Source organism: Eulemur rufifrons, chromosome 16, assembly GCF_041146395.1.
Source record: "Eulemur rufifrons isolate Redbay chromosome 16, OSU_ERuf_1, whole genome shotgun sequence".
In the NCBI taxonomy this organism is placed as follows: domain Eukaryota; kingdom Metazoa; phylum Chordata; class Mammalia; order Primates; family Lemuridae; genus Eulemur; species Eulemur rufifrons.
The window spans coordinates 92223147-92364029 of record NC_090998.1 but is presented as its reverse complement, the minus strand read 5'-3'; the positions used below and the strand labels follow the sequence as shown (position 1 = coordinate 92364029).

Sequence of the window (140883 nt, the reverse complement as noted above, 5' to 3'; positions counted from 1 at the left end):
ATTTTATAGGGTGAGATATCGCCTGATTCTAGAATCGTAAATAAAAGCCAATTAGATCTTTAAACTCAATTTGTTGTAATTTTGTTTTTTAACAAGGTCGGCGTGAGCTGGGGAGGAGGTACGTTCAAACCCGGTACCCCAAGGGGCACGGCGCCTCCGTGAGCTGCGAAGGCAGAAAACGGACTCTGCGGGCGGCACCTGCCCTGCGGACGCCCTGACTTACGCCGCGGGAAACCGATTGTGCGCTTTGACCTCCAGAACTGGAAGAGAATAAGTTCAGGTTATTTTAAGCGACTCCATTTGGGGTAATTTGTTACAGCAGGAATAGGAAACTGGTGCCAGGTGTGAAGGTTTCAATACTCCCGAAACCGTGTCACGCTGTGCTCTAAAGATGGTCCCGTTTCCACCTGCACCGGCTGCCTTCGAGCCGGTGAATCTTGCTGCGACTGCACGAGCGCTGGCTAGTGTCCGTTTAGAAAACTCTCTGGTTCCACAGGCAGAAATGGCCTCTGGTTGGCATCTTCATCTCTTCCGTGAGGACAGAGGGTGGATCTTTGCATTTCTGCCACTGGCGGCGCTCTGCTTCCCAAAGTCCCAACACTCCTTTTGGCTTTTCCTTGCACACGTGGAGTCCGGGCCTTCGTGTGGGTGAGGGGAAAGCAAGTCCCCCCGCCACCCCCGACGTGTTGCCGGGTCTCAGCTAGGAAGTCGCGTCCTCTGGAGGGAGGCCTTTCCTGCCGCACCCACCTCTGCAGCCCCCGCCCGGCCCGTCACACCCACTTCCCGGCACCTTCACTGGGGACGGGGGTGTGTTTGTCAGTTTCCCATCTCACCCCAGGGTCCCCTGAGGAAGTTCCATGAGCTCCCGGGGACAGCCACAGTGGGACGAGAGGACCCCACCACTCGCCCCTCAAACCAGGCTCACGCCAGCGTCACTCAGGCTGAAACGTAAGCTCGAAAGTTTTCAAATGAGGAAAGCACTTACTCAGATTTCTTAATTGCCATGTGTTGTGATCTGCAGAGTCTGTTCAAGAGATTTTAAACCTTGGTTTTTCATGTTTCCCCAGTTCTGAGGCAGCAGGGTAGAATTTTTAGATGTTTCTACAGTCTAGAATCTAGACGTTTCCCTGGATCGCTTGCTCTCAATTAGCAATTCCATTTCCTGCTCTAGTAACCGGCAGAGGCTTAGGGGCTCTCTGACCAGCCCCCGAGAGGCTGCAGGGACACTGGGCTGATAGAGGCCACATCACCATGCGCTGGCAGCCTGTGAACCGGGCCAGGTAGTTCCCTGTCCACTGTAGGTGCCACGGACAGTCGGTCCTCTGTGGACCAGAGGCAGCTCCTGCTCTCTCTCCCAGGGCCCTTCGTTGGCCGAATTTTACCTGAAGGTTGAACGGTCCCAGGCAAGGACACGGGACCTGACTTTGGACAGTCTGTGAACAATAAGATGGTGGATACTTGAGTGGGAGCAGACACGTGTAGCAGCACGTGGTCTGGTGTCACTAGGCTGTGGATGGCCAATCCCAGGCCCAGAGATTTTTAATTTTTAATTTTAGTCATTCCAGCGGGCCTGGCGGGTCATTTGGCCTCCCCAGTGCTGGAGTGAGCCCCTGACGCCCTGTGAGGCCGTCCTGCGGGGAAGGGCGTGGTGCAAGCCCCGTGGCTGTTTTTCACCGGACTGTTTCTGTTTCCCGTGTGGACTCGGTCAATCATCTTCACTGAGTGGCCACCCCCCGGCACGGAGCCACCTGCAGGGAGCGGGCAGTCTTCCGAGGAAGACACTGTCATCCAGGGGCGGGCAGCAGGACCCAGCTCAGGATGCTGGAGTGGGGACAGCGGCACTTGGAGGGGAAGCTGGCGAGGGGCCAGGGTCAGACGGGCAAGGCTGTGAGCCGGGGCGAGGGTGGGACTTACTCCAGTCCCCCTGCCCGGCCTTGAGTGTGGCTGGGAGGGGAACAGAGCCACCTAAGACGGCGCCTGGATTTCTGCTTGGACAACCCAAAGGATGGCAGGGGACGGGTGAGGCCCGGGTCAGGAGGTGTGGCATCCCCCCCGGGCTTGCAGGCTGACGGGACACCTGTGTCTGGTGGGGGTGCTGACCGGGCAGCGGGGGCAGGGTGGAGACGGCCCGGGAGGGACACCCTGTGGGAGCCGTCAGCGCCTGGCTGGGTGGAAAACCTCGAGCCAGATGAGATGTCCAGGATGGAGAAGACCAAGCACCAAGCCCTGGGACAGGTTTAGACGTTGGGGAGGTGGGGAGGCGCCAGCCACGGGCACTGTCGGGACGGCCAGGGAGGCAGGAGAGACCCAGGCGAGTGTCGAGGACGGGAGCGAGTGGCTGCACCGCACGCTGTGAGGGGCTGAGTCTGACCCAGCAGAGAAGTCGCCACGGGGTTGGGCCACCAGCAGGTGCCCAGAGACTCCAGTGGGACGGCCACCAGCGGACTGAGCACTGTGCCCAGGATGTAGTGGCTGAGGATGGCAGTTTCCCAAACCTTTGCTTTGCAGAGGGATGGCTGGGATATCCGGGGTCCCCTTTGCCTGCGGGGTGGCAGGAGGTGCAGCAGGCTTGCGTGCTGGCTGTGTGATCAGGAAAGAGGAAAAATGAATGTCGCAAGACAACGGGGAGGAGGGAGCTCCGTCTGCGGTAGGGCAGGAACGTCGCCCCTTTTACAGACGTGCATGGAGAAGGGGCAGGGGACCCGGTCAGCCTCGCCATGTGGCTTCTGTGTCCTGGGTGAGGACTGAGGCGAGGTCAGGGGCCATACGAAGTCTGGGTGGGGACGCTGAGGTCGCCTCTGGAGACGGTATGGGTGTCTCCTTCCCAGTCTCACTCCACACACGTACGGAGTCGGGGGCTTCTCCCTTTCACATAGTCAAGTTCATACTAGACCTGTGCGCTCCGGGTCGTCCTCCTGCATTGTCCCTGGACATCTGTCCTGACTAGGGTGAGAGGATCTAACATGTCCACACTCGTGCCGTGGAGTGACTGCAGCATGAGCTGTTTAAACAGCTCCTCGCTGGTGGACACGCAGGTCGTTTCCAATTTCTCCTTACTGAGAATAATGCTGTAAACAAAACGCACATTTCTCTCCGGGCACCTGCTGAGCATTTTGTAAGAGGAACGCAACACTCAAAAGGGTGTGTGCACGCACAGTTGTGACCATGCGGTCCCCTTGCCCCCATCCAACACAGAGGCTGCAATGTCCCCTCCGTAACCCTGACCGTGGGTGTTCTGATGGGTGAGAAGGAATACCATGTTGCCTTGGTTTTCGGTTCCCTGATCACGGTGAGTTGAACATGTTTTCTTTATTTTTTCCCTTTCAATATTTTACCCGTTTTCCTACTGTGTTGTTTGTGTTTTTCTTACTGCCTTCTAGCACGCTCTCCGCAAAAGGAGGCTATTAAGCTTTTGTTATGCGTATGGCAAATGCTTTCTCCTCTGACATATGTCTTCTTGCTTTGTTTTCATTGCTTTGCCATATAGGAGTTTCCCAATGTTATGCAGACGGTACTGTCAGACTCTCCATAGGGGAAACTGCTGCACGATGCCCAGGTGGTCCTGGGGCCGGGCAGCCTGTTGCCCCCTTGGCACCCACAATGCCCCTGGAGGGAGCTACCCCTCGAGGCCTCCCCCTCCCAGCAGGCAGCCCAGTGACGGAGAGACAGAGGCCCGGCACCCTCGCCTCTGTGTGGGACACCTTTGAAGGGCCACCCCAGCCCGGAGCTCCCTGCAGGACCAGTGAGCCTGACTTTCGCTCTGTCCACTCTCCTCCTCCTTCCCCTGCACAGGCGCAGTGTCAGCTTCCCGAAGCTGCCATGACAAAGTGTGCCAGTCCGGTGGCTTCAACAACAGAAACTTCTTCTCTCACGGTTCCGGAGGCCAGAAGTCCAACGTCAAGGTGTCGGCAGGGCCACGCTGCCTCTGGAGGCTCCAGGGAAGGATCCTTCCTGCCTCTCCCCGCCCGTGGTGGCGCCGGCATTCCTTGGCTTATGGCCGCATCACTCCGGTCGGTCTCTGTTGTCACGTGGGACGTGCGCTTCTGTTCTCTCTGTCTTCTCTTCTCTCTCTTTTAGGGACACTTGTCATTGGGTTTAGGGGCCACCCAGGTAATCCTGGATGATCTCATCTCATGCTCCTTAACTTCATTACGACCCCTTTCCCAAGTAAGACTGTGTTCACAGGGGTCAGGATGTGGACACATCTTTTGTGGGCCACCATTCACCCACTACAAGCTCCTACGGAGAGCCCCCGTGGCCTTCTGTGCCTGTCTCCATTCCCAGGGAGCCCCCTTAAGACATGTCCCTCCCCCAAGCCTTGGGGACTGAGGGACACTCGGCGAACCCGGAGCTGAGACCCGGAGAGGAGGGCTCCCGCCCAGGCCCTCACCTGTCTTGCTGCATGAACTCAGGCTAGTCCTTTCCTCTTTGAAGGGCCCCAGGTTCCTGGTTTTTGATGGAAGGATTGTTCTAGATGCTCCTCGGCTTTCCTGGCCTCCTGTGACCTGGGGATGTTCACACAAACCAAGGTCATTCAGCGCTTGTGTGCTGAGCGGCTCTGGGAGCGAGGCCCTTCCCCGCGGGGTGGGACCAGGGAGGGAAGTGACCCCGGGTGTGGCACGGGAAAGCCAGTGGCTGCCACCCCGCCCCAGAACAGCCCTGATGTGATTCACAATGTCCCTTTCTCTACGATGAGAGCTACCAAGCGAGGAAACAGGGTTTCTTTTCTAAAATTGCTTTTCTGCGTTCTTTGACAGAGGCTGTGGTGCCTGCACGTAATCAATTCACTGCCCGGTGGCCGGCGAGTGGGCCGCGGGCTGGGAGGGGACCCGTGCAGAAAGCGGAGAGGCAGTGATGGCTGCGTGAGGCCCCAGATGCCCAGACCTGCCGCTGCTCTCGGGCGAGAGTAACACACACAAATCCAGCCGGTCGGAGACTGGCTTTGCCGGCGGCACGAGGGGAGGCCCCAGTAAATCGGAACTAAGGGAACTGGAAGCTTTCAAGGTTTTACCGAGATTTTCAGGCCTCGGGGCCTGGAGCGGGTGGTGCAGCCGAGGGGGAGGTGGAACAGGAGCGGCGTGGCTCGGCTTCCACAGAGCGGGGATAATGATGCTGAGTCGCAGGTCAATGGCAAGGACCAAGATGAGCTTTGAGCATTTCTGTCCGGCAATTCCCATTCCGGGCTGGATCCTGACTGGTCATCGGTCACGTGTGCAGGGACATAAGACCAAGGCAGTTCTGTATAATACGGGAAATTGGAACCCACCTGAACCACCAACCGTAGGAGTTTGTTACGCAGCCAGCAAAAGTCATCTCGCACAAAAGTGTTGTTATGAGATAAAGAAGGAAGACACTGAGCATGGGCCCCATGCAGGAAGCACCCACCCCATGGGGGTGTGGGGGACAGACACAGAACTGACAAGGCCAGTCCCAGTGTGGCCGGGGGCGGGGGGCTGGGGAGCCTCACCCCCACCTGGAGCTCCAGCCGGCAGCCCCTTCCCTGGACACACTCTTAGGGTGCCCACGTCAGGGGCTTTTGTTTTTGGTGATTCTTATTTGTAGTATTGGAACCGGGGCTGGGGGTGGGCAACAGGAGGAGATCTGGATTTTAGAATAACAACAGCTAACATTGATTAGCACTTACCACGTGCCGGGTCTGCTTCTAAGTAAGGCCCTACACACCACATCTCAGCACACCGGGGTTGGCATTTGCGGTGACAGCTGGGCCTGCTCCTCGAGGAGAGGGCGACACTGGGGCAGAGAAGTGGGGGTGGAAGGGGTTGGAGGGGGCAGGGCGGCGGGCGAGGCGCCGGGCAGCAGGCAGTCACGGGAAGACCACGCCGTCTCGCCTCCTGCTCACCGCCCTTCTCCTCCCCCTCTGCTCTGCTCCGGCCTTCCCGAGGGAGACCCCCCCCCCACCGCTGCCGGGGCTCCCCCTGCACAGCGCAGGCTGCTCGCACCACGCTCAGCGTTTCTCTTGGATCTGTCAGAGCTGTCAGGCTTCAGGCAGGGCTGGGAAATGGCTTTCGTGGCAAATGCCAACCCCAGCCAATTGACAGAGGCTGCCTGGGGCTGTGTCGAGAAGGATTCTGAGGCTCAGCTGGGACCCAGCGGGAAAGCTCGCCGGCGATGCCCCGGAGGGCAGCCACAGAGGAGAGCAAGACATGTGCCAGGCGTTTGCCAGCCCAGCCTGGGAAGGGCTGGGGCCCCTTTAATAGAAGAGGACAACCCAAGACCCCCACAACACACCCAGGAAAAGTCAAGTGGCCTCCCAAGAAGCCAGCTCATGCCCTTGGCCCCTGGGAGCCCCGACATCACTAGCTGGGCCAAGACGTTGGGAGGAGGCGAGAAGGTGGCTGGGGCCCCTCAGGAACCATCCTGAGCCCAGAGCTCCTGGGACCCTCGGGGAGGAGGGGTGCAGTGCAAGTGTCTGCTATTAATAGTTCTCGCAGATCACACCGGGTGGGCAGAACAGGCTGGCCTTGGTAATGACCTCGCTTCTGTAATTAGCCCAAAGTTCCCTGCTGCAAACGCAGAGAACGATATGGGTGTGGGGGTGCAGTGGTGTGAGGGGGTCCGGTTCACACCCAGAACTTTCCCACCACAGGGAGTGGGCTCCCCCCACTGTCCCCGGGCAAGCTGCCTGCTTAGCTGAGGTGCTGGCCAGCTCCAGTTCGCCCGTAAGTGGCCGTCGGGATTGTCCTTGTTGCCATGACGATCAGCGTTTGTTCGGCTGTGTGCGGAGCACGTGCACATACCTTTCCTCATTTACCCCCACTGTGCCCATGCGATGGGTGTCGCCATCATCATCGTCACTGCCGACTCACAGAGGAGAAACCAGGTGCAGAGAGATGAGACTTCCTGAGACGGCGGCGGGAGTGGACCCCAGACTAACCGACAGCCACTCCTCTCACCTGTCTGTGCCCTCGTCGCGTCACCCTCCTCCCAGACAAGAGCCCCGGGTGGTCACTGCAGAAGCAGCTGGCTCTATAGAACGTTCTGGAGACACATGTCATCTTTAAGGAAGAGCCGGTATATTTTGAGGCTGAGCACACTTTCTAGGGTTCTGTGGGCGGCTCCTGGGTTCCTGAGTCCGCAGACCTCCCTCCCTGTCGAGGGGCAGAAAGGGCCAAGCTGAGGGAGCCCCCAGCGCCTGAGAACCCCCCCGGTCCCAGAGGGTCTTAGACTGAGATCAGGCTAACCACAAGCGAGATCGCTACTTTCCCAGCTGTCTCTGGGCACAGGGGAAAACAAGTATCAATTACAGCAGAATCGTGGGTTGGAAGGGAGCCGTCACTCCTGGTTTAGAATTTACAAACAGTTCATTAAGCCTGCAAGGAGGCACAGCTCCACCAGCCTCAATCACACCATCTCTTGGGCCCGGGTGCCCCTGGCCAGGGAGAAAGTCCAGGGAAACAGAGCAGAGGAGGCTCCCGGGGCTCCTCCGGTGGGGCCAAGGTGGGCTTTCAGCCCGGGAGTGCCTTGGGATCACCCAGGCTGCTCTTAAAAATCCTGGCGCCAGGCTGTTTTTATGTACTTGGGCGGGGTGGGGGCAGACACCAGCACCAGCATGTTTTTAGCGTTCCCCAGTGAATTCCCCGAGCAGCCAGGGCCGACTGCCACCAGTGGTGCTGGATGAGCCGAGGGGCTGACTGCTGCCCAGCGGTGCCAGGCCCACCCTCCTGCCCCTGCTCAGGCTGCACCCGTGTGGCTGGGGGGACTTAATGCCGGTCTTGGCCTCAGTCCCACTGCCTTGTTCCCGTTAGCCGCCCCCGGCCCCGCCTGGACCCTGCGTCCTGCCCTCCGTCTTGCCATGGTTGAGCCTGACTGCTGCACCTCCTGCCAGGTTTCCTCTGTCCGGGGCCAAGGCTGGAGCATTATTAAGGCTTGTGAGGGACACAGCCCGGTCAGGGAAGGGTGTCTGTTTAGCTTCATCTGGAGGGCGGGAGCCGGCTGAGGGAGGGGCCAGCACAGCAGAGGCCAGGGGCCCAGGAGGGAGGCCCCTGCCCTTTCAAGGAAAGTGCCTGAGGGTGCTAAGCAGAGTGCTAGGGAGTGGGAGGCACCAAGCAGACACCCACCCAGAGCCCAGCGCCTTCCAGCCCGTGCCAGGCCCGGAGACACCACAGGGAGAGAAGAAGAGAGACCTGCTCCTGCTTCCTGGGGAAGCTGTTCTGTTTGGGGAGACAGAGAATAAACAAACAAAGCCACCAATAAGAATGGTAAGGTCAGACGCAGTAAGTATTATAAAGAAAATAAGTGAGGGGAGAGGCGGTGGGGGACTGAGTGCTTTGTTACAAAGACAGGGCAGGGAAACACTCCCAGAAGAGGTGGGGCCTTTGAGCCAAGCCCTGGATAGCAAGTGGAACCAGCCAGGCAGAGATCTGGGGGCAGAAAGATCTGGTGGGGGAACAACGGGTGCAAAGGCCCTGAGGCAGGCAAGAGCTTGATGTGTGTGAGGGACAATAGGGAGGCCTTTGTGGCCAGAGTTAAATGAAAGTGGAGAGGGAAACAGGGGTTAGATTGTGCAGAGCCTTGAAGGCTGAGTTAGGAATTTTAATGTTACTCTGCATGTAAGTGGAGCCCAGGGATGGTCAAAAGAGGGCAGTGAAGCCACTTGGAACTTCTGCATTTGGCCAAGAGAGAGTAAGTGACATTAGACTGGCCCTTCTGTAGTCAATGGTTATAAAATTAAGTACCCGAGGCACCTCCTTGCAGGCTGTGAACCTTGGCAGAGGAAAGCCCAGAGGGGGAGCTGCAACCACCAGCTCTTCCAGGGAAAAATGTTACGACCACAGCACGGGGACGGGAGTCCAAGCAGAGCTCAGTGGCCATGGTGAGCTGACGAGAGAGCAGCTGGAGGTGGCTGGGGTCAGCGGAGAGAGGCATGGAGCGGAAGAAGCTGTGTAGGCAGGGAGCCCCAGGAGTCAACGCGGGCATCTCCCGTTGAGTGCACAGCTGAGGGGTGAGTTGTACACGCTCAGAGAAAGACCACCATGACTTTCAGAGAGTGGACACTGTGGGGCTGAAAGCAAAATAGAAACATTAGAGTTTTGAGCTGAGCTTGGAGAAGAGTATGCTGGGGAACAGTGAAATCCCAGCCTTGTCAGAGCAGAGAAATCTTGTTAACACTTTGTTAACACCCCTGGCATCCAGCTGAGACCCTAACCAGGTTATGTCTTAGGAGAAGGGACCACACCCTAGTGTAAGATTTATACTGGACTTTCCCCTGACAAAACCTAAAACCAAGCCCTGAAAAGATCTACAGGGAAAACAGAGTTCAGAGATAATCCCTGCCAAATAAGAGGGGCTCAGGAGGCACATTGGCTTTCTACATATCCGTACTAACAAAGTGTCAAACCAAGCCCATACAAGTTCAGAGTGATCAGCTAGTAATTTGACTAGCCTGATAAAACAGGAAACACTTGTTAGAGAAAGAGAGCAAAATCTGGGGTCTCTACACTAGATTATCCACAATGCCCAGCATTTAATCAAAAAATCACTAGACACAAAAAGAAATAGAAAAATGTGATTGGCAGTCAAGGAAAAAAACAGTCAATAGAAACTAAACTTGAGATGGCCCTTACAGTGTGCTTAGCAGACAAAGACTTGAAATTAGCCATTATAAATATGTTTAAAGAATTAAAGAGGCCGGGCGCGGTGGCTCACGCCTGTAATCCTAGCACTCTGGGAGGCCGAGGTGGGCGGATCGTTTGAGCTCAGGAGTTCGAGACCAGCCTGAGCAAGAGCGAGACCCCATCTCTACTAAAAATAGAAAGAAATTATATGGACAGCTAAAAATATATATAGAAAAAATTAGCCGGGCATGGTGGTGCATGCCTGTAGTCCCAGCTACTCGGGAGGCTGAGACAAGAGGATCCCTTGAGCTCAGGAGTCTGAGGTTGCTGTGAGCTAGGCTGACGCCACGGCACTCACTCTAGCCTGGGCAACAGAGTGAGACTCTGCCTAAAAAAAAAAAAAAAAAAAAAAAAGAATTAAAGAAAAAACTGTCTTCAAGAAACTAAAAGATATTGTATTAATGAGTGAACAAGTAGGAAATATCAATAGAAGAGTAAAAACTATAAAAAAATGCAAATTCTAGAACTAAAAAGTATAATAGCTGCAAGGAAAAATTCACTAGATGAGATGACAGCAAAAAAAGAATAAACAAAAACAAACAAAAACAGCAGGGACCTTGAAACCAGATCAATACAAATTATTCAAACTTAGGAACAGAGAGAAGAAAACAAAGAAAAATAAACAAAGGGAAGAAAGGAAAGTCTTTTCAACAATGGTGCTAGAACAATATGTACCATATACATATTGTTTGTGCAATATGTCCTTACGTAACAAAATAACTTAGACACAGACCTTAGACCTTATACAATAATTAACTCCATATATATTGCAGACCTAAATGGAAAGTAGAATATGACGTAACTTCTTGAAGAAAACACAGGAGAAATTCTATATAGTGTTGGGCTTGGTGATGAGTTTTTGCCTACAACATCTTGCTCTGGCAAGGATGCAGAGCAGCAGGAGTTCACATACGTTGCTTGTGGGAATGCAAAATGGTACAGCCACTTTGGAAGACAGTTTGGCAGTTTCCTACAAAGCCAAACGTAGGCTCACCATACAATTCAGCAGTTGCTCTCCTGGATATATTCTCAAGTGATTTGAAAACTTATGCCTACACAAAACCTGCATGCAACTATTTATAGCAGCATTATTCGTAACTGTCGAAAACTGGAAACAACAGGTGAATGGATAAGCTGTTGCACAGCTTTACAGTGGAGTATCATTCCGCAATGAAATGAAATGAGCCTTCACGTTATGAAAAGGCATGGGTGAATCTTCAATGCATATTGCTAAGTAAAGAGGCCAATCTGAAAAAGTTTCCTACTACAGGATTCCAATTACATGACATTTGGAAAAAGGCAAAACTACAGAAATCTTAAGGGTTTGGGGTGTAGGTGGAGGGATTGAATACGGAAGGTACAAGATGTTTCTTAGGGTGATGAAACTATTCTATGTGATATAGTAGTGGTGAATGTAAGATATTAAGCATTTGTCAAGATGCATCAAAATTTACAGCACAAAGAGTAAACCTTAATGTATGCAAATTTTAAACAACCGTATAAGAGGTCGTGGAATCCCAGAATGAAATGTAGAATGTGACAAAGGAATCTGACTGTATTACGAACGTATGAAATGACCTCACTGAAGGGGACTGGGATCAGGTGCTGATGTAAGTAACTTTGGAAGTAAACGGAGTCTGTAAGACTAAAGGCACAAGAAATTGTACACAAGTACTGGCTCTAGTTAATACAGTTGTTTCTCGTGGGGACACGGGCTAACAGTTCTGAAACCTCTACACAGGATCGTGGGAATTGAACAATTAAGTGAATGGATGGTGGATGGTGGGAGCCTGGTTTCTTACTGATGGATTAGATTAATATAAATACAGTTGCTGCCTACAGAAGAATGACTAGGTATGTGTATACAAGGTCTGTCCAGGAAGCATCCAGTGATGTAATAGGAAAAATAGAGATATTTATTGAAGACGAGATACAGGAAACATTGTACATAGGACAATGGCACCTCAGTCCCCTTCAAAGTAGGCACGTCCTTGAGACCTCACCCAGTTCTCCCAGTGTCTCTTGCCCCGACCTGTACACGTTCAACATTCTCAGTGTCCTGCTTGTTGCAGGCCTTCCAGAACCTGCCCGGATCACTTCCAACAGATTCTCAACCATCTTTAAAGCGCTTGTGCCACGCTTTTACTTGCGCCGTGCTCACTGCATCGGCCCTGAAAGCCTCTGAATCATCCGAATCGCCTGCACGGGGGAGTGTTCAAGCTGAACGCAAAATGTGATGCATTTGTCGCTCTGCTCGCTCAGTCATTTTGAACGTGCCGGCCACGCGGTGCACACGCTCACGCAACACTCAACGGCGTCTGGCGCCCCACTGACTGATGACGTCATCACGGTTCGCGCATGCGCCTCATTCCAGTGCACGCTGCGCGGCTGCGGGCTACGTCGATGTCGTGTAACCGTTACGTGAACAACGGCTGGAGGCTTTCCGGACAGCCCTCGTGCGCTGGGTTTGGGACACACACACGTGTCTCTTCGCTCTGTCGCCTGAGAGGGCCCGGAGGCGGTAATGTCCTGGCAGAAGTGACACTAAGTCCGGGTTTCTAAGACCGCTCTCAGAGAAACCAGGGCCGCTTGGAGAAGGCTGGTTCTGGGGCGGGAGCTACGCGGGGTCCGCCTGGTGCGCCCCGCGGTGCGGAAAGCCAGGGGGCGACACGGAGCCGCGAGGGGGCGACACGGAGCCGCGAGGGGGCGACACGGAGCCGCGAGGGGGCGACACGGAGCCGCGAGGGGGCGACACGGAGCCGCGAGGGGGCGACACGGAGCCGCCAGCGAGCTGCCCGAAGGCGGACTAAGCAGCGGGTAAAGCAGCACCGGACGTGTGATTACGACCCGGGTGGAAAGTAAATCCCCGTGAGCTCGTAATGACATAAATAAATGATTGAACGAATCAATAAATGGGGAGAGAGTTCAAATCTCCCATGCAGATTTTCAAATAATTTACATAAACGCTCCACACTCAAGCAGGGGGAACCTAACTCCCCGCTCCGCAAGTGCCAAGTGCGGGTCCGCGCAGCGGCTTCCAAAGGGCGCGGCGTGGAGGGCGCGGGGAGAGCGACTTCACAGTGCGGGGACCCGCAGACCCTCCCTCCGTCCTGCCATCCCGCCCAGCACCAGCGGAGACGACTCGTGTCGCTGGCCTGCCCCCCTGACAGGCTGTGACGAGAATGTCATGTCACCCTTGTGGCCTTCCTCCTCAGAACCCATAGCCCACTCTAATCGTGAGAAAAACACGTCTCAAGATCCCAGTTAAAATACCTGAGCAGTAAGTCCTAAAACTATCAAGGCACCAAAGACAAGGACAGTCTGAGAAACTGTCCCAACCAAGAGGAGCCTAAGGAGACGCCACTACTAACTGTAATGTGGTAACCGGGATGGGGTCCTGGAAGGAAAATAGATTTGGTAAATCTGAATAAAGTGTGAACTTTAGTTAATAACAATGTGTCGGTGTCCATTAATGGTGACAAATGTACACCCTTAACATAAAATATTAATAATTAGGGAAAGAAGGTGTGAGACCTCTGGGGCCTCTCTGTACTATCTTTGCAATAATTCTGTAAATCTAAAACTATCTGAAATAAAAAATTATTTTAAAAAATGAACAGAGACTTATGGGACAATACGAAACAGTCCGACAGGTGAGTGTAAACTAAAAATAAAACCCCAAGCCCCACCCCCTCCACCAAGTGAACGGACCGGACTCCAAGGGGACCTGGAGGCTCCAGAGAAACCTTAAAACTGAGTTCCCAGCCCCGATGGGAAGGGAGGTCGGACACACCTTGCTATTCCCCCTCCCTTTTGGGGTTTGGACACAACAACCGACCAGCATTAATGTGAAAATAGAGGTCACAAGACAGACAAAACAGACCCTTTGTGGCAATAAGATGCTAAATTATAAACAGGACCTCAGGCCATGTAAGGTGAGGCTAAGGCAGGCCTGCCGGCCATCAATTTGCTTAACAGACCACTGTGGCTTGTTCTATGATTAGCAAACTTCCCTACATTGACTCAAAACATTCTTCTCTACCCATTCCAAGCCTTTAGACAAAGCTTTATTTCTTTAACAAATTACAAACCAAAAAAACCTCTGAACCCACCTATAACCTATAAGCCCCTGCTTTAAGATATCCCACCTTTTTGGGCCAAACCAATGTATACCTTCCCTGTATTGATTACACGATCTCAGCTGCAATTCCTGAATCCTTGAAATGTACAAGACCAAACTGTAACCCAGCCTCCTTGGGCATGTTTTCTTAGGACCTCTTAAGACTATGTTGCCCAGACCACAGTCACTCATATTGGCTCAGAATAAAATTATTTTACAGAGTTTAGTTTTTTTTTTTTCTGTTAACATGAGTAATTGGAGTCTTTGTGACTTAGATTGGGGAAGGTAAATATTTGAAGAAATAATGACTGCAAATTTGTCAAAGTTGATGAAATACCACTCATGAAACTATAAAATCAAGTAGAATAAAAATGAAAAAAAAAACACACCTGGTCACATCATATTGAAGCTGCTAAAAACCAAATATAAAGAGAAAATTTTAGAAGCATCCAGAGAAAATAAGTCACACCACATATAGGAAAGGAAGACAAGAATATTCATGAAGAACAGAAACAATGGAAGACAAAAGCAATGAGAAAATATCTTTAAAGTTCTGAAAGAAAAAAAAAATCTCTCAACTCAGATTCTATAATCAGTGAAAGTATTCTTCAAATATGAGAGTTAAATAAAGAAAATATGTAAATAAATGGAAGTGAAGAGACTTACTCACAGCAGAACTGCAATTAAAAGTGCTGAAAGATGCCCAGTAGGCCCAGACTCTGAGCCACAGGGATGAAGGAGGAGCACCAGAAATGGCAAATAAATGTGCACATATAAAAGGCTAGACTTTCTTTCTTATTTTTACTGAAAAGACAACTTCCTGTATGAGCAAAACTAAGTGTAAGGTAGGGTTTATAACATATGTAAAAATAAATGAAATGAAAAGAATTACTCAGGGTCAGGTAAGTGAAATAATTCCATTGTGTTTGGGGAAGTAGAAAATGCAAAGAGACAGAGAAGTAGGAATTGTGAAATTCAGGTATGAAGTATGAAGAGGGACTCTAAGTAGACTTCAGTAAGTTAAGAATGCATATTGTTATCCCTGGAAAACCACTTAAAAATAAAAAGAAGTACACATATAGTTGAGAAGCCAATACCAGAAATAAAATGGAACACTAAAAAGATCTGATTAACCCAAAAGCAGGCAAAAAGAAGCAATGAAGGAGAAAAAGGTGGAGGAACAAAAGGCAGAAAAACAAAGAAAAGATAGTCAAGTGGTAGACTTAAACCCAAGCATATCAATGTTACATTAAATATAAATGGACTAAATTCCTCAATTAAACAGCAGAGATTGTTGGACTGGATAAAAAAGCATGACTGAATTACATATTGCCTACAAGAGATTCATTTTAAATGAAAAGGTTGAAAGCAAAAGCTAGGAAGAGATATAACCTGCAAACACTAACAAAATGATATAGTGTAGTTATATTAAGAACAAAGTAGACTTTAAGACAACATGTTACCAGAGATAAAGAAGGATACTTCATAATGATAAAAGAGTCAATTTATTAAGTAAGTACATATAAATGTGTATGCACCTAATAATAGAGCATCAAAATACATGAAACAAAAGCTGGCAAAAGCAAAGGAGAAACTGATAAATCCACAATCATAGTTGGAAGTTTTAATACTCCTCTGTCAACAATTGATAGAACAGCAAACAAAATATCAGTAAGGTTATAGAGTATTTGAACAGCATAATCAAACAATCTAATTGATATTTATGTAACACCCCACCCAACAATTGCAAAGGACACATTTTTTAAGGGCACATGGAACATTCACCAAATGGGTCATATTCTGGGCCATGAAACGAATCTCAATAAATTTCAAAGGACTGAAATTGTAAAGAGAATGATCTCTGACCATGATAGAGTTAAATTAGAAATCAATAACAAAAAAGATATCTAGAAAATCACTGCATGTTTAGAAATTGATCAAAATGCTTCTGAGCAACCCAAGAGTCAAAGAAGAAATCACCAGGGAGATTAGAATATATTCGAACTGAATGAGAAAACACGTCCTATCAAAATTGGTAGGAGGCAGCAGTACTTAGAGTGACATTTCTAGCTTATGTGCTTACATTTGAAAAGAAAAGAGGTTTGAAATGAAAATTTCCAGCATAGGGAGCTAGAAAAAAGAAGAGCAAGTGGAATCCAAAATAAATGGAAGGGGAAAGCAAGACAGATATAAGAAGGCATTGAGAGTGGCCTTGCTCTTGGCTGTCCTCTTCTTGTTACTGCCCTGCTCCATCAGCCTCTGTCCCACCACGTCCTTGAGACCGGACACTGTGTTGCCCAGTTCTGATGGGGAGACATTTGAAGTTGACGTGGAAATTGCCAAACCATCTGTGACCACTGAGACTGTGTGGGAAGGTTTGGGAAGGGCTGATGGGGGAGACGGTGGCTGATGAGGTTCATGCAGTGATGCTAAGGAAGGTCACCGGTGGTGCACGCACCCCCACCCCAAGGCTGGCGCTCCTCCCCCTCCTGAGGTTGATGAGAACAAAGAAAAGCAAACAGACCATATCCCTGCGTGGGACCAAGAATTCCTGAAATTTGACCAAGAAATACTTTTTGAACTTGCTCTGGCTGCAAACTCCTTAGACATCAAAGGTTTGCTTTACTTCACATGCGAGCCTGTTGCCGATATGATCAAGGGGGACATTCCTGAAGAGATCACAAGATCGCAAGAACTTCAGTGTCAAAAATTGAAGAGGGGGGAGCCCAGGCGTGCAAAGAGGAGCAGCGGTGTGGAGAGCGGTGGCGTGTTGTGCCTACACGGCAACACCGTGGGACGGTTCCAAATGCCCGTGGCACCGCTGTTTGTAATCACACCGCACGAGCTGCGGGCAGGCGCAGCAGCAGGGCAGCCGTGTTGGCAGGATATTGTCCTCGCTGCGTGTGCAGTTTGAGTGCAGATTCCAAACCTACGGCTGAGTGTCTTCTAGTATAGTCAGAAGTTGCTTTTTTCCTTTGCTCTGAGTAAAACTGAACTGTGGCTTTCTTTACAGAAGGCAGCATCTTGCGCTGTCCCTCTTTGTGTTAGGAAATTTCTGCCTAGTTTATTATCCAGTTAACTTCAGTGACCTTTGAAAAGTTGGCATCGTAAATAAAACAACTTGCCAAAGCGTTTCTATAATAGAAAGAAAAAGAAAGAAGTTAATGAATTACGTAAAAGACAATACAGAAGATTAAAACCAAAAGCTGGTTTTTCAAGAAAACCCCAGGGAGAGTAATTATGGTGAAAAGAGAGAAGACACAGAAAGGCTTCCTGGGCTGCTGCGTGGACCAGGGTGGAAGCAGGGGGTCCTGAGAGGGGCCCGGTGGGGGGGTCTGCGGCACCCTGTTCCCGGCATGAAAGAGGAGACAGGAGGGCAGATGGGGCGGAACCGCGATGTGTCTCTGGGGCGTGGCAGGGAGACAGGAGCGCAGCCGAGGGAAGTCAGGATTGCAGGGGTGGGGTTGGGGCCTTTGCTGGACACAGATGCCCGTGGGGTGGGGAGTCAGGGGTGCAGAAATGGGACCAGAGGGATGGGGCCTGGTGCATCATGTGCCGCACGCACACCCCACCACCCATCAACCCATGGCTCCCCTCCGGGAGAGGTGTTGGTCCAAGAAGGGTGCTGGGGCCCACACAGCCCAGGTGACTTGCCCAAGGTCCCAGCTGGCTGGGAGTGGAGCGACCTCAGGCAGGTACCAGTGGGAGAGCTGAGGACTAAGGGTGGCAGGACAGGTGACCCGATTCTCTCCAGGGCTGGGGGCCGAGCAGATGTGGGCTCTGGGAGGGGCAGGTCCAACAGGGCCCCGGCCTTGTGCAGAGCAGGGTGTCTGGGAGATGAGCTTCCGGAAGCAGCAGGAGGAGCTCAGGGCTAGAAAGGGGCCCAGGTTGGGGCAGGCTGGCGTCCTCGCTCGCTGACCCTGCCTGAGACTGTGTGGGTCCGGGCAGGGGCAGGCCTGGCCTGAGGAGGAGGCGCGCTCTCCATCCTGTGGGGGACACCAGCGGGTGGTGAGGCAGCAGGGCGAGGGTGCCCCTTCCAGACACCTGCGCTCTGTCTCCCAGCTTCCTCCCCACCGGACGGGCAGCAAACACTCCCAGAGCTCTCCAGAAGGGGACCTGCTTGGCTAGACTGGTAGAATGGGGGCGACCACCAGTGCCCAAGTGAACAGGCAAAGAGCTGAGCTATTCGCGATGGTGGGTGATGCTGGTGTGCCCCAGGGAGCATCCAAACACCTACACAGGACTGGCAGGCAGGAAGTGCCGCCACTATCGCTCAGGAGGAGTTTAAAGGGCCCAGGGCCCAAACGCATGGCCACGAGGTGCAGAGATGGACCAGAGACCACAAGGCTGTAGCCCCTGAGCCACGGCAATGGGAAGAGGTGGGGGACAGCTGGAGAGCGTGTGCCGTGTCCATGGAGTAGGCTCCCTTGGTAGGTAGTGAGCTCCCCACTACAGGAGGTGTACAAGCATTCCACACCCATCAGAAGGGCTGTGGGAGGCACCTGAGGCCCCACATGGGTAGAGAGAGGCTGCCGATGCTGAGGGGAGGGGACAGGGCACCCTCTGTAGAACGGTAGGCAGGGCAGGACCTCACTACCAGACCCACCATGGCTGAAAAATCCTCCCACCCACGGCCTGAGGTTGGGCGGTGATGCCACAGTCACCCCTCTGGGTGCAACCCCGTTCACTGCCCACGACCACAGACCCACCGGTCCCGTGTGGGGAGAGACCTCGGGGCTTTCCCTCCGGCTGCACCGATGGCAGCGGCTGTCTCGCAGCATCCAGGCAGCCGGCTCCTGTTCCCCAGGAGAAGAGCAGCGGGGCAGGATCCCGAGAGACGGGCCAGCCAGTGCCCAATGTTCAGAGGAGGCGTCTTGCCAGGCAGAGAGTGGCAGGAAGGAGGGCGTCTCCCCAGGCACAATGTGCAGCCCCAGGGAGTCCAGCAGCCGCACTGGGGTTCAAGCATCCGTGACAGGGACAGCCTGGCCTGCAGGCTGTCTGCACCGAGGCCAGAGCCCGCTGGGCTGAGCTGCTCTGTAGCGCAAGCACGTTAAGCACACAGGCAAACACAGAGGAGCGAACTTATTCCTCTGAGCTGAGTCAAAGCGGGTGAGCAAACACTGGCGGCCTGTGTGGGTCTGGCGGCTTCACCTGCGTCGCTGCGAAAGCCCCGCGCTTGCTCCGGGAGGGGGAATTGCTGCTTGGCTTTATGGAGGGGAAGGGCAAGGCCCGGGGGGTTGAGAGATGTGCCTGGAGGGCAGAGGACCTGGCACACAAAAGCCAGCCAGCAGGAGCACGTGGCGGGACTGCAGACGGGGTGGGGGCGGGGGCGATGCCGAGGCCAGGGGAGGGGCAGCGTGCTGGGGACGCTTGTCTGGCCAGGAGGCAGGATGGGGAAGTGGGGAGGACGTGAGCTTTGGAAACAGAGCATCCTGCGGGAAGCCTGGGCGGGCCCCCTCACCCTCTAGACCTCGGGCTCCCCATCTGTCAAATGGGCGTGTTCCCTGTGGCCTCCCCGGTTACTAGGAGACTAAAGCTAGTGTATAGGTGGGGACGGTCATTTGTTTCCTTACTTACTAAACATGTGTCGAGCACCTACTGTGTACACCTACCGCGGCGTAGATTTTGGGGGTCACAGTGGTGCCCTTGTGAGCCCCAGTCTAGCTGGGGAGAAGCACGGAGTGCGCAGTTGTGCTACTCCTGGCTGCAGTCCGTCCTCTGACCCCAGCCCTGCTCGGGACAGGTGGTCCCTCTGTCTCCTTTCATGCGCCAGGTAAGGGGAAGCCCCTTGCCCAGGCTGACCCCCAGGCCTGGCTTCCAAGTCGGGGCTGTTTACGCCAGGAGGGTTTTAGGGAGCCTGGTCCAGCCCGCATTTCCCAGATGAGAACACGGAGGCCACGTCCTTTGAGTGCCTCCTTCCCTCTGCTCCAGAACACTCCCAGTAAGCCACGACTCGGCCCAGGAAGGGGCCAGTTTGAGCCGCTGGAAATCTCAGCTGGGATCCTGGCGTCTGGGGAAGGGCCGGGCTCTAAAAATAAACCGCTCGCCTGAGCCTGAGAGCAGCCGGCGGGAGCCTGGCGAGGCAGAGCCGCGCCTGACGCTCGCAGATGACGGCGGGCCCGGCCCAGCCACAGGGCCCCCCTCGCGGGCAGCTGGTCTCTGGGAGGGGCTGGTGGCAGGTGGCAGCCAGGAATATGTGACCCCTGGCTCCCAGGGGCACCCCACCCCCACAGGCACACGCACATATATGTCCCTAGCTGGGACGTGCTGCTCAGAGCGTGGCCAGGGGCTGCTCCCCCGCAAACAGACACGGACCCTGGGACTCCTGGAGCCACTGCTCTCGGTGCCAGCCTCGCCCCCCTCGTGCTGGACAGCGACAGGCCGCAGGCACAGGTAAGGGACGCCTCCTTGCGCCCCTGAAGGGCCTGTCCCTTGGAGAAGGGCGGTGGGCCTGGGGTGGGGAGGGGGCTCTGGCGGAGGCAGGAGCCCTCGTCCCCCGGTTTCTTGCGTCTTCCCTCGGCTCCCGGGATCCCAACACGGCATCGAGCTCGCTCAGGAGGGGTCGTGGAGCCACCGCCCCGGCTCCCTCTGCACACCCCCGGCTGGCAGGGAACAGCCTGCCCTTTCCATCTTTGAGTACTCTCAGCCACCACCGAATGTCAGGGGCTCGTTCGCTTAATTGGATGCCAGCCCCAGGTTAATGGGTTTGCGGGCACCAGGTGGAAAAGTTTTGGAAGCAGGAGCCCCGCCGAGTTGCAGGGAGCCTGGTGCCTCTGGGAGGAGAAAGGCCTCCCCTCCTGCTCCGAGGGCCGGGTGGGGCAGGGACAGAGGACACTGGTGGGGGTGGGTGGCGGGCCTGGGCAGGAGAGGCTGGGGAGATTCTCTGGGAGGATGGGAGGAACGCAAGGCAGACGCTGTTCCCGGGGCGGGCCTCCAGTTCCCCAACTCTGCCCCGCACTTCAGGGTTTACAAAAAGGAGCCAGTTTCGGTGGGGGCTGCTTTGGGCATTGAGCCAGGCCCGGCAGCACTGAAGTGGAGCTAGAGGACCCGTCTCGGGAGCTCAAGTGCTTTGTCCCTGGTGCTCAGAGGGACTGTCAGATCTGGCTGTCTGCCCAGATGGCTTTCTGTGCCTGATCCCTGGACAGGATGTTCACCCAAAGTCGAAGAAATTAGGGCCGATGAGCAGGGCGGCGAGAGGGACCCGGCGGAGCCCACTGGCTGCTTCTCCTGCCCCTGTTCACAGAGGGCAGGTGCCGGGGGAGGCGAGGGGATTAGGGGACAGCACTTCCCCAGCGCACAGCGCAGGAGTCATTCAGGGAGTGGGATTAGTTGCTACGGATTTTTCTTGGCCTGAAAGCGGGCTGGCATCTGCCACGGCCAACTCCCGTAGCGGGTGGGCCTGGCCAGGTGCAGGTGCCAGGGGGTGGGGGGCACGTTAGGTTCAGGTTTCGGTCCAGGCTGCAGGAAGGAGCCAGGGCCTGCGAGGAGAGCTCCCCACGGCGGTCAGTCCAGAAACGCTGGGTCCGGGACTGAGCACGTGGCCCCTGCAAATACGACCCAAGGCCATGTGTCCACGCCCGCCTCCCTCGCCGTCCACTCCAGGTCCCCTCCAACTTCTCTCCCAGGCATCCTTGGGAGCCCTGCAGAGGGGAAGCGTGGGGAGGGGGCACCGCCCTGGGAACCTGCCCCAGCAAAACCAGCCCACCCACTAGGCCTGGTAATTGAGTCATTGTCATCATCGGGGCTGACGTTCTGACTCATCTGTGACGTTGTGACTCTTGGCACAACGCTCAGCCCCTCTAAACCTCAGTCTTCTTGGCAATAAAATGGGGGGGGGCTGCACTTGGGGAGAGCAAACGCTTTTGCATCACGATCATTTCTTCTTCTGATTAGACTGCGGGCCTGGAGGGCCAGTGTCGCCGGCGTGGAAGCTGCACACAGTGGGCGTGCCACAGCGCCGGTGAACTCACGTGCGCCGAGTGCTCACACACGCACCGGGCAGCCCCAGGCAGTTATGTGGGCGTCACTTCTCCGGCTCTGACGTTCACGCCCACCCTGTCTGATGAGGACAGTGGTGACGATGCCCGCAGAGGCAGCCTCTCTCTCACACACCCCTGTGCTGCCTCTGCTCCACGTGGTCTTGGCCGACACCCTGGGCTGATGGATTTTCGTCCATGGCCCTCAGGGAGGGCCTGCTGGGGACAGAGCAGGGGCAACGCACAGGCCTCGAATCATCGTAACTGTCAGCCCTCAAGGTGCTGTCTTCATCTTGGGGACATCTCTCTTCTGGCTAAGTAGGCTCCCACCTTGTGTGTGCATGGGGACACCTAGCCTCTCTCTGGACACCTCTGAAACCAGCCTGCTCCCAAGAGCCACCCACAGAGCCACTCTGACCCCTACACCCTCTGTGCCCACCCAAGGGGGCTGAGTCAGAGGTGGTGGCCATTTGTCCAACCCCCACTGCTGTGCGTGCCCTCCAGGAGGCCTCCAGGCACCCAGAGACCCCTTGCCTCCCGGGTGGGTGCCACGTGCTGCCAGCCCACCTCCCCCAGCTGTAGCTCTGCCTCGTGTGTGCTCTGCTCAATTTTGCATTTAGCCATTTCGTCCAGACTCAGTGTGCCCGTCAGGCGGGAGATTTGAGCCTGTCTTGGGTGTTGCCCACTCCTGACCCCGGCACATGCCCACTGCAGTGGTCAGCTCTTGCCATAACGATGGTCTGTAACAAATGGTCCCCAAATGTCTGTGGTTCCAGCAACAAACATGTATTTTTCTCGGTCCTAAGTCTGTGGGTTAGCCGAGGTTTGGCTGTCTTGGTTGGGGTTGGCTGTGCTCAGCCGGGCAGAAGCATAAGGGGCCAAACCAAACCTTCCAAACGCAAGCTCACGGAAGTTCTGCTCACACTGCTTGGCTGTCATTTGCCAAAGCAAATCAGGAGACCAAGCCCCAAGTCAATAGGTCGAGGGCGTAGACTCCACCTGCTCTCCTGGGGAGGAGGGCCCTGGGTCCCAGCAGGTCTCGGGGTGGAGGAAGGGAGTGGAGAGTGGAGACAGGCGACCCCGTCTTCCACACCCACCACAGCCTCCGCTCTCTCCGACCTGCTCTCGCAGAGCACCCGTCCAGTCCTGCCTGGGGACTCCCGGGGCACCTGCCTGCGCCTGTTCTCCTGGGTGGGAGGGTGGGGTTTGTTAGGTAATGAGCACACCTGGCCCTGAGGATGCAGCTATCAGTGAGGCAAGGCCAAGTTCAGAGTCCAGAGGGACAGTCAGTACTTGAGTAACGACATTCCTCCCGGCTTAGGGGTCCAGGAAGAGGGATGGAGACAAGAGCAGGAGCTCTCATGTGCCCCCGAGGGGACAGGAAAGTCTACAGGGAAGTGGCCCCATGAAGGGGGCCGCAAGGTGGACGGGGTTTCAGCGGGCAGAGGAGGGTGGGCAGAGGGCATCCTGGAAGGGGCACCGCCTGGGCAGAGGCCTGGGGACAGGAAAGCATGTGCCGTGTCAGTCTGGCCGGCCCTGCTGCCAGCTGCTGCACAAACGGTGGCCCCCTCTGGGCCTGGGAGCCGCAGAGGTGGCAGCCTCCGGACCCCAGCAAGGGCGAGTCCCCTGCATGTGAGTGGGTCACGGAGAACTCCTTTAAGTTCCTCTGGCACCAGCTCTAAATGAAGTAGTAACCGGGAACCTCTGATCTTGTTACTTGAATTATAATGGTCCTGCTCTTTAATAATTCGTGGCCTTGGGGCCTGCGGACACAGAGGCTCTGGAGAATCACACAGGCAGCGGCTCCCAGAGGTGGCAGGGTGGTTTAAAGGTCACTTACAAGCACTCTAGTTCACATTAACTCGCAAAATAAAGAATACACAGCCCCAGTGCCCTTAAGCTAGGAAGGTATTTTAATACCAGACAGTTCAAAACACGGAAGGGGAGAGAGATTATTTTTCCAAGTTAAATACTCCCTTGTCTCCCAAGAATTCAAGACCCTGGGCAGAGAGAGGACGTTTAAGGAAACGAATCCTGTGCAAGAGGCGTTTGCTCGAGATGCTCTGATCCCTCCCCACGCAGCCCCTTCCGGGCAGCGCAGACCAGGAGGCAGAAAGGCCTGACTTGCAGACCGGGCTGCAGCGTCCTGTAGCTGTGTGTCCTTGGGCACACCCGCAGCCCCTGTGAGCCTCAGTCTATCCATCGTGGGCCAATCCCCCAGGAGGGCTGGAGAATCAAGGGGGAAGGCAGGTGAGAACACGCAGGGAGAGGGTCCCCTGTGCCCAGGGAGGGGCTGGGTGAGGGGGCACAGGGAGGGGACGGAGTGAGGAGAGAAGTTGGTCACCCCAGGCCTAGGGCTGTGACTCCGGAGGTAAACAGGGACCCAGTGGCCTCAGATGTCCCCTGCAGAGGGACCCACTGAGCCTGGACCCATCCGCTCTCCCTGCAGGGTATGCACGACCCGGAGTGGGGCCTCTGGAAGGCCCAGAACACCCAGTCACAAAGGCTGATGTGTCAAAGACCCTCGGGTCCACCAGGGACAAAAGAATTGAGTCCCCATTTTTAAAGACTGAGTGAGGAAACGTGAGAGAAATGATGTGAAAGTCAATTTAGGGTAAAATGTTAATTAGCCGTCTTTCCCCATCCTGGCGTGAGAACCAATTTCCTCTTCATGAATCAGTCCCCGTCCTGCTTCAGAAGGGGCCACCGCTGGGCACCAACTGTGTGCACAGACGCAGTGTTGGGGGCTCTGGAGCCAGACAGCCTGGGACAACCTCCTGCGGTGCCACGTCAGCCATGAGATGTTGGCAGCCGCTGCACCACTCAGTGCCTCAGTTTCCCAGCCTGTAAATGAGGGTGACCTGCCTCACTGAGCCAAGGTGAGGGCAGAGGGAGTTCATTTGTCGGCTCTTGGAAATGCTGCCTGTTCCCACCCCCCACTCCCACCCCTGGCTGATGCCCCCCTGGGAGGCCTGGCCACCCGCAGGGCTGCGGCTGACTCTGACAAAGCCCTTGACCCTAGCGGGGTATAGATGGCAGCCTGGAGGGGCACTAGTCAGTTTTCAAATAAAATCTTTCCTAAGGGGCTACTGTGTTTGGAGGAGGATGGGGAAGAAGGGGGATGGGGCCAGTCTGGTCTCCTGCAGACTCTGGGGGTCACCTGGAACTCTCTGGCTGGGGTCACCCGCTGGTAGCCCCTGGCTGGAGCTGCCTCCTGTAGGAAAACTCCCGGCCCTGGGGCAGTCAGAGCTCTCCCCAAATCCCGGCTGCACAGCTGGGGCAGAGCCCAGTGGGCGCAGGGCCCTCCTGGGCCACCTCCCTCCCTTCCTCAACACGCCCTGAGCTGGGCTCAGGGACACAGGGCAGATTTTAGGAGCTACCAGCTGGCGGGACCAGACCCAGGGCTCCTCGAGGTCTCCTAGGTGGGTCTCCTTGGGAGTCTCCCTAGGATTTCCCAAGGGTCTCCCCAGAGTCTGCTCTGAGTCCCTCCCCTGAGGGTCTCAGGCCTCTCCGCCCAGGTCACCCCCATCTCTCTCCCGTGTCCACCTGTCTCTTCTCCCCAGGCCCTTTCTCCCTCTCCCAGCCTTGAGTGGCCGTGAAACAAAGCTCAAGTGTCCTCTTTAGCAATTTAAATGTATTGGTTGTTTTCTGTGCTTAATTTTAAATGCAGGAGTGGGGTATTTTCTCTTCCTCTCTCTCAAAAATGTACAAAAAAAGCCACCAACTCGAGTTAATTGACTCTTTCCCCCTGCTGCTCCTGTCCCCACAGAGGCCGGGCGGGCTGGCGTCTCGCCAATCCTGTCCACTCGGCAACAGGAGGTGCCCGGTGCCAGAACCTCCGCCTCTGGGTCCGCACGGCCCCTCCCGCCGCCATCCACTGCCCGCTGCCCAAGTGGGTTCTGGTCGCCTTGCGAGGGGGAAGCAGTTGACAGCGGCAAAGAGCCTCACTGAGCCCCTCGGACCCGTACTGAGCCCCTGCTGCCCACCGCCCCCCCCCGCGGCTGCCAGCCCAGGCGCGGGTGTCCGCGCTCCGTGAGATCACTGAGGCTCAGGGAGGCGAGGGCACAGGCTGAAGCCACCTGCAATACATAGTACGGCCAGCCTTGAGCTCGGTGGCCTGGCGCCAGCCCACACCCTTGTCCACTATCGCAGGGAGGAGTCACGGGGTCCCCAGCCTGGCCCTGCTGGCGGATGTGACCTTCCACAGCTGGCTCCACCGCTGACCCTGGGGGTCTTCCCTCCCCACGCCTTCCTACCCTGGCCAGCCCAAGACCACGTTGCCTCCTTCCACAGAGCCAGCCAGAGGGTCTCATTCACCAAGGTCTGAGTCCAGACCTGCGGCAGGTGCAGGGGCAGAGGAGGAGGAGTGACCGACAGGGTCGCCAGGTGTCGGGGACTCGATAGTCAGGCCCCAGCTGGGAACTTCCTCCCAGGCTGTCCCTTTGGCCATCTCTGCTGTGCAGGTGGGGCCCCGCGGGAGGAAGGGCCTTGCTGGTGCCTCAGCTGGTGGCCATGGCCACTCGGGGTCACAGGTGTGCTCTACAGCCCCGGAGAGCTCTCACGTGTGTATCGGCCCACACCTGCTCGCTGAGCTCACCTGGAGCTCACACGTGGCCTGGGCTGGGCGAGCCGTGCAGTCAGCGTGCTGTGCCGGAGGGAAGCACAGACCTCTCAGAGCCCAGGACTCTCCAGGTGCCTTGGGGGTCAGAGGCTGCCCAGAGGCATGAGATCCTGTGGGCCTTGGGCACGGGCAGACCTGGGCATGGACCCCATTGGACCCCCCTGACTGTGCCAGCCTTGGCCAAGCCACTTGTGTCTTGGGCTGTAAACAGGGTGATAACGCCACACCCGGCTTCAGAGGTGGCCAGTGCTGCTCCTGACCACCTACGCCCACCACGGCCCCGGGCCCCGTGGACACGTGGGCACCCCAGGCACGCTGGGCTCTTTCCCACTCTGAGGTCTTTGCACGCACTGTTCCCTCTGCTGGGAACACCTTCCCTTCGGCCCCCTCCTTGCCTGTCTACTAAATGCCCTTCCACGTCTTTGTCCTTCTGTCCCCTCTACCACCTCTCTGCCACTGCTGGCCTTGTCCCTCGTACCCCACTCTCAGCTGCCCCTGTGCCTTGGTTCTTGCTGTGCCGTTTGCTCTGAGGGCACCCATCCTCATGGCAAATATCTACCAACCTTTCCCAAACATCACCCGCTCCATGAAGCCATCAACCTCCTCCTCTTCCCCACGGGACCTACACAGACTTCCAGGAAAGCACCCGTGGCAGTGGCCCTGTGGCGATACTCCTCCTCCCCCGCCACGAGAAAGGTGTCCTCGAGGGCAGGGACGGTGGCTGACCGAGCAGTGAGGACAGGGCCCTTCTTGAACAGCCACTGTAGTTGCTGTGACAGCAACGCTCAGCCGTCCCCCCTCCTCCCAGCTAAGGAGAACTTGGTCCTTGTCCTCGCACCTGCTCCATCTCCCAAATCGCTAAGGACGTCCTGAAGGGCCAGCCGGGGCTTGGGTGTCTGAGACAGAGTTGGGAAAGTTGAGAGAGAGGACGGGAGAGGAAAACGGGAAGGTACCTGTTTACTGGGTCCGGTTCTGAGCGTCCTTCGTCACGGAGAATTCCAGTAATGGGCGGGTGGAGAGAAATGAAGAAACAAGCTGCTGGGCTGAGCAGTGCGCAGGACACCAGCCGGGAGAAAGGGGGACGGGAGAGACGGGAGGGAGAGGGATTTCCCTGCTCAGGAAGGGGCAGAGGAGAGGCTCTGGGGAAGCTCCCCGGGGAAGAGAGGAAAGAGGAATTTCTGGCGCCTTCTCTCATCCTTTGAGAAGATCCGGTGGAGAATAGAGTTCACTGTTGCTGCTTCCGGTTGCTGGTTTGTGCTTCCTTGAGTGTGACTCTATGCAGAGACTGGGCCACGTGGGGCCGTCAGATTCTTTCGGGTTACACAGTGTGTGGTTAAGAACCAGGAATTCTCCTGCCCAGAGGCATCCCTGCCTGCACTGTCCCCTAATGTCACTGTTGGGATTAATGGCCACACCCCTCCAGTCCAGCCAACTGACCACAAAGTGGAACTCTCCCCGCTTCCCGGCCAGAAGCACAGTTGTCCGAAACCTCTTTCCCGCCTCCCTGCGGGAGCCGCACAGTGTCACCTTGCAGCAGGCACTTTGAGGACTGTGTCTCCCAGCCAAGCTTCCCTCCCAATGCGACTCTCAGGCTGTGATCTCGCAAGATCAGTGACTTAAAGGGGCGAACGGCTCCTTGTGAGCTCCTGCGCCGCCTGCCAGTTAGCTTCCCGGAGGCCTGTCAGAGCGCACACTAAATGATAAAAGACCAGAAGACAATTAAGGCCCATTGTGCCTCCTCGTTAATGCTGTTCCGTTCTTGAGAACCGCACGGATGTCACCCGGCGGAAGCTCTCTGCACTTTTAAGTGCACTTGCTTTCCAGGGCCTGCCATCCAAGGAACAGGGGGGCTGCACCCTGAGCTGATGGACAGAGGGGGCCACTGCGAGGACGCCAGCTGAGAGCCCTTGATCACAAGGGGCCCTGCTCAGCAGGAGGCAGGGAAGAGGACCCAGGCTTGGGGGCCTTAGTGGAGCTCACATCCCAGCCCCAGCACTTAGCCAGGTGACCTTGAGCAAGTGACTCAAGATCCTTGAGCTCCCAGTGCCCTCATCAGTAAACTGAGGCCCACAGTGCCCACACCGTGGAGTTAATGAGAGGGACAATGGGGGCCCGGCACACAGGAGAAGCTCAGGCAAGGTGACAACTGCTAGTGAGCAGCTGCCCAGCTCTAGCCAGGTGGGGTCAGCAGCCCGGGCAGGGCCCTGGGCACAGGCAGCCCTTGCTGACTTTGAGCTGGGACAGGTCCCCTGACCTCATCCAGAAAACAGGACTAACAGTGCTATGCGGGGCTACTGTATGGATCTTAGGAGATGGTGTAGACAAGATGCTCTGCCAACTGTAGAGTGCTGTTTGAATATCATAGGTAGATGCTAGAAGCCATAGTAGCAACACACATGTGTGGTACACGTTGGCATTTGTGGTGAGACAGGCATTGTGCTGATCTCTGGTCACTCTGTGGGCTCTCCCAGGGGGTATGGCCCAGTGGTTAGGAGGATGTGCTGTGAACGTGGACCATCTAGGCTGTGTGACCTTGTGTGAGTTACTTAACCTCTCTGTGCCCCAGGTATGTCGCATCTGTAACATGGTAAAGCAATTGCATTTGAGCTGGCAGCTGTGCAGAACCTCGCCTTTCACAAGAGCCTGATAAATATGCATGATGGCCAAGTCCTGGGACAGCAACACCATGTTTGTCTTTCTTCTTTGGCGCCTTTTGTCTCCATTGCTAAGTCAAGGCTCGTGTCCCCTCCAGGCCACCCGCCACATGGTGGCTAGAAGGCACCTTTCCTCACACCCCTCTCCAGCTGACCAGCCTCCGTGCCCCACCCCCACCTTCACATAAAGCCCCAGCCCCCTTTCTGGCCCTCTCCTGCCTGGGAAGCCCACCCCTGCTGCTGTCCCCCTGCCCCACTCTGTGCTCCAGCGAGACAAGCCTTCGCACCTGCTCTTCTTCCCTTCTGGACCACCCAGCCCCCTCCAGAGCCCCCACCTGGCTCGTTCACAGTTGCCGTCTCCTCAGACTCACCTGCCGCCCAGCAGACCGACGCTGGGAGGGGAAGTGGCTTGCACAAGACCCCAGAAGCCCAGTCATCCTGGCTGCCAGGCCCTGGAAACTACCAGCCAGTGTGCACAAGCACCAGGGCGGGGTGCGGCCCAGCTGAGCATTTCTGGGTGACTTGACAATGTGTGTTTGTGTGATTGCAAACCTGCGTCCCAGGCGCGAGCTGGGCCCTCATGGGACAGGCCAGGAACCCCCCCTGGCTCCTCCTCCCTGTTTATTACCGTCTACCAAGAGCTATGAGTATTATGTAGTCTATCCCTGCAGGATTCCATCTGGGGATTCTCCTGGAGAGACTCACCTCCTCGGCCCTCACCGCCACGGGCGCAGGTCCACACTCCTCATCACCACGTCCACAGCCTCCCTGAGCTGCCCCCAGCTTCCTCTGCAGCCACGCAAGACTCTATCCTGGTCCCCAAAGTCCCTGTGCAATCGGACACTTCCCTGCTTTTGCCTGGGCTGTTCCCTCCACCTGGAATATCTTCCCCTTGTCCTCCTGTCAAACTCTGACTCCCCCCTCAAGGCATGACAGACAGCAGCAATTACCCCACCTGTGCGATCCCCGCAAGTTGTTCAGCTGCTAGGTTCGTGCCTCTGGTCTCTCTGTCTTCAGGCCATGGGCTCCTCCAGGGCAGGGCCGGATCTCGCCCCTCTCTGGTCCTCCCTGGCCAGCACAGTGCCCGGCCAGAGGGGGTGGACGTCCAGGGAACAGAGGGCGCTGCAAGAAGGAACAGTCTCATGATGTAGTCTGGAGGGCAAGGAACACCCTCGCCCAGGAAGGGACGTTTGCACTGAGACCTGCTGCCATTGGCCGGGGAATCAGGGGAACAGCATTTCAGGGAAAGGGAACAGCAAGTGCAAAGACCTGGGGTGGAAATGAGATTGGTGCTATCGTTAGAGACCGAAGTGAGACCCGAGAGGCTGGGGACAGCACAAAGTGGTCCATGCACACGAGAGGTCCCACGGCTCCCCAAGGACACTCCAACACGCCGGGTTTGACGGCAGCTCTGTGGAGCGGAGCTCCTGTGTCATATACTCGTTTACGGTGGGGGAAACTGAGGCTCAGGGAGACAGGGCGACTTTCCGAAGGTCACACGACAAGGGCAGAGGGGGTACAGACATGGGCCTGAGCCCACCCCAGCTGGGTGGCCCCACACCGCAGCCTCCTTATTCCATCAGGCTTAAGGGTCCGTCTGCTCCGTGAGGCCGCAGGCGCCACGGTTGTCCTAAAAACTAGTGATTCCGGTTCCTTATTTCCCGACGTGCCGGTGCTTTGTCCTGCCTCCGTGAGCACTTCCGAACTGTTTCCTCAAAGAGCCACCGGCACCAGCTCCTGCACAGCCTCCATCTCTGTCTCCCTTCGTGATGCTGTTTCCGCAGTCAGAGGCTTCCGGCGACGTTTTAATGTATTTATATAATAACTGAATTGAATTTCAGGCTCCAGAGAGCCCCTGGACACAGCTGGTTCCGGGACATGGTGCTTCTGTGTAGGAGCGTAGAAGTGGGGCTTGCATCTCTGCCTTCCCTGCTGCCGGTGTGGCCTGCTAGGTGGAGCCGCAGGGGACGGCCCTGTCCCCTGCAAGAGGAACACAGGGTGGTGATGGAGAGCCAGCAGTTGGCTTGCCTGGGTTCAAATCTCAGCTCTTCCCATCAACTCCAGGTGAGCTAACTTACCTCTCTGAACCTCAGTTTTGTCATCCATAAAATGGGCACAGTGAGGCAGGTGTGTTTCAAGGAGGAAATGAAATAATCCACGTGAAATGCTTAGCACAGGGCGTGGCACAAGGTGAGCACTATTGTCAGGGTGTTACTCTGATGACTGTTGGCCATCAGATGGCCATGACCGAGGATAAGTTCCAACCCCCAGGCCCGGGTGCCTCACCTCCCACCCACGCCCACAGCCTCTCTCACTCCGGTCATTCTCGTTCCCCTCTGGACCTGGTGTTTCGCACGTGCTGTTCCCTCTGCTCCCTTCCCACGTTCTCCCAGGCTCAGGTCAGTTCCACCTCCTGGAGGACCCCGTCCCCCCCGAACCCCCATGGCGGCAGCACCAACCCCGCCCACGTCACGGTCATGACACTCGCTCCTCCTCCAGCCCTAGGTTTAGCAGCTTGTGCTCAAGGGCGGCCCAGCCGCGTCTTTCCAATTTCCCACCCCCAACCCTTTTAATTAGAAGAGTTACATCTGCACGGAGATGTGTGGCACATACGCAAATCCGCTGCGCCGCCGCCGCCTCCATCCCCCTGCCCAGACCCTCTCCCCTGAGCCGACAGCTGTTCTCTGTTTTACTGTTAATTCTGGCCGCTCCCTTTATAACTTCGAATAATACTCGTCTGCCTCTTCTTACCGACTTTATTCCTACCTGCTGGCTCCTGCCCTGACATCAGCTCTGCTGGCCCACGTGAATCCCGAGTCCTGTTCCCCGCCCCTCCTCTGGCGGCTCCGACTGACTCCGTGGTTTGGGACACAGCCCCCCACTGGCTTGAGCCCGGCTGTCGCCCCTGACCTGCCTCCTGCCCATCAGAGCAACAGCCAGAGGGAGCTCCCAGGCCCAGGGCTGTCCCTGCTTCAGCCTCCCGACGGGACACACGAAAGCACCAAAGGGCAAGGCCAAACCCTGGCCTCAGAGCACCAAGACCTGGGCCTGGGGCGGCTCTGGAACCCACTGGCAGCCCGCTCCCTCCACGCTCTGCCCGCCCCCAGCCTGGCCGGCCCTCTCTCCTTCCTCCAGCCCAGGCTGGCTGCGCCCGGGCAGGGTGGTTGGGCCCTTCCTGCCATGCACTTCAGCTTTCAAATCGCTGCCCACAGGGCGTGCCCAGCACTCGGGGACTCTGAGGAGACCCTCCCAGGTACAGTCGTTCCCCACTGGTGGGCTTCCTGTCTGACCTGCCCCTGGAAGGATGAACCAGCTCAGTCGACCGTGGCTCGCTGACCTCAGTGCCTGGCCCTGTGCTGGGCGAATGAGCAGAGAGGCCGGTCTCAATTTCTTGATTTGCAAACCTCAGCCGGCATGGAGGGTGACGAACTCGCCCCCACCCCTCCCCTCCTCCACCCCCTGCCCACGCTTGGCAGCACCACTGTCAAGGTTGAGGTCCCTACACTCCAGGTGGAGCAACCAATAATCATTCGGCTTTGCTTAAATGCCTATGGACTATTCTATACGCTGGAAATTAACAAATGGGGCTTACAATGTTGGCATTGTATAAATATTATTCCCCGAGAAACGAGGAAGTGTGATTGGACCTACAGACTAGGAAATACGATCTCAACTCTTGAAAATTTGCCCCTTGGAGGAGAATCTGCCTAGCGCTGACTTGCACGTGTATTTCTCACCTGCCTTCAGGTCTCACTGACCCTTTGTGTTGCCTCAGCAGCACCTGGCCCCTGATCCATGCTCCCTTTTCCTTGGCCCCTGCTTAATGCCAAGCAGCTCTTGAACTCAGGTGTGTGTGCAGCCAGGACTCAGATGTGCATATAGCTGGACTCAGGTGTGCATATAGCTGGACTCAGGTGTGCAGATAGCTGGACTCAGGTTTGCATGCAGCCAGGCCTCAGGTGTGTGTGCAGCCAGGACTCAGGTGTGCAGATAGCTGGACTCAGGTGTGCATGCAGACATGGCTCAGGTGTGTGTGCAGCCAGGACTCAGGTGTGCAGATAGCTGCACTCAGGTGTGCAGATAGCTGCACTCAGGTGTGCATGCAGACATGGCTCAGGTGTGTATGTAGCTGGCTGGAGTCGGGTGCTGTAGGGGGTGAAGGGTGACCCAGTGCCTTCCTCCTCATCTGGAGAAGCCTCTGTTTTGCCTTTATCCTTGCAGACCATTCAGCCCAGTGCAGAGCTCTTTTCAAAACCTCTTCCTTCAGAATTTGGCAGGTGTTTCTGCACTGCCCCCAGCTTCCGTGGCTGACTGGGAGAACTGGGAGAACTGGGACACCGTCGGACTCATTCCCTGGTCCCAGACTGCTCATTCCCTCTAGCCTTCAGGATTTTCTCCTTACTGTTGTCACCGCGAAATCGCACCAGGCGTGGGTGTTCACCCGTCGTTTGTCCTGCTCAACACTTACTGGGCACATTCGATCCATAAATGTGCATCTTGCTGCAGCTCGGGGTGGGGGGGGGGAACATGTCTTTTGTTATTATTTTTTAAACTATGACTTCGTCTTCCCCATTCTCCTCACTCTCTCGTGAGCTGCTGTCAACGGCTGCTGACTCCTGCCATCGGATGCCCAGGCCCTTTGGTCCTGCTGCCCACCGGTCTGTCTAAGCCATTTGTCCTGCGCTCCAGAGAGTCACTTGTCTTCCGAGCACCAGCTTGGTCTCCAGAAGAGCCTCTGTGATTGTTCACCCCGTCCGTAGACATTTCTGTTAATTTCAGCAAGTGTCAGTAATCTTAATGTCCTAACTATTCTCTCCTGTGCCTCTGCGTCTTCCTTGCCACCCCACACCCAGGCAGGACCCGCCCAGGTACGCTGCCCCTGGGCTTGGGGAGTCAAAGGTCACTGTCACCAGCAACTCTGGTTAACAAGAGAGAAGAGGGACCAGGCACACACCTCCACCCCAGCCCCGCACCCCAGCCACGCCTGTGCGTTGTAGTTTTCATGCCCACTCGGGCTTCTCCAGGCCTCGATGGGGGGGCTGCCCCCGCCTCTAGGCCAGGTTCGTCCCACTGCACGGGGATGCCAGCTGGTGGCCCCTTCCCCCTTTGCCAGCTCAGCCAGGAGGACATCTTCCCCAAAGTCACACTTCCTGTCAGTGGCCCTGGGGAGGGAGCGATAGCGTCAGGAAGCCCCGCACCATCGAGGGAGGGGGACTGCTGCAGCGGGGTGGCTGGGCTGTTCTTCCTGGCAAGTGGGTTGACGATGTCTTGGTTTCTCTCCCCCTCAGTAAATATTAAGGCATCACTCTTCTCCCGGTTTAACCAGCAAGACCCGGTCAACTCTCAGGCATGCGTGGCTTACCCACTCCTTTAGGGGAGTGGGGTGGGGGTGACTTGACTTACTTATTTCTCTCCTCCAGGGCAGCAGCTGGAGGTTGGCTTGTCACGGGCATCATTGCCCATTTCCCTTGCAGGCAGCTCTGGGCCCAGGTGTGAGCTGTTGGCTGCTTGGGTGGGGTTGGCTCCCTGCTCTCCAAGCTCCACAGAAGGGGTCTGGGCAGCCTTCTGACCCCTTCCGTCAATGTGACATGTCATGCAACTCAGCATGTACCCCTGAGGCCAGGCCCTGCCGCAGTAGGGAGACCCTCAAAGCGTGTACCTTGGTCCAAAGCCACGCACCTCTTCTGCTCTCTGAGCTGATGCAGTGCCCAGGGCTCCGGAAGTGCCTTATGGATGAAGAGAGAACCAATCCCTCTCCTCAGGGTCCTGAAGTCTGATGAGGGGCTCAGCCAGATCCTCCAGAGGGACGTGAGGGTGAGACAGGAAAGTGCCACCCAGCCCCAGCCAGATGCCTGCCAAGCTCCTGAGCCAAGTGCCTTGCTCCCCACCGCCCACGGGGCAGGCGCTCTCATCACCCCACCTTATGGAGGAGGAAAATGAGGTGCAGCTGGGTGAACACGGTGCCCGAGGCAGCCCGGTAAGCGGCGGAGCTGCCACGGGGCCTTGGATCCACCTGCCGGCCAGTGGGAAGACCCTAAGGAGCTGAGACCGGTTACCTGCGCCTGACTCCATCGGAACCAGGTACCCGAGACAACAGAAGGGGAAGGGGACCCACCTGGGGTCATCAGAAGCGTTTTCCTGGGGCAGGGGCCTTCCGAGTGGCCTGGCAGCTGGGCAGGAGCCCCGGAGCAGAGCTTGTTTGGGGAAGTGTCAAATGGCAGGAGTTGCTGGGATGCAGCGGGAAGGTGCAGGAGAGGAAGGGGCCGCAGATGGGGCGGGGGCCAGGCTGTGTGCCCTTCAGGAAGTCACCCGACCTCTCTGAGCCGCTGCTCTTGCTCGTGAAGAATGCAAACAATATTCCCACCACTGGGAGCTTTGCGAGGGCCTCGCGGGTGATGAATGAGAACAGGCCCTGTGCGTGGAGGCGGCTGCTGAAGGCAGCTCATCACGGCCGCATTAGTATTCATCATTCCTCCATCCATATGGATGTCCTGCCCGGGGGAGAGGGCGCCTGGCCACCCCCTCTGGCCTCTCTCATTGGCCACGGCTCTGAGTTCAGGCCATCAGCATTTGGATGTGATCAGTTGATTTGATTAATGTAGATTCCACTCAGCGGCCGTCCTCAGAAGCGAGTGTGGGCTGGAGGGTAATTATAATCAGGTTTGCGGAAGGCTGAGGGTATTAATGAAAATCATTATGCTCCTGGCAGCTAATCCGGCAAGCAGAGGATGGACTGTGTTTGAATTCCTCCTTTTAATGCTCCGTTTTTTACCAAGAACACTTTCCAGTGGCTTGTGGGGAGAGCCGCCGCCAGGAAGGGCCATTTCTCAAGGCGGCGGCTCAGCCCCTGCCAGGGCTGCTGCAGACGGGAGGGGAGGGCGGGCTCTGGGTCTGTCCCTGTCTCTCTCCCCGCACTTCTGGGAAGGGCTGGTCAGGCTGCTCCGACAAACAGCGCCTGCTGGATGCCGAGTGCAGGTCACCTCACAGGTGCTGGGCGGAACTTCCGGGACACAAAGCTGACCGTGTCATCCCCCGCTGAAAGCTCTTCCACGGCTCCCTGTTATCCACAGCAGCTCCCCAGCCCCAGCCCCCACCCACTGACCTCCGCACCCGCCTCCCCTGGGGGGGTCCTGGGCCCTGGCTCCAGCCCTTCACTTGGCACAGCCTCCACGCCTTTGTCCACGCTGTCCCCTCCACCTGGAACCCCCTCCCTCCCTCCAGCATCCTGGGGTCAGCACCTACTTGCCGAGGCTCGCCTCCCACCTCGGCTTCCATGGGAAGAGCCCCCAGATCTCCTCTCACCCCCACATCCATCGGGCCCTGTGCCCCTGGAGCTCACCGACTCAGTCACACTCACTTGTACTGTGTCTGGCCCCTCACCCCAGGGCCTAGAATTTCTCAAAAGACCGCCTGACCCTCCCACTTCTGCGGTCCCAGGGTGTGGCTCCCGGCAGGTGCAGGTGTGCAGTGAACCGTCATTGACTCCTACGAACCTGGATGGCAGTGGGCACGCCCAGAGGTGCAAGCCACAGCCCCACCCTCCCGGAGCCCCCGTGTGGCCACAGACATGACCCCCCCCCCGACATTGTCATTGCATGAGTCAGGGCAGGAGGAAACGGCAGAGTTGTGCAGGGGCCTGGCATCTCAAAGCTGCAGGGAGCTCTGGGCTTAGCCAGCTGGAGCTGCCCCAACAGCCTCTCGGGCAGAGCCCCGGTCACCACCCACCCCGGCAGGCTACGCTGGTGGGGGACAGCTCTGCAAACCCCACTCCTTGGAGCTTCCTTGTCTCTGTCCGCCCTGCACAGCTGGGCTCCACTGCCCAGGGCGGCCACTGGACGGAAGGCGTGAGGCCAGCAGCAGCCTCTCCCTGCAGCATGCCCACGGGTGGTGGAGACCCCCGGGGTGCAGCGCTACCTGCCTGCTGCACCCCACGGCCACAAGATGCTGCTGACGTGGAGCCCAGTTGCCCACCCTTCCCTGGCCCCGCTGCTCCTGTCCCCACCACCCCTGGGGGCTGCAAACCACCTGCCAGGAGGAAGTGAGCTTGAATCCCACCTCCCCACTTACTGGCTGGGAGGCTCCAGCACACTTCCTTAGCTCTCCATCTGGAGGCGTCACCAGCCAGGCAGCAAGTGAGAACTGAGACCCAGCTCTGGGGCTGACGCCTTCCTAGGCTGGGGGACTTAGCGGTGCCTTAGTGTTCTGTTGCTGCAGGACCGATGACCATGACCACAGGCTCAGAGGTTGAAACAGCACCATCTGTTGTCTTTCCATTCTATAGGTCAGAAGTCCAACATGGGTCTCACTGACATCAGGGTGTGGGCAGGACCTTTCTGGACGTCCCAGGGGAGGAGCACCTCCTGCTCAGGGGGGTGTCAGCAGAGCCCAGCTCTCGGTGTGGCAAGACTGAGCTCCCTTGCTGGCCGTCAGCTGGGGGCCTTTCCCAGCCTTGGGGGGGGAGGGGCCTACATTCCTGGACTCATGACTGACCCCTTCCTCCGTCTCCAAAGCCAATGTCAACCTAAAATAATCAAAAGGGTCAGAATCTAGTTTGAAGAGAATTTATTCAGGTGCAAAGTTTGAGGATGGCCACTCGGAAAGCACCAATTACGAAGAATAGAGTCAGTATTCTACAGTGTAGACATTTGGGATCTTTTATATAGACAAAGTCTAGGGAAGTTAACAGAATGTCAACATCTTTCTGTAGGAGGCTTAACACACAGTCACAAAGACCTGATTAGCCGAGGTATTCCTTTGGAAAGGTATATTTAACATTCCACGCTGAACGTGGAACCGTCGTGGGGTCTTTTGTGCCATCTGGTCTGAGTTAGGTGCAGAACGACAGAAAAGGCAGATAATCTAGGATACAAATCAGAGACTGGAAGAGGGAGGTCTGCTCTCTGGTCTCCCCTGGTCATTTACTGAAGAAGAGCAATGAGGAAGAGTCCATCTGTGATCCAGGAAGCAGGACGGCACACATGCTATCAGTGCGTGACTCAGTCTCCAGGGCTTAACCTCCCCGTTGGCATAGTAAGTTCAGAGGGTCCTGAAATTTTGTTTGAGGTCGAGTCCTTCCTGTGGCCTCCTTCTTCCATGTCATCTCTCCGGCCAGCCAGACACGGGTCCTTGCTTCTGAGGACCACGTGGTTACACTGGGCCACTCAGACAGCCCAGGGCAATCTCCCCATCCCAAGCTTCCTGCCCTTAATCAGAGCTGCAAAATCCCTTTTGCTGTGGAAGACGAGACAGGTCCTGGGATTCGGGCAGGGACATCGTTGGGGGCCACATTATGGTGAACACAGCAGTAAAGAGGACTGTGTTTCCTAGCCTAACTGAGACACTGCAGCACAGACGGGACCACGGAGACAATAAATAGAGCGGGGTGCAGGCCGGTGGGGGAAGGACACGGCACCCTTACCCTGGAGAGGAATGTGCAGATATGCGGTGCTGGCCCTGGTGCCAACGGTCACTCCTGGTGGATGGGGAAGCAGAGTGGGGCACACAGGTGGGGTGGGAAGACCGGGGGCTCCTTTCCGATGAGCAAGTGGAGGGCAGGGCGGCCTGGATCTCCGAGGTTTGTTGTCCCCTGGCTCCACTGAGGCAGGGTTGGCCCTGGCCGCAGGGCTCCCAGCCCAGAGCTGGCCCCATCCCTGTGTATAAATCCTCGGACCAGAAGATAAGGCAGCCAGGTCTCCCCAGCTCACTGCGGTTTCTGCCTCGGGCTGCTGCCTGGGAAGGATTTTCCTCCTCGCTGGGATAGGAACCTTGAAGCGCATCTAAAACTGGGCCCCAGCAGCCACGCTGTGGGTACAAAGCCACTCTTCTTGAAGGTGCCGGAGGCACCTAACGCTGAGCCTCGGGTCATGGTGGGAATCAGAATTGTGAGAAGTCTGAGGTTCAAAGGGCACTTTGTGAAAAATTGTTCCTCTCGGAACTGCAGAGTCTGGGGCTGTCCCTGGTGGGTGGGCCCTGGGGAGAGGCAAGGGCAGGAGCAGAATGATGGGGTTGGGGACAGGGTGGGAGAGCAAGGAGGCCCCAGCACCGGTAATGTCTTATCTGGGGAGCCTCTGCCCAGCAGTGAGGGGTGCAGGCCCTGGAGCAGGACAGGTGAAGGTTCAAACCCCACCTCCTCTGGGCTCAGGTTCACCCCACTTACGGGAATGTAATAGGATCTACCTCACTGGGTCGCTTAAGAAATATTTATTAAGCACCTGCTATGTACCAGGCCTTGTCTAGGAAGATGCCAGTGCCCTAGACAGGCACACCTCCCTGGACACGGGGCCCAGGGCAGGACACAGCCATTAGATACTGGAGGGGATGAGCAGCCACAAGGTGGGTGACTCCTCTGAGATCCCAGGGAGGGACGAGGCCTCCCAGAGCCAGGAAATAAAGGACAGACAGGCGCTAACTGGGAGGAGAGAGGAAGCAGGAGGAAGAACGTTTCAGACGGAGGGAACAGCGTGTGCAGAGGTTGGGGGTGGGGAGGGAACCCAACGTGCTCAGGCACAGAAAGCTGGGAAATGGCCTGGGGCGGGGCGGGGCGGGGCGTGGGGTGTGGGGCCGGGCGTGCGACGTGGCTGGAGAGGTGGGCAGTGGCCCGTCCCCACTAAACCTTATGTGTAGGGGACCACATGTCCAGGGCTCCAGTGAGCCCACTCCCATGAGCTTCCTGTTTGCTTCAGCAGAGTCCTGGCCTGGGTGATGCCCTCTGGGTCCCTGGAGGATGTGGGTGCTCATCCTGAGGACCGGGGACGGCGCCGGTGGGGTTCACAGGGGACTGACTCGACCAGGTGTGTATCAGGAGGAAGGCTGCTGGTGCGGTGTGCAGAGGGGTTCGGGGACAGGAGACAGGCGAGAGGTGTGGCCCGGCCTGGTGCGTGGCCAGCGGGACAGAGCGTGGTGCTGAAACCTGGGTGTTCTTGGGGAGGCAGAATCAGCTGCCAGCGGGGCCCGGGCACAGGGCGTCCTGGGCTTGCTCTGGGCCGCCGGGCAGCAGCTCAGTCCCCAGGGCTCACTCCGCCCTCCTGACGCCTGCTGTGTCCCCACCTCCCCACACTCACCACACCCCCCACACACCACGTCACCACCCCCAACATACCACACACACCACATACCACACATCACACCCTCCACGCCTCGCACACCCCACACACCACACACACCACACACACCACACACTCCACATACCACACACCCCACACACCACACATCCCACACACACCTCACACACCCCACACACCACACACACCCCATACACCACACACCTCACATACCCCACATACCACACACACTACACAACACACCCCCCACACACCACACACCACACACTCCACATACCACACACCACACACACCACACATTCCACACACACCTCACACACCCCACACACCACACACCCCACACTCCACACACCCCACACTCCACATACTACACATACCACACCTCACACACCCCGCACACCACACACCTCACACACTCCACACACCACACACTCCATACCTCACACATACCACACACGACACACACCACACACTCCACACCCCACACATCACACCTCACATACCCTACACACTACACCTCATACACACCACACACTCTATGCCTCACACACCACACACACCACACACCACACACACCACACACCCCACACCTCACACACCCCACACACCCCACACACCCCACACTCCACACACCACACACACCACACACCCCCCATATCATACCCCCCCATGTACCACACACATCCCACTTACCACACACCCCCCACATATCACACATACACACACACCACACACCCCATATACCACACACACCACGCACATGTGCCACACAGCCCCCACACCCGTCTTTGGAGTCCTCGGGCACGTTAGCCCCGGCCCCAGCCCGGGTGAGGCTGTGCCTGTCATCTGTGCAGTCGTTCCCCGTTGAGAGAGCGGCTGCGGCCATCTGGGGCTGACACGGGGGCACAGCCCACTTAGCTGCGGAGAGGTGCTCTCCCGAGAGCGGCCCCTGACAGCCCTACGTGAGAAGCCCCTGACAATGAGGTGATTATGCCCTGAGCTTTGCTTTAAAAACCTTAATGGATTTTTTCCACCCCATAAAGCCGCCCTGCGGTCCAGGAATGATAATTGAGATCCTGACGAGACTAATGCGGCTGAGCCCGGAACAGCCCAGCACCCGCTCTCCCCCAGCCCCCGCCGCCTGCTGCGCTTCCAGGGCCGGGCGGGAGCCTGGCACAGTGTGCGGTCCAAGTGGCTGTCCGTCCAGACCCTCCAAGCATGTGACAGACATCCTAGCCGGCGTCCCTGCGTGCCGCCACTCCGCCCAGCCTTTGCAAATGGGAACACACCCAGTCCTCGCTGCAGTTCTACGGGTCTGGGGCTGCTCTCAGCATCCCATTTACAGGTAGGGAAACTGAGGCACAGATGTCTGTGTGCTCATCCAGGAAGTGAGAGCCACGTGGTCCAGGAGCCCCCCCACCCTACGTCCAGCCCTGAGGCGTCCATCCCTTTGTTGATGGGGTGCTTCTTGTGGCCAAGCGCTCTGACCGCCACTGCGTGGGTGTGGGACATTACATCTGACAGGGGCCCCTCCCTGTCCTGTCTCTGCCCTGCTCCAGCACCAGCACCACCCCTGCCTGGCCAGGAGGCCTGGAGGGGTGCGAGTGGATGGGTCTGAGCCACGTGTTCCCTGTAGCGCCAGCCACATCTGGGTCATCTGGGCCCCCCGCACCCCATCCAAGGGGGGTGAGAGGAAGTGACTTGCTGGGGGCCCTCCTCTGCCCCAAGTTCCACCTCTTCCTAATCCTTGCCCTCCCCCTACACCTCCACCCTACACTCTGAATTGCCAGGAAGCCACCGTGACAACAACAACAGCAGCTAACACGTTTGTATTAATAGTCTTTGCAGGGGCCAGGCTCCATTTTAAGTAGTTTATGCATGTTAACTCATAGACTCCTCTCAACCATTTTACACAGAACACACCATATTGATGACGCTGAAACCCAGAGAGGTTGAGACACTTACCCAAGGCCACACAGCTCCCTAGGTGGGAGCACCAGAGGGAGTTTGCACTCACTCATAACCAAACAGCCACACGGCCACGTGGGGCCTTCTGACATCGGGGAGCCGGGGCCCCTCCCAGCCCTGGCTCCTGCTCCCAGTGTCTGGGGACATCTAGATAACTGAAGCTCGTGAATCAAGCTCCTTTCTCTGCAGAGCCAAACTTCCCTCTCCCCGGTCCCTGTCACCAGGGCGGCTGTTTACTACAAAGAGCCCAGAGGCTCCAGGCAGGACTCTGTTCCCCAAACAGTCTGTGTGTTGTTTGGAATCTCTTTGTCCCCTGAGGATTTATACTGTCTCGAGGCTCCTCGTTCTGCTCAGCAGCAAATTGGCCTTGGGGGCTGGAGGGCTCAGGGCCCCACACTTGGCCCTGACACCAACCCCTTGCCGCGAGGCCTGGGCAAGGAGCTTCCAGCCACAGCACCCTTAGCTCCACAGCCGGCGAGGGCCGAGAGCCACTGTTTCCTGCACGGCTGCTGTGTGTTCAGCACCGGGAGCATCTTGCGCCCTTGTGGATCCCAGGAACTGCCCCAGTGGTCCAGTGGGGCGGGTGACGTTGGCATTTCACAGGAGAGGAGAGTGAGGCCTGCTTGCCCAGGGGAACATGGCGGCCAGATGTGGCCTGGGGTAGACTCCGCCCTTGCCTTGTGGACTCCACTCCCCACTGCCCGCTGGGCTTCTGGGCTCAGGCCCTCCCTCGCTCCCAGGTCAACACCCACTCTTTATTCCCGGGGCTGTCTGGCTGCCTTCCTGCCAGGGCACCTGTGTGACCTGGGGCATGCAGAAGAAAGTTTGGAGCCAACATCTGGGTCAGCTTTCTTCTGGCATGATTGGAATTGGCTGGGTGAATAAAGAACACATCCTGCTCGCTGAGAATAACTTTTATTTTGCATTTTTGAGCATTGGCTGAGCTTTAGCTTAAGAGTGCATATGGGGCCGGGCGCGGTGGCTCACGCCTGTAATCCTAGCACTCTGGGAGGCCGAGGCGGGTGGATTGCTCAAGGTCAGGAGTTCGAGACCAGCCTGAGCGAGACCCCGTCTCTACTAAAAATAGAAAGACATTATATGGACACCTAAAAATCTATATAGAAAAAATTAGCCGGGCATAGTGGCGCATGCCTGTAGTCCCAGCTACTCGGGAGGCTGAGGCAGTAGGATCGCTTAAAGCCCAGGAGTTTGAGGTTGCTGTGAGCTAAGCTGACGCCACGGCACTCACTCTAGCCTGGGCAACAAAGTGAGACTCTGTCTCAACCAAAAAAAAAAAAAAAAAAAAAAAAAAAAAAAAAAAAAAGAGTGCATATGGCGCTGATCCCCTCACCAGCACTCAGAACAGCCGCTGGGCTGTCACTGCCTCTCTCAGCCAGCCTGTGCCCTCCTCTCCCAGGCTACCCCAGAGACAGTGTCATTTGTCAGCAGAACCCATCTGGGCTGTGCAGGATCCAGCATAGGGACAGAAGCCCGAGGCCTGCCAGGAGGAGGAAGACAGCGACAGCCTCGCCCCAGAGACGCCCTGCCTGCCATGCTGGGAGTGCTCCACTTTGCGAGGACGTAGACCTGCCCACGTGGTCCCCACCCCTGCTCACTGCTGGGTCTCTGTTCTGGCCCAGGCCAGTCTCTGCACAGGTCATAGAGCTGGATCTATGCTTGATTCATGGCCCTATATGACTTTGGGCAAGTGGCTTCCTCTCTCTGAGCCTCAGTTTACTGATCTGTAAAATGGGATGCCGTGCAGAGCTGCACTAAGGATTCAGGGAGAGAGTGAGTGTTTACTGCAGGGACCCTGTGAACAGCAGGGGCTCCTTCCCGCCTGCCCAGTGTCTGCCCCCACACCTGCCGCTTCCTGAGCCCTTGTCTTCAGGTGGTCACACAGACCCCCTCCCCCGGGAGGCTGCCACCCTTCGTGACCCCGCAAACCTCCTCACCTGTGTCCATCACCCTCAAATGAATGTTTGGGTTTAATGATAGTAAATCTTGAATCCAGTACTGTAAGTTCCAATTTCATTGCTTTTTCTGAGACTGTTTTGAATATATTGGGTTTTATAATTTCCTTATAAATTTTAGGATCACCTTATCAATCTACAAACACATACACAAAACCCTGCTGGGATTTGGACTGGCAGATCAGTTGGGATAGAATTAAAATTTTCACAGTGTTTAGTCTTCTCATCCACAAAGATGATCTACCTCTCCATTGTTCAAAAGATCTTATTTGATTTCTCTCAATAACATTCTGATTTTTCTGTGTAGAGGTCTTGCACATTTTTCATTAGATTTATTCTTGGGTGCTTTGTGTTTGTGATGTTATTGTAAACTATTTTTAAAAATTTCATTTCCTAGATATTTGTGAATGGTATATAGAAATTCAATTGATTTGGGCATTGACCTTGTATCCAGAAAGCTTGCTTAGTTTATTAGTTCTAGCAGACTATCTATAAATTCTTTTGGATTATCTATCATAACCAATAATGTAACGTATACATACTGACAGTTTTATTTCCTTTTTCCAAATCTTTATACTTTTCTTCTTGCCTTACTATGTTGGCTACAACCTTAATGTTGAACAAATGCAGTGATAGTGTGTATCCCTGACTGGTTCCTGATCTCAGGGGGGATGTTTTCAATTATTCATCATTAATTATTATATTTGCTGTAGGTATTGTAAATATCTTTTATTAGATTAAGGAAGTGTCGGCCGGGCGCGGTGGCTCACGCCTGTAATCCTAGCACTCTGGGAGGCCGAGGTGGGCGGATCGTTTGAGCTCAGGAGTTCGAGACCAGCCTGAGCAAGAGCGAGACCCCATCTCTACTAAAAAATAGAAAGAAATTATATGGACAGCTAAAAAATATATATAGAAAAAATTAGCCGGGCTTGGTGGCGCATGCCTGTAGTCCCAGCTACTCGGGAGGCTGAGACAGGAGGATCGCTTGAGCTCAGGAGTTTGAGGTTGCTGTGAGCTAGGCTGACGCCACGGCACTCACTCTAGCCTGGGCAACAGAGTGAGACTCTGTCTCAAAAAAAAAAAAAAAAAAAAAAAAAGATTAAGGAAGTGTCTTCTACTGCTAGTTTGCTAAACATTTTTTAAAATTATGAATGTAGCCAGGCGTGGTGGCTCACTCCTGTAATCCCAGCACTTTGGGAGGCCAAGGCGGGAGGATTGCTTGAGGCCGGGAGCTTGAGACCAGCCTGAGCAAGAGCGAGACCCCATCTCCACAAAAAATAGAAAAATTAGCCGGTCGTGGTGGCACATGCCTATAGTCCCAGCTACTCAGGCAGGATGATCACTTGAGCCCAGGAGTGTGAGGCTGCAGTGAGCTATAATGATGCCACTACACTGTAGTTGGGGTAACAGAGCAAGAACCTATCTGAAAAATAAATTATGAACATGTGTTGAATTTTATCAAATACTATTTCTACATCTATTGAGATAAACCTATGATTATGTGCTATATTCTTACTAATTTAGTGAATTATATTGACTGTCAACTGTCCAATCAATCTTGCGTTCCCAGAGTAAATCCAATTTTATTATGATTTTTGTTCTTCATACATATATAGCTAGATTCTATATGGCTATAGAAAGAGTAACTATGAGGAGACCGGAACATGCAATGAGGCATGGTCTGATTGGATTATGCAGAGAGGCGGTTCCAGGTCCTTGGCTCTTAAGTTTGTCCTGCAACAAAACAGGGCTCCTCTCACTTCTTAATTTGGTCCACACTCCTCGGTCGCACTGCTGAGGTTCCACATCAGTTGACTCTTTTGTTGCAGCTGGCTCCGGGGTCCCTCATTGGGCGCACTTGGTTCACCTGCACGTGCTCATGACTTACAAACAAGGGGTCTGTTGCAACTGGAAAACAACTTATCGTTCTGTTACTGACAAAGTTGAACCTATCTGAACTGGCTTTGAGATTATAATCACATAACATCACTTTCACAGCTTTGCATTGGTCAGGGAAGTCACGAGATTCCTCCTGCCTCAAAGGGAGTGAGAAGAGTGTCAGTCCCCTTGCAGGAGAAGTGTGGGGGTGGGGTAACATATCGGTGTGTCGCCTTTGGAAAATACAGTCCGGCCCCTTCCTGTAATGTCCTCACCAGCTCAAGTACAAGGGCCGTGCTTTGCCTCTCAAACAAGTAGGAAAATGACCCCACTTTTCATTCTCTGCATACTTTGTATATAATTCGTGTTATTTTTTTCCTAAATGTGTGGAAGAATTCATCAGTGTGGATATCTGGGCCTAGAGATCTCCTTGTGGGAAGGTTTTAAATTATAAATCAAATGCTTTAATGGTACAGGACTATTCAAGCTTTTTAGTTCTTCTTGGTCAGTTTTGGCTAGTTTTGTTTTTCCAGGAGTTTGTCCATTTCAATTAAATTTTTTTTTTTTTTTTTTTTTGAGACCAAGTCTTGCTCTGTTGCCCGGGCTAGAGTGAGTGCCGTGGCGTCAGCCTAGCTCACAGCAACCTCAAACTCCTGGGCTTAAGCGATCCTACTGCCTCAGCCTCCCGAGTAGCTGGGACTACAGGCATGCGCCACCATGCCCGGCTAATTTTTTCTATATATATTTTTAGTTGGCCAGATAATTTCTTTCTATTTTTAGTAAAGACAGGGGTCTCGCTCTTGCTCAGGCTGGTCTCAAACTCCTGACCTCAAGCGATCCACCCGCCTCGGCCTCCCAGAGTGCTAGGATTACAGGCGTGAGCCACCACGCCCGGCCTAAATTTTAAATTTGTTACATAAAGAGGTGTTCATAATATCTTTTCTTAATGATAGTAAGGTCTAGAGATGTCTCCTTTGTTACTCTTAATATTGTTTTCTATTTTCTTGATCAGTCATGCTAGGGATTCATCAATTGTTTTAATCATTTGAAAAACGAACTTTACACTTTGTTGATTTTTCACATTATCTATTTTATTATTTTCAGATCTCTCTTTTGTTCCTTTCCTTCTCCTTTCTTTGGGTTTACTTTGTTGTTGCTGCTGTTTTGGGTGTTTGGGGTTCTTTTTTTGCATCTTGAGATGGATCATTAAATAGCTTTTTTTCAGCCTTTTCCCCCCTAAAATGTAAGTTTCAAGACTATAAGTTTTCTTCTAAGGACTGTTTTAGCTGCCTTGCATGTATTTTGATGATTCACGTTTATTGTTGTTCAGTTTAAAATATTTCCTGATTTTCATTGTGCTTTCTTGTTCAATTCGTTGGCTATTTGGGAGTATGTTAATCTGCAAACAGTGGGGATATTCTAGTTGCCTTTTTGTTATTGATTTCTAGTTGAATTCCACTGTGCTTAAAGAATGTATGATTTTAATTATTTGAAATTTATGGAGACTTGCTGCATGGTCCACCATATACTCTACTGTGGCAAACGCTCCACATGAGCTTCTACTGCTGCTGCTGCTGCTTTAAACGGTCCGCGTAGGCCGCGTGGGTCAGGTTTCGGCATCACGTGTCCACATCTTCTCCATCCCGACTGCTGCTGTCCGCGCATCCTTCCAGTCACTGAGACGAACGCATCCCTCTTCCGCTGTGATTGCTGCTTGGTCCATTTCTCCTTCTAGTTCTGTTCATTTTTTGCTTTATTTATTTTGAGATTATGTCAATAAAAATTGACATAAAAATTTAGAATTATTTTATCTCCTTAGTAAGGACAAGTAATCATTATAAAAAGCCCCTCTTTATGTTTATTTGTAATCTTTGCCTCAAAGTCTACTTTGCCTGATAGCTAAACCCAGTCCCTCTGGTTAGAGTTTGCATGATCTTTGTCTGTCTTTTTACTGTCAGTTTCTCAAGTTTTTTTTATTGAAGATGTCTCTTCTAAGCAGCATATAGTTGGGGTTTAAAAAGCAGCTAAACCCAATTAAAGTTAAGTGAGATGATCTTTATCCTTTAATAAAAATATTTCATTTCTATTTTTCTCACCTGTTCTATGTTCCTTCACCCACTTACTTTACTCATTTTAGAGTAATCAAATATTTTTATTATTCCATTTCTCCCTTCCATTAGCTTGCTAGTCATACATTTTAAATTATTCTTTTAGTGGTTACTCTGGAGATTACAGCACGCATCTGTGGCTTATTGTAGTCTAATTTAAATTTCTACTTTTACCACTTGCCAGAAGATGCGAGGGTCTTGGAGCAGGTTGACTGACTTTGTCCCTCCAGGTGTTTCCCTGTTGCTCTGCGTGCCCGGGTGTTTACACACTGGCCCTTCCTCCGACTCCTCATTCCCCCCCATATTATTATTTTTCTGTCTGGGACAAATTTCCTTCCACGTAAAGAATTGCTTTTGTAGTATTTCCTTTCTTGAAGGTCTACTAGAAATACATTCCTTGAGTTTTTATTTGTCTGAAAGTATTTTTATTTCACTTTTATTTTTCATAAAGCATATAATTCTACATTGGCATTTGTTTTATTTTCTTGTTTAAATTAAAAAATTTAAATGGCAACTAATAACTGTGTACATTTATGGGGTGCAGTGTAATGTTTGCTACATGCACACAGTGTAGAATGATGAAGTTAAGCCAATTAACACTCTAAAGGTGCCATCTGTCAGTCTGATTGTTGCTCCTTTGAAGAGGATGTGTCTTTTTTCTCTGGCTGCTTGTGGGTTTTTCTCTTTGTCTTTATTTTGTAGCAGTTTTGCTGTGATGTGACTAGGTACCACGTGGGAGCTTATTATGCTTCTTGAATCTTGACTTGATGTCTTTCATCAGATTTGGAAATCTGATATTTTTCAGATATTTTTTTCTCCCTACCTCACTTACTCCTCCCTTTTCTGGGACTACAATTATACGTAGATCTTTTAACTGATTCCAAAATTTTTTAAATCATCTTTTCTATATTTTTCCTTTTTGGTCTCTTTATGCTTTAATATAAATATTTTTACTCACTTATTTTCCAGTTAGTTAAATCTCTATTCAGCCTAGTCTACTTTGCTCGTAACCCCATCTATTGAGTTCTTGCTGTCAGTTATTGTATTTTTCAGATCTGTAGTTTCCATTTGCTTCTTTTTTTTGCATATTCCAGGTTTTTGCTGAAATTCTTCATCTTGTTATTTATTTCCTTGAACATACTCACAACAACGCTGTTGATGTCTGTGTCCGATAGCTCCAATATTTGGGTCGCTGGTGGGTCATTTACCTTGTCTGCCTCTTTCACTTGGGTAATTTTTAAGTGAACATTGAACTTTTAAAATAACATGTATAGAGCCCCTGTGTAATATCATAATCCTCTTGAGAGACTTACTTTAGCTCCTGAAAGCAGATTAGGAAGAGATAGCCTTAATCCAATCAGAGCCTGAGCGATTCTAATCTGGGTTTGTCTTCCCAGGCCGGCCTCCTCTGACCCTTCAGGGTGAGTCTGTGATGTGTTTACTTGGGTCCCTCCTCCTTGGTGACCCCTGAACTCCATTTTTTCCCTGGAACCATAAATCTGCTGAAAGTCCTGCTTAGATTCTCAGTCTCTGAGCTGCCACTCCCTGCCGGGCTTGCTCTGCGTAAGAACTGGCAGGTCTCTCGAGGGAGAAGGAGAAGGAATTGGGCCCCCTTCTTCTGCTTTTCTTCTCCTGGAATGTACATCCTCAAGTCCTGGATGCTCTGACAGTCCTAAACGCCACGGTTTGTCTCCACAGCCCCGCGTGGCTTCCAAGAGCTCTGATTTCTGCCACTTTCTACTTGGTCTTTTGCTTGGCACCTCAGCCTGTTGGAACAGCTGCCTGCGAACTGGCAGATGTCTCCGTAGGAAAAGGAGGGTAGAGTATCAGCCTCACCATGATGAGTTTTCCTTCTCTCCGGGATCTTGGCGCTCAAGTCCTGGCGGCCTTCGTAGCTCTCCCATGTCTTTCTCCCGCTTCCTCCCTGCTAGGGGGTCAGCAGAGAGGACAGGCAGGAGGTGGTGCTGGCCGTGACTTGGTGACTTGGCTGATGGCAGTGGAGGTGGCAGAAATTGGTGGGTTGAGGGAGATACAGTCACGGTGATCAGTGAGACGGGGAGGGGGCAGTCAGTGGTGAATGTAGATGGCTTGTGCCTCTGAGAGGCTGGGCACACGCTCACTGTCACCCCCACCCAGCTCACTCCTCCCTCTGCGTCCCCTTTGTGTCTCTGACCACTCCGTGTGGTCGTCGAGCTCTTGTCCACCTCGTCCACCAGCAGGGAGCTCCCAAAGGTGGGCTCTTCGTCTGCCTGGCCGGCGTTGCCCAGCACGCACATGGCCACGGGCCACGGGCCACAGAGGGATGAATGAATTAAAGAGATGTGAATGTGTGACACAGTGAGCTGTGATGAAACCGGCGTCTCCTGGGTCCAAAAGCACCTGGGGCTCTGTGCTCTGCTCCCAGCCTGGCTCCGAGGGGAGGGCTGAGGCGGGACTGGTCCCAGGCCCAGCCCATCTGTCCCCTTGGCAGCTGCATCCCTGGACCCGGCTCTAACTGGGTCACTGGACGAGCCCCAAGGCTATTCCCAGGCTGTTCTCCAGGCTCCTGGCTGTCCCTGGCCGTCCCCCATGCCTGGCCAGGCCACGTTCTCACCACCCTCTCCCCTCTCTCCGGTCAGAGGGGTGGGTGCCAAGGCAGGCCTGGCCCTGGCGGTGGCAGGGCTGTGGAGCGTGTGTTCACAGCAGTCGCCGGAGGCTACGCGGCGAATGCCACTTGGTGTGACTTGGCCCTTCCGTTGGCCTCTCCCTTGGGTGCAAAATTTAGATCAGCGACAACAGCGAGGGGAACCCCTCCTGCACGCAGAGTGCCAGGCTCCCTGCCACTCCCCCAGGCAGCTCGCTCTGGGCTGCACACAGCTCCACTCACCAGACCACGCGTACGAGAGCCGGCCAGGCAGCCACCAACACCCAAGATGGCTATGTTGTCGGCGAGGTCGGGCTGAAGTCCCCTGGGAGGCAGGGCTGAGGATAGAGAGGGCTCGCAGGAGAGCTGCCACCGGGGCTGGGCAGGGTGTGGGAGAAACTCCTTTCCCAGGAACTGTTCACTGGTATCAGACGGAGATTTTCTGAGGGCTGGCTTAGGTGCCCCCAGCCCGCTCATCACCGTGCTCCCCCTCCTCAGCATTCCCCACCCTGGCCTGGGGACCGCTGCGCCCACACAAGGTCCCCAAGGCAGAAACTGTCTCCTAGACAGGGCGTGGCCCAGAGTGGGGCTTCCATACCTAACTGAGCATGCGCCTTCGTGGGTGAATGAGCCACAATGCCCTGTGGCACGGGACAGGGCCACCCCGGACCAGGACACCGCGGTACCCTGAGGGTGGGGTGTGCTGACCTTGGGCCACTATCCCCACACCCGAGGCCCAGTCCCCCTCCTTAGGCCAGGGCGAGCCCCTGCAGGGAGGGGGGATGCGGGTAGCGTCCCCGCTCAGTCACACCCATGGACGGGTTAGCAGGGGCACGGGAGCCAGGGCCGGCTACTGTGGTGACTCACAGGCAGCATCCGGGCGGGCTGGGGGCAGGTGGCCTCGGCCTCCGGGCCTCAGCGTCCTCATCTGTGAGGTGGGAGCAATGAGCCAGGGACACCTAAGGAGCCTCCAGGTCGGGGGCTCCGGGCTTCCCCGCACGCTCGGGCCCTCCTGTGACGCGTGACAGCCTGTCTCCCGGCCAGCCCAGAGCGGGCGGCTGGCTCCGGTGCTGACTCAAAGTGCGTCAGACGTGGAGCCAGAGCGGGATTCCCGGAATGCCCTGGAAAAATGCTGGGTGCCGTCCAGGCGCCGCCGCCAGCCATGTGGAGTCTCTCCCACTCCGCGGGGATCCCTCATTACCGTCCGGGCCAGCGTCCCCGAGCCAGCCGGGCCGGCCCTTCTGGAGGGCTTCGAGCCATCCGGGCCGGGGCTGTCTCGGCAGAGGGACGTGCTGGGGTCACCGTGACCTCATGTCCGGGTGAGCCTGGGCCAGCCCCGGGAGCTCCGGGCTCGCTACCGTGCGACAGCCGGGCTGGAGCCTCCCTGGGCTGCCACGCGCTGGGCCAAAAAGGGGAGGAAGGAGCTGGCACGTCACCATGCCCGGAGACCCGAGTCCGGCAGGTCGGGTGTGAGACACTCTGAGCCAGGCCCCGGGCCACAGATGGCCCCCTGCCGTCCCCACCCTCCCTGCCCCCACAGAGCCCGAAGTGCACACAGTGAGAAACCGAGTCTCCCGTGTCAGGTAACTCCCTCCCCCAGCAACACCGGGGAGGGAAGCCCGTCTCACAGGCCGGGAGACTGGAGCTCAGCAAGGCTGGGGGACTTGCCGGTAAGTGGCAGAGCCGCTCGCTCATTCAGTCACTCGACTACCCGGTGCTGAGGCAGGACAGCACAGTGGCCACACCTTCGAGCTCCGAGTCAAAGTGCCGGGGTGACTCCTGGTGCCCCCGAGTGAGGCATTTGCCTCGGGCAAGTCACGCAGCCCCTCTGGGCCTCGGTCTCCTTGTCTGTAAAATGGGCCTAACGCAGTGTTTGCCTCGGGTATTGGGTGTGGGTGTGACATGAATTAGCGTGTGTCGTGAGCCCAGGGTGGGGCCGGCACACGCCCTCGGGTGTACATGCTTGCCTCACGGTCCCGTGACGGAGCCTGGTGCCGGGTTCAAGGCGCCCAGGATGCTGGGGCAGCAGGTCTGGGATGGAGCCGTGGTCGCCCCAGAGCCCACCGCAGCGGCAGGCCCCGAATGTGGGGGGTCCCGAGCGGAGGGGGGTCCCCACAGGAGGGGCGTTAAACAGCCGCAGCCAAGATCGGACAGCGATGTCTCCTTTTTCTCTCTGTCGTGAATGTAAAATGAACATGGGAAGAGTGTTTGAGAAAGAAAAACCCTCTAATCCCACTGCCCCGACCCAGCAAGGGTGTCGCTGGGACACTTCAGCCACCACCAGCCACCACAGGGCTTGCGCCCGTCTTACGGCCCCCGCCGTGCGATTTCCGTCTTCAGTGGATTAACCCCAGCTGGGCTACTAACTGGCGTGTGATACGGGGCACGTTCTTTGGCCTGTGTGTAAAACAGGGATAAGGATGTCTGCCTCCTTAGGGTGATAAGAAAAGTAAACACAGCAACTTAGGAAGAGCATTTCTCGGAGGAGCCGGGCCCGACGCGCAGAGCCGTTCAGTGAGTGTCGGGCCCTCCCTGTCTCCCGGGGCGTAATTATCAGACTGACGGGGCTTAAGCTACTTTGGACTCTATTGCATGGACTCACCATGGCTCACTCCACCGCGTGTTTCTCCGGATGGTTTTCCCACCAGATGACTCGCCACAGACACCCGCAGACCTGGAGCTTCCCTAAAGCAAGGTCCCGGAGGCAGAGGCCGGGCCGGGTGTGACTCTGCTGTGCCAGGGATGGCGGAACCATTTCCTCTGGGGAAAGCGTTTGAGACCCTCTGGGTGGAGAACTGGGGAGCCCGGGCTCCTCCAGATCCGAATCCTTAGGGGGACATCAGTGAGGGTCCTGGGGCTGGTGTGTTGCAGGCTGGATTTGAGCTTGAGAGGGTCTGTTCGCTAGCACCGCCATGACAAGGCACCACAGACTGGTGGCTTAAATGACAGAAACCAGCATCCTCACCATGCTGGAGGCCGGGAGTCTGGGATCAAGGTGCTGGGGGGTGGTTTCCTCCCAGGCCTCTGTCCTAGGCTTGTAGACTCTGTCTCCTCCTGGTGTCTCTGGTGACATGGCCATCTCTCTGCGTGTGTCTGTGTCCTAATCTCGTTTCTTGTAAGGACACCAGTCCCACTGGATCAGGGCCCACCCTAATGACCTCATTGTAACTTCTTTAAAAACCCTGTTTCCAAATACCGTCACATTCTCAGGGATGGAGTTAGGACGTCAGCAGATGAATTTCGCAGGACACGATGCTGGCGCTTTCCTGTAACTCTAGATCCTGGGCCCCAGGGTCACTGTCCTAGTCCCCCCGTAACTGCCCCACTAGCTCTGCCCTCCTATGGGGAAACCACGTCTGGGAGAGACAGTGACTTGCCCAGGGTGACACAGTCGGCCCAGGCTGAGGCAGGATTGGACCAGGCCAGATGACACTTCCCCAAATGGTCTGGAAACCTTCCCGATGCCCCAGAGGCCTTCAGGGGCTGTGGCGATTGCATTGTGTGGGGTTGTGGGTACCAGCCAGGGGCCCGTCTGGAACGAGCTTGGAGAAGAATGAACTTGAGACATTTATGTTGGCACACAGCTGCCGTGTGGAGATTGTTGGAGGAACCCAGCAATGACACAAGGCACAGCCCGCCCTGGAGAAATGCACAGCTTCCAGAAGAAGGCGGGCTCGCCAGCCACACCCCCGGACAGCAGGGAAACCGCGCAGAGAGCCAGGCCGCACTGACACCCGCTGGCATGTGCCCTGCTGACCTCCGTGCTGCAGACGACAGGGAGCTGACCTTTCCCACGTCCACACATCCGCTCTGCACAGCCAGAGCCAGTCCCGAAGCCCCGGCCATCCCACAGCTGGGCCACAGTGGAAATTGGTGGGATTCCTTGGGGACAAGTCTGGCACCCACATGTCCTCACCTGCCTCCCTCCGTGCCGGCCAGCCCCGGCCCCCAGCCACGCCACCCAGCAGCCCACAGCGGGGACAAGTCTTCGCTGGAACGAAGTGATGTGCTGGCCCTGGCCCTGCGATCCTCACTGCTCGAGTCCCCTGCCAGCCGCCAGCTGCAGAAGCCTAAGAGCCCGGCCTCGGGGCAGGGAGCTGCAGTGGCAAAGAATATTTGTCTTGTTACTGGGATTTTCTCTCCAAATTACAGCTGCCGTGGTGGCCTGTGTGTAGAGCGCCATGTACAGAAACGCCAGGCGGCGGGGTGGTGGCGGATCAGGAGGGGCGTCCTGACTACTGAGTCCCTTTTACGTGCACATGTCGCTCCCGCATCACAGGGGTCCCTGCTGAACAGATGGGAAAACCGAGTCAGAGGGCTGAACCACGGCCCAAGGTCCTGCAGCCAGGAAGGGGCAGGGAAGGTTACCTGGGGACTCACCCTGGTGGCCGTCCAGGCATGACCTGCCCTCCCCTGAGATGTCTTTCCCGCACTGCTCTGTGCTCCCCAACACTCGTGCCTCCCCCAGTTCCCAGCCCCATCCTGCTGGCAGCCTTTGTCCAAGCTATTCTCACTCCCCGATGTGCCTCCCTCCCCGCTCCGTGCCACCCTACTGCACACTGGTGAGGACAGGGCCCAGGGAGCGGATGCAGGGGCCCAAGGCCCAGGCCCCGTCTCCATGGGACTGCTCCCTGGCTGGGAGACCTGGGCAGGTGCTTTGCCTCCCTGAGCCTCACTTTCTCAGCTTCTTCATCCATAGAGTGGGGATAGCTGCGGGCAGCTGTGTCCTGGGGGCTGTGAGAGGGCCGGCAAGAGTCAACACACGAAGCCTCTTCAAAGCAGGAAAGCCAGCCTGCCCCAGGCCCTTTGCACACACTGCCTTGCAGCCCCATAGAGGAGGGTCTCTGGCCAGCCCTGCAGAACCACCTGGGCAGGCTGGCATGAGCCCATGGGGTGGGGCAGCGTCCCTAATTCTTCCCACCATCATTGCTAACGTGATGGGCCAGGCTTGGGCCCACGTAACCCTCATGACGCTCCCCAGGGAGCAGGTGTCCTGATCACCTGTTTTCAGGATGAGGAAGCTGAGCTGGGCAAGGGCTGAGTTCCGCCCGCCAGGAAGTGTCTATGCTGGGATTCAGGTCTGCGCCGGAAGGTCCTGAGCACCAACGACACCGTGGTCCACTGGGGAGCATGTGGGGGTCCCAGGAAGTATGAGTGTCCCCACACTCAGCCCAGTGGCACTTGGCCCACCCTGGGCCAGATCACTTGTCCTGGCTGGTCCCACTCTGCCCGGGCTTGTTGCCACCCGACCAAAGCTGTGTTCTGTTAGCAGGAAACTGGGGAGATGGCTGCCCTTGGCTGATCAACAGAATCCTTCAAAGCCCCCCACGCACCCCGCCTTGGAAGGTGCTCACAGTCCTTCAGAGAGGGCAGCCACTGTCCTTACCACGTGCCCAGAGGATGGACACCCTCTGGACACTGAGGGCCCTGAGCAACGTGGCCACAGCCAGCCCCGAGCCCTTGCGGCCCTCGCCCTGCCTACCTGGGACTGACTCAGCACCTCTGTCCTCCCCTCCTGCCCCCAGACTTCACTGGGAACCTCAGCTCTGCGGATACACACTGGGGCCCCCAAAGTTCTCGATCCCAGCATCTGCTGGACCCTCAGTGGGGCCCCAGTCACCTTCATCCTGGCCTTGGACACTCACCCCGCCCCCTTGCCCCTCCTAGGACACCTCAGAGCCCTGCCACATCCCCGAGGGCATGTCCCCACTTGGATATTCACACTAGGGGCAACAACCGCCTACTCCCAAGTGTCTCCCGCTCCGGCGACAAAGCCTCCCTGTGACCAATCCTGCTAAGTCAGTTTAGGCAGAGAATCCCCCCTCCCTGGCATCTGATAAAGTTCCTTATCCCCCACCCTTGAGAGTCCCTTTAGCAGGAATCCTGTTGGGCCAGCCCGGCAAGAATTCCCCCACCCTGGATGCCTAACCACAGTCCTCTGAGTGATTTTCCATCCACTGACCCCTCCCTCTGCTCCTTGGCCATAAAACCCCACTGTCCTAGCTGTCAGGGCTGGGTTCGAACTCTGTCCCCCTTACAACAGTCTTAGGGACATTCTTCCTTGTCCTTTTCAGCCCCCACCTGCCTGGCCACCCCCACCCAGAGCCGCTCACGCCCCAAATCTCGGCTTGACATTCCGAGTGATGAGCCACCTCCTGGCTCCCCCAGCCTCGCAGGCTCGCTCAGCTCCCTGCCCCTCAATTTCTCATCTGTAAAATGGGTGCAGAGCACGGAAGGAACCACACACGCAGCACAGAGCCCCACCCAGAGCAGGAGCTCAGCACACGTGCCCTTCTTTTTCCTTCTCTAGCTCCTGTTTACAAGAGGCCTTACACCTGCCAGCAAGGAAAGGCTGTGCGTTGCTGGGTTATTCTGTCTTCCAACCGGGAAAACAAAATCCCAGGTGGCGAGCGCACGGCAATTCTCAGAAATAGCGACATCTGCCCAGCTCTGGCTTCCCCATTTATCCCTCTAGTTCAGTGCTCAAAAGGACAGGCAGGTGGCCAGCCACAGAGCTGAAACTGAGTGACAAGAACCAGGCGCTACTGGATGGTCAGGGCTCGGCTGCTGCGGGGTGTGGGTCTGTAGCAAGGCTGGCTCCGTGCTGTTTCCTCCCCAACTGGAACATCGGAGCAGGGAGCCGTGACGTGTTTCAGATGTTTGCAGAGTTTCTTTTCTTATCCTCAGGCACAGCTCTGGGAGCCAGCTGCAATGTCCCTACGACCCTCCCCTCCCCAATCACCTAGCAGAGGACCTGTGTCCTTACCTCGACTGGCTTCGAGGGCGGGGCCTGAGGACAACTCCTAGTCTCTCCCGGGGGACAGGCTCAGCAGCCTGCCAACTCCTGCTCCTTGTTTTTCATGCTCGAGGCTCAAGGAAGACAGGGCTGGCCAAAGTCACCCAACATATGAGCTGGGAGCCCGGGTGCACAAATTCTCTTCCATTTATGCCTATTTCAAAAGTCGCCTGCTCCGTGAAGCCTTTCTGCGCTTGCTGCCCTATCCCGGGCTGGACAGGTGCCGTCTGGACCCCCAAAGCCCCAGATTCCTGTAACCAGAGCCCTGATCATACAACATTGCGACTGTCTTTTGGTAGCCAGGCACGGGGGCGGCAACGGTGAGTGAGTGGTGCATGGATGAATGCAAACCTTCCCTCCCCTGCGGGTGGCCCCTCCCCTGCACATGGCTGTGGGCAGAGACCCGCCGTGAGGCTCTTTTATCTCCACCACGGCCAGCTCAGACCTGGCAGCTGACAGCTAATTACAGTAACACGATTAATAATAACAACAATAAAAATAACCGTCGCACTCCTGCCACCGCCAATTACTGAGCATCACTACAGACCAGGTGCACCTTCTGTCATATTTTATTGAAGGCTGGTGACAGCCGTGGGAGGTGGGTATTATTATCCTAATTTGTTAAATGAGCAACCAGAGACTTGGAGAAGCGACTCCTTGTTTGGGGAGGGAGGGCCCCTTGTTTGGGGAGGGAGGGCCCCACCTGCAGACGCGCCAGGTCAGTGCAGTGCGGGGCACAGGGGACCGGCCGGTCTGAGCCCCGCAACGTGCGTTCCCTCGGCTGCCTTAACAAAGTCCCATGAGCTGCGCAGCCTGAACAACAGAGATGTGCTGCCTCGCAGTGCTGGAGGCCTGAGGTCCAAACTCAAGGTGTCAGCTGGGGACTTTCTTCTGAGGACTCAGGGAAGCGTCGTTCCAGCCGTCCATGCTGGTGTCTGGGCTCGGCTGGCCATCTTCGGTGCTCCCTGACCCGTGGACACGTCACTCCAATCTCTGGCTCCATCTTCACACGGTGTTTTCTCTGCAGTCGCATTGAATCAGGGCACACTTCTCCCTGACCTTAACTCATTATTTCTGCAACAATCCTATTTCCAAATAAAGTCACATCCCGGGGTTCCGGGGTTAGGACCCCAACATTGGAATTTGGGGGAGGACACAATTCAGCCCGTGACAGCAGCCCTCAGGCAGGGCCCAGGAGGGGCTGCGTGAGAGTGAGGCCAGCCTCGGAGCCAGCAAGCGAGTCTGGTGGGTGCCAGGGATGGGCTCGTTCAGGGGCCGACAGGGGCCACCGTGGGCACCAGTGCAGGCGGGAATCCAGGAGCTTCTCAGGGAAGCGTCACTCGGGCCGCTGGGGCAAATGGCTCCACCCCCAGCCCGATCCTCAACTCAGAAACCCGGGATGTCCTTGCCCCGTCTCCCTCAGCCCCTGCCTCGGCCCTCCCTCGTGTTCTAGAGAACTCCGATTCTATGCACTCCGCGCCGGTGAGCATGTGCGCGTATAACCCGTACATGGCGGTGACCCTCAGGACAAGAGGCCGAGAAGGGAGCTGGGAAATGTCGGGGGTGAGGGCGCTTCAGGGAAGGCTCCCGAGAAAACGACCTGTCGGCACAGACGTGAGGAAGGAGGGGCAGCCGTGGGGGTCTTGGGGGCAGCCGGACTGTCAGGGAAGTGAGAACGGCCGGTGGGTGCCACGGCCCCGAGGCAGGGGTGTGTTTGCTGTGGCTGTGGCGGGAGCGGCAGGGAGGTGGGTGTAGCTGGGAGGAGGACAGGGTGGGTACGGGGGGACGCAGGAAAGGAGACCGCAGAGGAGAGGGGGGCCCTCCGTGCACCCCTGGCCCGGGACTCGGTCTCCAGCCGGGCTTGTCCACCCGCCCCCCCATCTGGTGCCAGGAAAAGCCTCAAGTCCAAGTCCCAATCCCAGGCCACCTCCAGGCCCCGGCGGGTCCTCCTCACACGAGCTGCAGGAACAGCCTCAAATTGAAATCACTTTGTGTAACGACACTCGAAACCCTCGGGAAGAGCCGAGAGGAAAACCCCCAGAAACAGTGAGATGAAGACACGGACTCCCCGGGAACAGAGACTGCAGAGAAAGCTGCAAAAGGGGGGGGAGGTTTCCAATCCCCCCGGCTCTGGCTTAGTCGCCACGGAGTCCCCCTTGCTTCCTTGGGCGTCAATCAGCCAGTTCAGGTTTATGACGAGGCTGGACATGGTGACAGGAAATGTGGCACTGCCTGCCGTGGGGAGCAGCACCCGCCCCGGCCAGGCTCTCCCGACGTTCCCACAGTCCTGGGCAGTCGCTGCTCCCCAAGGGCCGCTCATTCATCCAGCGGATTTCTGCTGGGGTCCTGCTGCCGGCCGGGCCCGGGACACGGCAGATAGCAAAGCAGACCCCTCCCTGCCGTCGCTGCAACTCCAGATCAAAGGGGCTTTGGCAGCACCGTGATTAATGAGCCAATTGTGCAGATGGTCAGGCGAGCCATGGTCACCCTGCTGAGAACAGCCCGGGGCCCGGGGATCTTTAGCCACAGCCCCTCCACACACGTCTGGGCTGTGTGACTCTGCCAGCCCCAGGTGACCCGAAAGCTCCCTGGGCAGCAGGGTGCAGGGCGGGGAGACAGCACTGGCCTAAAGCTTAGGAAATGCGGGTTCTCTCGCCAGCTCCTCCGCTGACCAGCCGGGTGTCCTTGGCCAAGTCACTCAGCCCCCGGAAGCCTTCCCACCTGTAAAACTCGAGTCAGAATCGCCACGTGGCCAGGCTGTCCTGGGGTCTGAGTGCCGGGGCCTGTGCGAACTTGCTGTGCAAAACGCAGGTGCCCTCTGAGGTCTAAGAAGCCTTGTGATGAGTCCTGTGGCTACCGCTGTTTGGCTCAGAGCCAATTCTCGGAGACAGACACCCACAGACCACCTGCCATGTGCCACCTGTCGAGACGTGTGGGAATCGGGGTGGGGGTGGGGCCACCTGGGCTCTCTGCAAACAGGAATTTAGCTACAAGCAACAGGTCCTTAACATGCAGTGCCGTCCTCAGGGCTCCTGGCTGGAATCCTTCTCCTCCTCACCCCTCTCCCCTGGTTAGACCCCTGGGGCTGGGAAGGGACCCTGCCCAGTATACTCAGCCTGAAAACTTTCCTGGTCAACTCACAAAGCTCAAGGCTGCTAGAACACAGGTGTCTCCAGGCCTCTGAGCCTCGGGCAGGTAGGAAGAATGCCGTGGGGCCCACACGTCCCACCCAGTGGCCAGAGCAGCCAGCCCCACCTGCCTGGCCACAGGGCCCTCTGGTCTGGGCCAGGAGCCAGAGGAAACCGAAGGCCTGGGAGTCAGAGCCCTGCAGTGTTTCAGGCCAGCTGACCTTGAACCTGGCTTGTCCCTACCCCCAGGGACTCCTGGACAAAGCCATTTCATTCCTTGGAAACAACCCCCATAACCTGGGAGGAACTGACGGGTGGTCTCAGGGCCTGGAAGCCCCCATGCAGAGGGAAGGAGCTCACACCCTGTGGGGCCCCAGAGCCCCCAGCAGGAACCCCACCCAGCTCCCTGCCTGTCTCATGCTCTGAGCAACCACCAAGGTGCCGTCAGTGCAGTTTTTGCCGCCCTCCAGCCCCTGATTCTCTGCGGCCACACCTCGGAGACTATCTGGATTCCCCAAGTGCGCCTTGGGCAGGACTCCCCCAGCCCTGGGCCCATGTCTGGTCTGCAGACCCATGTAGGCACCTTTGCCAGGCCAACCCCGGGGGTAACGGCCGTGCCCACCCCAGCCCTCTCTCCCAGTCTCTCCTGGGTTGGACTCTCCGGGCCCTGCAGCCCCAGGCTCCGGTCAGCACAGGCTGGAAGTGAAGGTGGCAGCAGCCCCCTCACCCCTGGAGATTCATAGTGGGACAGCAGCTACCCCCTTCCTGAAAGCATGCCACCGGCAATGCTCTCTCTCTCCTCTCTGGTCTGGTTCCCTGCTCATTTGCTGCGTCTGGGGACACTGTCTGCTGGTATCTTGCCGATCGCTGGTGCGGTGGCACCTTGGTCGGACAATCCCACTGCAGGTGTGTCAGGAAGCTCGCTGGAGCTCCTGGCCAGAGACGGGCTTTTTGTACTTAGGTGGGGCCAAGGAGCAGAGAGCAGGTGACCCCGGGCAGCGACGGTGGCACAGACGGGTGGTGGTGGACGCAGGTAGATGTGTTAGCTCGTGAGGGAGAACCCACAGGCCAGGGAGGAGCATCAGACCGAGGGAGAGTTGGAAACAGGGTGGGGGAAGGGTGCAGAGTTCCAGCTTGGACCTGCCTGCAGACCAGCGCCTGGGCAGTTGGTGACACGGGTTTGGTGCACGGGAGAGAGATTTGGGACTTGGCAGCCCATAGGTGAACAAGAGAGGAAGCGGAAAGGTCAAGGTTATAAACATAACTAGGAGAATTCCTCCCTGCCTCCTCCTCTCCGGGTGAGCTCCCCGGGCAGTTCCTGCAATGAGCATTCACCAGCCATGTCTGTGTCGGACCAAAGGATTCTTGTTGCTGGTCGCAGTAGGGGGGGTTACACTGAGACCTTAATGCAGAAACTGGACCTCATTACATCGATGGCTTGCGGTGAAATTCTCCGGAGGAGGTGATGAGAGGAGGGCACGGAGAGCTGGAGCCCGGAGGAGCCGGCAGGTTGGCAAACCGCCCTGGAGCCCGCAGGGCCAGGGCACCGGCCCACGCCGGCCGGCAGACACCGAGTGCTCACCTGCAGCTGGCCCAGGGGAGGAGAAAACAATCGGACTGGGATTTGCCAACTGCTCGGGACTCTCTGCAGCTTCAGGACGGGAGAGTGACGGGCAGAGAGCAGCCAGGGAAGCACCACAAGGCCGTGGCACCCACTCCAGGGCAGCCACAGCTTGCCGCCCAGGGCTGCAGAGCCGGGAGCCCAGGCTGGCTGTGGCCAGGTGCGCAGGGGGCCCCTCTGTGCCAGAGGCCAGCAGCACAGATTCACCTGCGTGACCCGCCTGTGCTGGCCAGGTATGAGAGCGTGACCCCTCACTGACACCACCCAGGGGGCGCTGGGCTGAGCTGTTGGCTCTCCTGCCTCTGGGCAAGAAGCCACACTTGGCAGAGCAGGGTAGACGCAGGGTCTAGGGTGAGGGCCACCATCCTCAAGTCCCCTGGTGGGGGCAGGATCAGAGCAGGGCCACAAGCCAGTCCCACACCCTGAAGCAATGGCAGTGACAGCTTCCTCATTTGGGAAACAGAGATTCAAGGACAGGTGGCTCGCTCAAGGTCACCCACTAGTAAGTGGCAGAGCCAGGATTCAAACACCTTCCCACACCCCAGGCGGGACCTCGGGCACAGCAGCCGGGCGCTGGCTCAGCACATCTGAAGAAGGAAAACTCTCCCCATGCCGGCTCCCTCCACTCCCAAACAGCTGGTGGGGCTCAGCCGTGTTCCCAAAGATGCCAGCAGCAGCTGGCCACACCGCAGGGGCAGGGTCCTTTTGCTATTCTTAGCTCCTCAGGGCTCAGGCTATAGGATGAGCAAGGTCACCCTCCTGTCCCGAGAGAGAAGGGACTCAGGCACGCTGATGGAGGAGCTGGGCTGCCAGTGTGCCCTGCTCCGGAAGGCGAGGACTGCTCGAGGCCCAGGGAGGCCCCCTGCTTGGTCCTGTTGGTGGCGTGTAGGCAGACACACAATGCCACCATTTGGTCACCAGCTTCTGGTAGGCACCCAGGGCCTCGGCTGAGCCTGGGGGTGGGGGGTTCTGCTCACTGGTGTATCCCCAGCACCCACGACACTGCCTGGCACGTAGGAAGGGCCTCCGTAAATGTTCGTTGGGTGACATGATTCATCTGTGAGGAAGTGCGGTGTGATTTTTGAGGACTGTACTGTCAGGTGGGGAAGGCAGACATTATTAATAACGATCACAGGAAACAATGCTGACGCACCGTCTACCTGTCAGCTGCCCGCAATCGCTTTTCACACCTCGTTTGGTCCTGACACCTGTGGGAGGGGAGAACAGGCCTCGCCCTCGCCCTGGACAAGGAGGCCACGGCCAGGGAAGCTCAGGTCACACGGGCAGCCGCCCCAGACCCAGGCTGGAAGCCACTGCGCTGACCCAGAGAGGGTGGGCTGGGACGGGGCTCCAGGGGGAGGTGGGGTCTCCCTGTGCCCCCAGAGGGATGGGGGGCGCTGGTGTTCGGGAAGAGGCACCGGGTAGCCGAGACCCGTCTCGGGGAGGGAGCCTTCGGTGTGTCTGCGGCGGCTGGCCTCGTGACAGAGCAGACCGAGGTGCCGGAGCCAGAGAAGGGATCGAGCAGGGAGGTGGCAGGATTAGGGCTGTGTTTCGGCTAGACCCCTCTGGCAGCCGTTGGGGGGCCAGGACAGCTAAGGAGGCTCGGGGACAAAATCTAGTGAGAGCCGGGGGATCTGAAGTCAGCGGTGTAGAGGGCTGGAGCCCTAAGGGGTGGTAAGATCAGGGAGTGAGGCAGGGACAGCCTCCGAGGGTGACTCGGCCTCCTGGCGTGTGTGTCCAGTGGATGGAAATCCCTTCCCTGAGGCGGGGACGGAGAGAAAAGTACCCTGCCCCTTACGCCAGCCTCTTGCCCACTCCTTTGTCCTCTTACCACCCAGCTCGCTCCAGTCCCCTCCCAGCCTGCCCAGCACCCCCTGCTTGCTCAGCCCTGCCCGGCACAGGGCACATCCGGCCGCGCACGGGCAGCCTGACCATGCACGTCCCAGCCACCCCAGAGCAGACACGAGCATGGAATGGGGGAACACGCACATGTAAAATGCTTGGAACGGTGCCTCGTACCTCAATAAATACCAGCCAGAGCTAAATGATTCTTACCATCCTTTTATTTTCTCTCCAATGGCCCATGCACCGTCATTCACCCATTAACCTATCCGGCCGCCCGTCCCTCGCCCACCCACCTCGCACTCACCGACTCACCCATTGTCCACCGACCCAGCCCTTCCTTCCCCTCCCCATGCCGCTCTCCGTCTGCCCAGCCACACACCTGCACATCCACCTTCTCAAGAACTTCTCACCCATCATCCACCCACCTACTCACTCAGCCACCCATCCACTCACCCACCCATGAGTCCACTCATCCACTTACCCATCCCTCCCTCCATCTTCCAGCCATCTACCCACCCATCATCTACCCACACACCTACCCATTATCTACCCATCCATCTGCCCATCCATCCACCCACCATCTACCCATCCATCCACCCATCTATCTGCCCATCCCTCCACCCACCATCTACCCCCCATCTACCATCCATCTACCCATCCATCCACCCACCATCTACCCATCCATCTACCCATCCATCCACCCACCATCTACCCATCCATCTACCCATCCGTCCACCCACCATCTACCCATCCATCTACCCATCCATCCACCCACCCATCTACCCATCCAACTACCCATCCATCCACCCACCATCTACCCATCCATCCACCCATCTATCTGCCCATCCCTCCACCCACCATCTACCCACCATCTACCCATCCATCTACCTATCCATCCACCCACCATCTACCCACCATCTACCCATCCATCTACCTATCCATCCACCCACCATCTACCCATCCATCTACCCATCCATCTACCCATCCATCCATCTACCCATCATCTACCCACACACCTACCCATTATCTACCCATCCATCTACCCATCCATCCACCCACCGTCTACCCATCCACCCATCCATCTACCTATTCCTCCACCCACCGTCTACCCACCATCTACCCATCCATCTACCCATCCATCCACCCACCATCTACCCATCCATCTACCCATCCATCCACCCACCATCTACCCATCCAACTACCCATCCATCCACCCATCATCTGCCCATCCATCTACCCATCCATCCACCCACCATCTGTTCCCTCATTCCCCACCTGCCCTCCCACCTGCACACACTCACCTATGGGGGCCCGTTCCTCTGCTCATCTCCCAGGGTGTGAAGACATGGGACTTGAACCAGATGCAAGGACTCTCAGTGTCACTGGAAAGGCCAGGCCAACACCAAGCATTCGTCTATTAAGACAGGGCCTTTGCTCTAAAGGCCAGAGGGAAACAGGAAAGGGAGAGGCTATCTGAGCCAACTAATCAGGGGAGGCTTCCTGGAGGAGGGAGTGCTTTCTAAAGTGATTTCCTAGGGCCTTCCCCAACCTCAGTTCACCCAGTGAGCTGCAGGAACCAGGTTCCAGTGCTGCTCCTTGGCTGCCTCTGTCACCTCTGCAAGAATTACCTTGTTATTTTTTCCCAGGACAAAGCCAAGCTGTTAAGGCAGCAAGCTTACGCACGGTTTTATACCAATAATAAACCAACACTGTATGCCGAAGGCCTCCAGTGCACCTGTGGGCTCCGGGGAGGGAGGGGTAGAGCCGGGAAAGGCCTAGGAGGTGGGAGGAGAGGATCCTAATTACACAGTGGAATTAATCACAGCACCTGTATGGAAAGAACTTCGCACATCATTATCTGCTGTGGGAAGAGCCACTTTGTTTGGGGTATGGGGAGAATTAATTAAAGTTGGGGACACGCTCAGAGAGTTGGGGATGAAAGCTGCTTGTTACTAAAACGTCAGTGCCAAGTTGCAGACGTGGCCAGACTGTGTGCTGGGTGTCCCAGGGGAGCCGTGGGGGCCTCAGCAGCTTCCTGCCTCCCAGGGTGGCTGATAGAACCGCTTATGCACCTCTGAGCACCGCGGCTGGCTCCAGACTGGGCCCTGTGGTGGGTCAGCTGGGGACACCAAGCCCAGGTGGACCCAGGCCTGGCCCTCCGGGAGTTCCTGGCAGTGACGGGAGCACAGGCAGAGACAGCCACTCCCTTGTGACCAGGGCTGTGAAGGGCAGGAAGCCCAGAGGAAGCAGGGACCATGCTGGGGCTCAGAGAAGGCTCCCAGAAAGATGAGACAAATGACCTGGGTCCTCAAAGATAAAAAGCAGCAAGAGACGCCGTCCAGGAAGAGAAAAGAGAGAGCACCACAGCACCTTCAGAAAAGGTGAGAGGCTGTGCAAGCCCAGGGCAGCCTCGTGGCAGGAGACGGGGTAGGCGGCTGGTAGAATCTGGACTTTACTCTGACAGTAGTGGGGAGCCGCAGAAGGGCTTTGAGCAGGAGAGTGACACTGTGATATTTGGGTTTCCAGCAGATTCTTTGCCTCCATTTGAAGGATGGCTGAGAGAGTCGGGGAGATTGCTGGCTTCTGCACAAGCCCAGGCAGGAGACAGTGAGACTTGGAGAAGGTGGCACTAGTGGCTACTAAGAGGAGGGTCCTGGGAGGCGCGGCCGAGAGGCTAGAGCTGGAGGGCCGAGGGCTCTCCCCAGTGACGCCAACATACCTGGCGACTGAGCCCCCCGTAGCGAGGAGCGTGCCTGCTGTCCAGGGCAGGGCTCCCACCCAGACTGGTGCTGTGTTTGTGGCACAGACCCATCCTGCTCTGACCTCCGTGCTCCAGGTCCCAGGGTGGGGCCGTGGCTGGGCCGTGGCCAAGGCCATTCAAGGATCCTCAGTCCTGTCGACTCCACCCCGGGGAGGGCCCGGCAGCCTGCAAATCCCAGCCGTTGCCCCTCTGCAGAGACGTCCCCGCCCGCCTTCCTCGCCCGCCTTCCTCGCCGCTTCCTGCCTCCTCTCCCACAGGCCAGGCTCCCGCAGGCGGCCGGGCTGGCGCAGGGGGAAGGGGCGGACCCCAGTTCTACTGACCAAAGGTGCGAGCTTTTGGCTTTGGGCTCGTGGCTACCCAACCTCAGTTCCTTTGTCTGTGAGATGGGTGTGGTGGTGACAGGGGCCAAACCACAGCCACCGACACGATGTTTGTGGAACTGGCAGAATAGCACCCGACGCATGGCTCAACGCAGTGGTTGTGGTTATTTTTACGGACACCGTGCGCAGTGCCCTGCACCTGCCGGTGCTTAAGACAGAGCAGCTGTTACCGTGATCAGTGAAATTCCAAACTATAGGCACCAGGCACTAACCAGCACCGGGGAGGGGTGGGGTGGCCAAGTCCCTGCGACACGCCAGTCTCTGTGCTCGGGCACTTGATAATGTGGCCTTGGCTGACCAGCCATCACAGGGCCCCTAAAAGGGAGGAGCTGTTGGCTCCATTTCACAGATGAGGACATTCGAGGCTCAGAGAGGGAAAGTGACTTGTCCAAGGGGCTGTACTGTTAAGAGACAGACCCAGGAGTCTGACGGCAAAGCCGGGGCTTATTTTGCAATTGTCACATTAAAACGGGACATGAAGGTGGCGAGGAGGCTTGATGTGTGGGGAACCTCAGGCAAATCACTGGATTTTGGGGGGCTCAGGCTGCTGCTCTGGGAAGGCTGCTCTGGCGGCCGTGGTTCTGGGGTTCCATCTTGGCAGGGGGTGCCCTAGGATACTCCCATGGTGCTCTGGGGCAGAGGCAGCCCGTCCTCTCTTTCCTCTGGCCTAGCACCAGGCATCGCATCCTGGGGGACCCGAGAGCGAGACCTGAGCAAAACCGGCTGCAGAGGGCCTGGCCCTCACACGGACTGGATGCAGGGCGGGGAGGGCTGAGACAAAGGCACCTCCTGGACCCCAGAAGGAAGGCTTGCTCTCTCTGACGCAGACACGATGCTGGTGTGCGTGGTTCTGAACTCGGAGATCCAGCGCAGCTCGGGCAGCACTGTCCCAGCTGCGTGCCCCTGGGCCAGGCGGGAGGCCGGGCCTGAGGAGGCAGACCCAGCACCAGCTCCCATTCCAGAGCTCTCAGCTCTGTTCCTCGTTGCATCGAGGGCAGGGGCCTGGGGGGGGGGGGGGGGCCAGGGAGGGGACAGATCCAAGTTCAAACCTCAGCTCTGCCACTTCCCAGCTGTGTGGCCCTGGGCAAGTCACTTAACCTCACCTATTTTGTCATCTGTAAACAGGAACGTATAGAAGTGACTTAAAGTATGGTTGTGCGGATTCAGGAGGACACAGGGCACCTCCTACACAGGAGCCCTCACACGGTTTCAGTTAAATATGTAGTTACTGAGCCAACACTCTGCGCCCAGCCCAGGAAGGGGGAGAGAGGAGAGAGAGCACACTTCCTGCCCCCACCCAGCTGTCAACCTCGACAGAAAAGGTCGATCTTAATCTCCGAGGGGGTCGGTGACTTGTCCGTCCAGGGCCACACAGCTACAAAGTTGAGGCTTCTGTTCAGGCCTAGGCTGCCCTCTTCTGCCCTTGGGGATTTAAAATGACCAGTCTAGAGAGCAAAGCCGTCAGCCTAGTCCCCTAAAACAGAGGCTTTTGAGAAGGGGCTGCCTGGGGCAGAAGCAAGAGCACCTGCAGTGGAGTCCTCAGACTTCTGCCCCAGTCTTGCCTCTCATGAGCTGTGTGACCTTGGGCGGGTCGCACAGCCTCTCTGGGCCTCCTTCCTGCAGCTCTCAGACGAGAGTGCCTGCGAGGCATCAGTGAGTGTGGAGGGCACCCACACATGGGAGGAGCTTCCGCACACGCCAGTGACCCCGAGTACCGAGGTCGTGCTCACTCCAGGGCGTGCGGCAGCGAGTGCTGGGCTGCCTATTGCTGGGGTGCTTGGCTCAACCTACCAACCTGCATCCTATCAATTCTCGTCGTCTGCACGCTGGTTTGAGGCACCTCGTGGTGTGATGCAGGGAGCCCGTGAGAGCCGCCAGCTGCAGGGAATCATGGGGTAGCCGCAGAGTGCCGCGAAGGGACTTTGTCATTCGCCCCGTGAGCCTGAGGTTGGGGCGGGGCTGAGCCTCTGAGGTATGGGTGGGGGTCTCTCACTCCCCCCCGGCTGAGGCTGGCTGTCATTGTCCCGGATTGACAGGTGAGGAGCTGAGCCGCTCCCCGGGTCAGGGCACCCGCTGTCCGTGGGCAGCCAGGAGTCAAGCCCAGGGCCCCGCGGCGGAGCCAGGGCCGCTCCGCACCCCCTGCTTCCTGCCCCCAGAGCCGCTATTCTCGGCCTTGCCAACATTCCCAACTCCTCACCTGCGACACCGTTATGTCACAGGATTGGCAACAGCACCTACCCAGTTAGGATGTGATGCACAGCACGTGCTGAGGACAGAGCCAGGTGCTGCCCGGGGCGAGGTTCTCACCAGGGACAGTCTACAGATGAGGAAACTGAGGGCCAAGGAGGCCCAGAGCCGCGCTGGGTCCGTGGGGTCTCCTGTGTTTCAGCTTTGGGAAGGGAAGTGGGTGTTTCCCCTCCCGGACCCCTTCTGCTTCTCGTTGCCCCCTCGTAGCAGACACCCTCCCAGCGAGCCAGCACGGCTGGGTGTCCCAACTCTGGGGCATCTCAGTGGCCCTGGGCCCTGGGGCTCCGGAGCAGGCGGCTGCAAGGCAGCCTCTGGGAGCTGTTCCTGGACTCAGCGGCCCCCAAGCGTGTTGCAGGGTCCGGTGCAGCCAGCGTTCTCCAGACTGACAGGGCTCGAGTCCTTCCTTCCCCGGGTTGAATGCCAAACCGGAGCTCAGACTTCACCCTGAAGGCCTACGGAGGGTCTGTAAGCAGCGGGTGGAGAGGTCAGGGTGGTTCTGTGCCAAGACCGTCCAGGCTGCAGTGGGAGGGACGGGCTGTCACCCTATACATTAGCACAAGTGGCTGCTGAATGTATTAGTTTTCTATCGCTGTGTAACAAATTGCCACAAACTTTGCCGCTTAAAACATGACCTGTTCATCATCTCACAGTTTCGTAGGCCCGGAGTCTGGCAGGCGGGGTGGGCGCTCTGCTCAGGGTCTCGCGAGGCTGAGCTACCACCCCGTCAAGGTGGTAGCTGGGCCGCACCCTTACCTGGAGGCTCCAAGGAAGAATCCACTCTTGGGCTCGGGGTGGCGGCAGGATTGGCTCCGTGTGGCTGTAGGACTGAGGTCCTGTTTCCTTGCTGGGTGTTGGGGGCTTCTCTCTGCATCTCACCTCCCTGCCCGGAGCCCCCGGCCCACCCGTGTAGAACCCTCCCACAGCGGGGTCTCTCCAGCTGCTGCTGCTGCCACCAGCCGAAGAAAACGCTTTGCTTTATGAAGGACTTGGGTGGCGAAGTCTGGCACATGGATAATCTTCTTATCTTAAGGTCCACTGATCAATAACCTTAATTACGTCTACAGAGTCCCCTTGACCGTGTAGCGTAACCACAGGGTAGCACTGGGGAGGGAGGTCAGCTTAGAACCTGCCTGCCCCGTGCACTTCGGAGGGCTGTCAGGGCTGGGAATGGTCCCTGCCAGGGCCAGAAGAGAAACGTATGTTCACACCTGTGGCCAGAAGGGAGGTGGCAGGACAGGGAGGAGGATCCAGGAGGCTCTGCGGAGTCCTCAGGGATGAGATTACAGCCCTTGGCTCTGGCAGACCACAGTGTTGGCGCCTCTGCAGGGCAGCTGGCCTGGGGAAGCGTCCTGGGCCCTGGCACCCAGCTCACCACATCTGGGCTCCCAAATCTCTGGCCAACAGTCAGTCACAGCTGTGGTGTCTGCACACAGAGCACCTACTATGTGTCCGGCCCTGAGCAGTCAAGCTCCACAATGTTACAGACAGCACACCGAGGCTGGGGACACTGCCCAGGGCTCTGACCCCACAGCCGGCATTCCTGACCAGTGGGTGGCCCTGCATCCTGGGGGACCTGCGCCTACAGCCATGGGGAGGCCATGGCTTCACTGTGACATGTGGCTCCCATGGTCAGTGTGAGAGAAGGAGCAGCTATGGGCAGCTGGCAGGCCCCAGCCACTGACAAAGGCACAAGGATGACAGTGACCAAGCCAGCCTCATGCTTCAGAGGGAGGCAGGGGAGGCCTGGCTGCTGCGGCTCCTCCCACCCTGCAGGCCTTGGGCCTCCCTCTCCTCCCTGGTGAACAAGTGAGGTGATCTCAAAGCCCCTCAGGCCCCATCAAAGCGCCTCCTCCTGCGCGGTGTTTCAGCCCCTCTGGATGGACGAGCTCACCAGAGAGGCGAGTGCCTTGCCCACCCATCCACGGCACACAAGGAGCAGGACGGCCACGTGGTCCAGGACACGGCTGAGCTGGGGCCAACAGTTCAAATCCTCGCTTGGCCACATCCTTGCTGGGTGACTTGGGGTGTCTAAATCTCTAAGCCTCTACTCCTTGAATTTAGCAAATGGGGGGCTAGGGTTGGAACCCCAAGATCTTGAAGGAGAAGGGAGGGACTATGGGGTCCTTGGGAGGGTGGGGACTGCTCCCCGAGGCGGGTGGGGGAAGGTGGGGGAGACATGTCAAGACTGGGCCAGCTGGTCGCACTCACGTCAGAGTCTGCCGGGGGGGGGGGGTCTCTGCAGGCCCCAGCACCTCCCTCTCAAAGGGGGGTCTCCGCAGGCATCGAGGTGGATGCCTCATGCCCCCATGTCTAATTAAATGGTAGCGATTTTGACGTGGCAGGTGATCTTCTCGGGAAGCCTGGCTTTAAATTTAGCTCCCTCCCCAGCCAGCCCTTTGAAAAGGCAGCTCTCCACGGAGCGAGCGAGCGTGAGTCATCGCCGGCCGCCCTGTGAGCAGCGCGTTTGCGGGGGAGCAGGCCTCCCGAAGGCAGGGAAATAGTAAACAGGGAGAGAGGATCAGCCACGGACGTGGGGCGTGGGGCTCGCTCTGACACGCAGTAGGTGCTCAGAAGCGGGTGGGGCACCGTGTCCCAGGGCAGCCTGTGCAGCTCCCGCGTGTCTCCCCAGCCTGGGCGGAGTGGAGCAGCAACGCGTTTCTTGAATGGTCCAGTGTGACAGTCACGTGCTCTGTCTCACCGAATTCGCACAGTCGCGCCCAAGCCTGCGCCCTCACCCTGCCTCGGCAGATGCCCCGAGCCCTCACCTCCCACAGGTAGCCACGTCCTCGTCCCTGTAACCATCAGCGCCGCCTTATATGGCAAAGGCGACAAAGCACATTGCAGATGGCACTGAGTTAAGGATTTGGAGATGGGGGTTATCCAGGATCATCTAGGTGGCCCTAATGCAATCACATGTGTCCTTGTGAGAGGGACACAGAGGGCGCTTCCTGAGACCATGGGAGGAGGAGCAGAGAGATGTGAAGACTTTGGCCTCCAAGGCTAGTGATGCAGCCATGAGCCAAGGATGCCGCAGCCACCAGAAGCCAGAAGGGGCAAGGATGGTCCCCCCCGCCCCGGGGCCTCTGAGGGCGCACCGCCCTGCTGGCACCTTGATTTTGGCCCAGGGAGGCTCATGTCAGGCTTCTGGCCTCCAGAACTGTGAATTTTGCGGTCACTGGTCATGCAGCCGCAGGACAGTCGTGCACTGAGAAGTGAATGAACTTGCCCCTGGTCAGACAGCTGGCGAGGGGCTGACATTCAAACCCAGATCCAACCAGTTCAAAGTCCACGCATTTTCCTGCCCAGCCCTTGGACTCCCGCAAAGCCAGAGGGACATCGATAGGACCACGTACCGACCAAGTGCCAAGCACTCCTTTATTTGGGGTTAATCCCAACAGGAGTGCTGCCTGTTATGACACACCTCTCATTTAGTCCTCACGTGACCCTTTGAGGTCACTCCCATTTTGCAGATGAGGAAACTGAGGCTCAGAGAGGCGAAGTGGTTTTGTCCGAGGCAGGGGAGCCTGAGCCGTGGAGAAGGGGAAGGTGCAGGGCCCCGGGAGCACAGAGGGGGCAGGGCAGCCTCCTGCGTGATGGGGGCTTGAGGAGGCCTTGCCGGGCTGAGGTGGCCGGGCAAGGGGGCTGGGCCGCAGGGACAGGAAGAGGAGGCTGTGTTTCATTCTGCGGACACGGAGTTGATGAAGCCTGAGCACCCCATGATGTCACCCAACCAGGCTGTGGGCCTCCTTGAGGAAGCCACCCGGACAGGCACAGAGCCCAGTGGCAGGTGCAGGGGTGGGGAGGGGGTGGAGGAAGGGACGGACTCCACTGAGTAATGAAGCTCTGTAGCATCCTGAGCGCCCCACACGCGTGCACACAGCTCCCTCGCACACAGAGGATCACGCACACGCCACCACACATGGAGAACACGCACAGATACACCCACTGCACGGGGATTCCAGAAAAGGGAGAGGCCTACTCATTCCACCCACCCCTGAGTGTCAACATACGCATTTGCACACGCCACAACACACACCACACACACCACATAACACATACCACACACACCACACACACAATACACATGCCACACACAACACACCACACACACAACACACACCACACACACCACATGCACATCACACATACACACCACACACACAACACATACAACATACACATCACACACACCACACATACCACACACAACACACAACACACACACAACACATACACAGCACACACAACACACATACCACACACACACCACACACAACATACACACCACACACCACACACACCACATACACACAACACACATACCACACACACACCACACACAACATACACACCACACACCACACACACCACATACACACAACACACATACCACACACACACCATACACACTACATACACACAACACACACGCAACACACACAACACAGACACACTGTGCTGCCCCGCTCCCTGCTCCCTCCCTGTCCTTCACTCAGCATGTGTCCATTAATGCCCTGAGTGTCCCTGGTGCTGACAGCCTGATGACCCCAGCACACAGCCTCTGGCCGGCTTAGGGGACAGGCAGCTCTGAGCACAGCATGAGTCAAATCCACAGACGTCCTGGCTGTGCCTCCCGGCCCCAGCCCCGGCCCTGCCAGCCCCAGGATCTTGGACCCGTTTCTTGACCTCGCTGGTCTTCAGCTTCCTCATCGCAACGAGGGACAATCACGGCCCCCCACCCCGGGACGGTTTGCCAGGCGCAAACCTCCAGACATCCTGTGAGGGAGGCGCTGCTGCCATCTTCTCTTTAGGGCAGAAAACTGACGTTCAGGGAGGTTCTGTGCTGTGCCAAAGGCCACGTGGCCAGTTAGGGACAAAGTGCTGCCTTGCTACAAATCCCAGGAGCCTAACCACTGGGCGACACCACCTCCCCAGCCTCTGCCACCCTCTCCCCTGGTGGCTGAGCAGGCGCTGTCCTCCCTGAGCCCTTGACTGTGGCCCTGACCTCGCCCTGCTGGGGTGTTCATGGGTGCACCCTGCCCTCGGTTGGCGACTGTTCCCATGGGCAGGGCTCATATCTGGTCCCTCGGGGTAGATTCAGTGTCCAGCCCAAGGCAGCTGCTCAGACCATGTCCACTGGAGGAGAGAAGGGCAAGGCGGCCTGTGAGAATGATGGGGAAACCGAGGCACCCAATGGCACAGGCTTCCTGTGGGGTGCACCCTGGCCCTATTCCCACCCTCCAGCTGGGTGGCCTGGGCACACAGCTGAGCCTCTCTTACCCTTGAAAGGAGCATGGGATGTGGCATCAGAAATGCCCCATCAGCAATGGGGTCTTGGGCAAGTGGCCCCCACACTCTTGCTGAAACACTGGTTCTCTCTGGTTCCTCCTCAGCAAAACGACAGCCAAGCGTCTTCCTTGAAGCGCTCCCTCGTGTTAAGGAAGGTACTGTGGGTGAGCCAAACGGGGAGCCTGGGCTTGGACAATAGGCTTGAGCCCGATTCTGCCCCTTGCTGGCTGTGTGGCTCAGAACAGGTGTCCTAGCCTCTCTGAGCCTCACTGCCTCATCTGTAAAATGGGGAAGGCACTGCCCAGCATCTGGTGAAGAATAAATAAAATAAAGCTTCTAAAGGGTTCAGTTTCTGGTGAGGTTCAATTAATGTTTATAAGACTAAAATCAGACCCACTGGCACAGGTGACTCCGGGTGGCATCAATCTTAGGGCCAGTCCTCCAGGGGTTCCATTTTCCCTCCTAAAATGAGGAATCTATAAACCATCTCCACCATCCCTCTATGGGGCTCCTGAGGGGGCTGCAAGGTCCTCCCAACACCTTCTTTACAACCCGAGGTCACTGGGCCAGCACGAGGAAGGTGGGGACACTGAGGCTCCTAGCTTGAGGCCACACACAGAGGCCAGCACAGCCTTGTCCTGCAGCAGAGGGGTGAACTGGGGGCAGGTGGAAATGGGGGTGCTGCGGGGAGAGACGGCGGGGGCAGTGAGAGCCCAGGCAGTGGCCCAGGAGGGTCAGGACCCGGGCTCTTCCCATGGGAAACCCGGACGCAGCATCTGCCGGCTGTGCGGGGTCCTCGCGCGTCCAACCCTGACGGCGACCACCTGGCTCAGGGTCGGGCTGGCAGGGCCAACACGGCCAGAGGAGGAGGGCTGGGGAGGTGCCCGGCACGTGCGGCCTGGAGGGGCTGCGGGCGGGGTTCCCGCAGGGGGCTGGGCCGGGAGCCCCGGGGGAGCAGGTGCGTGGGGGAGGGGTGGAGAGCCGAGGCTGGGGAGGGGGAGAAAGGAGAGAAAAGGGAGCAGGAGGGGAGGCAAGAGGGGAAGGAACAAAGGAGAGGGGACGAAGAGAAGGAAGAAAGGAAAGGAAGGCAGGAAGGGGAAGGAAGGGGAAAGGAGCAGTGAAAGAACGGATGGGAAGGAGGGAAGTAAAAAGAGAGAAAGTGAGAGGAAAGAACAACAGCGAGGAAGGGAGGGGAGAGAGGGATTGCAAAGAGGAAAAATTAGGAGGAGCACAAAGGGAGAGAAAGCGCGAGCGGGGAAGGAGAGAGATTGCGAAAGAGAAAATGAGCGGAGGACGCAGGGAGAGAGAGGGAGCGCGAGGGAGCGCGAGGGAGAGGGAGGAGGCGGCGCGCGCCGGCGAGGGGAGCGGCGAGGGCAGCCGGCGGGAGCGCCGCGGGCCCGCGGAGGGCGGCAGAGGGCGCGGAGCTCGGGCGGGCGGCAAAGAGCGCGGCGGCGGCGGCGGCGGCGGCGGCGGCGGCGAGCGCGGGGCCCGCGAGCATGAGCGCGGCGGCGGCGGGCGCGGCGCGGGGCTCGGGGCCGGCGGGCGGCTGGGCGGCGCGGGCCGCCGAGTAGCCGCGGGCGGCGGCGGGGCAGCGCGGGGCATGCGGCCGGCCGCCGGACCCCGAGCCGGACCCCGAGCCCGAGCCCGAGCCCCAGCCCGGGCGCCGCGCCGCGCCCCGCGCGCCTAGGAGCGGGCGCCTTCGGACTCCGGCCCCGGAGCCCCTGATCCCCGAGTCCCTCGGTCCCCGCAACCCCCAGAACCCGGACAACTGTTGCGGCGGCGGCGGCGGCGGGGGCACCGCGGAGACGTGGGTAGCCCCCGCGCCCCAGCAGGCGGCTCCCGCGGGCGCCGGCTCCCGGCTGCGGAGCGAGGAGCGAGCGGGCGGCGGGCACGAGGTGAGCGGCGCCGGGGCGGGCGGACAGGGGCAGCGCGGGGGAGGGGCGCTTCGGGCCGGGGTCCGAGCGCCGGGAAAGGGGCCGGGGGCGGAGCTCCTGGCGGAGGATGGTCCTGGCGGGTGGGGGGCGGGGTCTGCGGTGCAGCGGCTCGGGAGACGGGGTGCGGGCGCCCAGGGCGGGCAAGGGTGGGCGCACTGGGAGAGGCGAGTAAGGTGCATTGGGGGGTTTGGGCGCTTTAGAAAGGGGCCAGGGACGACCAGGGGTGAGTCTGGGGGCAGGAGCCCTGTGGGACGGCCGGTGTTCTGGCACTGGGGTCCGCGCCAGCGCTCATCGCGGTCGGATCGCTGAACCTTGGCGAGGAAGGGGCCCCGGTCCAAAGAACAGTCCGGGGCGCATCGTGATGGGACGCGGCGGCAGGGAGCGGGATCCGCGTCCGAGGTGGGGACCGGCGTCCAAGGACCGAGTCTGGGAGCCCAGTGAGCCGGGAGCCCCGTGCGCGCTGGACAGGGTCTGGAGTCACACTGCGGACCCTGAAGGCTTCAGGGGTCCCGGCTGGGAGTCTCGGGGAACGAGGAAGGCTTCCCAAGTGCTTGCCCCTCGGCCCCAGCCCGCCGCGTGGCCCCCGCGGAACCGCTGCTGCCTCCCAGGGCCCGATCAATATTGATCCCGCGCCCGCGCCGGGGGGGCTGGGTGGCCGGGCAGCGGCCTGGGAAGCTCATTAGCGCCAGTGGTTGCCATGGCAACGAGACCCCAAGCATCTTCAGGTTATATTTATTTTAATTATTATTATCATTATTATTATTAGTATTTGCTATCCAGCCAGAGGGGGGAAAAAGAGGGAAAAAAGCCAGTGAGCGCGTCCATAGCCTGCAACTGTTATCTCTTTGGAAGAACAAGGACTGGCCGGTGGACCAGGCAGGGTCCCTGCTGGGGTCCCACTCTGGGTGTTAGCTGCCCCGGCCACCACCCCTGGGGCAATGGGCAGGGAAGGGGTTACATAATCTGCAGGAGGGTGTCAGTGTGGTCTCTTGTGTCTCCCAGCCTTGCTTGGCCTGCTGACCCCTCCTCTTAGGGACTGTTCCTGCCTAAGGAACCCCAGGATGGGAAGAGCAGGAAGTGCCTTGGACCAGGAATCACTGGGAGTGGCCTCCAGCCCTCTGTCCCCTGCTGGGTGACCTTGAACCAGGCTCATGCCTCCCCTGAGCCTGTTTCCTCATCTGTAAGGTAGGCGGAGAGAGCCATTCCCACCACCAAAGATTGCTGTGAGGTCACGCTGGGAAAGCCTTGTAAGTTCCCAGTGAGCACTGACGGCTGTGTGACCCCAGGCAGCTGCCCACACATCTCTGGACCTCCATTTCTTAGACTCTAAAATGAGGGCCTGGCTCCAGGCATTGTCTGAGGTGTTTTCACTCACTGACGTCCTGTGAATGTCACTGCTTCTGTGACTGAAATGCCATGGCGCTGGCAAGTTCAGCTCCGTCCAGGCCCAGACGGATGGGACTTCCTCCCGCCAGCACCGCTGTTTCCTCACCTGATTCTGACTGTCCTAGTGTGGCCGGGAGTCGGGTGGTCCAGCGGGAACCATGCAGACTCTTCACCAACGGGTAGGCTGTGGGCTTTGGTTGGAAATGTCATTCAAAACCAGAATCAAAATAACGCCCCGTCCCTGGCGTCAACCAGGACAATCCCCGTACCAATCAGGGTGGCCTAGAAATGGGGGTCCCTCCCCCATGCCCTGGATCTGTGACTGCTCCATGCAGGACACCTCTCCAGAGAGGCTGTCTGCTGTCCCTGTCCTGGCTGGAGGTTGAACACGGAACAAGAGATGGCCAGGAAGTTCTGCAGCCAGGCAGCCCCTGCCCCTTGCGGCTCAAGCTGAAAGCCGGAGGCAGGGTTTTACGCCTATTTGCTTAATGTCGCTGTCATGCTACATCCCGGCTCTGTCTCAGGCATCTGGGAGGTATTGGACTGATGAAGTGAGGTGAGGGAAGCAGTTTGGCTTGGAGCTGCGTGTGTGTGTGCGTGTGCATGCGTGTGTGCTTGTGTGTGCGCTCGTGTGTGTGTGTGTGTGTGTGTCTATGCGTGCGTATGTCCCATCCCCACACTCCTGAGTCACCCAGCCTGGAGCTTATCAGGGCAGCTGGACTGGACAGAGGTGTGGGGCAGGGCCAGTGCTGCTCAGACCTTTGTGGGAGAGACAGAAATCAAGTGGGCCCTGCCCAGACGGAGACCGCCTGAGAGCCATCCCCTGTTACCGGTTGTCCACCCGTCTGTCCGTGCCCATCCGCTCCTTCACACCCTTCTTCAGCCGGGTCCATGAGCCCCTTTGCCTGCCGCTGATGGGCACCGGCTCAGCCTTTGGCAGCTCTCGAGGAAGCAGAGTCAGAGGTGTGCCTGGGCCAAGCCGCTAGGCAGTGGGGCACATGTCGGGGGCACATGCAGACAGCACCTGCCCCATGGAGACAGGAGGGGTCAGGGCCTGGGCCAGGAGGACAAGCATGAATCAGCCAGAAGAAGGGGGAGAAGGTGTTCTGGCAGGGACCCTCTGTGGGCAAAGGTGCAGACACATGGGAGGCAGGCTGGCACCTTTGGACGTCTGGGGTGGAGAGGTGGCTGCAGGACGAGAGGGCAGGGAGGTGGCGCAGCTGGAGCAGGCTGGGCAGGGACAGCACCGCCTGCCCTGGGAGAGGGTTTGCACAGCGGTATGGGGCAGGGAGGAGCGGGGTGGCCAGGTTCGGAGCCTCTGGGTGGGCTGCCCGTGGTCGAGGAAGGCAGAGGGAGGGGCAGTCTGAGACGAGAAGATGAATGTGGTTTCCAAGTCTAGGACAGTCGGCCAACCCCCCGCCAGCCCCTCCTGCTGGCCGCACTGCAGGAGGGGGCTGCCTGCTGCCCACACCCTTGGCTTCTACAGGGGAGGTGGCAGGTGGACACCATGTCCAGCTGCCCGCACTGTCTGTGTCTACAATAAAGGACTTGACTGACACAGGCTCGCAGTTGTGCCCCCCACAGTGATAGGACTGCACTTGGCAGGGAAAGCTCGAGGCGGACCGCGAGCCAGGTCGGTGCTGAGCAGAACCCATCGCTCAGTCCTCACGCCAGCCCGTGAGCGGCAGTGGTAGATTCTGTTGTGCAGATGAGAAAACAGTCTCGGAGAGGTTAATACATAAACACAGCTAGAACTGTGCCCCCAGCCACGACACTGTCACCTGGCGCCCGATGGTGAGATGGTGGCCATGAGCCCCTGTGGGTCAGGGTCTCTGAAGTCTGGCTTCCTAGTCACTGTCTTGTTGACTTTCCTCTGGACTGACTGACCCAGAGTGTGGCCCATCTTACGCTCAGATGCAAGGTGTCACCTCCCTTCTGGGTGGTACTCTACCTCCATTAACACAACCTCTGTTGCTCTAGCTTCTCCCCAGTTGACTAATGTAACAGATCCACACTGATCTTCCAATGAACCGAGAGCCCCTTCCCCTGATCTCCCCGAGGGGCTTTTCCCAGCCTGGCTGTTCTTTTTAGAAGTTACTGGAACAATAGTCAACCCCTAAGAACAGTGGGGCCTCATTTCCTAAACTCTTTTCTGTAAGGTGGAGTCCTGAACGTCTGGAGCCGCTGTAAGAGGGAGACCTGCACACGTGCTCCTGGGGACACCCAAGTGCCATCAACTCTGCACGGGTTGGTCTCACTCTGCACAGGGCCTGGCAGTGGGGAGGCCCCATCTCTCCCTCCCTCCCTCTTTCCACCCCTTCCCTCCTTCTCTGGTGCACACATTCCTTAACCCCTACAGGTGACCCCCGTCGGGAGGCGGAGGAGACCCCAAGGCCACCGAGACCTGCCCCTGGGCACCTCCCAGCCTAGACATGACCAGTGTCCATGCCTGGTTGATTGACTATGTGAATATGTCATTCTGTAGCTGGGACTGTGGATGTCCTCGCACTGCTGCCCTACCGATGTGTCCCTCTCCCCCCACCCCTCCCCAGCTGTGCCAAGCGCCGCCCTCCTTTTCCTCTTAGCTGTGACTCAGTTGGAATGCTCAGGAGGGTCTTCCCTTGGCATCCTGACTTCCCACGCACTGGCAACAGCCCCTCTGAACCCAGGTTTTCTTGTTCAGCAACTTGGGGACATGGTGCCTCTGAAAGTGTCAGAAAGGCACCAACAGGGTCTTTGGCATGGGAGTCCTACTCTTCATTGCCTACATTGGGGGCAGGTGTCAGACTAAGATGGGGACAGCAGCAGCTCCAGGGCCCGTGTGCTGTGCTGGGCGAGGCCCCAGGAGCTGCTCATAGAGGGAGCTTGGAGCTCATTGGCTTCTCCATATACAGATGGGGACATTGAGGCCCAAAGTGGCTAGAAATAAGCTCAAGGTCACAGTGAATTGGGCATCCTTGAGGTCCAAGGTTGTTCTCCCATGCATTACAGATGAGGTGGGCATTGTCCAGAGGCCTCTGAGGCCGCTGCCAGGGTGGATGTACACACATTCGATGGACGATGAAATTTGCAATAACCGCCCCCCGCCCAGGCTCCCTTAGGAAAAGCCTTCGGAATCTCTTCCTCCCTGGCCATCCAAGCAGAAAAGCAGAAGCCAGGATGAAATGCAAATGCTGCCTGTCCCATGCTTTCCCACGTCAACCATGAATGGAGGACTTACGTCGCATGTTCTCCACGGCCCCCTCTCCTTCCCTCCTCCCGTCTGGGGCGCGCACACACTCCGATCACCGCCCATCTGTCCGCACTCGCCCCTACCTCAGCAGATGTGCGCAAATGCGCCTTCAAGAAATTAAGAAATAATGCATGAGTTTCCCAAATTACACCCATTTAACACTGAATTAAGTTCTGGAAACTCTTAGCAGAGCCCTGGGAAGGAAAAAAAAAATTTTTTTTTTTTTTTTGGTTCACACTTCCCTGGAAAATAAGACAAACCGTGATCTTTTAAAACCCAGCTACATAATCTGATTATTCCTCCCTGACAAGCCTCGGAGAAACGCCGGCGGAGGGAGGCGTCGGCCGGCTCTGCCGCTGCGGAGAGATTTGCATTGGGAAATTGGGCTGGGAAAGTTTGTCTCCTGTGCCAGATTCCGAAGCTCCTCATCGCCTGATGGGCTCAAAATAAAGTGCCGTTTTCTTAGATATTGGCACAAATTAAAAATAAAGGCAAATTCCTTCCATAATCCAGTTGGAGAATTTCCTCCGAGGCTCCCTGAGCGTGTTACGGAAACGATGGTGATTTGCTTTCGCTTCTGGTTCCTTTCCTTTGTTGGGAGAGCTGTACGCGCAGCTGGATTTATAGACCAACAGAAAATGCGTTAGCGTTCATTCATCCCGCGCTTCTGGAGTGCCTACCAAGTGCCAGATGGGGCGCCAGCCCAGGGGACGGGGAGAGCGGATTGGAAATAGGGGCCTGCCCTGGTAAGCTTTGCAGTTGGGAGTGGGGCGAGTGCAGGAGAACAAAAGAAAAACGGGCATCCGAGAGTCAGGGAGGACTTCCCGGAAGAGGTGACTTTTGGCTTAGGTCTTGAGGGACATGTAGGAGAGTTTCAAGCAGAAGAAGGCAAAGGCATTTCAGGACGGGGAGCGGCCTGAGGAGGTTCTTAACGGGGTCTCATATGGGTGTGGTCCTCAGAGGCCCCTCCTAATTTTAACATATGAAAGTTGCTTTGTTCCAAGTGGTTGGTTTTTGTCTTTGCACAGAGCCTTTTCATATCCATTATCTAACATCACCCTCGGGTAGCCCAAGGCAGGTCTTGGTTTCCCTAAAAAGAGCCTAGCCCACAGAAGGGAAGCGAGGGGGCCGGAGTCACAACCGGACTGCTCGGGCTGTGAAAGAAACCCGGGTCTGGATCAGCAGGCTCTCTGAGGGCAGGAGAGCGAGCATAACAAGCCGCTGCCTCAAAATCCCAAAAATGAAATCCAGGAACCACACACACTGACACAAAGGCAAAGGGGCCACTGGAGCCTTACTTCTTGGCAGCAGCAGGGACGGGGCTTTAGGACGTGTGTCCTGGTGATGCCCACGCCAGAGCTGCCAGCTCTGAGCCTCGGTCTCTGCGTCCAGAAACTGTGGCGGTGGAGCCTCTCTGCAGTGTGCAGGAAGCCAGGGTCATCCGTGAGCCCCACAAGGCCAGAACCCTGTTCAGCCTTCAGCCCGGCAGGAGTTCAGCAGGGCCTTTGCGGTTTAAATTGTTCAGGCTTCTTGGAACAGGTCAAAATGTGGCATCGGCTGGGGTTGACTGCCCAGAATCTGATCCCTGGGACCACGAGGCCTTTGGGGAATGTGCCCTGGGCTGAGCCAAGGCCCGTTGTCAGGGCAAACAAGCCAGAGGGAGGTTCCAGGTGCTGCTCCCCAGGTGGGGTGGGGGGTGCTCCCCCTCCAAGAGCAGCCTGAGGTCATTGAGGCTGTGCTGGAGCTCCACCCTGGACCAGTCTCCCCTCTGCTGGCTTCTCACTCTGTGACCTTGAGCAAGTTATGTAAATTCCCAGCCTCAGTTTCCTCACCTGCAAAATGGGTTATTGTGAGAACCAGCTAAGATAAATTTGCATAAATGCTTAATTAGCACATAGTGTGCATTCGGCATGGTGTCAGCTCTGTATTCTCCCTTCGTTACTGTTACAACCTACATCCTTACTCTGTTAATACTGCTGCGGCCCTTCCTTGAAGCAGCCAGGCAAGAACCAAATCTGATCATCTCCAGACCCCGGAGCAGGGACGTCCGTGACAGTAGTTGAATACACACGGAAATGAATCGGGTGCATAGTCAGGCGGTGGTGCCAAGCCAGCAGGGCGACCTCAGAGCCGGAGTTAGAGCAGCCAGCCTTGGGGCCTGGGCTCCCATCCAGCCTTTCTAGTGCCCAGCGTTGCGCTGCGGTATTTCCCTCTGAGCCTCAGCATCCTTGTTTTCAAAATAAGGTTGATGATGATGATGATAATAACTTGGATGGGCGGTTGTGAGGGTTGCAGGGAGGGAGCTCACATTCCGCACTCCAGGATCAGCTACAGTGATAACCGCTATGTATCACCCCCAGACTCCGGAGGGACTATGGGGGTTCCAATCCCAGTCTCCACTCCTACTGGCTATAGGACCTTGGACAAATTACATCACCTCTCAGCCTCAGTTTCTTCATCTAAAAATGGGGATAATATCCACCTTACAGGGTTCTTGTAAGAATTAAATGAGTTAATCCAAGGAACATGCCAGTGCAGGCCGGCAAACAATAGGTACTCAGTCAACATTGCTGGTGTTGTTATCACCACTGCTACGTTTAGTAACACAAACACTAAGGAGGCACGGAGTGGAGCAGGTCAGAGAGCGCCTCTCTGTCCTGGAAGGGGGCGGCCACCTTGTTCCTGGTTTAGTCTGTAACCAGCATCAAGCCCAGGCTGGGCATGCTTTGGACAGTTCTGCTAGAAGGAAGGGAGGGATGGATGGAGGGTTGGATGGACGGACAGATGAATGATTGAGTGAGTGAATGGCGGCCATTGGGAAACATGACAGTCAGCTCAGGCAGGAGCTGAAGGACCGGGGCAGAGGCTTCCCTTTGAGACACGAGCAACGAGGTGGGATGTGTAGTGTAGCCGGATGTGATCTCTCTTCCCTGTGCAAACCTTTGTTTACTGGGGACAGTGGCCCAAGTCTGGGGACCCAGGCTGCTTGGTGTCCCCGAAAGTTTGGTTCTGGAACAGGACAGACCTGAGTTCAGACCGGCTTCTTCATCTTAAGTGCAGGGAAGTTCCTGCGCTGCTCTGAACCTCTGTCCCCCGCCCCCCATATCATGAGGAGAACACTGCCTTCCGCTGGGGCCATGGGGCGTGCTAAGATAACTGGTTGAAGGTGCTCTGTGATCTGCAAAGGCAAACTGAAAGTCAGAGGAGGCGTTGGGGCCCTGTGCAGCGGGCGACAGGGAGCACAGGCAGTTCTGGAGCGCGGAGTGGCACGGTGCGGGTAGAGTTCATGGAACACCAGCCTGAGCAATGCTGATCCCCTCCCAAGGGGCCCAAGGTGTGGGTCAGAGAAGGGGTGGCCCCTCCAACCTGTGGGCAGAGAATCAGGCCTGGGAGAGCCACAGAACGGGGTGGGCACGCCGTTTGTTCAGGGATGAGCCACCCTGCCCAAGGCCCCTGAAGCCCTGACTGGCTGGAAGACCCTCACCTCCTTGCTGCAGCCGCGGCCTGGGCACTTTGCAGACACTACTTTGTTTAATCCTCTTGACATTCCGTGAACTGGGACAGGTTACCATGGCTCAGAGAAGCAAGGTGACTTCCCCGAGGGCGCATAGCTGCTAAGTTGCGAAGTCACTAGGTAGCTTCTGCTATTGCTCCTGGAGAGGTCAAATACACTGAAAGGTCAGGAGGGGAGCTGGCACGGGAGCTCAGGGTCCCACACTCCCATGCCCACCCTTCCCCACTGTGTGGCCTTGCCCAACCACCTCGCTCCTGCATGCCTCAGTTTCCCTTTCTATGAAATGGGTCCATAGCAGGCCCTCCTGCACCAAGTCTGAGCCAGGATCACTGAGGGCAAAGCAGAGTGCGCCAGGTGGGCAACTGCTTTCCACTCATTTGTTATTGTTTGAACTCTTTCTCTTTGGAGGAGAGAGACACGGGTAGCCAGCCCCTGGGGATGAGTGGGCCCTGTAGGAGCAGGAAAGCACGGTGCTCAAGGTTGTCCATGCTCCGTCTGGGTCCAGAGGTCGCCAGAGGCAGGGTCTTTAACAATCGGAGTCTGGGTTTCGCCACTGCCTGTGGCTTCCTCAGAAGGGGGCAGGTGTCGGGCAGGGGTGGGCACGCCGTTTGTTCAGTTCACATCACCAGTTTATTCACTCTGGAGATGGCAGCCGGGGCTGGTCCTGATGGGCTTACAGTCTGCAGGGAGCCAGGGACACACTCACCTGTTCTGCCTTGAGGCTCTTGTCCTCCCTCAGGGATGCACAGGTGCGGGTGATGACAGGTGGGGAGCAGTTCTGCCTGGGGGAAAGGGGCTGGGCGTCAAAGAGGCCTTCCTGGGGGAGGCAGCACCCTGGGAGGCAGAGTGTGAGTTAAGCGGGTTGACAAGTGGGGAGAGCGAGTGTTTGAGGGGGCGGGAACAAGGCCCATAGAGCTCCAAGGAAGGGTTTGCACAGCTGGCCCATGGCATCTAGGGAAAGCTGAGCAGAGGCCAAGGTTGGACAAGTGTGACCTCAGAGGACTCCAATGAGTTCCCTGTGAACCCAAGATGGCAAATACGTGGCTTGAGCACCACCACCATCCACTGCCGTGCCCAGGGCAGACATTGCTAATCGACTGCCGTGGCAGGCCCCAAATGCACCCAGTCCCCAGGCCGCCCTGGTTGCATCGGTACCTGAGGTGATACCTGTCTGCCTTTGCTGCTGCGGACAGTGGGGTAACGATGCTTGTGTGTGACTCAGCCCAGAACCCAAAGTACCTTCCTGATGGGAGAGGAAGGCAGGTTGTTGTCAGTCTCTGGTGTCACCCCACCACCTCACAGTGCCCGGTGAGTTCAGCTCTTCCTGGGTTAGCAAAGCCTCGCCCCCCCAGGGGCAGGGAGCTTCCAGCAGTTCCCTGGGCATGCGTGCCACCTGGGGGTGCAGACCTCCCACCGTGGCCAGCCCCTCCTCCACTGCCTGTAGGCGCACAGGCAGCAGGCCAGCCCGGGACAGCCCGGGACAGCCGTGGATGGCCATGGACGGCCAGCTGGAGTCCGGCGGAGGAGTGGGTCACGGCGGAGTCTGGGACGCAAGGCGTGGCAGAATTATAGGCAGGACTAGGGAAAGATTAGGAGACTTCTCTCCTGAAATTCAAACAATTGGACAATCTGTTCTGGATCGATTTAGAAGCAGTGGAGTGAAAAAAAATTAGAAAATATAGTGTGAAAGCTATTTTCTCTCCCTCTCGGCTCAGTTGGGCAGAGGGATGAGGGGAGTTTATTTGCGCACTGTCCAAAGCTGCGGCCAGGGCCTCACCTCCTCACTGTCCCTCCGCCACCTCCCCACCCACTCATCCCCACCGGCTGCTCCTCCACGCACAGCTCTGGGCGGCAACCAGGGAGTCTCGGAGGGCCAGCAGCCCTGGCTCTAGGCTCGAGCTGCCGATAGCCTACAGCGGCTCAGACGTGGGCATAGCTAAAATCGGACCTGTCCCCGCCTCCCACTGCGCCAGACCAGGGCATCTGCCTGCCAAGGCTGGGGTTTATCTGTCTAGTTCGCTCCTATATCCCCAGGGCTGGGGCCTACAATTGAGGCTGGCACATAGTAGGTGCTGAATAAGTTTCTTGCCTGAAGGAAGGGAAGGAGGGAGGGGGGAAAAGGAAGGAAACTGAGGCTTTGGCTGAAGCGACCCACTCACACTCACGTGGTCTGGTGGAGGTGGAAGTAGGATTGGAATCAGACCTGTCACTCCTAAGACCTGGATTCCTCCACGCCCCACGCCCCATCCCTGGGCCAGGAGCTGGGGCTGAGACATTCAGGGGCCTCCCACGCCGCTGACCCCTTTCTTTCCTGGCACGGTGCGTCCCACTCCTCCTAACACAACTCCTACATTTAATCTTTCACGACTTGAGCCAAATGCTGATTGTTTTAAAATAAGCTTGTTCAGTGTGAGGCCAGACCAGAGTTGGGGGCGGGGCCGGAGCTGTCCACACGGCTGACTTGTCCCCCGACGGGAGTGGGTCCCCTCGGGGCTGTGGGGAGTTCCACCGGGGCGGGGTCTGCCGGGATGTTGTGAGCACGGGCACAGCCCGCACCGGTGGGACATGGGACCAGCTGATTCCCAGAAAGGTCCCTTCTGTTTCGCCCAGTCACTAGGGGGAAATTCCCAGTGACGGGAAGTGGTTTCATTTCAGCGATGGCAGCTCCGTCTCCTGTCCCCCTTCCTCCCCAAGGCCCAAGGCCAAGAGCCTGAGGCCCAGAGATCCTTGCTTTGGAAACCCGACCAGCTTGGGTCCAAGACACAGAAGCTCAGCAGCCGTGTGACCTTGGGCAGGCAACAACCTCTCTGAGGCTTAGTTTTCTCATCTGCAAACTGAGGGTGGTCGTCTCTCCTCTTGTGAAAATGAGAAGAGACAATACTTGTAAAACAGCCTGCACGGGGCTGGGCACAGCGTAGGTGCTGGGGAAACAGTCTTCCTCGCGCTTCCTCGGGGCGGGAGGCGGTGATCACGTACGGTCTGCCTCTTACGTGGGTTCTGCCTCCGTGGCCTGGAGTCTCCGCGGGCTTCAGTCCCAGGCAGATCCCCCCCAGCGATGGGGGCGAAACCACAGCACGGGGGCCCTTTGAGCCCATAGTGTCTGAGCATCGTCCTTAGCTACACCTGGGATGTGTGGCTCGGGCTGGGTGTGGCCAGCACACTGTTATGGAGGGAGCTCTGTGCTGGGAAGTTACAAGGTTTGCTGCGTATGTGCTGTGACCTCCAGAAGTGACAGCCTCTCTGAGCCTCTTTGTCCTCATCTGAGGCTAATGAACACCCCCTGCCCATGTCTCGGGGTCCCTGTGTGACTCACCTGAGAACCTGGGTGACAGCTCTAAGCAAACCCCAGTCCCAGGAGAGGATGGCCAGGGAAAGGGGACCTTGTGGACTAATCACCTCCTGACACCCTAGCACTGTGCTCAAGGTTCACCTGTATGAATATTACCTCATTTAACCCTCACACCACCCCAGTGAGGCTGGCGTTAGCACCCTGCACCCCTCTTTACAGGTGGAGGCCCAGAGAGGCCGAGTCACGTGTCCAGGGTCACAGGACCAGCTGTGTCCCCTCCCCCAGGCTGGCCTGCACTTTCTGTCCTCTCTCTGGCCAGGCTTGGGCCCAGCACCCGCCTCCCCTTGGAATTCTGCACTTGCGGTTCCAGTTCTGATTGGGTTTCCTGCCGACAAAGCTCTTTCATAAATGCTTCTTGATGTTACCTCTCCGTTCCCCAGAAATTCCTGAGCCAACATTCCCCAAAGGCAGCGCACCAATTAGACTTCCCTAACACTGTTTACCCAGATGTTGACCTCTGCTAGAAAACGTAGCAGTTTCCCCCCCACTAGGAGGGACGCTCAATTGCGAAGAGCAGGAATCCTGCTGTAGTGGGTGCGGGTGGCGCGTCTGGCCCTCGAGGGACTCTTGGGTTAAAGACCCATCTCCCAGGTGGAATGGCCCCCGGGTGGGCTCCCAGATGGGCTGCACGGGGTGGGGGGCCGTGCTCTGCCCCTCCGGCCCTTCTTTCTCTGCGCACGTCTGGAGTCAGGGGGCTGCGGGGGCAGAGCCCACCTGGGCAGCGGTCAGAGTGCTCTGCGGCTCGCTAGACGCCGGCGGACACGTTCCTTTGTTCCTAAAGTGCGGACTGAGAATCAGAAGGGTCTCTCATTTTGAGACGACACAGAGAATAGGGATCAAACTGGGGAGTGGTGGCGGCGCCTGCTCGGCCGCCGGGCGGGGACGGGGGAGCCCCGGCCCAGGGAGGAGGGAGGGCGGGCGGGGGCAGAAATGACCCCCCCAGGACTCTGGGTCCTTCCCTCTTCCCAGTGAGACGGCTCAGACCAGGGTCTGGTCTCTTTGGCGTGAACGGCAGGGGGTCCGTGCTCTCTCCTTGTCCCACCTGCCCCTTGCACCAATCTGGTAGTTCAGGCCCCCGTGGGAGTGGCCCTCAGAGGGAGGCGGCAAAGCTGAGGCGAGGACCACGGGGCTGGGGCCACCGGAGTGTGGACGAGAGGAGGACTGTTGTCTGTCCGGGTCTGGGCAAGCTGGCAGGGGACCAGCGAGGGTTTGCAAGCACTTGGGAAGGTGACTGAGAGCCACTTCCTGCTGCCTTTGGAGGTGCCTGCTTCCCTCGCTGTTCAGCCGGGATGACCTGGGTGTGGGCTGCCCCGCGTCGGGGCGGGTCTGGGTTGCTGTGGGTCAGTGCAGCTGACAGGTCCGGCAGGTCCCCGGGGCACCTGACGCTTTCAAGAGAAGCGCCCAGGCCTGGCCTGGCTGCAGGATCACCACCTGCCCCGCGGCTTCCGTGCCAGTTGTAGAGTGTGTAGGTGGGAGGCTCATTAACCCCCAGAAGTGGAGCTGGGCCACGGGGTGGCACCAGTGGACGTGGGCCCCCAAGGCGGGCAGTGGGGAGCTGAGAGTGCCAGGTCAGGGGCAGGGGAGCTGGCTCTGCGCCATCCCTGTGGTCTCTGCTGAGGCTCTATTTGCATAATTTTGAAGTTGATTGGCCTAAAGGCAACTTCGCTTAATCACAGCTGACAAGTCTCTGGTTGGAACAGCAGCTGCTGCCAATTAGCCGCGTTGGTGCCTTGGTTTGTTAGAACTCTCCAGGCAGCACAGCCCCAGCTCCCCCTCCTGCCCGTCCCCCGATCTGCTTCAGGGGGAACCAGCAGGGCCAGGAAGGGCCCCCAGAACCTGCTGCATGCTCCCGCCCAGGGTTTCTCCAACCCGCAGGTGCTGGAACGGTCAGCGTGCACCCCCTGATTTAGCAGGCAAGGCGGCCCGAGAGCCTGCGTTTGCAACCGCTCCCAGGAGATGCTGGGGACTATACTTGGGTAGCAAGGCCTCAGCCCAGGGGTTTGCAAACTGGAGCTGCCTGTTTACGTTCATAAAGTTTTATTGGAACAGAGAATCACCCACTCACGTAGCATTGTCTGTAGCTGCTTTCTGTCTGTGACCCCTCGGCCTGCGGAGCAGGTGATACCTTCTTTCTGGCCCTTTATAGAAAAAGTTTCCTGACCTGTGTTCTAGCCCTGTGGCATCAACATCCCCTAGGAAGCTGGGAAAGAGGCCAATCCCTTGCCCCGCACCCCGGTTCTGACCTGACAGGTCCCGGGGGGGGGCCTGGGATCCTGCATGTCTTGCCAGCTCCCCAGTGAGCCCCAACACCGCGCCCAGATCCCCTGGTCCGGCACCCCCGGGATCTCGCATTCATCTTGGCGTACTCTGGGTACCACCCCCCTTAGATAGATGGGGAAACTGAGGCTCAGAGAGGTCACTCGCTTGTCCAAAGTCCCAAGTTAGTGAGCTCTGGCCCCGCCCCACCGCGCATGGCATCCTTGACCCAGGTACCTCGCCCGGCCCGGGGCACAACACGTCCCAGCGGGCTTGCCTGGCTTGGTCTGTTCCAAACCTGGACTCGGACAACTCCCGCAGCAAGCCCGGGAGCCTGGGGCTGTGAACCGGGGGGTGCAGCCTCCCAGGGGCCACCGCCACGCCCAGGCCGCCCCTGCAGACCCCGCCCAGGCCCCTGTGCCGCCTCAGCTACCTGGAGGGGTCGGCCTGTTTGCAATTGTTGGGGGGGCTGTAACAGTTCATTTATATGTATAAAAACGGAGCCTGGAGCCGCGCACTTTGGGGTGGCTGCTGGTCACTTTGATGGCTGCAGAGTGCCCCAGGGTTTAGCTGAACCACGGTGCATTTTCCTGTCTGTCCACCGAGCTGTCTCCAGGATTTTCCTCGCACACGCAGGGCTGCTGCGAACACTCCAGTGTCCGGCGCCCTTGCGCCAGCCGGGCCTCCACTCGGCAGAGAAGGGGTGTTGGTGCCGTTCCTCACTCTGGGTCCCTGCAGTGAAATCAGCCCCCGGCGCGTCCCTGGGCTTGGCCCGGTGGTCCTCCTTCCAGCTGCCCTCACCCCGCCCCTGGCAGCAGCTGGCCTTCCATGTGGTTCCGGCCTCTGTCAAGGGCAGACAGAAGGGGTAGAAGTAACTGGTGTGCCTACACTTTCATGTGTCGCAGGTGGCAAGGCAGCCCAGGCTCAGAGAGGCCCAGGGCCTTGCCTGGGGTCACACAGCTGAGGAGTGGCAGAGCTGGGACTCGAACCCGGTGTTCAGACCCCAAGCTCAGAGCCCTGCCGGGTCCCTGATGCCGTGCTGAGTCTCCGACAAGAGGCAGGGAAGAGCTTTATGTACCTCGGTCCCTCGGCTGAGAAAGAACACCCCCTACTCCTGCTCGTCCTTCAGCAGCCCACCCTCAGAGCCACACACCAGCTGGGCAGCCCAGACAAGTCACTCAAACTCTCTGTGCCTCAGTTTCCTCATCTGTAAATTGGGGATAATCACAGCACCCCCCCCAATTGGGATGATTAAATGAACACCCCCCTTTCTCCTACCCCGCCAGGCTGCATCAGGCACTTCTGGGCGCCCAGCCCGGTTCCCCACGGTGGCACCAATCCCTCTGGGCTGCCCTTGTCTGTTGGGGCCCTGGCTGGATAAGGCACACGCGGTCAGTCCGTGCCCTGTCCACCGAAAGGGACAAAAAAGGAGATTAATCTCTGGCCTGGCTCAGGACGGGCAGGGTTCCAGGGACGGGAGGGAGGGAGAGGAGAGCTGCCTCCTTTACGGTGGGGTTTAGATGCCGCCCAGAAGCCGTGGCGCTGGCCACGACAGGAATGCCAGCCAAGGGCACGGCAGAGGGACCACACTGCGGGCTGGCAGCCGGGAGCGGGGAGATGTGGCTTCAGAGGCCAGCTGGGCCCCTGGCCCGTGTCCACATGGACGTGAAAGCCACCGATCGTGTTTCAAATGGTGCCAGGTGTGGGAACCCCCCGACTTCCCGCGGAGAGGACCCCGTCCTGCCGGGCGGCATGGAAGGGCCGCAGAGGGGCCAGCCCAGCTGGACTCAGGCGGTGCCGCCCACCGCCGTGGGCCCCGGACAGGCCCCTCTGGCTCTGGGGTTCCTTCCCACGGCTTAGGCGGGACTGTTGGTTTTCTCCACGCATCTTGCCAGGTGGTGCCTGGCGTGGTGGTTTCACTAATGCCCACTCGCCTGACAGAGGCCGGGGGCCAAGGAGGGAACGCACACGTCCCGTGCCAAGGGTTCGCCGAGGGGTGGCCCCTGGGGCCCTGGGGCCGGGATCTGAACCCCAACCGGGCAGCTTGCTCCCCGTGAGAGCTCCCAGGGAGCGCCCCCCGTTTCCTCACCTGTAGAATGGGACTCTCACTGGTGCTGTGAGGACACATAAGGTCATCAGACCAGGTGGTGGCGGCCCCAGCCGGGGAGCTGGGCTCCCGCTGGGTGACTCAGCTCCCAGCCCCAGCCCCGCCCCAGAGGAACAAGCTGAATTCTTTTCAGCACTCAGGCCGGCCTTTGCCTATACAAGGCCCGGCCAAGTCGCTCTCCTTTTATTGGGATTTAGGGTTGGTGGTGACCGAAAGCAAGGAAGGGGCCAGCGGCCAGGGGTCTGCCTACCGTAGCGGGTGCTGGTCCCTGAGTCGCAGAGCAGGTAAGGCCCATGCTGTGCACAGGCGTGCGTTAGTTCCTTCGGGGTCAAACCCTGGCCGAGCCCACTGCACGCCAGGCCAGGCGAGGGGCTGGGGGTCTGACGGAGAAGCCAGGCAAGGCCGCCACGTGACCCTCTGTCACAGAAGAATGTGAGGGGCCATGGTGAAGCTGTGAGGGGCCAAGGACGAGCAGGCGCTGAGCAGAGGGGCAGGAGCCGTGTGGGGTGTGCAGGTGCTGGCACTACCACCTGCCTGCTGTGTGATCTTGGGCAAGTTGCTGACCATCTCTGTGCTTTGGTGTCCTGGTGTCAAGAGGCCAACATAGAGGGTGGTTGGGAAGAGGCCAAATGCTCAGAGCAGGGCCCGGCGTGTCGTGAGAGCTGCAGAAGGCCTTGGGGCGCACGCTGTCGGGACGGCTCTCGTCGCAGCCCTGAGGCTACTGGGTTGGCTTCACGGGGGCAGGACGGGTCTGCTCAGCCCATTGCGGCGTCTGCGGTCCCCAGCCAGCATCGCACCCGACACGCGATGAACAAACAAGTGGATGGATGTGTGACCTGAACAAATGAACAAACGCCTCCATCGCCGCCTCGGCCCCTCGTAGTGCCCCTTCAAGGTGGGCGTGTATCCCTGGTTGCAGATGGGAAACTGAGGCTCAGGGCTCTGTCTTCTCTTCACCCCAGTGAAGAGGGGGCCCCAGGGCCAGGGCCCCTCGTAGCAGGAAGGCCAGAAGCGAGGCCAGCGGGGTTGGAGGGAAACCGAGGGCCACCCCTCCGATGGTGTTCTGTGGCCTGGCTTTCCTCTTCCTGCCCTGACACTTTAAGTGATTCATTCTTCATGTGATATTTTTATGTTTCTCCACTGGGGAAAAAAAATGCCTCTGGGATTTCCAGGGTTGTTTTATCTCCATGGTGCAACCAAATAATTCAGGAGGACAGATAGAGGCAGAGGGTTGTCGCGTTGCAAAGGGCCCACAACTGTCTCAGATGAGCTCACCCTTTAACCAACGAGGAAACTGAGGCTGGGTAGGGGAGCCGCCCACCCCTCAAGGAGGAAGGCGGAGCATCTGGGGTCTTCAGCAGGGCCAGGATTTCCAGCTTAGCCACTTTCAGCTGTGTGCGCTCATTCCCTTTCCCTGGCCTCAGTTTTCCTCACCTGTACAATGGGCTAGCAGTGTTGCCTACCTCAAACACACACAGAGCATCTGATGGGCGCGGAACTGGCCTAGAGCCCGGGCTCAAAAAGGGGAGTGATTGGAAGAGCCAAGTGTACAACTTGGACCCAGAGCCCCGCGGGCTGCAGGGAAGGGTGGGTGGTGGGGTATCGCTGGGGGAAGAGAACTGTAAGGGGAGAAACTGGAAGGTTCATCCTCTGAGGGAGGCAGGGACGTGGGGAGACGGGGGTGGTTTCCAGGTTGGTGGTAACCTGCTCCCCTTCCCAGTTAGGGCCCCCGGCCCACCCATGGCACCCCAGAGTGCTGAGCACTCTTCTCTCCGCTGCCCTTGGCCCTGCCCCTGGCCCCGTGGAGCAAGTGTTATGCCAGCCTGAGGGGGACAGTGAGGGCCTGGGGCTGTAGATCCAGGACTCTGAGTGTCCCACCTGGGCTCCCCTGTCCCACCAGCGCCCCGTAGTTGGGTTTCTTGGCTACGGTGAGAAGCTTCCACCGAGGCTGATGGCCCAAAGTCACTCCTGGTGGTGGTAGTAAAGGTCCAGGCCGTGTCTCAGTGGAGGAGCAAGCCTGTTGTCCCAGGGCCTTGCTCTGCTGCTCCCATCTGGAATTTTGCTCTTTGCCATAAGATGAACCTGGCATCCACGCCAATGAGTGCTAATGGAGTTCCTATTCTATGGGCAGCAAACATTTATTCAGCACCTACTGTGTGCAAAGCATGGTGGGGAGATACAGGGGCACAAAAGTCCCCACCCTTGAGGAGCTTGTGCCAGGCAGGGAAGCACTAGACCAGCAGGAAAGGCAGAAGGAGATCAGTGCTAACCAAAGGCACAAGCCCAGCGTGGCAGAAGAGCTGGAGAAATCAGACCGGACTTGGTGGTCAAACACACTTTCATTTGCCAAGGGGCACACAGGAACCTCTCAGGTACCTAAACCATCAGCCTTGGGAACAACAGAGAGGCAACAGCAGATAAGCACCATTTATGGAGCAGTTGCTAGATGTTCCAGCTTGTGGTCCTTTCTGTCTAACTTCGGCATGCTGGGGAGCTGGCAGATCACCCCGCTAGTAACCAATAAGGCCCTGCTTCAAGGCCCAGGAGATTGACTGCGAAGCCTGTGTCGTCACCCCCACAACCCCCGTGGACCCATTTGGAGTCAGACAGACCTAGGTTTAAATTACAGCCCTGCCACCCTCTGGCTTGGGGCAAATTACTTAGCCTCTCTGAGCTGGAGATGATAATGCCTACATTCCTTCAACCAGTGCAGCTCATGTTTATAAAGTGCCTACTGTGTGCCAGGCCGCCTGCTGCCTACTGCCATGAGCAAAAACAAAGTGGTCTCAGCAGGGCTGGCTTTGTGGGCATGTGACCCATGCAGGGCTGGGCACCAGCAAGGCTCAGTTCACGGTGGCCGTGACGGGGGCTCAAGGTGCCTGCCCTTCCCCCGCGCTGCTGGCCGTGCTGTGTGGCACCCCGGCTGCAGGCGTCCTGTGTCTGTCCTTCCCCAGGCCCACGCTCTGGGCCCCTCGGCCCTGGCCAGCGCAGCGGGGGAAGATGTCCTAGTTCCCTCCCGCCGCTCCCTCCTACAGGCACAAGGGGGTCAGAAGGACGCGCTTTGATCTTACTTCACACAGGCATGAAGTGTTTATTCCTGGACTCCACGTTTCAGAGAGAGATTTCATAACCTCTAAGTGGATGTTGTCCTGAAAACAAAAGTTCACAAACTCAGGATTGGGTCTGCACTGGAATCCTGGGGTCTTGTGGAGGTCAAACGTCACCGGTGAGACTGTGCAGGTGCCTGTGCGCAAACGTGCTGCGGGGGGTGTGAACACTCGGCAGCCGTGTAGACAGGGCACAGGAGTTTGAATCCCCTCTCGGGGCCCTCATTCTCCGTCTGCACGATGGGGAGCCCGATGGCCCAGCCCGGAGCAGCAGTGAGAAGTGGGGGTGCTGCAGCCGTTGGCCGCTGTCTCCTTGTTTGCGGCTCCTGCCTGGCTCCTGGGCACCTGCTTCCCCGAGGGACAGTCGGCGCGGCCCCCGCCGGCCCTGCCCCTGCTCAGCTACCAATTCCTGCCACTACTACTACCACTGCCGATCGTGCCCACGCTCATTACCAACTCGTTGTGTCATCTGCCGTCTACCATAGGCTGGCAGTGACTGTCTCCCGCAGGCCGCCGGTCTCATGGCAGCGGCCCTTGTCTGTCGCCTGCGGCTGAGTCCCCCGTGCCCGGCCCTGTGTGGCCCACAGCAGAGAGTGTTGGGCTTCACTGAAGGGGAGCCGCGCTCCGCACGGTGGAGTCGGGAGGGCAGGGAACCAAGGCTGCTTCTGGACGTCCACGTGGGAAGGGCCGAGGTGGGGAAGGGCTGCCCAGGGGAAGGGCCAGCCTGGGCCCCACGCCCGGGATACGGGGGCGGGACTTCCAGCCTCCCTCCCACCATGGCAGTGGAGGAGGTGGGGTGTGTGGGGCGCAGCATGTGACTAGTCACATGTCCTCCTCTGTTCTCAGTGCCAGGAAGTGCAGGCCGGTGTGGCCCAAGTCTGAAGACCCGGGGGCAGTGGTCTGGGCTGCCCGTTTCCCCTTTTCAAGTTCACTCCCAAATCAGTTCACACGCCCGGCAGGCATCACAGTGGCTCCACCCATGCTGGATCCCGCCCAGCCAGCCCTGCCCTGGTGGACCGAGACGGTCCCCTGGTGGACCGAGACGGCCCATGGCAACACCGGGCAGGTGAAGGGCCAGTTTCAGGAGCCCACGGCGGAGGGAGCGGGAGTCAGGCGGGGCCAGCTGTCCTGAGAGGTGGACGCCGCAGCAAGCCTCAAGCCTGCGGCTGCAGAGAGGCCAAGGGTGGCCCCGGCATGGGAGCAGCACGTGCACAGGCCCAGGGGGCTCCAGGAGTGGGCGTGGCGGTGAATCCGAGGAGGCAGGTGGACGCTGAGATGGGCACTGGGGACAGCGGCGCTGGGGGCCGCCGAGGGCCGGGTTGGTGGACAAGGCTGAATCAGAGACGGCCGCCGACACCTCTTGAGGCCCACGTGTGCCAGCCCTGTCCGAGCGCTTTGATGCATTGCTTCATTAAATCACCACCATGACCCTGTGATTTAGATACTATTTTTATCCCCATTTCAGGGCTGAGGAGACTGAGGCTCAGGTGACTCACCCCAGGTCACACAGGGTGTGGTTCCCAAAGGTGGAGCCAGGACTTGGCCCGGGCAGAGTGGCCCGAGCCCCAGGCCTTGCTGCCCGTGGCAGGGCAGGCAGGAGGCGGCGCACGTGGCTGTGGGCCTGAGCAGGGGCGGGCGGGAAGCCCCTGCTGCCGCCGGGGTCTTCAGGCGTCCCGCCGGCGCCCGGCACCCCGGCCCTGGGCTGCTGTGCCTCCCCCACCCCGCTCTGCCGAGCCTGTGGCCACGAAAACAGGTCTGTTGTGGTTCCCGGTGGGGCTCATCCATCTTCCCGGCTCTGTTTCTCTTCACATGCCCTCCTTCCCCTCCCGGCCTCGCCAAACTCGGTGTTTAAAAATAATCCTCAAATCCGGGAACGGCAGTCCCTGGCTGACCGGAGGGTGGACTACAGAGATGCGTGCCTGACTCGTGATCCTGGACCCGGTCACGCAGCGAGCGTTCGGGGAAGTCCCACTCATCCGGAACGTTCTTCCAGTTATTAGAGTTTTATTGCTGGTCGTGAGCTACCATCTCAGGCAGTTTACCAATTTTCAAAGAAATAGAACCCAGGAGGATGAATCTAATCTGTCTGTGGTGAATGTGCTTTCTGGGAGGCCTTGGAAACTTTTTCGGTGCCAGGAGGTGGAGTGAGCTTTGGAGCCCGGGTTTATGTCCCATCTCAGCTGCTGAGTGGCTGTGTGACCTTGGGCTAGTCACTTCACCTCTCTGAGTCTTGGTTTCCCCCTTTCCGAGACGGGAGTTTGATGATCTACCTCGTGGGGCTGACATGGGGGTCACCTGAGACAGCATGGTGAAGCTGCCGAGCTGAGCCCGGCATGGTCCAGACCAGGCCAGCGGCCCCAAGTGGCTGCACAGGCCGGGCAGGGCCGGGCAGGGCCAGCAAGAGGAGGTGACACCTTTCAGGCCTTGTTCTCAGTGCTGGGGGAGCAGCTTCCTACAGACCTCACCTGTGGGGGTCTTGGGGGTGCCCCTGGCGACACGACATGCCCTACCAGAGCCCACAGTCCCTGAGTCCGGGTCCCCCTCTGCAGACCCCCCAGAGGGGCCCGAGGTGGTGGCCTGGGCCTTGTGAATATCAGTACTGTGGAACCTGTGGAGGCCCCATAAGGCTCACAGCAGCTGGCGGGCCCCAAGGCCCGGCGGGGTTTCCAAGGCAGCTCTCCGAGCAGCCGGGGCTGGGGCGGCTGGTTCCCGGCTTTGCCATCTCCCATCGGCAGAAGCGGAACTTTTACGTCCATAACTTCTCCGTGACATGCCGTGGGGTTTTCTGTCCACTGAACACCCGAGCTGCCTCAGGGGCCAGGGCAGGACCCCTCATTCACCCAGCGAGCCCGCCAACTCTTGGACTTAAGCCCTGGCCGCAAACGTGGGGCAGCCCCACCCTGCAGGCACCGGAAGGACCTGGGGTCTGGAGACCTGTCTCGGCTCTCGCTGGGCCTCGGCTTCCCCGTCTGTAGAATGGGGCCGTGGGGGAGTCGTCTTAGAGGACTCATCACTCTCTGCCTCCTGCTATGCATTTTCCGGGGCTGATCCTTGGTTTCCCCCGGTGAAATCCTCTCCTAAGCTCTCAAATGCTTTAATCTCGGTTCATCCTCCCAGGAGGGCCCTGGCTCAGAGCAATTAAGCAGCTCACAGCCGTGGGGGGCGAGCAGGGCGGCAGTGGGAGCAGAGAGGCCCGCGGGTGCGGCAGGAGGGGCCCTTCCCCGGTGCTGAGGCACCACCGCGAGTAAGCGTGATGTTAGGGCCCCAGGTTTCAGTGGCATTTCACAATCATGCTACGCCTTTTCTTATTCCGATAAACCAAACCTCACAAGGATGCCACCCGGCACCTTAGGTACCATGATGATGCCCAGGCTACAGGGGAAACTGAGGCCCCAAAGGCAGGGCTGGGGCCAGGCTGTGAGCACCATGCATCTGGCCTTGAGTCTTGCCATCTCCTTGCTCCGAAGTTTCCAGCCTCTGGGCTGCTGGGTGGCTTCTCCTCTGCCTGCCTCGAAGCCCCGGCTCTGCCCCCACTAAGCGGGACTCAGAGCTGCCTGGGGCCCGAGCTGGTGTCCTCCCTGCTGTCCGTGACCAGGCTGGCTCCAGGGGTCCGGAGCAGGCGCCCAGGACGTCTGGGCAGTCAGAGGGGCTCACTTCTTTGGGCTGCGCGTTGTCCTGTGTCCTCTCTCAGAACGGTGTCGTCTGGCAGCAGGTCTCTGCCGCGTGTGTGCATTTCTCCACCTGTCCCCAGGTGTGGACATGGCGGGGGAGGGGGCAGCTCAGCCAGGCCGGGAGGGCCCCAGGGTCCCCCGACGTCGGGCAGGTGCGGGCTCTCCAGGCCCCACCATCCTCACATCAGATCCCGCCCCCAGGTGCGCAGGTGAGCATCCTACCTGCGGACCCCAGCCCAGTCCTTCCCTGGGCTGTCCCCGGTTGCTCCGGCTGCCATAAAAAGAACCACACACCACTGGCGTCAACGACAGATGTTTACGGTCTCACGGTTTGGAAGCGGAAGTCTGAGATCAGGGTGTTGGCGGGGTTGGTTCCTTCCGAGGCTGCGAGGGTGGGTCTGCTCCAGGCCTCTCCTGGCTTCTGGGGGTCTGTGGGCGACCTTGGTGTTCAGTGGCTTGTGCACATCACCCCGATCTCTGCCTCCACGTTCTCCCTGTATGTGTGTGGCTGTGTGCAGACTCCCCCCTTTGATAAGTCACAGTGGATTAGGGCCACCCTGTTCCAGCACGAACTCATCTTAACTAATGGCCTCTACAGTGACCCTCTTTCCAAACAAGGCCACATTCTGAGCCCTGGGAGTTGGGACTTCGACACGTGAACTGGGAGGGGGACACAATTCGTGGGAGGGCCGTGCTGCTTACAGAGAGGACCCTGGGCCGCCTCCCCACGCCTCCATTTCTCCTCCCCTGTGACCCGCTTCCTCGCCGCTCCCACTCGGGCAGCACTTGCTCCCCTCGGTCACACGCTCCCTCCAAAGGGCCACAGACTCTCTCCTGCCTCGCCCAAGGCCCTGCTCAATGTCACCTTCCCGGAGAGGCCCTGTCTACAGCAGCCCCCACATCGCCATTGTCTGCTCCCTTGCACCCCTGCTTTATGTTCCCTCATAGTGTTTTTTTAAAAAAATGCATCGTGGTACACACGAACATAGCAGAGAACTTCCGCCGTAACCATTGTTAGTGCACACTGGTGGCATTAAGCACATTCACATTGTTGTGCAGCCATCAGTCCCCTCCGTCACCACCGTCCATCTCCAGAGCTTTGTCGTCTTCCCAAACTGACCCTCTGTCCCCGTTGAGCACTGACTCCCCACGCACCCTCCTTGCAGCGCCGGCCCCGCTGTTCTGCTTGCTGCTCCTCTGAGTTTACCGCCCTAGCTGTCCCCTGAGAGTGGAATCCCACAGCATCTGCCTTTGTCTGTCTCATTTCACCGAGCGTCGTGTCCGCTGGGTTGTCGCAGGTCTCGCCGTGTTGTAGCAGGTGTCAGAATTTCCTTCCTCTTTAAGGCAGACTAATATTCCATGTGTGTCCACGCCGCGTTTTGTTCATCCAGAATTCCATCCACGGCACCCGAGTTGCTCCCCGCTTTAGCTGCTGTGAATACGGTGCACAAACATCCGTGTGGGTCTCGGCTTCCAGGTCTTTAGGGTTTGTGCTCAGAAGCCCCATAGCATTTTAAATATTCATTTGTTTGTGCGTCGGCAGCCTTCCTCGCTGGAACGCAGCAAGCAGGGGGCAGAACAGTTTCTATTTCGTTCATCGCTGTGTCCCTCACGCCTGGAAAGGTGCCCGGCTCGGTGCATCCTTGTGGGGGGGTTGACGGAAGTCACCGTCAGCAGCACGGTCAGGAGACCCGGGTCCTGGGAGCCCCGAGGTGGCCGAGCTAGCCCAGGCATCCTCACTCCCGCGGCTCCAGGCTCTGCCCACCGGTCATTTCCACCACCTGAGCCATCCTCCTCCTTTGATTAAGTCCCATTTTGCCGTGAAAAGAAAAGGAAGTGACAGTTGGCTGGTGGGGGAAAGTCATTCATTCCAGAAAGGAAATTGGATGGTGGCGTCTCCACCATCCACGCCCGGCCCCTGCTCCCGGCAAACTTGCTCCCCTGCCGCCGCCTGCCCGGCCCCCGCTGTGGGCCGCAAAGCCGGTGTCAGGCGCGACAGCCCACACCCAGCCTCTCCTGGATCTCGTTAAACAGGCAGCTCTGACGGGTCAATGCAAGCCAAACGATGACCAGTTGTGGCCAGCCGTCCCTGAACGTGCTCACCGTCCTCTTCTCGTTGCTGTTTTCCGCAGGTAAAACCTCCGTGGGTGTTCAGTGGGGAGGGGGCGGCTGGGGTGGGGCAGGTGGGCCCTCCCTGGGGTGGGTGCTGGCCCATCTGGGGTTCCAGGGGCCGACAGGGGCCTGTCTTGAGTCCTCCGCCCCACCGGTGTCCCCTGGTGATGAGCTGATGTTCGCTGCTGTGCCGCGAGGACCCACTGTGCGCCGTGGCCCTGTGGGCTTGCCATGGAGCTCAGTGGGCTGCAGGGGCCCTGGGAGAAGCCCTGCAAGCAGAAGTTAGGCAGTGCATAGTCATCCCAGTTTATAGATGAGGAAACTGAGGCTTGGAGCGGGAGCTGACTTGTCTGAGCTAACCCAGCTGGTGGAGTCTAGCCCAGGCAGCAGGACCATGCTGGGGCCCGACCTGCTGGCACCTGAACAGCCTCCCAGGCTGTCCCCCGATCCCAGCTGGAGTCACAGGTGAGCTCGAGCTCTCCTGGTTACAAAGACAGGCGTAAGCCACATCCTCCACTCCCCCAAACTAGAGCTAACTGACCCGAGCTCCCTCCACAGCAAGGCTAGCCCAGCATGGCCAGCCGGCGCCCGGTCTGAGCAAGGCGCCCCTCTCTGTGGCTCCCGCTCTGTGTCTCTGTCTCTGTTTCTGTCTCTCTGTCTCCTTCTGTCTCTGTCTGTCTCTGTCTCCATTTGTCTCTCTGTCTCTATCTCTGTCTGTGTCTGTCTCTGTCTCTCTGTTTCTCTCAGTCTGTCTCTGTCTCTCTGTCTCCCCCTCTGTCTCCCTCTGTCTCTGTCTGTCTCTGTACTGCCTCATGCCCTCAAACTCTAGCAGAGCTGTGAGCATCAGCCTGGTGGTTTTTAGCCTTTGCCCCTTTGCAGGGGGCGTAGCCCAGAGAGAGGCCATGAGGGGGCCAGGGGGTGCTGGGCAGGACTCCCAGGACAGCAGAGCCAAAGCCAAGCCCAGGCCGGGGTCTGGGGGCCGCCGTCCACCCAGCCGCATGCCCCTGCTCCAGGTGCTTCCCAAGCACTGGACCATCTGGTCCTCGCTGCCTGCAGGCATTTTCAAATGAGGGCCCTGAGGCGCAGAGAAGGAAGGCAACCTGCTCGAGGTCACCCAGGCAGGGCAGGAGCTGGCCGCTGAGGGAGGGCCACCGGGACCAGGAGTCTCGCTGAGCTCTGCACGCAGCGGGGTGCTCGTGATCCAAGGCTCAGGGACCCGAGAGCATGGCCTTCCCCTTGGTGTCCCCTCTCTGCCTGGGCTGCTTTCCTGGTGACTCAGAACCCACTGGCCTCCTACGGGGTGTCCCTCAGCCTGAGGGCCACACTGTGCTGAGAGCAGAAGCCGAAGGTGCCGCCCTTTGGCTGCCTGAGTTTGCCCACAGCCTCCTGTTCCAAGCGGGGCCTGCGCTTTGCTGGTTACAGGGACCCCCGTGTCATTGCCAAACGACCAAAGCCAGTGGTGCTGACTGTCCAGTGGGGCCCGAGAGAGGGGGCGGTGGGTGCTGGGTGAGGCCCTTCCACAGCCCGTCCGTCGGGGCCGCTCCTCCCCCAGCCCCATCTCTGCACATTGGCTCCTCCCAAGACCTTGAGGCCCAGCTCAAAAGCCACCTCCTCCGGGCTGCCTCCCAGCTCTGTCCCCTCCCTGCCTCCTGGGGTGGCCTCTCGGGCTGGTCCCGGGCCTGAGCTGGACTTTCTGACGGGCAGCACAGGTGTGCCTGTGTCCTCCCCAGCTGCCCACAAGCCGAGTGTGAGCAGCCCCAGGCAGTGCCCCGGGTGGCGGCCGGAATTGCCTGCCTGCCCCTCACCTCCTGCCTCCAGCACACCCTCCCTCTGGGCCTATGGCCCCAACGCCCTGGTGGGCTTGCGAGGACAGATTGCAGGGCCCACCCCAGAGCTTTGGATTTGCAAGGTCTGCTGAGGGGCCCGAGAACCTGCATTTCTGACAAGCCCCTAAAGGACGCTGCCGCAGCAGGTCAGGGATCAGCTCTGAGAACCTCAGCTTTGAGCTTAGTCTCTCTGCACACTGGGGGCGAGAGTGAGCGCGATGGCTGTCTACCCGGGGCACTTAACCTCTGCCTCCCCGTGAGGGAGGCTCCTGTTTCCTGAGGATGAGAAGAAGGCCTGGAGAGCTCCCCTGACTCCCAGAAAGCTGGGACTTTTCTCCTGCGGTGGTCGTGCCCGTCCCCATGAAGAAGGTGCTGCCCTTTGGGAAGGGGCGCAGAACTGCATGCAGGCCACCCAGGCAGCTTCAGCACCCTGGCGCGTGAGCACTGCCCGCCCACCTCCAGCCCGGCCCAGCTGGGACTTCCCTCCGCAGCTCGGGCGGCTGTGTGGGCTGCAGTCTAATAACCTCTCCGCAGACACAGCTTCCAGCTAGCTGGAGGAGCTGCTGCAAAACCAGTGCCTTTGTGGTTGGAGAAATGTATTCAGCCAACGAAGCCCCTTTTCAGCGATACAAATTAGATACAGCGATCCCTTTTATGAAGATACTAATTAAGCCGGAGACAGCGGGCTCCAGGTTTTTTCCATTGTTGTATTTGTTCGGGCTCTCGCTCCTGTTCATCACCGTCGGCACGACTCAAATACCGCCCCGGGCTGGCAGCAGCATCGCTGGCTGAATGGGAGCGTCCTCTGTGAGCAGGGTCCCAGGGCAGCTCCACCACCATGGGGCAGGGGTGACTGTGGCAGGCCCTTGGGGACCTCGGGGTCCAGGGCACCAGTTTAGTAGAAACCGAGGAACCGAAGGGCTGCTGCTTTTGACCCAAGAGGGATCCAAGGGGGTCCTTGCACCCATGCTGGCCCCCACCTGGGCCTGCCTGGCCCACCAGCATGTCCACTGCCGGCCCACCCAGGAACAGAGGTTCCTAGAGCCAGCAACGGAGGAGTGGAGGGGGTCCTGGACTTTGAATCAGGCAGGCCTGGGTTCGTTCCTGCCCCACCACCACTTGGGCAAGTCATCTTAGGCCTCTGAGCCTCAGTTGCTCCATATGTGAAGTGGGATTCCACACCTGCCTGCTGGGGCGGCCACATGGATTAAATGAGATGGGCCTGTGAAGCACATAGTAGGTGTGCTCCATTAAGGTTGGTTTCCTAATTAAGTGCCTGCTGCATACTGGGCTGTGGGAGGGGATCTGTGTGAGGCCTGAGATGCAGCCCTGCCTGCAAGGAGCCCCCAGTCCGGGGGACACAGAGTATAACCAGGGCTGGGAGCCCAGGGTGACAGGAGCCCAGAGGAGGCTTCCTGGAGAGGTGATGCTCACAGTGGGTCTCAAAGACCTCCTAGGGAGGGAAGAGGCAAGCGGGACCCTAGAATAGGCTGCCCAGTCCCCACCCCGTGGCACCTGTGGGCTGCCGAGGGACCCCACGGAGCCTGGTGACTCTGTTTTCCAGTCTTGTCCGCACATTTCCGGGTCTGCGAGCCGTACACGGACCACAAAGGCCGCTACCACTTTGGCTTCCACTGCCCTCGGCTCTCGGACAACAAAACCTTCATCCTCTGTTGTCACCATAACAACACGGTCTTCAAATACTGCTGCAACGAGACGGAGTTCCAGGCGGTGATGCAGGCGAACCTCACCGCCAGCTCCGAGGGCTACGTGCACAAGTGAGTACCACGCTGGGGGCACAGCCCCACCGCTGGGGGCCCCACTCAGGGCAGGATGCCTCCCCAAAAATCCCGTCCCGTGGGGAAGCTGTTGGGCAACCACGGCACGTGTGGGTGGACCTGGAAAGAGTCTGAGAAAGTCTGGGTTTCTGGCCCGTGCTGCCCTCTGAGCTTTAATCTTCTCCTCTGAGAAATGGGCACATAGTACCCACCTTTCAGGGCCACTGCTGAAGCTAAGTGAGGTTCGGGATGTGGAAGGCTTTCGGGCATAGACGGCACCTGGGCCTGGAATCCGCTGGGCCCACGTTCCTCCATCCATCCGCTGCCCGTTCAGCAAATGCCGGCTGACACTATTGACCCAGAGATTGATCCCACGCAGTCCTTTTGCTTAAGGTGATTAAAACACATTGAGAGCATCAGTGGATGCTGATGGAGGGGACCACAGGTGTGGAGAAAGAGGGGGAGTTTGCTGGGAAAAAAGCAGCGGGAACATGCTAAAGGCAGCACACGGTCGTGTATCACGAGTGAAGCTGACCATCTTCTCACGTGCTTGGGAGCTGTTTGCATCTCTTCTGCCGCGGGCCAGCTGCTTACCTTTTGCAGTTTTCCCATTGAGTTTTTGGTCCTTATTTATTTACAGCAATTCTTTATATAGGAAGGAAATAGGATGAGTTGCAAGTATTTTCTCAGTGTGTCTTTGACTTTAGGATGCTTTTTCCTCGTGCTTAATTTTAATTATGTAATCATATTTTATCCATTTTTTTTCCTTGTGGTTTCTGGGTTTTATGTCTTACTGAGAAAGGCTTTTTCTACTCCAAGGCCACTGAAAATCCCCCCATATTTTCTTCTACTTCTTTTATGCTTTAATTGTTTATCTTCAAATCTCTGATCTATGAGGAATATATTGTGATGTGAGTTTCAAGGTAGGAATCGAACGTACTTTTTTACTATTTTTACCAAGTAGGTATCCAGTTGTCCAACACCATTCATTAAATTGGTCATCTTTTCTCTGCCAATGTGAAATGCAAACATCATACACCGTCACATGCTAAATTTGAGTAAAGCGGTAGATGGTGACACATTTGTGACTTGCATTGACCTGTTTGTCTACATGTTAGTACCTTGCCATGTTAACTACTGTGACTTTTAATATGTTTTAATGTCTTGGTCTATTGCCCCCAGCCTCTTTTGTCACCTGAACTTTAGAATTAGCTTGTTGGTATTTTTTACTCTGACTGTATTGAATTCATAGATGAATCCAAGGATTGACTCTTACGGTGTTGAATATTCCCATGCTAAGGTCTTTCCACATCTTCAAATTTTCTTTCATATCATTTTAGTTTTCTTCATATAGATATTATACGTATCTTCTGCACTTATTTCCAGTGATTTCTTTTCACGTTGCTATTATAAATAAGGTCTTTTCTTCCACTCTGTCCTCTGTTAAGATGATAAAAGCTAATGACTTTGACATATGAATTTTGTCCTCAGCCACCTTACTGAAATTTCTTATCTCTATAATGCTTTTTCTCTTAGGCCTCCAGTTATTCTGTTTGCAAACAATGACAATTTTATCTCCTACTTTCGGATCTTTGTGCCTCGTTTTGTTTTCTGGTCCCATGGCGCTGGCCAGTACCTCTCAGACCGTCGTGAGAATTGTCGGGCTTCTTACCTTCTTCCTGACTTTACCAGGGATGCTTCAGATATTTTCCCGATAAGCTGGAGGCTGACTCTTGGGGCAGATGTATTTTTTCACCATAAGGACAAATCTGCCTGGAAGGGACGTTTGTCGAGTGACCATTGAAGGGGCAGCAGCGGGAGGCGGTGGGCGGGGTCTGAGGCTCAACCTGGCTGATGCGGGGGCTCGGGGGCTCTGCCCGATGCTGCACTCGCTGGGCGGGGGGGGTGCGGGAGGGGGTCGTCGCACCCTCTCTTGGGCTGGGCAGGAGCTGCAAACTCCTCGACTCTCATCCAGGCTCCCCACCTCCCCCCAGGCCAGCTCCCAGCCTTCCTTCCTCAAATGCACGGGTGTTTCCCCCGAATATCCTGCCATCTGCTCAGCCTCAGAATAATTCTGCGTGTGAAGTTGTTCAGCAAGCCCTGTCCGTCACGTTAGGGCTGCAGGCAGGCCTGGAATTTGACCCGAGCCTTTTATACGACTGAGAACTGAGTCCCTGAGGGAGGAGGGTGGTGCCAGGGCCGGGGTAGGACCCTGACGTGCCGCAGGGCCGGCTGACAGCCAGCCAGAGGCTTGGCAGCGCCGCAGACTTCTACAAGGTCTGGCAACTGGTGTCTGGGATCCTCGCGTCGGAGCCCACAGGTTTCTATAATCTGCACGTTTACACAGGATTTCACACGGAACACTCCACTGTGTCGGCGCAGGGGGTCCTGGTGGCTGCCGGCAGATCTCTGGGCCCCAAAATAAAGGCCTCCCGCTGGGGGAACGGGAAGGTTGAAGATCAGGATTTTAACTCACATTTTCTCCTTTGTCCTCAAGAAGCACGTGTGCAGCAGGCACTGCAGGGGGCTCTGTGCTCCGCCGCCCCCTCGTGTCACTAGGGTCACCTGGCCGCCTGTCCCTGGCCCACCTTGCACGTGAGGAAGAGGAGGCACAGAGCAGCCAGTCGGTGGGGGCCGAGAGCCACCCTTGTGCTCTGGAAGTCGCCTTCGTAACTCTGGCACTTCCACCCACAGAGGCAGACCCTAGCGGAGGAGGCCCCCAGGGAAGGAATGGCCACCGCAGACCGCTGGCCTTTGGGACTGGATCATTCGCTGTTGGGGGGCCACCCTGTCATTGTAGGATGTTCAGCGGCGTCCCTGGCTCTGCCCCAGTAGATGCCAGGGGCACATCCTCCCCACCACCCGGGCATGGCCAGCAGGGTCTCCTGCCGTTGCCAGGTGTGCGTGTCCCCAGGGGGTTCCCTCCCTGTTCTCCAGCGATCTTCTCGCCACCTCCCTTTCCACAGACGGGGTGCAGGGGCATTGCCCGCCAGGGAGGACTGGGCTCCGGGCCCTGCCCCCACCCTGGGCCCTTCCTGTGACAAGTGCCCCTGAGCCTCCTGGGGTGGGGTGCCCAGTGCTCAGCGTGCAGGGAGCCGGGAGCCCACGGCCCAGAGGAGACAGCACTTCTGGGCAGAGCTCACTGTGGCCAAGTAGGACGCACAAGGGGACCAGGGACAGACAACTGGGGGACAAGGGGTTCTCCTAGGCTCGGGGTAGGGGCAGGTACGTGGACTTTCTCTGGAGGTCATTGAGGGGCCCTGGAGGGTTTTAAGCGGCTGTGTGCCACACAGACAGTGCCTGGCTGAGGCCTGAGAGGACTTAGGACATCTGCAGAAGCCGTGAGGGTGGCCTGGGCAAGACTTGGACCCACTGAGGGGAGATCCAGGGCTCAGATCAGGGGCCGTGGAAGCCCTTGCCCGGCTAACCAGGTTCGGGGACTTTGGGGAGAGGGCTGAGTCCGGGGAGCTGGAGCAGGGCCTGGCGTCCAGGTGGGGCCAGCGGCAGAGACGGGCTGGCATCCTGGGTGCCTGAATGGGTGGGACGGGGCCTGCGTGTGTGAAGGGACCCGAGGAGAATCCACTTCTGCATGTCCTGGCGCAGATGCTGAAGTCACCTGTTCCAGGCCACATGGGTGATAACAGCCAGAGACCCGGGGGGCGAGGAGGCCCTCGTTCTGCCGCCTGCGGGTGACGCTGCGGATTCTGCTGGGTCTCGGCCGGGAAGCAGGACAGCCCGGTGCCCCAGGCAGGTTAGCGGCTGCTGGTGGCCAGTCTAGATGGACCAGACAGCCCGGTACCTCAGGCAGGTTAGCGGCTGCTGGTGGCCAGTCTAGACAGACCAGGCCAGCCATGACCCCTGAAGGGGCTCCACACGGCTGCCTGGAGCCAGAGCAAGAGCTCCGGGCGCGTCCCCCGGCCCCCACCCTCCCGCTGGTGAGTCATCCGGAAGGCAGGACTGGTGACAGGGAAAAGGAGAGCGCTTCTGATGACTTATTTATTTGTGTTTCTCTGGAGGAACAGAATGGTTTGTTTTGGTTCTGGCTGCCTGGCAGGAAGGCAGGCGGAGTGACAGGAAGCAGCCTCGCCAAGCCCACCGCCACGGCGAGACCGCCAGGCGCGGCGCCCACTGCCAGCCAGTGGGGCAGGGGGGAGGCTGCATGGGGCAGGGGGAGGCTGTACGGGGCAGGGGCAGGGCCAGGGCAGAGGGCTGGGGCGGAGAGGAGAAGTGTACTGCACGCCTCCCCGTGCAGGGCCTGCGGGACCCCAGTGACAGTGACGCAGACCCGGGTCCCTGAGCAATCAGTGGAAGCCTCTGTCCAGGGTTCAGGGCGTGACGGGCGTGTACGGGGAGAGGTCGGTTCTCTCTGGGGACAGGAAAATCTCCCTGGAGGAGGTGGCAGGGGTGGCGCCTTACATGGCGTGTGGGCCAGCCTTCACCAGGCAGCGGCTGCGGGGCTGGGGCGAGGGGCGGGATTCTGGAAGGACAGACTGTGCACTCGGAGGCCTCAGCGTGTGACGTGCACGCGCTGTCATTCCTCCCTAGGCCGTACGTGAAACCTCTGTCCCCCGAGGCTCGCCTGTTCCCCCAGGCCAGGGAAGGGAGGCAGAGGAGCATCCACGGGACTCGCTCTCACGCGGGGGCCCGACTCACGCTAGCTCCTTCCACCCCGTGGCGTTGTTACCGTGAAGAGGTTCCACAGGCCCCACTCACCAGGGCTGGGGCTCCGAGAGGGTGAAACCTCACCACGGCCACGCGGTGCACACAGAACACGGCGGGGTTTGGGCCGTACCAGTCGCCCGGGCTCGGTTATGCCGGGTAGCAAAGCACCCAAAGTCCCCAGGCCAAAGGCTTACTTTTGGCTCTCGCTCTGTGTCCTTCTGGGCACTGAGGCTCACACATAGAACATTCTGTGACAAGGTCAGGGAAGCAGTCCCCATGTGGGGCAGCTGTCCGCCAGGCAGAGGGACAAGAGCAATGGAAGAACACACTGGGGGGCTCTAAGCTTCTGCTCAGAAGTGGCCATAGCCACTTTTGCTCGTGGTTTGCTGGCCAAAGCACATCACTTGTCCAAGTCTGTTACAGGGTTGGGGACAGACCCCGATCGGAAGGCCTCCAGGGAGGGGCAGTGAGTATTTTGAGAGTGACAGACCCTGTTCACTAGGTTTATCTGGCCCAAAGCCTGTGTGCCACCACTGCACTGCACAACCTCGGTCCTGCTGTGTGACCTTGGGCAAGACGCTTTGCCTCTCTGGGCCTCGACCTATCGAGCACTCCCTCTGTGCCTTCACCCCATGAGCCGCACTCACCGGGTCCCTTCTCTTTCCAGGCCCTGCTGGTTATCTCATCGAGCCTCACGCTATGCCACAGCTGTCCCCTGTCACAGATGAGGAAACTGAAGCCAGTTTCCCAAGATCACAGAGAGAGAATTTTGCAGAGCCAGGATTTGAAGTCACGCAGCCCTGACTTCTCAAGCCCACAGTGGTCAGCAGGGTCCTCTGCCTGTCGCACTGCCCCCAGGCCGCCCCTGCAGGTGGGCACAGCACTGCCACTTTTTAGATGAGGTTGGCAGAAGGGGCCACCAGTCGTGTCCCGGCCAGGCCTGACCAGGCCAGGCCCCTGCAGCTGATGTCTCTTTCTGACACGGTGGCCTCAGAAATGGTGCTGAAATGTGACCGCCCCGGGGGGTGGTGATGGGGGCTTCCACCTCCACAGCCCTGGCGCAGCTGCCCTTCCCGCTGACGTAGCCGCTGCTGTCCAGGAAGATGCTCAGTGAGATTGCTCCGTCAGAGAAGGCTGGTTTGCTGCTTGGGTTACACTGAACGAATCTGAATCAGTAAATATCCCAGAATCCACTGAACAATCGCTGTCTGTGGCTTTGGCTGGCTTCACATCTTGCCCCGTAAAACAGCCTCAGCCTCTAGTTTTTATCTTTTGCCATTTACAAAACACTTACACACACAACAAAGACCCCTGCATCTGGACGGAGTTAATTTCCAAGTCACATATTTTTAATTAAATTTCAAAAATTAAAAACAACAACAACAAAAAAAAGACCCTGAATCCTCCCGGCTGGTCAAGTGTGGGGCAGACAGGCCACGGGGGGCAGGCAGGGTCCCTGAGGATGCGCCAGGGCCTGGGCTTCCCGGCCGGCTGCCCCCAGGGCGGCCCCCCTGCGGGAAGGCATTGGCACCGCGGCCCCCCCTGCACAGGCTCCTCCCTCCTCTAGCAGCGAGGACAAGGGTGAGCCGGGAGGGCAGCGGGGTCGGGCCATGTGCCAATTCCAGCGAGCTTTGGCTGCGGAGGCCGGCAAGCCCACGCGCACGCGGTGACAGTGACACGCTGATAGGCATGATGCTAGGAGGGAGATCTGGGACTTCAGTCCGTCTCTGGGCGTCTGTCCTAGAGTCAACCTAGAACGTCCCCAGGGCTCAGCACACTCTGAGGTCACAGTCCATATCCCAGCACCGCCACTTCCCGACTGTGTGGCTTTGGCAAGTGACTGTCTGGGCCTCACTTTCTCCCGTGTGAAGTGGGACTCCTAGCTCCTCTCTCATGGCGCGGCTGCAAGATTCGGAAGCCCGGGGCCCTGGCACGGCGTATTTGCTAGTATTACCGTTAGCTCTTGGTGAACACGCATACAGAATGCAAAATCTAGCGAAGAAGCAAGAGCAGAGCTGCCATCGTCGCAGCTCGTCACCTGCACCGTCTGCGTTAGCTGAAGTCACATCCTTGGCAGCCGGTGCGGAGCGCCGGGCACACAGAGACGACGTGGACCCCAGCCCTGCCCTCGCGGGGAGGCAGTCCTGCAAAACAGCAAAGGCGGCAGTGCGTTCTGGGGGAAAACTAGTGGCTGTGGGAGCCCAAGGGAGGGGTTCAGCTGACACGGGGCACTGAGGAAGGCTTCCCGGAGGAGGTGGCAACTGGGCTAAGATGTGGCAGCAGGGCCAGCTGGGTGCACGGGAAGTAGGGAGTGAGTTCTGGGTGGAGGGGCAGCATGGACGGAGCCCTCCAGGCAGGGGGGCATCAAGCTGGAGGCAACCCGTCTACCCCGAGAGCCTGGGCGGCACCCGACCAAGGCAGTGAGGTGTAGTGGTTGGGAAGTCACACTCTGGAGGTTGACTGCCGAGTTCAAATCTTGGTCCTGCCACTTAATGGCTGCGAGATCTTAGACAAGTGTCTTAATTCCTCTGAGCCTCAGTTTCCCATCTGTAAGACAGGGATGGTGGTGATAATACTATTTCCTTCCGTGGTTGCTGTGAGCATTAAGTGGGCTAAGGTGTAAAGCAGGTGAGGGGGCCAAGTGTCCACTGCTGCCTCCGGTGCTGTGATTTCTGGGTCCCAGTGGTTCTAGGCCCAGCCTGTGGCCCGGCCACCACCCCCAGCTGGCGTCGGGACTCCCTTCTGCAGGACAGCATCTGTACCCAGCGGCCCCTCCCTCCGCCCCAGGCTGCTGCCGTGGGAACCGCTGAGGAAGAGCCTGGCTTAGAGCAGCTCTGTTGGGCTGCAGGAGGGAGGCTGCTGGGGAAGCCGGAGCTCGGCCCACCCCTCCGTCTGCAGGGACATCCACCCGGCGAGCGTGCCCGAGCATGCTGGGTGCGGCCTCTTTTTCCCAGAAGGAATTCCACATCCACATGCCCCCAGGAGAAGCTAATCTCTCCTTTAAAAAGGCAGCCTGGGGCCTGGCTGTCAGCCACTCACACCTTAGCGTGAGCAGGCCCATCAGACTGTTGCGGGCTTCATGGAGGTGGTGGCTGGGAGCTGGAGTCCCAGGCAACAGCAAGGACCGCAGTGATGCGGAGTTGTCAGGTTACTCTTCCTCAAGCAGCTACTGAGCCCTGAGTGCTTGCCCCACGGCTGCCCCATGCTAAGTGCTCAGGACATAGAGGCCTCCCCACCCCCACCCTCCACCCACCCCTGCCCGGGACCCCCAGGGGCCCGAGCCAAGTCTTCAGGCCAAGAACTTGGCCGAGCGAGGGAGGGAGGGCGTTGCAGATAGAGAGCGGACCCGAGCTTCCCCTGCCCTGGCTCAGCCCTGGTGGGGCCCGGAGGAGTCCGAGGAGAGCAGCCCCGTCCTACTGCAGAGGCCACGGCTGGAGCCAGGGCTGAACCCAGCCTGGGAAGGCCCAGAGCCTGGGAACAGCCCCATGGTCATCTCCAGGCCCAGAGATGGGCAGGGGTCTCTGGGGCCACGCAGCAAGCCAGGCAAAGTAGGACGCGGAACCGGGTCTCCTGGCTCCAGGCTGGCTCCTGCCCCAGGCTTCACAAGGGTCTTGGGGGACCTGCTTTACCCTGAGAGGCTCAGCCAGGGCAAGGGACGACGGGTAGCCGTGCGCAGGCTGGACGCTGGCTCTGCTCCTCAGCGCTGCTTAGCGCTCCTCCTGGATGCCCGTGGCATACACCCACCCAAGCAGATGCCCACAGCAGGGAGCAGATGGAGGCGGCGTTTAGAGATTAATAAAGCAGTGCCTTTGAACAGCCGCAGTCCCCGGCAAGCAAGCACTGTTCGGAGCACAGCAGCCCCAGCTGCAGTGACAGGGCCCAGCCCCCGATGGGCACAGGGTGGGGGAGGCTCAGACTCCAGCCTGGGGCTGGGGTGGGGGGAGACAGACGTGGCTCCAGGTGATGGGGGCTGGGCTTGAGGGGCACCTAGGGCTGTGGGCCAGAAGGCTTCCTGGGGGAAGTGGTCCCCAGCAGGGGGCTAGTGGGAGTTGGGCAGGGAAAGGAAAGGGCCGCCCAGGCAGAAGGCACAGCCCGTGCAAAGGCCCGGTGCTGGGAGTGGGCAGAGCATGCTCTTCTGTGAAGAGTCAGCTTGACTTGGAGAGACAACGTGGCTGGGAACGTTTGCAACCAAAACCCTCCGATGGCTTTTGTCGCTTCTGCCTGGGGAGCAGGGGGCAGCCGCCAGTGGGGGCAGCCACCAGTGGGGGCCGTGATGTGTGAATGAATAAGAAAAATGATGTCGAGGGTCATGCCAAGTGGAGGGGACCCCAGGGGAGCGAGGATGGAGGGACGGGGAGGGTGAAAGATGGAAGGAGCTCGCAGGGGAAGGCAACGAGGGCTGGCGTGACAGCGTCCCAGGTGGCAGGAACAGCGTGAGCAGAGGCCTGGGTGGGGGGCGAGCAGGGGCACCCACGGGAGACAGGGGCAGGTGAGAGCAGACCCCGGTGTTGGGGGAGGCAAGGGGAGGGGGTAGAAGCTGCCACATCATGGGAGCCCCGAAGGCCAGCTCAGAATTCCTTCCAAAGTGCCTGACAGTGTGGGACCCACGGGAAGCCAGCCCAGGGATGCTAGGGGGGTGGTGTCCAGGGAAGGAGGCGCACAGGGCAGGCAGTGGAGCCAGGACCCTGCCCTGCAGGAGGGCCCGGTGCCCCTCCTCCGTGGATGCCAAAATAGCCCCCATGCTGTGCCGTGTTCCCCAATCAACCCCGCTGATGACCTCTGGCCCGAGCAGGCTATTAGCCTCCCCTCACGCAATCTCTCTCTGTTCCCAGCAATTACACCGCCTTGTTGGGAGTGTGGATCTACGGCTTCTTTGTGCTGATGCTGCTGGTTCTGGATCTTTTGTATTACTCGGCAATGAACTACGACATTTGCAAGGTTTACCTGGCACGCTGGGGTATCCACGGACGATGGATGAAACAGGACCCACAGCGGTGGGGGAACCCTGCTCGGGGCCCTCGGCCGGGGCAGCCGGCCCCGCAGCCGCCCCCAGGCCCCCTGCCGCAAGCCCCCCAGGCCGTGCCCACGCTGCAGGGAGACACCCACAGCACACCACTGGTGACCTTCCAGAGCTCGTCTGCCTGGTAAGTGGCTGCCCATCGAGGCCCGGACCAGTTTGGGTCATTGTCCTTGGCAAGCTCGGAAAGTATCTGATCATTATTGCTGCTCTGTTTGGCTTGCTGGTTACCTGATCATTTGCTCATCCTATTGTTGGTTGGCCAAGAAGGATTTGAAGCTGCTGTGGTAGCATATGATATGTGCATGGACAGGAAAGTCAACAGGAGAGGTGGAAACAGAGCTTACAAGCAAAGCCTGCAAGCTCGTTGCACTTAGGATGTTATTGCCACTGAACATTAAGTGGAGTTTTGAGTTTCCTAGCTGCCAAGGCAAAAGGGGAAATTGGATGGCTTTCCAAGTTTCCAGAGTCTGGCCAAAGGAAGCAAATCAGTCTGTCTGGGCTGGGGAAAATTTTTCAGCATGAGCTTATAAAATAAACCTACTGCTTGGCTCTTTACATGTGCATATCTTGAGTCACATAAGGGCATCTGAGGTGACTCAGGCTGGCTGTTTAGTGATAGTTCAGGGGAAGGGAAGGAAGCTGGCAAGAGAGGTAGGGTATCAGGGGGTTGGCCTTGTGGGGTGGCTGCTCCAGCACAGCCCAGTTACCCTGGCCAAGGGGCGTGTAGATCTGGCTTCATCTCCTGCAACTCCCATTTCTACCCAGCTCCAGTGTGGTAGGGGTGGGGCGTGACCTACCCCCTGGGCAGGGCAGCATCCACTGTTGGAGGGAGAGAGGAGCAGGAACCCACCGTGAGCTGGCCAGCGCTGAGCACAGGAGGCAGCCTCAGCGTCAATTCCCAAGTCTCGGGGTCAAGTGTGGGGCTCAGACGTTCTGTGGGGACTGAGCTGCAGCTGGGGGCACACGGGGCTCAGGCGCGTCACCCCAGGACACCATGGTGCTGAGCCCAGGCTGCAAGATCTATCCCAGAGCCTCCTGCTGGCGGGGTGCACAGTGACCCCTGGATTCAAGCCCATGTGACCTGGGTTTGGGTCCCAGCTCTGCCATTGACCCCTCCCTGGCCTGGGCACATAACTTCACCTCTTAACCTTCCAATCCTTGTGAGGGGTCAAGGGTAAGGATGCTCCCGCCCCCAGGGGTTGTCCTGAGGAATAAATTAAACACTTGGCACATAGTAGGTGCTCAGTTAACCCATGCTGCTGCTTCTCAAGAGCGTGATCATTTAAATAGCTAACAGGTAGTGACTTTTCAATAATGAATGACTTAAATAATTAATAAGATACACATAAATCAGCTTGTGCTTATTGATCGAATAATTGCGCCATCTATCATGCAGGAGACAAAGGCACAGCCCCCTCAGCTCGGTTTGACAAACGCTGACCGAGCGGGTCCTTTGGCGGGGGCCCCGTGCCAGGCTCCTGGTGATGTGAGAGGACGGGTGGGGAAGAGAACTGGTCCCACCCCGAGGAGTGTGGAGGTGGCCCCCAGCCCACAGGGAGCTGCAGACAGTGAAACATCTGGACCCCGCGGTGGGGTGTTCTGGAATGTGGATTCTTGCAGCAGACACACCGGGGGGTTTGTCCAACTGAGGACCCAGAGCTACTGACCAGGAATCTCCGAGGGGCTGTGCTGCGGTGTGACAAGCACTGGGCAATGGCCTTAAGAGTAGCCAAGTTTTGGGATAGCTGCGAAGCTACCGTTTAAACACTGGTCCTCCCACAGCCCTTTGTGCGTGCATTCGGAGTAGCTCACGCCGCCCTGTGCACAGGGAGAGGAGGGTGGACGCTGTGAGCCCCCTGCGCTCGGCGCCTGGGGGCTGCTCCCTGTGCCAAGGGACCCCGGGCGCTCCACTCCTGTGTCACTGCGCCTGCCGCGTTTCCAGCCCCACCCCCGCCGCTCCACGTTGCTTTTCACCAACAAGCGCACATTGTGCGCCTGCTGTGTGCCAGGCCTGTTCTGTGCTCCTGGGATACAGAGTTCAGGGATGTCCGCTGTGGCGTGGGGAAGAGCCCGCCCAGCATGCCGGGGTTGTGCACTGAGCGAGAGGCTGAGCTCAAGTCCAAAGCGCAGACGTTCCACTCCGGTGCTCTGAGCGCCCGTGCCCTTCCCGCGTCCCCTGTGTGCAAGCACAGGAAGGTGTTACCGACACCTTGCGAGCATGCTCAGAGAGCATCACCTGAAACCCACGTGGGGGTGACGGAGGACGAGGGATCCCCAGCCCATTGGCTGGATCCGCGGGCACCTTCTCGCTCCCATTTTGCTCTTCGACATGCCCTGTGACTTCGGGCGAGGGGTTTTTGGAGGGCTTCCATTCTGCCAATTGAGGAACCACGGGGAGAGGGGATTTGATTCGGAGAGCTGGGGGGACCCTCCCTGCCACTCCAGGGCCCTCTGCGGAAGGAGCTGTGTGACACAAGACATCCCCAGCGTCACAGGCAGGGTTGGGGACCAAAATTGTCTGGGCATCTGACTGTAACCCGACTACGTCCCTGGCCCCACGTGACACAACCTCTGCGTGGTGTCACCGTGAACAAAACATCACTGAGCAACCAGACACTGCAAGTGCCTCCCAGCCTCGCTGGGTCATGCTGGGGGGTGTCAGAGCGAGGCGTGCGGGGCAGCGAGGCGTGCGGAGCCAGGGGGGCCCATTAACCTCATCGAACAACTCGAAAGGCTTCCCTTCCTCTCACGCCCCTCAGGCCTCCGCTGAGCGTGGCTGTTCCTGAAACGTCTTTCTGTCTCGCTTTCTGCTTTCATCTCCAGCCCAGCCTGAGCCCAGCCTCGCGGCTTCTCCCTCCCCTGCCCTCCCCTCTCCTCCCTGTCCCACTTGTCATCGTGTGGACAGTTCCAGTGTCTTAGCTCCTTGAGCCCCCAGCAGACAGGAGGGGCCACGGGAGGAGGAGCTGCAGACACACACTCGTCACCTTTGTTCCCGGACGCTCCTTATTAGGCGTAGTGGGAGCCGAGCAGCGGGTCAAGGACCACTCCAGGGGAGACTGAGGCAGGGGGCCAAGTCACCAACGGGACAGGGCAGGCAGGGGTGTAACACCTGGAGGAGACACAGGGAGCCCCCAGGATGCTCCTGCCTCTGGCTACTGCAGGGGCTGTGACAGGTCCCCTGTTGCAGCTGCCCAGGTCCGTGCTCCCCCCACTGGGGTGCCCTGTGGCGGGAGCAGATGGCAGAGCCAGGGAGGCAAAGGAGTGGACTGGGTGCCCACCGGGTCTGGCCTCCTGGCCCTTGGCTCCCCCAGCTGGGCCAGCACAGCCTCCCCGTCAGAAACCCTGGGGCTGGGCGGGGGCTCAGCGGCAATATTGACGGCGCTGGCGGCAGTGGGGCATCCCTGCACGGTCCCTGCATCCTGGTCCCCACGGACGCACACCCCATCCATCTCCATCACCAGAAATGCGACTTCCCTGTCGCTGGCCAGGCGGAAGCCGGGTGCCCGGAGTCACACCTCCTTGCAGATGGGGCCCTGCGGCCCCTCCCGCCCGGCAGACCCACCGTAACAGAGTTACGAGCCGCTGGGTGTCCGGGAGGGGTGTGATGGGGACAGGCACAGCTGCCTTCCTGCAATTTCGTGGGGAAGCTGGGCTTTTCCTCCAGTTGGTAGATAATGGACTCAGATCCTCCGGACTCCGTCTCCTCTGGGGCAGGCTCCCCCAGCTCATTTCCTTCCGTAAGTGGTCAGGAGGCAGCTGGGGTGGGATGCGTGGCTGGCCGTCTCTGTCTCAGGGCCTCCCCAGGGCAGTGCGGTGATGGGGAGTCGAGGTGGACACACAGTAGGGCTGCAGGGAGTGTCCATTCGCCTCCTGTCCCTGCCCAGGCCCTGGTGCCCAGCCCCGTGTGGACTCCCTGGGTGCAGGCCTCCCTCCGCCCCAGGAACTGTCCTCTGACCGGGGTCGGTGCTGCCCGGCCAGGACCCACATGGCTACGACCCACGGTGGCCCTGTGTGGGACACAACACCTTCTTCTCCTCCTGGGGGACACAACACCTTGACCCCCAACCCTGGAGATTCAGGGTCGTCGGGAGGGGCGGTGAGGCGCACAGGCCTGGCTGCTGTTCTTCATTATTAACACCGTTTCCCTGTTTTGTACCCGCTTCCTCCTCCCCAGCTCTCCCCCAAGGAATGGTCACAGACTCCTCTCTTTTTCTGCTTGATTTTCCATCCTAAAAGTGCTCACCGGAGAGCCCAATGGCCTCCTCACCAAACACAGCCGCTCCCTCCCCTCCGGCCGCAGCTGGTCGGCAGCGCGTTGCTTTATGCTGCGGTTGTTGTCCTCCCGCACGTAACAGTGTGTCCGGGGTTTTTAATACAATTTTACTTCAAAAATCTCATAGCCACACTCTAGCAAACTGGCAGAGTGGTGGGCTGTGTAGTCCCGGAGTCTCAGCTGGGTTCAGATCCTGCCCCTACGTGCTCGTGGGGAACCCTGGGCAAAATGGTGGCTTCTCTGGGCCTCAGTGTTCCCGTCAGTAAAATGGGTACAACCGGCCTTGCAGGATGGTTGTGAGGATTAGAACGGGGTCCAGCATGTGGCAAATGCCTCGGTAAATGCTCATTGTTACGTTGTGGCGATTATATTACGAGTAAAAATAGAGAGGAAGGAAAGGCCACAGGGAGTCCCCCACACAGCGACTACTGCATTCCTCTGCCTCCCGATGCACACGCTTTTACGCGGTTCCAATAACGTTGTGCACGTAATTTTGCATTCTGATTGTGTTCACTTAGCATTAAATTAGCCATGATCCCGTGATTTTACTTAATCTTTCTAAAGATCCTTTTAGCAGCTCCCCCATGGCCCAGATTCCACGTGCAGCATTCACTGAGCCATTTCCCACAGCAGGGCACTGACACAGTGGCAAATTTCTCACTATGACAAATAACGCTGTCGGGGGTGGGGGCAGACACGGACTGCAGCAGACGCCTTTGGGGGTTTGTGGCCTTTCTCGAGTGATGTCCTCTGGATTCCAGGCCGGGAAACTGAGTTGAGGGTGTGACAGTTTTGTGGCTCTTTGTCCTGATGCCAGCCTCGTTCCCACGGGGCTGGTGCACTGGAGGTGGCCTTTGGGGCCACACGAGTGGCGGCACCTCTCCGGCCTGGGGGTGCTGCGCTGTATACGGCCTGCGTTGCCTTGATTGTCAGTGAGGTTGGACGCCTTCCTCTCATCAGTTAATTGTGTTTCCTCTCTCGTGAGCTGCCCATTTATTCCACTGTGCCTCCAAGACAGCCGACAATCGAAGCCATTGTCATAAAGTAACATTTATTTCCCAAATTGCGGCTCCTTGGTGTTTGCCTTGTCTGTGAGCCTCCCTTGTACTATTTAATACGTGTTTAATTGACTTTAAATCAAGTGGCCTTTTTAAAAAGCTCAGACTTGCTCTAAGCAATGTCATCTTGGGTTAAGAGTGATATTTTTCCTAGGACCCATCAAGACAAATCCATAAACATACCCAACGTGTGGCAGAGCTACTGCACACCGGCTCCCAAGAGCTGACAGTTAAAATTTCAGAAATTTTGAAAGCCTGTTGTTAACATGGCCACTGTTAAAAATTAAATTGTATAAACTTACGATTAAACAAATTATATATTAAACACAAATGTAATAGATACTCAAAACTCATCACTTCCTAATTATTTCGCTACGTTGACTCGTATCGACTCTCTCGAGGCTGTCTGCCTTCGTGACGTCTGCACGGCGGAAATCTATGCCACCGCGGCTGCTGTGCGCGTCTTCCCAACCCGCCTTCCGCGACCGCGTGTCGGCAGTATTTACACCACACGAATCAGCAGCAAACGCGACAAACCAGGGGCCCTGCCCCCTGAGAGCAGGTTGTCAATGTTTCCCAGCTGCCACTGTGTATATAGTAGCAGTTCCAGTGTGGGCCTGTTTACCATGTCAGGTGATGTCGCCTGCCCTGGGGGGCTGTGAACCTTACTGTGGGCCGTGATGCGTGTCTTACGTGCCCATAGAAACAATCCCAGTGTTTCCAGGGACACCCATAGACAGGCACCAGGGCAGTGAGGGCCGGGACAAGGCGAAGGTGGTTCTGGAAAGTCTGGTCATTGGCCCTTCCCGGCTCCTGGTCCTTCCTGGGGCAGAGAAAGCAGGGACCTGGGGGCAGAGGGCTGGGCAGCCCTCCTTGCCACACGCCTGCATCTTCCAGCCCCAAGGAGACACCTTCCCACGCTCTTGGCAAACTCCCCAGGACCACCCTTCCCTTCCGTCTCTGGAACAGTCTGTTGTGGGGCTGCAGCCCGGGCATCTTTAATCCACTCATTTATTCAGCAAGCACTTGCTGAGGGCCGGCCAGGGCCACTCCCCGGGTGAAGTGCCGGGAACAGAAAGACAAAAGAGGCCCGGCCCCGCCCCTGAGGGACTCCGCCATCCCGTGGTGCGTGGAAAATCCATTCTGACCCTCCGCTGACTTTGCCTGGGAAAATCGATGTGTTCAGCCACAGGGTGAATGTACCTTAGAGAAGGTTTTGGAAAAGTCACTTTGAAGATGCACTTCCGGAATGAACGAGGCCGGCCACAACGTCCGCGGTTCAGACGGAGGTTTTGTGTCTCTGAGCCCAGGACGCGGCTCAGCGGGCTGGACGGTGAGGGCTTCGCGCCCGGCCAGCCGGGTCCTCGGTCCCCTGACCTCGGGCAAGCTGTCTGCCTGTTTGTGAAAATGGGGGCGTCGGGGAAAGGACAGTGCCCGTCAGGAGCGCCCCTAATCCCACACCTGGGGGACACCCACGTGCACCCGGCTACTTTGGAATCTTAATTAAAATTACCTAACACAGTAACTCCTGTGTAGACAGAGACGCGGCTCATGTGGATAATTGACAGAAAGACCTTTCCGTGAAGGCGAATCTGGGGCTCCTTACCTGCCCTGGAGAAAGAGCGTGTCCCTTTATGCCGATCGACGGGAAGGCCGTAGACTGGCCTCCGGGCTGCAGCGGCTGATGCGGGCGGGCGGGATCCCGCAAAGAGAGCCGCGTGGCTGGGCGGGCGCAGCTGTGCTCCCGAAACCAATTTGGTTCAGGGGCTTTTGACAGGCCCGGCTCCCCGAGCGGCGCCGCGGGCGAGGAGAGATTCATCTCTGGGTCAGGGAGGACACGGAATCCTCCCTTCTTTATTTCCCGGCCATTAAAACTCCGGCCTTAACTGCCAACATATTTGCTTCCAAGAATAGACGCCGTTGGTGCAGCGAACGTCTCCCAGCGCGGGCGTCCGGCTCCCGTCGGCGATGGACGCCAGGTCGCCCGCGGGCTGGAGGAGCCTGCTCCTCCCCGTCGTGCGTGCCTTCATAATGGTCCTCCTCTGTCCCTGAGGCACCCCTGAGGGTGCGGGGGGACCCTGTCGCCAGACTGCTTCGGCCGTGAGCTCTGGGAGTGGCTCCATCGTGCTCTGTGTACTGGGACCCATGGTTTTGGATTCATGGCGCTGCCACTTGTCACAGGCGAGAACAAGGCTGTGGGGCCCCCGGGGCTGGGCTCCCTCAGCTCTGTGCTGCCCAGCTGTGTGTTCTTGGCAAGCTGCCTCCCTTCTCTGAGCTGCCGTGTGGACGTCAATGCAGGCAGGGAGTCGCCCCCACGTGGCAGGGGGCTCACGGAGATGGGATGGGGGGCTGTGAGGAGGCCCCGGCCCAGGGCCCCACTCACAAGAGGGAGCCTTAAAGTCTATCTCCTCTGCAAGTCTCTGCCCACCTCCTCCTCGGACCCCTTTGAGGTTGCTGAGGGGTGATGCCATAGCTCTTCCAGCCAGGCAATTAAGGGGTATATGGTGTCAGATTGTTCTGTTGTCGGCTTGGTTACTCTGGGGTCTTTGTATCCCCGAATCCACTCCCCTGGTGCGGCTGACTTGAGCCATCTGAGATTTGGGAGCAGGGATGCAGCCGTCACTGGTGCCAGTTGTCCCTCTGGGCAGAGCCAGGAGGCACAACTGCGGTGGTGTCACAAGCTTCCCGCCTGTGTCCTGCTCTCCGTCCCGACTGCCCACCAGTCCCCCGACACCCTCCCTGTGTCCTCACGGAGGCAGGAGCCTCCTGTGGACCCTTAGCTGCCACTCGGCAGTCGGGCAGGCCCGGCTTCCGGCCCCCTGCGAGCTGGGCCCCTCTCTCCCGCCCACCCAGCGCCTCCGAGCGACCCTCGCCCAGCCTTCCACGCCCCTCCCGGGCCCCTCCCTGCCCCTGCACAGGTGAGGAGACTCAGCTCCCACAGCGAGTGCCTTAGTCCGCGGCACCTGGAGCTGCCGTGTCCCTGCGTGAACCCCAGCCGATGTTGTCGTCACTTGTTTCTCAGGGACATGTCGTTGTCACCTTTCGGGGTCTCAGATCCAGATGTGTCCCCCGGCGGATGTGTGCGCTTAATGGAGGCCGCTCGCTTCCTCCCGGAAAAGCCATTATTCAATCGATGGTGCATCGCACAGTTGGCGGCCTCGGAGGCGGGAGGAAACACGGGACTCGATTAAGCAGAGCCCTGGAGACGGGAGAGGGCGCGTCCTTAGTCCAAGGAGAACGTGCAGCCAGCGAAGCTTCAGCAGCAAGCGGCCTGTCGGGGGGAGCGTGGCCAGAGCCAGGGCCACAGGCAGAGCCGGGGCAGCTCCGAGGCCGGAGGCCCGCGGGGAGGCCGCTGCTGTGCCCCAGGCGAGGGGGACATCAAGGAAATATTTCAGAGGTGGAGGGGACAGGGCCCACAAAGGGATTGGATGTGAGGGCACCAAGGACGACTCGAGGGTCTGGCTTGCGTGACCTGTGCTGTAGCCGCTGACAAGTGCTGGGGGGCTGGGCACAGCGTGGGGGGTGCTCTGGTGCTGAACGCAGCGGGACTCTGGCGCAGGGGAGAGGTGTGAAGGGCAGATGTGGGCCCTGAGTGGCAGGGACAGGTCACACGTGAGCATGAGATGGACAGGAGTCAGGAGGGACAGGTGAGCGTCCACTGGGCAGGGGGAGGCCCTGGAAGGATGGTGGGCACGAACCCACTGCCAGGGTGGGGGGCTCCTCCCCGGCCGAGATGCTGGGTGGGGCAGACACAGCCTGGGGGGTGCGGTGTGTGAGTGTAGAGTGTGGTGTGTGTAGTATGTGTGGCGTGTGTGTGTTGTGTACTGTGTGTGGTCTGTGTGGCATGGTGTGTGTGTGGCATGTGTGTATGTGTGTTGTCTGTGGTGTGTGTGGCATGGTGTGTGTGTGGTCTGTGTGTGTATGTGTTGTCTGTGATCTGTGTGGCATGGTGTGTGTGTGGCATGTGTGTATGTGTGTTGTCTGTGGTGTGTGTGGCATGCTGTTTGTGTGTGGGGAGTGCATGTGTGCACCTCACATGCTTGGGCTTGTCCCTGGATCCGGCCTGACCCCCGTCCCCAGCCCCTGCCCTGGCACGAGGGTGGTGAAAAGGGCTCGGGGAACAAGCCAGGGCTCAGCAAACTGGAAATGGGCCAGGCCAGCGCCCAGACGGATGGGACCGAGGAGCTGGGACCAGGGGACAGGAGCCGAAGATGCTCAAAGACAAGGTGCAAACAGCCCTGAGGCAGGAGGCACATTCACATCACAGGATGGACCCAAGGCAGGGCCCCGGGCCAGGGCTGGGCACACAGCATGATCAGACCCCCTCCCTGCCTGTGAGGCACTTGCCCAAGCCTAGACACCTCACTGGGTTCCTGCCAGCCCCTTGGGGAGCTCCTACACAGCCCTCAAAACCTTTCTGAGGTCACTCTCCTCCCGAGGGCCCCCTCCCTCCTCCAAGGCCCCCTCCCGAGGGCCGCCTCCCTCCTCCAAGGCCCCCTCCCTGCTGTCCACTTCCAGCAAGGCCAGAGCCACTGGGCTGGTCTGAGTCCACCGGGGGTCCCAGTGCCGGAGCAGTGCGTGGGCTGGGCGTCCGGGCACCTCGAGTGGCCCCTCACCACCAATGTGCTGTCTAAGCTCGGGCAGGCCACGTCCCTCCCGGGCCTCACTTTCTGTGTCTGAGGTGGGGGAGGGGACTGAGGCGTCCGCGGTGTCTTTCAGCCTAAAGCCTCCCTGCCCTTCCATCGGGCTAATGGAGATGCCCATCAGGGACAAGAATGGATCTGAAAGACGCTTTGAAAAATTCATAGCAGGAGGCAAAGGAGAGAGCCTTTATTTTTGTAGAGCGGGAAGCAGGGGGATTTATGGACAGAGGCTGCCGATGAAAAGGACAGCATCTTGGAGCACTTTGTGGCATTTAATGTAGAATGTAGGTCTCCCATTAAAGCAATGGCATCAAATATTTACCAAAGCGGCATTAAAAATTTACCTTTAGGACAGGATATTTAAAGGTGCAGAGCTCCACGAGAAATGTCCGAAAGTCAGGGAGGACAGCTGCGAGCATGGCTGAGTCGAGGGGCTCAGCGCCAGCCCGGCTCCCCGTGGACCCTGCTCCCAAAGCCAGAGCAGCCTCCAGCCCGAGTCTGCAGAGGCCCGTGGCCCTTGTGAGGCTCCCAGAGGCCGGCAGGACAAGGACAGGCCCCCCGTGACCTGGCCCTGCCTCTCTGGGTGGCTACGATCTGTGAGATGGAAAGGAGTGAGCCTGCGTAGGTTGGAAGAGACCAGTGTGGAAGTGGGGAGTGGTCCGGGCACCAGGAATGTGCAAAGGCACTGAGGCAGAGAGCTGGCACATGCCCACGTCAGGACAGTCGGGGTGGCACAGTGTGGGGGGAGACGGGGAGCACAGGAGGGGAGGGGTGGGAGACGCAGGTGGGGTCTGATTGTGCAGGGCCACAGTGGGGTTTGGCTTCTTATTCCAGGCACAAGGGGAGCCCCCGAGGGGAGGAATAGGACCCGGTTTGCCTTTGGGAGGGGAGCTGGGAGTCCACCAAAGAGGCTGCCACTGTCTCACGAGTGGGGCTGTCTGCAGCTTGGGCAGGGTGGTGGTAGTGGAGGTGGCACCCACAGGATGGGCTCGGGGGTGAGAAGGAAATGGGGGACCCGAGGAGGACCCTTGGCCAAGCAGCTGGGAAGATGCTGGTGCAATTTTTTAAGATGGGGCCCCTGGCACAGGCGTGACTTTGGGGATGAGAGGTGCAGAGAGTCTCAAGTTCGAGGTGCCCAAGATGCTGGCAGAGGAGTCTGGGAAAGAGCAGGAGGGCCTGGGGTCAGATGCCTCGGGACGAGAGTGTCCACAGGGGGACCGGGGCCAGCTGGAGGGAAGTGGGGACCCGGCCTTGGATGCAGGACCGGATGCCCTGCCCTCTGCCTGCTGCCCAGCGATGCCCCTGCATGCCGTCCCCGTCCCTGTCCTGCGGTGCAGCCAGTGGGCTCCAGGGACGTGTGTGGCACCATCCTGTCTGTCAGAAGCCACTGGACGTACGTAGCTGGCACCAAATAGCATCACCGTCCCCTCCCCCATCTGCCTGCCTTCTGCCTTTGCTGGGATGTTGGCCAGCTTCTGCCTTAAGGAAAGAAAGTGAGATTTCATGTTAAATTCTTTCAAATGATATGGTGCCCTGTAAAACACAAAGTAATTCCAGTTTGTCTGCAAATAGGATCTTTCCTCTGGTGGCCTCTCATTTTCCCTGGAGACCCAGTGGTGGAGAACTGGGCTGTGAGGGGCAGTGTGGAGAGCGCTGGCCATGCCCCTGCACACACGCACATCAGAACCCCTGCAGACACGCACACCCACACGCACATCAGAGCCCCTGCACACACACACGCACACATACCTCAGAGCCCCTGCACACACGCACATGCACACACATACATCAGAGCCCCTGCACACACGCACATCAGAACCCCTGCAAACACGCACACGCACACGCACACACACATCAGAGCCCCTGCAGACACACACACCCACACGCACATCAGAGCCCCTGCACACACGCACATGCACACACACACATCGGAGCCCCTGCACACACGCACATGCACGCACACATCGGAGCCCCTGCACACACACACACCCACATGCACATCAGAGCCCCTGCATACACACACGCACACATACCTCAGAGCCCCTGCACACACGCACATGCACACACACACACATCGGAGCCCCTGCACACACGCACATGCACGCACACATCGGAACCCCTGCACACACGTGCACGCACGCACACATCAGAGCCCCTGCACACACGCACGCACACATTGGAGCCCCTGCAAACACGCACACGCACACACACACGCACACACACATCAGAGCCCCTGCACACACGCACACCCACACGCACATCAGAGCCCCTGCACAGACGCACATGCACACCAGAGCCCCTGCACACACACACGCACACATACCTCAGAGCCCCTGCACACACGCACATGCACACACATACATCGGAGCCCCTGCACACACGCACACGCACGCACACATCGGAACCCCTGCACACACGCGCACGCACGCACACCTCAGAGCCCCTGCACACACACACATGCACGCACACATCGGAATCCCTGCACACACGCGCACGCACGCACACATCGGAGCCCCTGCACACCACCCCCTTTTGAAATACTGTTTCTCCCCACTTACTAAGACTTATTTTGTGCTTTCTGCATGTGAGGTGCTTTTGTGTGCACTGCCTCATGGAATCCTCACCAAAATCTTCGTTTAGCAGATGGGTAAACTGAGGGTCATGGAAAAAGGTGACTTACCGCTGAGGGTAGGAGTGAAGACAGGCGCGTCCTGGGGCCAGCTGCTGCCGGCCCGTGCTGCGAGCGGCAGAGCTGGGGCCTGAGCCTCACTCACCACCCAGCGCTCCCACCGGAAGCAGACAGGTACCGAAAGAATCTGTGATGCAGAGACACGCGGTCCAGAGACGAGCTCACTCCGGGGCACGTGGAACCCACGCATCTCTGGGCAGGAGCCGGGGGACCCCCGGAGTTGAGCTGACACCAGTGGGAAGAGGATGTAGGAAGCACATTCCAGGTCCAGAGGGAAGAACTTCTTACCAGGCAGCCTCATGTCAAGGCGGAACCTGCTCTCCTCGGTAGGCAGTGAGCTCCCCGTCACTGAGGTGTGCAAGCTGGGGCCAGAGGCTCATTTGCTATGGAGGCAGCAGAGCAAAGTCCAGCTGTGTAGTCTCTGAGATCCTTCTGCTCCCAGAATCTCCAGTTCTGCCCTGAAGCCTTGTATTAATGACCTCTTGCTGTGTAACAAGTTATCCCAAAATTCAGCAGTTTAAACAACCAACATTCATTTCACCCTTTCTGTGAGCCAGGAATCTGGCTGCGGCTGAGCTGGCTCTGCTGGCTGTCGCGAGGCTGTGGCCAAGGTGTCAGCTGGGTCTGTAGTCATCGCAAGGCTCAGATGGAGAGGAACCACTTCCCGGCTCGCTCACGGGGCTGGTGGCAGCCTCGGGTGCTAGCTAGAGGTGTCAGTTGCTCACCACCGGGGCCCCCGTGGGGCAGCTCACAGCTGGCTCCCCCAGAAGAGGGCCTGGAGGGAGAAGGAGCACAAGGGACCCAGGTGCAGGCCACAGTCTTTGTAACCTTGGAAGTGACAATCCGTCCCCGTCACTTCTATTCTGTCTACTCGTTAGGGGTGCGTCACTCGGTCCAGTCCCCACCCTCACAGGGAGGGGACCAAACAAGGGTAGGAGGACCTGGAGGTGGGCTCAGGGGCCTCCATGGGTGCTGTGAGCCGCTGATCTTACAGCTGGGGAGACTGAGAGGGACGTGCCCTGCCCAAGTCACACAGCACGTGCACAGCTGGGCCCAGTGCAGGTTTGGGGCTGTGGGACTCGGTTAAATATCTCGGATCACATGAGAGGCCTCTTGCTCCACGCTCAAGGTGTCTCTCCCCACCGCAGAGAGCAGCACGGAGGGGGAGCAGGGAGGCAGGTGGGTCTCCAGGGACCTTGCTGCGTCTGCACCCATGGATCGCCATCCCCTGGAGTGGCCGTTTCATTCAGGACACCCCAGCTATGCCCTGAGCCCCTGCATGCTGCATCCTGCCAGAACACGCCTGCAGGGGCGGGACGGTGTGGCGGGACAGCAGAGCACTCGGCACACCTGCCCTCTGCCACTTGCTCAGCACACTCCACGGAGCCTCCCGTGTGCCAGCTCCACCCTGGACTTGGAGAGAGGCTGCCAGAAGGAGCCGCTGTTCAGAAGACCTGGTCCCGGCAGGCCTCAGGCCTGTCTCCAGCTCCTCCTGCCTGGGCTCTATGGCCCTGAGCCTCGCTATATCCAACTGTAAAATGGATTCATCATCTCTGCTTTCTTCCCAGCAAAGTTGCAAGAAATGGATGATTCCGTGGGTCTGCCAGGGCTGGGACAAGGCAGGCGCTGGAGCAGAGCACCTGGCAAAGAAGCAGAGGATGAAGTTCCCACTCTGGCCCCAGCCCGGATTTGTGCCTGGTGATAGTGATCAGTTAGAATACTCTCGCTCTGCAGGCACAGCGACCCTAACTCAGACTGACTTACAGGATAAAGGGAATGTTTGAGTCATGTAATTGAACACTGTAGCGAGAATATGGACTTCAGGAGAGGCTTGATCCAGCAGCTCCAATCATCTGAAGAGGAACTTGCATTTCTCACCTCCACTTCCCTGAGATTGGGGCCCAAGTCTCCCTCTGGATCGTCAGTCAGCTATCACCAGCTCCCAGAGCAACAGGCTTTCAGGTCCCAAGTCAGCAGCAAAGATGCTATCAGCACCCCCACTGGCTCAAACCTGGACCCCAGAACCATGCCTTGCTGGTCCCGCTTGGCCCTCTGTGGGTCTTGCACCCATCCCTGGGCCAGTCCCTATACCACAGAAACAGGACACAGTAACGGGCTTATCCACCAGGGCCCACCCTGAAGCTGGGGCCGGGGTCAGGCCGAGGGACTCAGAGACCAGTTCAGAGGGGAGGGGGAACAGATGTGGTGTCTGTCAGCCAACACCCGGCTCCTGCCACCCTCCAAACTGCCGCAGAGTGGCATTCAAGTGAGGTGGCGTGTGTGCAGATGTTCATAAATTGCCAAACAACAGCGGTTTGGTTTCACCCAGGCAGGAGCACACCTGTGACGCTGTGCGCCTTACGGGAGGTGGAGGTGTCATGAGGCGGTGGCTTCTCTTGCTCCCTTCAGAAAATATTTATGGAGCAGCTGCGCACGGCAGACACTGCACTGGGCGACTTCCGAGGGGACGGCATCCGGCGGCTCACGCCACACGTTCAGCATTCGAGTAAAGCACATAAGTGTATTCGTCACTTGTACAGCTCGAGGAATTTCAGGCCGAGATATCGAACTTCTGACACCCCAAAAGGCTTCCTCGAGCCCGCACCCCCTTCTGACCTCTCGCCCGCACGCTGGCTGCGCCTGTCCCGGAGCGTCATGAATGGAACTGGACGGCTCCTTCCACAGCATTTTAGTGGAGACACTTGTCCTACTGTGTGCCTCAGTCGCTCCTTCTTTGTCACTGCCTGAGTGGCATCCCGTGGTATCGACGCCATGGCGTGTCCACCCACGACCCGTGTGGGTCGTTTGCACTCTGAGGCCGTGGTAAACAAAGCTGTTCCGAGCACTCACGGCCAAGTCCCCTGGCGAACGTCCACGTACGCTTCTCACGGGGGTTGTGTCAGGGCCCGGTAGTGCAGGGACAGTTACCACAAAGTGGCTCAAAGCAACACGGATTTATTCTCCTGCAGTCCTGGGGCCGGGGGTCTGAAACGAGTCTCGCGGACACCCAGCATCCGGGTGTCCCCGCACTGCAGCCTTCCGGAGGCGGAATCCGCTTCCCTGCCTGTTCTGCCGCCAGAAGCTGCCGCGTCCCTGGGCTTGTGGCCCCTTCCAGCAGTGGCATCTCCCGTCCTCTGCTTCCGTGGTCACATCTCCTTCTCTGGCTCTGACCCTCCCGCCTTGCTCTCACGAGGACGCTGCAGTGGCCTGGGGCCCAGCCAGACAACCCAGGGCGACCTCCCGTTTCCAAATCCTGAACTGCAGCTCATCAGCCGAGTGCCGTTCTCCGAGGAGGGTGACATTCGTGGGATGGCCATCTTACCCCGCAGCTCCCTCGGTGTCCTGGTACCGTCCGCAGAGACACGTTTATAAGCCTGGTTACCAGCGTCTCCCCTTCCCGGTGGCGGAGAGGGTCGGGGAAGGAGGTGCTGAGGGCGCCGGGCCCACCCCCGCGGACAGTCACCACCACTGGCCAGCTGCTGTCCCTGAACATGCTGCCTACAGTTCACCTGGCAGTTAGTCTTCTTGTGCCTCGTGACTCCTCTGCTTTTGTCGGCAGGAAGGTTATTGTTACAGAAGCTCTGCATTCTGGAAGCTTTCATTGTTATTCAAATTGCCAGGTGCTCTCTTATCTCCCAATTAGGCTGCAGACGCCAGCCCACCAGGGCCTGCCAGCTGCACAGCCTCTGCATCCCACGGGCCCTACTGCCCGTTCCAGGCTCAGCACCTCGCTCACCTGGCCGCCGTGGCTGCCACCCAGCTGGCCCCCTGGTCCCCAGCCTGCCCAGGCCGCTGCCCGGTGTGAGAGGGACGGCTGTGTTGCCCAGTGATTAGCGGCACAGGCTGAGCTCCGGCTCCAGCACTAACTAGACATGGGACCCTGGGCAAGTGACATGATCTCTCTGAGCCTCGTCGGTAAGTTGCGGGGGAGAGTAGCCCCACCCTGCAGGGTTGTTGAGAGAACTAAGTGAGACGACGCATGGGCGGGAAGCGTTTGGAACCGTGCCTGGCACAGAAGAAATGCCCGCTCCACGTGGGCCCCAGGTCTTGCCTTTGTTAGAATTCGGAGTGATTTTCCACTTCGGCGCCCCAGAGCCCTGGGAGCAAGGCCAGCGCCTTTGCCTGGAGATTGAAGCCCTCAGTGGCTGCCACCTCCCCAGACCAAACCTGGCCAGGAGCATCTTGTGTCGTGACAGCCATGCCCACCGTGATCCTCCTGGAGTGTCCCCGTCACCCTGCTAACTCAGGGCCCGCACGGCACCAGCTCAGAGAGTCTCCCTGTGCCCCCAGCCCAGGATGCCCAGTCCCGGGGACACGCACTGCTGACCCGGGGCGGATCTGCTGCTCTTGCTGTGACCCCCGCCCTAGAGGGGTGACCCCAGCACCCAGCCCAGGCCTGGCTGGAGGAGAGGCCCCAGTACAGGCTTCTAGAAGGCTCATGGAGCAGCCCGGGTTGATGCTGGGTGGGAGGGGCGCTGGAGGTCCTGGGCCTGCCTTCCGTGGGCTGGTGGGCAGTGAAGGGTGAGGTGACCAGCAGCATACTGGGGGGACAGGTGGCCCCCGCATCACGGCAAGTGGGTTCTCAGCCCGCACTCATAGGCTTTAGCTCCCTGCATGGCCGAGGCGTGGTTGCTGTGAAACAGAACAAAGGCTGACATTTGCCAGAGACTCCTTCCGGAAGGCTGCACAGTAACAGCATTCCCGAGGCTCAGGGGCTTCAGTGGGCTGATGGGCTGGGCCGCGCCCCGTAGGCAGGCCAGAGCTCCCGCCCAGCCAGGGGGTGTCCACAGTGGTGACAGTCCTGTTGGCCAGCAGTGAGGATGGTCCCACGGGTCTGGAGTGGCATCAGGTGGGTTCCTGAGGCCCAGAGAAGTTAAGTGACTAACCCAGGGTCACACAGCATTTGAGGCGCAGAGCTGGAATGTCAACCCAGGCCTGTCTGACTTCAGGGCCCATGGTCACCACTGCCCCAGCACTCTACAGTGTTGTGTGATGCAGAACGTGACAAGGGCTTGTGGGAGTCAGACAGGCCACACAGAGGGGTGCCCAGTGAGTGAGGTCTTGAAGGGCGTGTAAGAGCTTTCCAGGTGGACAAAGGGCAGGATATTCCCAACAGTGTGGAGAGAACGCTGGGGCTTTCGGGAAAGAGGGTCCTTTGGAGTGGAGGCCACAGAACCTGAACCAGGAACAGAGTTCCCAGCTCAGGCCTCCAAACTTTGCCCTCTAAGAAACCATATGTAGAATTGCTTTTAGTTTTTTAACATTATTGATTCTGAAATATTTCATATTATACACAAGAATCTATATAATATATATAAATATTATAAAAATAATGAAGTAAATACCATGTTCCTGCTGCCCAGCAGGGGACACAGAGCCACGTCACCACCACCAAGGCCCTTTAGGCTTCACAGGACCCCTCTGGCTGCTGTGTTGGGAACAGACAGAAGGGGTTGACCAGCGAAGCAGCCCCTGCAAGTATTTCTGGCTTGGACCCCAGTAGGAGCAGTGGAGGCAGCAGGAAGTGTGAGGCTTTTTGATGGATCTGATGGGTTGGATACGGCGTGTGAGAAAAAGAGGGAGCCAAGGAGGACTCCAGGCATCCGGAGTGAGCAGCTGGCGGGATGGAGTTGTGTTTATTGAGGTTGGGAAAACTGTGGGAAAAGCTGGCTTGGGAGAAAGATTGGGATTTTAGTTTGGGACATAGTAGGTTTGAGATGTCCACCGAACACCCGTTTGGTGATGCCAGTAGACAATTTGGCTGTAAGCACGGTGTTTGGGTGAGCGTTTGAGGCTGCTGAGTCATCAACACACAGATGGTGCTGAAATCCTTGGGAGGAGATGGGACCCTCGGGAGTGAGCAGAGATGGGGAGGGAAGAGGAGCCGGGAAGATGGAAAGGGGCTGGCAGAGGGCCTGAGCAGGAGGAGTCAGAGAACGGGGAGGACCAGAAGGAGCTGGAGTGTCCCTGCAGCCGTAGTGATCACTTGAGTCAGTGCTCCTGAGAAGACAAATGGAAGGCGGGCTGAGAACTGACAACTGGGTTTATCCACACGGAGATCTTTGGTGACCTTGACCAGGGCAAATTCTGCAGAGCTGAAGCAAAAGCCTTTTGGGAGGGGTTAAGGGATAGTGAGAAGTGGAGTTGGAGAGCAAAAGGACAGATGATGCTTCCAAGCAGTCACCTCCCCTTCTACGCCCTATGTCTTCTGCTTTATTAATTCACCAACAGTTAACATGTCTCATTGTTTTTCAAAGAACCAGCAGTTGGAATTATTTATTAATTCCTTCCTTTTTCTGTTTTTAACTGCATTTCAGTTTTAATTTATCTATTACTCTCCTATGTCTTACTTGTATTCATTTTCTTTTTCTTTTTGAACATTTTGAGTTGGTACTATTAATTTATGTTTCCTTGTTTATTAATAAGGTCAGTATTTTAATAAGGTCAATATTTTAATAATAAGGTCAGGGCTATAAATTTTCCTCTGAGCATTGGCTTGGCTGCATCACACAGGTTCTGAAATGTAATGTTTTATATTTTCATTGTTATCTAGGTATTCTTCAATTTTTATTTTTTACTCTCTTTGACTCAAGAGTTATTTTAAAGAGTTTATAAACTTCTTGGTGGTAGAGTTTGGGGTTTTAGTAGGTTTGCTATTAATATTTTCAAATTCTAGTATATTGCGATCAGAGAATATTGTCCTATTTCTACTTTGGGAATTTACTTTCTTTGTGGCCTCATAGTATTTTTTGTGTGTGCGTTTTCAAGAGCATTTAAATAGAAAGTAGATTCTGTTTAATACACACAAACACAGAGTTGTTCATTAGAGTATTTGGCTCCGTATTTCCTTTATTTATGTTTTTGTTAACTTTACCTGTAATGCATTGAGAAAGGTGAATTAAATGTACTAATACTAGCATACTCTGTCTTTTTCTTCCTAAATGCCCAGTAGTTCTTGCTCTGTGAATATTGGGGCTATGTTGTTTGGTACATAAGCATCCATTACTGTTAGCTCTTCATAGTGACTCTCATCCTGGCTGCTCCCATGGCACCCGCCTTTGTCTCATTTAATATTTCTCGCCCTGCCTCCAACTCTGCCTGATACTCAGATTATGATCCCTGATTTTGCTTGGTTTGCATTTGTTTGTTATGCTTCTGCCCATCCTTTTTTTAATTACGGTAAAATGTACACAATATAAAATTTATCCTAAGCATTTGTAAGTGTACAGCTCAGTGGCATCAAGTACAGTCACATGGTTGTGCCGCCATCGCCACGTCCACCTCCGTCACTTTTTAGTCATCTGCCCACCTTTGATATTAGACGTTTCTGAATCACTCTCCCTTCAGTGCATTTGGTTTGTGATCCAGTCTGAGACTTTTTTCTTGGCAAGTGTGCATGGCTCATTAACATTTCCTGATACAGCAGATCCATTTGGTCTTAATTCTGTCATCGTGGTTTATGATCTGCTTTTTGCTTTTATAGCTTTTGTGGGGGTTGTCAGTTTTTACCATATGGTCTTTGTTGTCTTTGTTTTATTTTTTGTATATATGTCTTCTGATAATTTGGAAAGCTGTGTTTTGGCTCCCGTGGTTATCTTCAGAATTATAATGTGGTATGATATTCTTAATCCTTTAGTTATTTAGACAGCATTTATTTTTTCCCTACTATGAATGATGTCAAAATTACAGTCTTTCTGCTTTTCCTCCCCTTGGCTCCCTTGTATCAAATTATTTTAGTTGATTATATTATTTTTTCTATTTACCTTTGTGCCTCTAGCTTTACTTAAACTTCTAAACAATTCTTTAGGCCCCCAACTGTAAATAAGACACAGTTTACTTATCAGCTCCCTTCTCACCTCCAGCTTATCACTATGCGGATCAGGTCTCTGCTTTCCCTTTCGTTCTTTTCCGTGATCCTCACAATCTTCAGGTTCGCTTCAGACGGTCCCACAGTGAGACAGGCACTGTGCTCGTCACTCTGCCTGTGCCGGCGTGACCTCACTCGCCCCTGGTTCACCTGAGGGTGTCCCCCAGTAACTTACTTAAGAGGGGCTCATGGGAAGTATAATTCAAAAATGTGTTCAACAGATTTTTCTGATGACTTTATACTAGACAGATGATTCATCTGGGCTTTAAATTCTTGGTTTATTCATTCATTCGACAAATATTTATTAAGCCCCTACTGTGTGCCAGTTACTATTCTAGGCCCTGCAATAAGCAAAACACACAATCACCTTGGCCCTCCTATAGCTAAATTCCTAGTTGGAAAAACAACTAGAAAGTTACTGGATACAATAAACTAAGCAAATAAGTACAACACATGGTAGCTGTATGGAGACGTGTGCTATGCAGAAAAACAAAGCAGGAGGTCCAGATGACCCGGACCTGGCTTTGTTCTGTGAAGCGGAGGCGATGACCCCGGGACTCTCTCCTCCTTGGCCCAGGCACGGGTTCCCACTGATGCACAGAGCGGAGGGTGGCTCTTCCCCTTGGCGCATCACTCGCTCTGCAGAGCTGGGTTTGCTGCTGTCAGGCCCCTCCCTGGACTCCTCTGCCTGCCCTGCTGACGTGCAGGAAAGCTTGGCTGCAGACGGTTTATCAGCCAAGCACTGTCGTAGATGCAAGTGGAGGAAACTCAACCTGCAGCGACGTGGAGGCGGGCAGTCCCTTCACCTCAGGGAGGGTTCTTCACTCGCACGCTTGCAAGATGGCTTCTCTTCGCCCTGTTCCCTTCCCAACAGACGCCAACTCCCACAGCATTGGCCAGGCTGGTCATGTGACCACCCCTGACTGCAGGGGAGTCTGGGAAGGTGAGTCTCTGTGACTGGACACAGGACGGGGCATTCGTGGTGCCTACCACAGACGGAGTTTGTATTTCTGTTCCTCCTTGTCTTGTTTGTGACTTGACTCTGCCAATCAAGCTATAAGTGGCCTGTTTTCACACCGCTGTTCCCTGCCCCACTGGTCTCCTGGCTCGTTCCTGTTCCAGGAGCACCTTGGTTTCTTCTCCATGGCTTTGTAGGATATGGGCATATCTTGGTGTTTCTCCAAGATACTTAATGGTTTTTGTCATTATGAATGGTATCTCTGTCTGTTTTTAATATTTTTCAGTTTGTTGTAGCAAGGGTGACCATATAATTTATCATCCCAATAAGAATACTTTTTGAAAGAAGAACAATATTAAAAATTATGTCAGAACACCAAGTGTTAACTGGGATTGTCCCAAGCCAAGATGTATAATCACTCTGGTAATTGCTGAGGTACATGAACACTGTTGAGTTTTACAAGTTGGTCTGATGTCTTACAGATTAAAAATTATATCTATATCTACACGTCTGTTCTAATCATTACCCTGCTGATTCTGTTAGATTTTCTGTGTAAATTACCTGCAATTAATTGTAATTTTGGTTCTTCTATTCCAGTCCTGATGTGGTATTCTATGCTTTTTTCATGTCTTATTGCATGGGCTGGGGCTCTAGTACTGTACGGAACCATAATGATAGCAGAGTTTCTTGTCCTGCTTCTGGCCTTACAGTCACATGCTTCATAATGTCCAAATGACAAAGGCCATGTGCTCAGAGAAAAACAGTCTTCTCCAGGCACCAAGGCCCAAGAGAAATGTCCCCAGTGAGTTTCCTTGGAGGAGACACCATCTGATATTTTGTTTCCTTCTATTTCCCCCAGAAAACCCTTTTGCTGTGCCTCAGGATGGGGGAGGTGAGAGCCGAAGCACCTGGCACAGCCTCCAAGAAGAGCAACTTCTGCAGAGATGCCAGGGAGAGCTGAGGCGGCGGTGGCGGTGGCAGAGGAGGAAAGGCTGCCTGTGCCCAAAATCCCCTTCCATGGACTTCTGAGATTAGGAGCAAACTCAGGGGTAGGGACTGGGGGTACAGGGGAGGGGATTCTCAGCCACCCGTCCACAAGCAATAGTCCTATTTTGGGCTGGTGGCTTCTGAGAGGTGACTCATTGTACACTTGGGATGACCAACACAAAGCTGCTCTGGCTGATCTGAGCCAGAAAGATCTAGGCCTCTGAGTCATAACCGTGGTTTAAAACCTGAAGCTTCCCTTCCCTCCGCCCCACCAATAGCGGCCCCTCGGGCCTATCCGTGTCAGAATATTGAATGTGCGTGTGTGTGCGCACGTGTGCGTGTGTGATTTGGGGTGTTCTTCTTGTTTGGTTGATTTTTATTGGATTCCCCCCAAGTTCTCTGATGAACGCAGGTCACCATGTGGCTGGGGGTTCTTGCCAGGGTCGGTGTCCAGCTCGAGCTTCTCGCTGCAGCCCAGATGGAGTCGGCTGAGCACAGGGTACAGCCCCGCTGTGTCCGGGAGGCGCTGGGGATTTGACAGTGCCGGTCGGACTGGGTCTTATGGAATTCACTGCCGTTAACAGCAGTGATAATAAGTAATGACAAGGGATGCACCTCGGGCTGACCACAGCTCCAGGTTGGATGTTCTCATGCAACCCTTTCTCACCACCTGGGAAGTGGGTGTGATTAACCCCCTGCAGAAACAGCTCAGAGAGGGGAGGGAGACCCAGGGTCACACAGCCAGGAGGAGCCAGTCTCACCTGAGGGTGTAGGAACCAAAAGTCCAAAAGGGCACACCCAGCACGACCCCTGGAGCACCTCCCGATGCCTTCTCAAGGGCGGGCCGGCACCCCGAGCTCTCCACCGTCACTGCCTGCAACCTTGTCCACCCCGCACACTCTGGTTAAGCGCCTGCTGTGTGCCAGGTGCCGTGCTGGGCAGTGAGTGACGGGGACGAGAGATGGATCAGACCTGGTCTCTTCCCCCTGGGAAGCTCCCCACCTGGTGGGAGAGACAAACACATGAGTCGTTGCCAGGAACGTTGATGAAACCCAGAGGGGAAGGTTCTAGAAATCCATCTGATTTGAGGTAGGACTTCCACGTAAACCTGGACGCCCCTAACATCTGCCCACAGAGCTCACCGCCTCTACCACCGCCTCACTGCCCCGGGGCACACATATGGGAGGACATCACCTACATGATGGTCACATAAGTCCCCGAAGGCCACGCTGCCAGCGTAGACACGCTCATTCTACTAGTGTTAGTGATACCAAAATCTCCCACCACTCTTAGCTTGGGCCCCGCCCCCCAAACACATCCCCTCTGACCCTGTGTCCTCAGTCAGACCCAGCGTTCTCGCACAGACGGTCCGTCCGCCAACCAGGCGCAGCAGAGAGCAAGGCAGGCCCCTGCTCCTGGTGCGGCCTTCCAGCTGGGGAGGGAGGAGAGAGGAGGAAGAAGGTGGCAATGGCGGTGAGTGCTCCGCCGAGAATCCAGTGGCCACGGTGACGTGTCAGTGAGGGGCTGTGGAGCGAGGTGGTCTGGGAAGCCCTTGGGAGCAGTGATATTTAAGCCCAGGTCTGCACGATGAGCAGGAGCCAGCCACGGCGTACCACGGGGAGGAGAGCGTTCCAGGCAGAGGAACGGCCCATGCAAAGGCCTGGAGGCAGCAACAGGCTTGGTGGTTTCAACGACCCAGAGGCAGAGCAGAAGGAGGTGACAGTGAGCAGGCCAGGGGTCCGCGTGAGTCACCATCATGCTGAGCAAATGCAGTGCCACCTTTGAAAAAGCAGAGCAAACTTTCAGGGACATGAAGCATGTTCCATGCCTCCTGGCTTTGCAACAGCCCCGTAAAGAAGGGACTCTCCCATTTTATAGACTAGCAGACTGAGACTCAGCTGGGTCAAGTGGCTCATCCAAGGTCACACAGGCGGGCTATGGAAGACCCCACCCCGTGGCTTCAGTCTGTGGTCCCAGCGTCTCCTCTGTGCAGACAGCACTGGTGGAGTCAAAGCAGGAGACGTTTGCTCAGGCTTGTGGTCAAGTGTAGACGTGGCGTCCTTCCCCCAATGCCAGGTCCTCCAAGGACATGCCGGGGCCTTGTTGCCACAGGGGTGCCCAGCCAGCCAGTCAGCCCCACTGGATCAGCCCGTGCCTGCATCCCACACGCGGGCCTCAGGATCAGAGGAAGCCCCGGGTACAGGCACAAGACCCAGGTTCCGACATCAGCTCTGCCACTAGGAGCAGTGTGACCTCAGGCAAGGCAGTGCCCTCGCCACCCTTTTCCCCATCAGTAAGAGGAAGGAGCCAGGTCAGGCCTTTAAGGGTTTGCAACCCTGGCGTCCTGACACTCTGGGGGCTCACACAGCTGCTCACAGAGAGGTGTCCCCGCTCCTGAGAGGGAACTGGCCAAGTGACAATTAGGGCTGGAAGTCACCTGATTTGCACCCCCTGAGATTTACCACCTTGGAGAAGGACGCTCCTCCCAGCCCCACAGGTCTTTGCAGGAATAAATGAGAATTCTCATGGGTCTGTTGTCCTGCTGCTCTGCCGACTCCCTGTTGGGCAGCTGGGCCAGGGACTGGAATGTTCTGTGGTGGGCAGGAGGCCTCACGTCCACGTGGCTGAGCAGAGATCACAGGGACTGAGCAGGCAGCCTGTGGCGAGGGCTGGCACAGGGTGCAGGGGCCTCGGCACTGCACCTTCCAGCTGGGTGACCTCGGAAGTCAGCTGGCCCCTCGGAGCCTCCGTTCCTGACCTGTCAAGTGGGGGGGGGGTGCTGGAGGTGGGGCGGTCACAACCCTTGCTGCGTCTGGGGATGACAGCTTTGGGATGACAGCAGTGTGCACAGCAGCCGTGTGCAGTCCCATCCCTTGGCAATGTCAAGGGCTCCTCGAAACCCCACAGGACCCCAGGTCATCACAGTGAAGACCTGTCCCCATCCTGCCGTGGCTGTGGCCGTGCCAGTGAGCAGAGTGTCCCTGAGAGCGGATGCGGGGTAGTGACGAATGCAAGTATAGATTGATAGAGTTGATGTTTTTTTAGTGACTCCCAGACCTAATTTTTTAAGCTGCCTACTTTTACTTTGTACTGTGAGCTTCTGTCTATCACTACATAATTTTTAATAATAATAATAGAAAAAGAAAAACAAAAAGAAGAGAAAGAAGGTAACAGCACTCTATGTCCACTGAGGAATCTGTACGCGATGCTGGTGCGTAGCTACCGTGCTTGTACGGACTGGTTCCCTCTGGGAACGGCGTGATTAACGAGCAGTTTTATGCTTCCCGCGTGTCTGTGTGTGGTGTGACTGCCGTGCGCTTGGGGAGCTTAGTCGGGATCAGCAGCTGGGAGCACCCCCGGCTCACTGCCCTCACCTCGGTCTCTGAAACTGCCCTGCGCCTAGAGAAGCAGGCCGCTCCCCCGCCTCGCCGGCACCCTCCAGCCACCAGGCCAGCACCTGACTGTGACCATTGCCAATGTGCAAAAGGCCTTAATTGAAAACACGCATGCACACACATGTACACGCACCCACCCACACATTTGTGCACATGTGTGCACACACACACAGCTGCATGCATGCATACACTCACATGCGTGCATGCACACGTTCATGGACATGCCCATATACCCCACACACACACATACGCAAACATGCATGCACACACATGAGTGTAGCCACTCATACATGCACACACACACGCACACGTACACATGATTCTGCAGGTAGATCTGGCCCCTCTTGCTGTCTCCGATGCTCCAGAAAGCAGAAGT

The 140883-nt window shown here is 57.7% G+C and overlaps 1 protein-coding gene across 2 annotated transcripts; it reads left to right on the top strand.

Annotated features, from left to right (window-relative positions):
• Nucleotides 1–76495: 76495 nt before the first annotated feature.
• Nucleotides 76496–138414, top strand: SHISAL1 (shisa like 1). Of its 2 annotated transcripts, XM_069490594.1 has the most exons (5): nucleotides 76496–76578; nucleotides 101274–101371; nucleotides 104742–104955; nucleotides 114450–114761; nucleotides 136985–138414. In XM_069490594.1, coding segments are annotated over exons 2-5 (594 nt in total). In that variant the 5' UTR covers nucleotides 76496–76578; nucleotides 101274–101304; the 3' UTR covers nucleotides 136986–138414. The 2 variants fall into 2 exon arrangements, with proteins under 2 accessions (XP_069346695.1, XP_069346694.1); XM_069490593.1 differs by lacking the exon at nucleotides 136985–138414 and having other exon boundaries at nucleotides 114450–114812.
• The last annotated feature ends 2469 nt before the right edge of the window (nucleotides 138415–140883 follow it).

Coding starts and splice junctions, on each gene's coding strand:
- SHISAL1 (XM_069490593.1), top strand. CDS start 101,305: ATGACCAGTTGTGGCCAGCCGTCCCTGAACGTGCTCACCGTCCTCTTC. Junction 101,372..104,741: donor CTCGTTGCTGTTTTCCGCAG/GTAAAACCTCCG, acceptor TCTGTTTTCCAG/TCTTGTCCGCACATTTCCGG. Junction 104,956..114,449: donor TCCGAGGGCTACGTGCACAA/GTGAGTACCACG, acceptor CTCTGTTCCCAG/CAATTACACCGCCTTGTTGG.